Below are 103128 nucleotides of genomic sequence, written 5' to 3'. Positions count from 1 at the left end.
ACAACTGTTGCCCATACAATAATATAATTTAAAACTAATGAATGAGACAAGTGGCTATGGGCAGGGCACATAGCTCGTAGGGCAGATGGCCGTTGGGGCAGTAAAGTCCTCGAGTGGCGACCACGAACCGGAAGACACAGCGTGGGAAGGCCTCCAGCAAGGTGGACCGACGATCTGGTCAAGATCGCTGGAGGGCATTGGATGCGAGCAGCGCAGGACCGATCGTCGTGGAGATCTTTGGGGGAGGCCTATGTCCAGCAGTGGACGTCTTCCGGGCTGCGATGATGATGATGATGATGAGTGAGACAAAACGGTCTATATCTCAGTGAGGGCAGTGAGTCCACCCTCTCTGCTATTCTGTTATAGACTTTATCAGTAAAATAATACAATATGAGATCAACGACGACGATAGCATATTAAGTTAAGTTCTAAACTACAATTAACAAAGTAAACATAAAAATTGACAATAACAAACTTAAATATTTGTAATCTAAACATCTATAATAGTACATTATTGTGCAAAAAGTTGTTAGTACTGTGGACTAATGATCCCATTGCTAACAAAGTAAGATGTCAGGTTGACTTCCACGCGGTCCCCCCTGGAGAGGTCATGTCTCAAACGTTCATAGGCTACGGTAACCATTTACTTGTTTACCATAGTGGTATAAAAAAGAACGTGATAAATTTCTAGTGAATTTGCCATAATGAGCTTAACTCTTCTGACCTCATGTTAACCATATTATCCTCCACTATGTCCCGCAGCGTATACTGTTAACGAAAGTGAGTGCACCATTCCTTTATCGACTATTTAGAAACACTGACAAGGAGGGGGGAAAGTGCTTGTTAGTAATGTGAACTAATAACCCCATTGGTATTATACCATGTCAATTTCCCCTTGAAACCATTGTGATAAAGTCCTGATGAATTTGCCACAATGGGCTAACTGTTTGATTTAGGAGGGAAGGGGATTTTTAGTAATGGGAACTAGTAACTCCCATTGCTAGCAATGTACCATGTTAGGTTGACCTCCACGCGGTTCTCCCTGGAAACCATCGTGATGAATTCCTAATGTTTTTGTCATGTTGGACTAACTGACCTGACTCATACTCAACGGTTTATGACTTGATCCACAAAAAAAAACTGACCTGATCTCATGGTCATCATCCTCCACTGGTGCCCCGCCAGCATATACCATTAGCGTAATCGGGTGTACCATACCATTATCATCCATTATTAATAAATGACATGAAGTCAACGCGCATGACTCAATAAAAAAAGCAAATAAAAATCACTAACTGTCCAATGAAGATGTATATCAGTATTACTATAATAACACGCTCGGTCATATCTAAAACAGTATGCTGAATCGTTTTGCATCGAGTTAGATAATTATCTTACTTGCCAATTTGCTAGATAAGATCTCTGCGAGTTTCTGCGACGTGTAGCGCCATCTGTCATCGAGTAGGAGAAATTAATTTGTATGGCGCCATCTGTTGTTGTGCTTTCTTACTTGTAGTTATAAAGTTTACTTATAGTTTAACACTATTTAACAACAGATGGCACTGTAAAGATTTTGCAGTAATATTTTTCAGTTTGACTTTTACAACTAGACGACTTTTTCGCTTCAATAACTTAATGTATTAATATTATCAAATAAATGTATTTTCTACACAAAGAGATGCGACTTTAGTGCATTCGCTCACGTTTTTTAGGTTTTCTTTTGTTCAGGATGATGGGTACAAAGGACGGGAGATTAGGTAGGCCATAGTCCCAAATTGTTTAAGTCTCTGACTTTGACAAACCTCCCGTGAAACCATATTCCATATCACCAATTTATAGCTGCAGCGGTCCACCTGGGTTCCGGGTCTATTGATACATTTACAAGTACAGTCAACCCTCCTATAACGCGGTACTCTCAGAACGCGGTTTCCATATAACGCGGAGCTGAAATTGCGACAGCCCTCCTATAACGCGGTACTCTTACAGCGCGGTTTCCGTTCAACAACGTCCCATCAGTTCTTTCCGTGCACCCAATGAATGGTTTTAACTGGATATGTTTATATCAGTGTGGTTCACGGGTGGGGCTCCTCATGCGCTATCTTCCACTTCTATTAACTAAATAGTTTCGCATCGACAGCGTGCCATGCGTGTGTGTGTCTAAGGAAACTGTAACATGAAAGATATATATGTGATCTTTTGACTACATTGTCGCGTGAACTATAGAAAAACTACGTTCTGCCTTAGCCTTAGCTTAAAACCAATGTGAAGATCAACCAAGTGAGGAAGACATTTTGCCCATTAAAAGAAGGCGAGTTAGGCGACTCATATCTGACAGTGAGGCTGAGTGTTGAAAGATTACATCATTTTACAAAAGTCTTTCTTTTGTTTTTGTTGGAAAACAGTTTTTTAGTTTAGTTTTTGTTTCATTTTTTTCATCATTTCCTTATTTTTATTGAATTGAAGAGTTCATACTCTTCAATTCAATAAAAATAATTTATAATTTATCTTGTCTTTTGTATTTATTGGTCTCCATATAACGCGGTACGAATGATGTGATTTGTACTTATTCTGAGTCTCTTATAGCGCGGTTTCCATACAACGCGGTAGACGGTTTCCATAGAACGCGCTACGAATTAGCCTGGTTTGTATGGTTAAATCCGAGTTTCTTATAGCGCGGTTTCCATACAACGCGGTACGCACTCACCGCGTTATAGGAGGGTTGACTGTAGTCCATAGCAAATCGCTGCCTGGGCCAGATGTTCGGCTTGTTGGATAAAGTCCGAATTAGCGGGATTGTGTTTGTCAGATTTGGGTATAAGTAAACAGGACAGATCTTATTAAATTTTGACATGAAGACAGTTAAGTTCACAAATATTTTGTCTCAAAACAGTCATAATCGCGTGTTACAGCAGCCATTCACCATAAATTAAAAATTAAAAAACAAATAGAACAAAGGCATTTTAATATTCTACAAACAATAATTTTGATCAATTACAAAAACTGAATATAAAAAAACTTATTAATTTGCGAATAATTTTATGACTCCATTCAAAATATAATTCTCTATAATATTTAAGACAAAAAAATTAATTCTACCAAAATTGAAAGATTTATGTTTTTGTCTTAAACACGAGGTGTATCTTTAGTCCATATTCGGAAAATAGTCATACTTTAGAATAAACCTTTACTATTCAACTTTTCGTCTCTCTCTCTCTTTCAAACTGTTCTTTTTTTAAAAAAAAACCATGTATATAGCGACAAAAATAATTACATAAAGAAATAAGAGGCAAATAAATTCAAATATTTCGTTCTAATATTATTTCGAATTAAATTCTTAATTTGAAAAATATGACGGAACGTAATCCAACATTACTGAATGCAAATAAATTTAGACCTTGATGTATGGCTCCCAAGGTAAAAATTTAATAAAATGCAAAATCGACATTTATTTCAAACTAAATTATACCTTGAATTATTACTGTCAGAGTTAAAAATTATTAAAATGTGAAATAGACATTCGTTCGAATTATTATTTGTTTTTTTTTTTAATTAATTTGTCAGACAAGGGATTTTTGGCCATTCTTCTATAGCTTCTTATATCATTAATATTGCGCGGATCTGACAGATCAAATGTCAAACAGTGAATGACCATTGACACTTTTTGTTTTTAATTTTGTCGCTGCACACACATGGTATTGAGGTTAAAATAAATTTAAATTAGGAATCTTTTCTAAATGGAATACACTGGCTGAATATTTTTGTCTATTAAATTTAATTGTATAATAAAAATTCTCCCTCCAACTCGTTGGTTTCCTGCACTACACATTTGGAGTTGGCCTCGAAGTCGCACTGTTGGGTTGCCGCGTTGAAAAACAGGCCGTCCGTACAGTAGGCCACTTGTGGAACTCCATTTAGACATTTCCAGAATCGTTGGCAATCTCGTCTGGAAAGAATTTATAATTTTAGCGCCATCTTTCTTTTATTTGAACGAAACGGTTATTCCGTATCTGAATCGATTATAAAGTGCTGTTATAAGTATACTTGACGATCGTGATCTAGCAGTTTAGTACAGTTTTAAATTCGATTATCGCGGGTTCGATTCTTTGCTTGATGCAAACGTTTATATTCTTAAGTATGATTGTTTGTATCGGTCTGGGTGTTTTCTATGTATATTATGTATGTACTTATAAAAAATATATCTATATATTTGTATAAGTTGTCTAGTACCCATAACGCACTTATCTTGGGACTAGATAACGTCGTATGAGTTTTCTGGAGTTATTATTTAATATAATAATATTATATGTAGTTGCTGTTGACGGGTATGGTCTAGCGGATTAGCATACCGCTTTATTTCTTATGGTTGCGGGTTCGATTCTTTGTGTGATGCTAATGTCTGTGTTCATGGATATGACTAGGTATTTGTATTGCTCTGTGTATAAATGTATATTTATATATTATATATCGTGCAAATGGCCCTCAATAACTAATTAATAAATATTTAGGTATATAATATTTATTAATTACTTTCTCAAAATAGCGTACTCCTTCGAGCAACGGCAGTTACCATTTACCATCAGGTGGACTGTCACTTGTTAGCCTTTTCGATATAAATGTAACAACCCCGGGCACACCACACTGGTGCTCCCTGTCGCCCCTCCAATCGATCCCCCGTCCGTCGAACGGGATCGAAATTACGACGGCCCGAGCCGAGGTTCGAACCCCTAGCGATCTAAAGTCCCCTTAGACTAAAGTCGTATCCGTCAGGCGGGAGTTGGCTCCATAAGTCCTTCCTTTGGTTTGGAGTGCCATCTGCACTCGCCCCCTATCGTCCGGTGAAGCTGTAAAGGCCAGCTGCGGATAACAGCATTAGAGTAGTCCGAAAAAATTTTAACATCTCTTACTTGTAAGCAACTCTGATCGATGCAGTATCCACTCGTTGACAATTCAGTATGGCGTCGAAAGATGTCTGCAGTCTAGTGTTTTCCACGTTTACTGGTCTGGCAACATTCGATAACTCATCTGTGGAATATAAAAACATTAAATTTACAAATAAAATTATTTAAATTTGGTATCAAAAATTCAAAATATCTTTATTCATGTAGGTCTATTACAGACTCTTATGATATGTCAAATCTATCGTCAGTTCGGAATGATTTCGAGATGGGAAGAACTGACAAGAAACTCAGCTCGTATTCTTTTCAAATAAATTATTTACATGTTTACAATAATACAGATTCATTTAAGTTCAAATTTAGGAGAATAGAGTCCACCAGCATATGCTATTGCAAAAACAAAAAATCTAATCTGTGTTCGTAAGTTGAACAGACCAGTCCCCACAATCAGCACCCGTTCACGAGTATGACGGATGATGATATCTACTATATTAATGAGGTATATACGATACTTTTTCTATTACGCTTTTGCTTTCCACAATAATAATAAATAACCCTGGCCAATTAACACAGCGCCATCTACGGTAGGTACAGCTTGTGTTATGAGTACTAGACAACTGATATAAATACTTAGACACTTTTTGTAAATACATACATAATATACGACCAAGAGGGATGAGATTTGTTAGTAATGTGAACTGATGATCTTATTACTAGTAATGAATGGTTCATTACTAGTCAGGTTGACCTCCACACGGTTCCTCCTGGAAACCATCGTGATAGATTCTTGGTGAATTTGTCACGATGGACTAAATGACCTGACCTCATGCTCATCTTATGATCCTCCACTGGTGCCCCGCCAGCGTAAAGTGTTAGTGCAGGCGGGTGCACCATTCTATTATCATCCATGAAACAAAAATATACGACCTGCGAACAAGTACTAAATAGATTTATCCAGTAGGTATTGTACTAAATAATAAGTACTAAATGTACTAAACAGAAGTACTAACTGACAAAAGAACTCATCATATCGGCCGTCAGCTTCTTTGTCATTCTATTTGAAGAACTACCTAGTTAACTTTATCAATATTGCACTTAATAATAAGTACTAAACTACTAGATGTACTAACCGACGAAGGAATTTTCCTCCTCTTCCCTAAGGAGAGATGGGTCGTCCCCTGAACCTTCCACCTCGTCCGGAGGCGTTCTTAATGTACATGTCGCCCTCCAGTCCCAATCACAACCCTGGAAATATTAAGAATAGAATAGAATAGAATAGAATAAAAATCCTTTATTCAAATAAACTTAATTTAAGCACTTTCGAATAGTCATAACATTTTTTTTAATCTACCGCTCATTCGGAAAACTGTTTCCTCACAAGAAGAACGAGCAAGAAACTTGCGTGTTGCTCTTTATAATAATATATCTGTTGTAAGTGGAATTTGCGATTTTTAGAATTAGATCGAAAGTTAGGACGAAAAACGACCGAATAACAATACCTGAAGTTGGAAGTCGAAAATGAGGTCACCAGGACACTGGAACTGTACCTCCTGGCCGTGGGTACACATGTAGAAGACCGTACAGTCGGTATAACTGGGAAGAAGCAGGAACTCCTGCAATTTAAGGAAGTTTTATTGAATTAAAAAACAATTATTTATTTATTTATTCAAATAACACAATATAAACTTACAGCTAATTTCCAACACGTTTATATTTTAAAACTATTATACTTATACACTACTTAACTATATAATAACAAAAACATTCTTATTTTATTTCTTAATAGCTGTTTCCCGCGACATCGTCCGCGTGGAATTTAACTTTCATTTTCTAAAATAAAAGTAGCCTAAGTTATTCCTTATTATTATATCTGTTACCTGTCAATAAAAGTCCGTCAAAATCGGTCCAGCCATATCAGAGATTAAGTGGAACAAACAGATAGACAAAAATTGTAAAAAAATGTTTTTTTGGTGTATGTACAGTATTTATATTCATATGCATGTAGTAAAAAACTGATATATCAATATTACAAACAGACACTCCAATTTTATTTATATAACATTTAATTTAAAAAAGAGTATATGTTGTTGTATTGTAGTGTAATTTTTATTTAAACTCTGTTGTAAAATGTGTATTTCTTGATGTAAATAAAGTAAATATATATATATATTATTGTTATTTACCAAACCAGCTGGGTCACACGAGACGGAGTCGGGGTCCACTCCCGCCAGGATTTTGAACTGACTGATGGCACTAGCCTTCACGGCCGCAGCCAGCATCAACACGAAGGTAGCTTGAGCTGTTGACAAGCAAAAATATAACTTATATCTGTTGTCTTAAAAGTTATTTTAATTGTATCTACATTTTATTTACGTATAAACATATATGTAAGAGCGGGTATTGATACCAGACGAATCATCCTGACGATTGTAAGATCTACTATAATGACGACGACTTAGGCTTTGAAGCCGGCTACCACAAGGGAAACCCCAAGTAGCGCCCGTGACTTGTGACACGGGTGTAGGTTTAAAAGGCCCTTTTAGAATGCATTAACACTCACCTTCACTACTTGCAGGTTTCCCCCAGGCCCAAATAAGACCGGGATAAACCCATTTGTAATACAATTCACTTTAGTATCCAAAACACAACCGGCACGCTCTGCGCTCGTCGACTGAATGCCGCGGCTCACGCAACGAAAGAGGATTATTCAACTACCGACCTCCGTATTTATAGACCAAAGTCAGTGTAGTAGGTTGGTCTATAAGTACTAGATGGCGCTATTTACAATATTTATAACAATCCTTAACTTTAATACTTCAATATGTTAAATATTAATTAACAGTGATTTGATCAATATAGGCCTAATATAACTAAATTAATCAATTAACAATGAAAATAGTCATTGTATTTAATTTGCGCTATCATATATATATATATACATACTAGCTGACCTTGCATACGTTGTTTTGCCATATAAATTAGAATCGCTATAAAAAAATTGGAGTTGGTGATAGAAGGTTGAAAATTTAGGGTTGTAAGTATTTTTTAATACCACATTATAAAAAAATACAATAAATTTTATGTGTGGACAACCCCTATCACTAAACACTATAAAAAATAGATAGTAGCCTATTCTCAGACCTACTGAATATGCGTATAAAATTTCATAAAAGTCGGTCAATCAGTTTCGTAGGGGTATGGTAACTAACATTGTGACACGAAATTTTGTATATAAGATATTATCACTTTATTATCTTTCGTATATTCTCCGTGGTGATATTGGAGGAGGTGATTGATCTACAAAATTCTTAAATTCAAATTCAAATTTATACATGGACAACATTTTAGCCGCTTACGATCGTCAAATTTTTTACATTAAAGTTTTTAATTTTTTCCCTACCGTCCAGTTCAGTATATAGACCCAATTGAGAAGAACTGGCAAGAAACTAAAGAAATCATTACGTGTTTAATGACATATGACAGTCCCCAAAATAATTGATGGCTGGAATAGATGAGACTGAGGTATCCCCTTTGTTCAAAGTCTACTAGGTTATTACTTTAATCTAAAATCGAGTACAATGCACCCGGAAAATATTTCATTTTGTCATACACGTGATAAAATCTTGATTAAATGCAATTTACCAATGTAAATTTCCATAATTACATTATCAATACATTTGAAATGTACTGATTTATATGATAATACGCCTATGTGTTGATTTGTTTTTGTAATTTAATATATAATTAGTAGATACACATCTGTTTTACATAGCAAATTAATTAATAATTAGATCGCAATTGCAGATTTCGCGGTTTGGAATTACCCTCGACGTTATTAGATTTGTAATAATTACTAATCAATCTACAACTACCTGATATCATGATTGTACCTGTCATTTACAAAATTAAATACGTAAATACTATTACTCGAAAAATTCGATACTTTTTTTCGAAATAAAGCATAGCCTGAGTGCACCATCGTGATGCAATCTTAAATGATATTTTATGTATAGCCCCTAAACTATAAAGAACGAATGCCTGAAGTGAACGAATCTTATTTCATTCAGGCCAGTGATTCTAAAACGGTGCGATTACGCCTGCGATGAGTGCTTGTGCCTTGGAAGAAAAATTAACTCGCAGACAATTTTGTACACTCATCCCTATTTTTGTAAATAAAGTTATGGTATATTTATCGGTGTTTTTTACCAACACAATGTAAAATGAAATAAGTAATGCAATTCAATACAATAAATTCCCCATTGTTAACTATCACCTTCTCGCCCATAGACAAATCAATGTCGGACATTTTAACCACTTATGAACGTCAAGTTTTTTGCATTAATATTTTTCCCTACCGTCCAGTAAAAAAAATTCAGTAAAAAGTAGTATACAGATTAAATTGAGAAGAACTGGCAAGAAACTCAACAGAATTACTTTTTTTTAATTCAGTTTATTTAAATTGTACACTTATATAGGTATTTATGTAATGTTAGACATAGCTAACATTAACCCGTACATGAACAACTATTGCCATACACATTTGTCGTTTAAGTGAGTGAATAGGCTTTGCTCGATGAATATGATTTAACAGATGACATCTTATCATGCATTTAATCTAGTTACTGGCCTAATCACTATCTTATAAACGTAATTGTACGTTTTACAAATACATATATATATTTTAATGTTTCAAATAATAATAGTAAGTAATTACTGTACACAATTATATCCTAGACCTTTACTATAATTAATTTAAGTATATTATAGTATTATCTCGATCCTAGACACGCATAATAACCATGTAAATAGATGTATTCAGATAACAAATATCTACAAATTCGATAATTATTCAATAATCTTAGATGTACATGATATTATAGTGTATTTGTCATATCTAATTTGAATGATTGTGGATTAGTCGTCATCGGCAAATAGTTTATACTATTTCTACGTCATAGGCCTAATCCACAAAGATGGATGGTTTCCTCTGATTATTATTATATACTCGATTACAACAATTCATTGTATAGATATAACAGGCCTACAATAGAAAACTAAATATACCTACCACGGATTAACTATCAGTATACAATAATGTTTATGCTATTTGTAATATTTATAAATAAATCTATTTACTTTGATAGTCTGTTGTTTCTTTGAATTAAATAATCAAAGTTTATGTTTATGTTCAATATAAGAAATTTAAGGGTAATTGTAATTGGGAAAAGTAAAATATAAAGGTTGTAAAATTTACAATATTTCAATTTAAATCAGTATGAGAATTAATGTAATATTATAAATATATTATTTTTGTTTAGATAAACCAAGTAGTTCTGAATAGTAATTTTGCGGAGATCTTTGGGAGAGGCCTATGTCCAGCAGTGGACGTCTTCCGGGCTGCGATGATGATGATGATGATGATGAGTAATTTTGCTGATAAGTATTAAGCTGTCAAATGACTGTAATGTAATTGACTTCTAAAACATTGTAACTACCGCCATGTACGCTCTAAATAAACGAATACCTCGAAAATGGACAATTTATAGTATTTTCTTATAACTAGTTTATGGACTGTGTGATGTTTGTATAGAGAACTTTATTATTGTAATATCTACGTATATGACTAGAACTATGCTTTGATGCAAGAAATAGATAATTTGGTAGCATCTTCCATCTCAGGACTGATCAATCAACTGCAGTAAACAGGCTAGATTAGTCTGCACCTAGTTACTGAGTCCTTTCTGCTCACTACTTACTTACACATCCACAATGTTATACTGCCCTTTCACCTGAATAAGATAGATAATTACTTATCTGAAGAGACATAAAATTGCAATACATAAACAATTAAAACGATTATATACGTTACCTAATACCCTATATTGGTTTTTCAGAATTTCACTTCACTCATTTACCTACGGGATGATAAAATCAGGTGCATATTTGAGATAATATGCTGATAGTGATTATAATTGACAAATAATACCTACTTAGCTTATCTTCATGTGATTATTCAGTAGGAATACATTTCATGCAACTTCCTCTTATCTCCAGATTACTATAAGACACAACTAGCAAAACACAGGAAAATATACCAGTACAAAAATAGTAAATTCTCACGGTATATAAGACGTTAGATCAACATGGTATGCTAATAGAATAGGATAAAATAGAACATTATTTATTCAAATATGTAAATGTGCATTGAATCACTTTGGAACAGTCATCACTTATTTTTTTAAATCTACTGCTTATTCAGAAAGTTTACAAGAAGAACAAAGAAGAATGCGTGTTGCTGTTTTAAATAATTTAATATTTAATATATATCTCTCTCTCTCTCTCTCTCTCTCTCTCTTACGGAAAGAGATTCCTGTAGTAGAACCTAATTAAATAATTCTTAATTTAATAAAAAGTCCAAATACATTGTTTAAATTCATAGCATTAATAATATTTATAATATTTCTGGACAATTCACACGGGGTTATCTAGTCCCAAACTAAGCAGAGCTTGTCTTATAGGTATTAAACAATCACTTGTATATTACCCATTAAACGAGCTCTATAAATATATAGATATATATTTTGTTGCGAGTACGTACTTAATATAAATAGAATACAAATAACTCTTTGGCTCAACTGAATAGTCAAACGAATCATCAGACATATCGACATTCGATTCAGACATTTCGAATGAGATTATTGTCATTATAATACTTCTACATACTCTATCTATCTATCTCTAAGGTATTTGTGTGTATATCCGATCTATAACGGCTTTTACGTTTGATATATGAGGGTATTAATTGACAAGCTGGGGTGTAGACTATGTGATTAAAGTATGAGACCGCCATAAATGAAGTGGATTATTACAATTCTATAAATAATTCTGAGTAAGCGTCGTAGCTTAGTGGTTTACTATCGTCAAGTTATTGTAAGTTCAAATCTAGCCCTCATCAAAAAACATTACATTATTATATGAATGACTGAATTTTCTGTAAAGAAAACATGTAAGTTTGCTCCCCAACAGAGGTCAGGTTACCCATTCATTCATAATTTAAGAGTCACGCTCCTATCAGTGGAACTCTTGCCACTTTCCACGATCTTCCATCGTAGTCTTTAAATGTTGATACGACACGTCTCCAATTTTGTCTTTAACTTGATGTAGCCTTAGGCTTCCCCACTAGGGAAAATAGAAGGAAAGAGGGGTCTTTCCTTCTATTTTTCCTTCAATATCTAATATTTTTCATAAATACTTATAGGTACCCAAGGAAATTTATTCATGAAAAGAGATAGTGTTGCGTTCACTTGATGTTAACAACCGATAAAACTTACTACTTCATTTGGTATACAGTTGTTATACTATATAAAATTAATTATTACGCAGAGTTTTAATAGGTTTTCCTGTTCCGGCTGACTCTATACTACCTACACTCATTATCTTTACAATTTATCTAATATTTATATAGATATCCTATCATACAGCGACCAATAGTGCGTATTAAAGTATATACAAACAATAAAACTTGTACTGTAGAATTCATCGCCTTATTATTTAAATTTTACAGGTCAATACTATAAATCTGCTAACATATACATTAGGGATATTTCGTTAAATCTTTTAATTAATGCCAGTGTTGTAAAGAAAGCAAGAAAGAGACATATAAAGAGAGAGGAGCGATTTTGTGATGAAAAAAGAGATTAATTTGGACCGGTATCACATATTCTTTTATTGTTAAAATATTACTACAGAGTAACATAGGCAATTTTTAAACAGAATTAAATAACAAAAACCCGCGAAGTCGGGGCCTAGTGTAGTGCCGGAGGGACTAGTCATTGTATACCAGTTCTAAATCATAGTTTTGAATAATAATAATAATAATAATTGATTATTTAAAACAAAATAACAGTAACGATGAGTTAATCTGTGAAATATTCCAATGTAATGTATATAAATGTATATAAAATTATGTTTTTATGTACATATTAAAAAATATATTAGTCTTCTACGCTTCTTCTCTATAGAAACTATAAGTGTACAAAATTTTTGGTACAAGTATTAATGTAATTGTAATAAGTGTTCTATTTTTTTTAAGAAACAATATGATATTAATTTTGCTGAAGTGCTAGTTTGCGTTTGCAAAATATGCATAGGACATGTTTTTTTTATTCTATAATAGGGTGGTAGGCGAAATAAGTTTGAGGACCTATGATTAGTCTACATTGAGCTGGCTGTGTCAATGTTGCCAGTTCGGAATATTTTACCCTAGTATTAAGGTAGTTTTAGACTACATGCTAAGAAACTAAAAATGGCCTTACCGCTTAATTTAAATTGGATCGTTCAGTTAATCATTAAACGTATTAAGTAAATAGTAGAGTTTTTCTATGGAGTACCATATTTCTTTTTATTACATGTGTGTGTAAATTACAATGATCTAAAAAGTAAAAAAAATCTAGCTTGGTCACATTATGATATACAAAACATAGGGACAATATATCTGTAATCATAATACCCACATTCATTCGTAAAGCAACGGTAGCATGTATAAATTTAAATATGACGAATGAGCCGAATTGTGATAGGATAATTGCAAATGCAAACATGAAGATTAGATAAATTATGACGCTATACGAAGATTGATCGCTAACGTAATGTATATTGCTAACTTTTTAAAAGAATTAATATGAATACAAATTCTTTCATTGTGCAAAGAAAAAGTTTTAATTTTGGCAATACTGTACAGTGACAGTGACACGTTAAGCACAGATTAATTTTACGAATCTTCAATCCATATTTCATTCGTTCATTTGGACATCTTTCTGTCAAATTCAGCCCCTCAGTCGTTAAATCTGTATTGAATGTTTTTTTTGGGTCAATGTTTTCTTAATAGTTTAATGTAATCAAAAGGTTATTTTTGAAAGAATTTACAAATATGTCTTCTGATTCCGAAGACGATTGCTACGGAAACGTAGCACAGAAACTACAGAGTATGAAAAACAAATACAGAGACGATAAAATTGAATGTACAAATCTGCTCAACGAGTCGGCGACATCAACAAACGAATTGGATGAAATTGTGAAGAAAGCTAGTTTTCCCGCCAAAACTGAGTTGTCGAAGGTTGCCGAAGTTGTAGAGGTTATTAATGACACGGACCCTAAGGATAATTGTGAGGATTTCATTGACAATTTGTTAGCTAATGCATCTACTAAAAGAGTTACTACGGCTAGCGCCAAAAAAAGGAATTTAAGTGTTGTAACATCAGAAATTAACACTCCCAAGCCTTCTAGAAGAAAGAAACGCGTGAATAATGAAGAGATTCCATCAAATACAGATAATAATGTTAATAATAGAGAAACAGAACAGAATAGAGGCAGAGGTAGATCTAGTCGTGGTCAGGGTAGGCGCAATCGAGGTAGAGGGAGAGGAAGAAGTAGACAATCTCAATCAGGTGTCAGCAACTGGTTATCACAAGAAATCCCCACATTCAGTGTTGGCAACACCGATGAATATCCAGACCAAAGTAACGAACAACAATTATTCAGTAATAAGAACAATGATGTTGTTGTTATAGAGGAAGATCCTCTAGATGTCAATGAGGAGTTGTCAGTCAAGGTTTACTGGCAAAATACAGAGTTTTTCAAGTTCAATATACGTAAATATCAAAAATTGACGCAAATATTTGATTATTTCGCCAAGAAGGAGAATATTAGTAACGATAAGGTATTACTGACTTATAATGATAAAGTGATAAAGCTAACTGACACACCAGACTCTATAAAGTATAATATTGTTAAGTTCATAGATGGGGGAATTGTTAATCAAAGTATTTCTAAATTTACAACGATCGAAAATAAACCATGTGTAGACGATGGTATAAGAATCAAATTTCAGTGCCAGAATATCAAATTGCCATTTGTGACAACAATAAAATGGGAGGAGAAGTTATCATTGGCCATGATGAAGTGTTCAGAGCACTTTGAATTGCCAATCAATAAACTACGTTTTGAATTTGATGGTGACACTATATCAGGTAATATTTTAATTCCTTTTATTCCATCATAACAATTTGCCCAAAAATTTATCATGATGGTTTCCAGGGAGACGTGTTTTGGAGGTCAACCTGACATGGTACATAGCTAGCTATGGGGATTATTAATTCACATTTCTAACAATACCCTTGACCCCATGGAAAACAAGTTTATTACCCCATACACAACACTATGGACATCGCATTTTCATATGATACCACTCATGTGTCACCATTCTAGAGGACTAACAAGTCTCTTATCCTGTAATTTCACTGCCTAATCTGCACCCTATAACTGAAACACACAATTTAAAAAACAAGCTTTATTGGCTTGGCTGAAATAGATGAGACTAAAGTACACATACAGACAACTTTTTACAATTATACGTAAAAAAATCTTGTATAGATTGTATACAAACTATCATACTGATAAATACTTGCATGGTGCAAACATTTGTATTCATGAATATGACTGTTTGTATTGGTCTGGGTGTTTCCTACGTATAATATGTATGTATTTCGGAAAAAAAACGTATGTATTATTATATAAGTGTCTAGTATTCATAAAACAAGCTATCTTGGGTCTAAATGGCGTATATAACTTGTCTAGTAGCTATAACACAAGCTCTGCATAACTTGACTGGATAGCGCTGTGAATTGTCTAAAGATATTATCATTATCATTCTATTACTGATGTTTGCCATTCCAATTACATAAAATAATTACGACTGATTACCATAGAAGAAAGAAGAACAAATACATAAAAAATACTATTGACCATCATTGTAACAATAATGTCCTTACAGGTAATTCTACACCCAGGGAAATGGAGCTGGAAGGTGGCGAATGCATTGATGTGAAGGTGACAAGCTGATGATAAGAATACAGCATCCATGGACATGTCTAGACATGTCTAGATGTTTTTGTGGATGACATAATTGTAGTACAACACAGCCCATAATATGTTTACACAGGGTTTAGAATATGGGTGAATATTTTATTGAGAGTGTCCTTGTCTGGTGGTTTACTACCCAGAAGTCCATCGGAGACGGCATGAGTTCAAATCTTGGTGACACAAAAACGATTGTGTCAACTTATATTTCTGACTCTCCGGTGAAGAAAATACAATGTCAAACCTAAAGTTAAAGAAAATCATCTTTATTCAAATAAACAATATGAGCACTTTTGAATAGACACATTTTTTTTATTCTACTACTTATACTGAACGCAGACTCATAACAAGAAGAACGTTCAAAAACTTGCATATTGCTCTTTTAAATAATCGTTGTAACTTTACATTTTTAAGTCGAAATGTGTGTATACAAACTACCAACTAGCACTGATTTATTAGTGTCAAATATTATATACAATAACTTTAAATCAGTCTCAGTGATTAGAGCAGACCAGTTCTCGAAACACGCTCGTTCACAAGTATGACGGATGAGCCAGCCGTCGCTTTTCATTGCTCATTCTTGTAATGTGATTTTCCGAGTGAGCGGTATATTAAAAGAGTGATAACTATGACTATTCAAAAGTGCTTAAATTAAGTTTATTTGAATAAAGGATTTTCTATATTCTTGCCTACTACTTGATCTTAGTAAATAAAAGATTGTTGCTGTTCGGTATAAGTACAGATTCATTCAAGTTCATATCAGATTTGACCTACGGAAACCCATTAAAATACTATGGAAATACGAGGCAAGGCAAAGAAATTGAGGGGACAAACAGTTGTCTCGTAGTTTCTATACACAACAGCGGGCACGGCTAGTAATTGATACGCAGTGAATTATCTAAATCTGTACGCTATTTTATTTTGCGCAATTCATTCGTACAATTCGTACAATATGAAACCAAACAAAATTCCGAAAATCCATCGGTAAAACGGTTTTTTTTTATATAAATAGAAATAATCTTTATTCAAATAAACTCAATATAAGCACTTTTAAATAGTCATATTTTTTATTCTACCACTCATTCGGAACGCAGACTCATCACAAGAAGAATGAGCAAGAAACTTGTGTGTTGCTCTTTTAAATAGATGTTTTTTTATATATAAATAATAATAATCAACATAGAAACCGCTACGCACTAATTCTTTGTGCAATCATATAATATTGGTAGCGTTATGAATTTTAACTTTAACGAACTCTTTAATTTTATAATATGCTTTTTTACAAAGGAAGTGTTTTATTCGACACGACGATTCGGGGCTACCCACCCCGGCTTCGCCCGGGTGTACATGTATTATACATATAAACCGTCCTCTTGAATCACTCTATCTATTAAACAAACCGCTTCAAAATCCGTTGCGTACTTTTAAATTATCTATGATTTAAACATATAGGTACAGACAGCGACAGAGACTTTGCTTTATAAAATGTAATAATTTAAATCTTTATATAGATGAGAATGTTGGTGATTCTTGTACGGTCCTATATGAAATTTATTAATAAGCTACCAATATTTTAGGAATATCCATAATTATATTGATGTAGTTATTTTTTTATTTGAACACATTGTTATTAAATGAATTATCTATTTGAATTATATTTATATCTACGACAGGGAGATTGCTACCAATCGCCCGGTGGGTATCTACATTCGATCACAGTTCATTTAAATTATAATCAAACATTTTAAAAGTTATATTGACAAAAACTACTTCCTTGTCGTGTAAATACATGGTAGTGTGTAATATTACCATTCTGCACACCTCTATATAATAATAATAATAATATAATAGCCCTGGACAATTAACACAGCGCCATCTAGTGCCACGGTAAGCAGAACTTGTGTTATGGATACTAGACAAATGATATAAATACTTGGATATATATATATATATATATATTTTTAAATATTTAAAACACCCAGACGTATACAAACAGTCATATTCATGAATACAAATGTTTGCACGTTGCCAGGAATCGAACTCGCGACCATAGGAAGTAAGGCGATGTGCTAAACCGCTACACCGATGCCGTACAAACTATAAGTGTGCGAAATTTCATACTCCTTGATAATTCAACAATAACAATTTTGTTAATCTCCAAAAAAAATGATTAAAATGTTTACGCGTGGTTTGAAAACATAGTATTATGTATTTGTATATAGTGTTGTTATATATTTAATAATAAATAATATTTTGATACATTATCTATGTTATTTTTTCATATTTCTTGCCAAACAAACTGATCGTAAACGGTAACTATCACGTCATCATGTGATATCCGTGATACAGCTCATTTGTTGCCATTCCAGATGTCATGCCTCTTATCATTTAATTTCAAAGCCCAAATCCTATTTTTTCGGACATTCTAATGTATAAAATATATATATTAATAAATATATATTAATTGAATAAATAAAATATTAATTGAATGAATAAAATTGTAATTTACTAACATATTTTATAAGTTGTTTACAACATAATATGGACACATATCCGAAATAAATAAATAAAAAATAATAACAGTCTAAATGATAGGGGCGAGTGCAGATGACACTCCAAACCCAAGGAAGGACTTATGGAGCGGCTGAAGGAAAATTCCCGCCTGACGGATACGAGTTTAGTCTGAGGGCACCGCTAAGGGTTCGAAGCTTGGCTCAGGCCGTCGTAATTTCGATCCCCATTGAATTGGACGGGGGATCGATCGGAAGGGATGCAATCAAGGAATTTATCACGATTTCCAGGAGGAACTGCGTGGGGGTCAACCTGACATGGTACATTGCAATAAGATCATCAATCAACATTGCTGACAATACCCTTGCCCCCCAGTTGATTATATTTATTATTAATTGTGAGAGCATCGTACCGTAGTAGTTTACATTCCTGAATTACACCTAATAGGTCTCGACTTCGAATCTGGCCACAGCAAAGACAACAAACTTTGTATATATCCACTTACATTCTGACTGTCCGGTGAATGAATTTTATTTTACAGCAAAAGAAACAAACGAACTTGCAGCTCACCTGATGGTAAGTGATTATCGCGGCCCAGGGCACCCGCAACACCAGGGGAATTGTAAGTGCGTGAATAAGCACTTTTCTTGAAGGTTTTAATATCGTATCGGTTCGGAAATACAATCGCTGGAAGGTGACTCCACAATGTGGTTGTGCGTGACAAAAAGCTTCTAGAAAATAGAACTGTGGAGGACTGCCATTCATGCAGACGATCAGGATGGTATTTTAGTTTCTGTCTAACTAGTTATTCAAACCAAATTAAAATACTTTTATTAATGTAGGTCTATTATAGACTTATGATATGATAAATCTACCATTAATTAATAAATAGTTATATACCATTATTTTGTTTACGTTATTCGTGTTAAGACCTGATTATCTATACATCTATACATATAAATACAATTGGAGTGTCTGTTTGTAATATTGAAATAACCGTTGTTTACTACATGCATATGAATATAAATACGGTATCTGCATACACCAAAATAACATTTTTTACAATTTTCGTCTGTCTGTCTGTCGGTCTGTTTGTTCCGGCTAATCTCTAAAATGGCTGAACCGATTTTGACGGGACTTTTTTTGGCAGGTAGCTGATGTAATAAGGAAACTTGGGCTATTTTTATTTTAGGAAAATAAAGTTGAATTCCACGCAGACGTAGTCGCGGGTACAGCTAGTATATAATAATACAATATAGACTAAAGTTGTAAACAAAAAAATCTATAAAACAATTTTACCTATTAGAGTTAATCACTCTGAATAAAGTTAGAAGAACAGAGTAGAATAACGATCTAACAGTTTCTGTCATTAGCAAGAATCTATCTGTTGGAGACAGTCAGATTTAAAAAAAAATTAGGGTTGATGCTAGAACGGCGATAATTTAGGGTTGTACCAAAGTATTTTTTTTTACGGATGATAATGGAAATGTGCACCCGCCTGCGCTAACAGTTTACGCTGGCGGGGCACCAGTGGAGGATGATAAGATGAACATGAGGTCAGATAGCGCATCGTGACAAATTCACCAGGAATTCATCACGATGGTTTTCAGGGGGAACCGCGTGGATGTCGACCTGACATGGTACATTGCAGGTAATGGGGTCGTGAGTCCATAGGACTAACAATCCCCTCCCCAACTGTACCTATACTTACCTGTATTTTTCAATTGTAAATCATAAAAAAATAAAATATGACAAAAAAAAGGGGTGGACAACCATTATTATTTAGGGGTATGAAAAATAGATAGTAGCCGATTCTCAGACCTGGTGAATATGCATATAAAATCAGTCAAGCAGTTTCGGAGGAGTATGGTAACTAACATTGTGACACGAGAATTTTATATACCTACTAGCTGTCCCGGCAAAGTTTTGCCTTAAAAAAAAATTTAGGGGTGGACTACCCCTAACATTTAGGGGGATGAAAAATAGATGTTGGCCGATTCTCAGACCTACTCAATACGCTCACAAAATTTCATGAGAATCGGTCAAGCCGTTTCGGAGGAGTATGGGAACGAAAACTGTGACACGAGAATTTTATATATAAGATAAGATATAATATTGTGAAAATTATGTTACCAGAATACTTAAAATAATCTAAGTAGGTATAAAATGAATTCCTTATTCACGGCATACCTAACTTACAAAGGACTTAACTGATATCAAACATCTTTATTTTTATTGTTTACTAATACTTTGTAGAAGGTTGTTACCGAACGAAAACATAAAGAAAATTTCAACAGAAAATTACAATATTTTAGAGCTGTTTTTTTTTTAATTTCATTTATTTGGCAGTTTGCTATTTCACCAGGACAGGACGTCTGTCGAGTCAGATAAATAGTCAATCCTAAATATTATAATAAATATTTTTCGTTTATTATTTTCATTACAATATTGTAAAATCACACTACTAAATTAAACTTTATTATTAATTAGGCAAACCAGAATCTAACATCGTAAAAATTGAAGAAAACAATGCGAAAGCACGGAAACTGCTTAGATGAATAAAGTTTATGCAATCCGTCTCTGTGAGAATCTATATAATACTCTGTAAAAATGTACATGAAATTACAATTTAATTGGTATTTATTCAAATGCAAATATTTATTTCGTAATTAGACACATAAAGGCTCCTTTACAAGACTTTAAAATTACCACAAACTATTAATTTATTTATTATTTATTAACTACTAGCTTAATCAAATCAAAATCCTTTCTTAGCTGTTATGACGTATGCATCCCTACGTCATAACATCTACCTACATCCCAAATTTCAGCCCGATCCGTCCAGTGGTTTGAGTTAGATATATATATTTAGATGATTATTGCCTGTAGGTAGTTTTGTTTAATAATATGTATTTTATTTATTGAAATAAATGAAATTTATTATTTAATCTATAGGCTTTATACTATCTAATACTATAAAGAGGTAAAGTTTCTAAGTATGGATATTTAGGGTAATGTCTGGTAATGCTGATTCTATTTTGAAAATACTTTTATTTTTGGATAACTCTTTTAACGAAGACGACTATGGAGTATATAATATCACGCTATGTCGTAGTACAGCTGTTAGCTGAGCTGCATTGAAAAATGTTGTAAAAATAGGGGAAGTGTGTGAAAAATCATTTTTGAAATAAAAACTTAGTCTAGTTTCTATAATAAAAGAACAACACGCAAGTTTCTTGCTCTTCTTGTGATGAGACGGCGTTCCGGATGAGTGGTAGAATTAAAAAGAAAAATATTCATAACCTTAATTAAATTTATTTAAATAAGGATTATTTCTATTATATTTATTACTAATTTAAAATTTAACTGAAATGTTAAATTTACAACAACATAAAAAAATACAAAATTTTTAACTAATTTATAATATATTTACTAAATTCACTCACCAATCATATTTGACTATTTCCAATTTATAATAACACAAAACACAGGCGTATCACAAAACACAAATATGTATGTTTTGATGGTATTGAACGGACAGAAGTACCGTCCAGTTGTTGTATCTCTGACTGACCAATTCGACAGTCACTCTATGCTTTATTCGTTTTGTTTTTTTTTTATATTACAAAACATAATCTTTAATTTAGATAAAACTCTGTTAATCCTAATAAAGCGCTTAATGCGTTGAAATATATTAATTATCGTTGTTGTTATCAGCAATAAACGTTTGTAAAGATATTGTTTAGGAAGAGTTGTGTTGAATAATTAATTGAATGTCGCCCGATAGTGGTTGATAACAAACTACGCAAGTTTAAGGTCTGAGACACGCGAAAGTTTGTGAGTATGGATGGATGGATGATAGAAAAGAACCTTACTAATATTATAAACGTGAAAGATTGTGAGTATGGATGGATTGATGATAGAAAAGAACCTTACTAATATTATAAACGTGAAAGATTGTGAGTATGGATGGATGGATGATAGAAAAGAACCTTACTAATATTATAAACGTGAAAGATTGTGAGTATGGATGGATTGATGATAGAAAAGGACCTTACTAATATTATAAACGTGAAAGATTGTGTGTATGGATGGATGGATGATAGAAAAGAACCTTACTAATATTATAAACGTGAAAGATTGTGAGTATGGATGGATTGATGATAGAAAAGAAAATATTATAAACGTGAAAGAATTACGACAAATATTATAAACGTGAAAGATGTGAAATTAAACAATCAATAATTAAACAAAACCTGGACTATAACAAATAGTGAACTTTGAAAATAATGTTAAAATAAGATTTCATTACATTGTGTTGTATTGTTACATTATGAATTCTAATATTATAAACGTGAAAGATTGTGAGTATGGATGGATGGATGATAGAAAAGAACCTTACTAATATTATAAACGTGAAAGATTGTGAGTATGGATGGATTGATGATAGAAAAGAACCTTACTAATATTATAAACGTGAAAGATTGTGTGTATGGATGGATGGATGATAGAAAAGAACCTTACTAATATTATAAACGTGAAAGATTGTGAGTATGGATGGATTGATGATAGAAAAGAACCTTACTAATATTATAAACGTGAAAGATTGTGAGTATGGATGGATTGATGATAGAAAAGGACCAGCCAAAGATTGTGTGTATGGTCTGGATGATAGAGACGGATTGTAATGGATGGATTGATGATGAAAAGAACCTCGTGAAAGATATCACTGGATGGATGATTAGGAAAATTGTAACATCTCGGAAAGATGGAGTTGTACAAAAGTGGAAAGATTAAATAAATATTATAATATTATAAACGTGAAAGATTGTGAGTATGGATGGATTGATGATAGAAAAGAACCTTACTAATATTATAAACGTGAAAGATTGTGTGTATGGATGGATGGATGATAGAAAAGAACCTCACTAATATTATAGAAGCAAAAGTTTGTGAGTATCGATGGATGGATGATAGGAAAGAACCTTACTAATATTATAGAAGCAAAAGTTTGTGAGTATGGATGGATGGATGATAGAAAAGAACCTTACTAATATTATAAACCTGAAAGTTTGTGAGTATGGGTAGATGTTTGTTACTCTTTCACACAATAACTACTGAACGGATTTTGATGAAACTTTACAATAATATTGATTAAGTACATATCAAAATAACATAACTTACATCTCAATTTATAGTCGCAATATTATTTTATTAAAGAACCTTAGCCACAGCAACGCGTTGCCGAATCTGCTAGTAGACTATAAATTTCAGGCAAGTGAAACCGCTGGCACAGCTAGTTAGATAATTCTAATATAAAAATAACCAATGTTTGTGTCTATTATATACATGAACTTGGCTTTCATGACCTATACTTTTGATATTGGGAAAAATCGAAACAATATACAAAATAGACCGCTACAAGATATCGATATGATGTAATTTAATACAGCTATTAGAGGGGATTGTTAAAAATGTGGACTGATAACCCTATTAGCATTGTACCATGTCAGGTTGACCTCCACGCGGACACTATCATGCTAAATTCCTGGTGAATTTGCCTGCATCTTGTCGTTCTCCACTGGTGCCCCGCCAGCGTAAACCGTAACGCACCCGCCTGCCCTAACGGTTTACGCACCATTCCATTATCATCCATAAAAAACTTCCTGTGGCGTACTACTACACCGACCACGACAATGTACTTGTCCCAACTCCACTACACCACCATGGAGCAGGACATTGTCGACTATATGTGGTCTGACATGGTACATTACCTGGCAATGGGGTTACCTGTCCATACTAACAATGCCCTTCACCCCAAATAATTTTTTTTTGTTATGGATGAGAATGAAATGGTGCACCCGTCTGCACTAACAGTTGAAGTACATTGCTAGCAATAAGATCATCAATTGCTAGCAATACCATGTCAGGTTGACCTCCACGCGGTTCCCCCTGGAAACCATCTTGATGAATTCCTGGTGAATTTGTTACGATGGGCTAACAGACCTGACCTCATGTTCATCCTATCATCCTCCACTGGTGCCCCGCCAGAGTAAACCGTTAGCGCAGGCGGGTGCATCATTCCATTGTCATCCACTAAAAAAAAAATAAGATCATAAGTTCACATTACTAACAATCTCCTTTCCCCCAAATAATATATATTATTATTAAATTACATCATATCAATATCTTGTAACGGTCTATATTGTATGCAATTTAGTACATCAAATGGTACATCAAAAGTACAGGTCACGAAAACAAAGTTCACATAATGTACCATAATATTTGTATGCCGTTGAGTAACAATAAGGTTTATTTATACTATGGATAATAATGAAAGGGTGCACCCACCTGCGCTAACGGTATACCCTGGCGGTAGACACCAGTGGAGGATAATAGGGTGAGCATGAGGTCAGGTCAGTGACCCATTATGTGGAATTGAGCAGGAATTAATCATGATGGTTTTATATCTGTTTTTGGTCAGATTTTAATTATCAAAGTTAGCTTTTATTTTATGTCTGCAGTGGATTTTATATTATTAGGATTGTTAGTAATGTGGACTAATAATATAGAATAAAATACTCGACCACGAGTATATTTTAACGCATAAAATTTTTAGCACGACCCCCTCCAGCACCCCTCCCTGTGTAGAGCCATGCGTTCGTGTGGTAGTTGACATTCATCCATTCATCAAATGTCAACTAGGTGACAGTAGGTATGTCTATACATTAAACGTAATTGTCTAGTAGGTAGGCAGTAATCGGTCGATCGTAAAACTACTAATTAATCTATGCCAGCTACCTGATATGTTTATCTCGACGTGTAATAAAATTATCTATCGATTGGAATCTATGTAAAATTGATTTCTATTGCCTAATGTTAATTTATCATAATGATTTACCGTTTATACCTACACCAATAGTTTCATTTTACAAATTTAATTAATGTATACATTTTTTGGATGATAATGGAATGGTGCACCCGCCTGTACTAACGGTTCACCCTGCGTGGCGATAAGATGAGCATGGGGTCAGGTCAGTTAGTCCATCATGACAAATTCACCAAGAATTTATCACGATAGTTTCCAGGGGAAACCGCGTAGAGGTTGACCTGACTCGGCTAGCATTCCAAATTATTTGACGCTCAACTTGCGGCCTTTAAAAGAAAATGACAGGACGACGTGCCGCCCATACTCCTAACCGATGTAGGTAATGTTTAGAAGAAGGACTAGAGAGTGAATGTAATGGCTACCATTGTGACTTTTTAACATTAAATTTCTTTTATAATAACCCAAGAGTTTGACTGGAATGCTAGCCGAGTTAAAATGTATATTTTTTTTTATAGATTATAATGGAATAGTGTACCCACCTGCGCTAACGGTTTACGCTGGCGGGGCAGCAGTGGCAGATGATAAGATGTATATTAGGTCGCGTCAGTTAGTCCATCGTGACATATTCACCAAGAATTTACCACTATGGTTTCCTGGAAACCGCGCGGAGGTAGTGGAACTTGACATGGTACATTGCTAGCAATAAGATCATCAATCCACGTTACTAAGAATTCCCTTTCTCCCCATGGACTTATGAAGTTACTAAACGATGGCACTTACCTGGTTGTCCTTACTGCTGTTTATACGTACATAGACGACGGTTACCACTTACCATCAGATGGCTCAAATTATTTGCAATTCCAGTTGTAATAAAAAAAAATATATGACTAAAATTCTTAGCGAATGCCTTCGATTATCAACGTATATATGGATTAACATAATTAATATCAAGTTGATAATGACAGTGTGGCATTAATGGATTTGATAAATCTGTCTTCAATTTACCTATTTTGTACGATATTTCAAGGAAATGAAGAAATTCATATTCTTTTAAATATTACCGATTAATGTAGGTACTTCATTGAGGCACGAGTATTGTGCTGAAGTACCTATCACTGCTAACCGAATAAAAATATAGGTTTTTAACCGCCTTCTGGTACCCCATGTAACGAATATATTTGTTGTGACATACAATTATTCTAAAGAGGAATGTGTCGCTAGGTGACATGAATAACATATAAGTCAATTTATATATATTCAGTTTGCATTCTATAAGTAATAAATATCTGTGGCGATTCTACGGATAACGCGCGGCAACACCGTTGCTTAGCGACGTTGTGAGACGAAAAATAACAAGCCTGTCAGATTTGGACATAATCGCTTCTGTTCTGATTCGTTTAATATATGTTTTATTATAATTAAACCATGCAATTATTGTAAATAACGCAAGAATATACATTTGTACATAATCACCACTGGACTCGTTATTTCATTTTACTCCACCTGTCGCTGCCCGTACCAGACGAACACAAACATAAATAATAGCGGTAACAATATAGCTAAATATCTAAAACATTATTTGTAGTTATATTTGCAACATTGTGGTGACGAAATAAAATAAAAATAGACTATCATCGATATTCTGAGATCGTAAGAGAACACAATTTAGGAAAGAATTCACTATTATATCTGAATATACTAGAAAAAAGTGTTCGAAGCAAAAGACTCCGAGGCAATCGACGAAAAGTATGCTACACTCACAGATAATGTCAAAGTTGTATTCGAATGTGAAACGGCAATTTGCAATCTGTGGTGTCAAGATGATGACTTCAACGCACTGTCCTTTCAAGGAGACCAGGACAAAGCACTCGAATACCGGGAAAAATAGTCAGGGTTAAGGACAAAATACGCGAAGTACATAAGGACTGGTGATCCGCTACAATATAGTATTTCAGCTGAAACTATGGTAAAGTCATTAACCGTACATAGTGAGTAAAATTTATAATGGTCTGTGCAAGTATTAATCTATGTTTATTATGAGTCTGTGGTTAGAAAAAAATAAAATGACGACGTTCTCAAAAGTGCATATTATTTGAATCCAATCTCTAACAGTAATACATTATACGATTTAAATATTACGTCCAGTTTATTAAAGGTGTAATTGAAGCCTGCTATAGAATAATTAACCTTATTACTGACATTAGATTGTAAAATTGCCTATGACGCATGTAATCAGATTAATTATAAAATTATCAATAAATACTACACTAACGAATGATACATTTATCTTGCTACACAGGTTGAAAATATGTAATCAGAGGGTAATAATAATAATAACATACCTACATAACTTAATAACTATTATCCCAGAAGGGACATTTAGAGGTATTGCACGCACACAGTGAGCGGTCAGGAGTTCCGACACACAGCGGATAGTCTGACCGCAGCGGTCGAAGCAGAATTTCGCGTTCCAAGAGTTTTTTTCCTGTCAAGACAGGGAACTCCGGAACGCCGCATTGTCAGAGTTTGGAAACATGGAAAAGTTGATTGAATTGGTTAGGGAAAGAAGTTTATTATACGATTTAAGTAATATAGACTATAAAAACCGCGAATTTCGCCTTGTTCTTTTCGCATTGTGTTAATTGGGTGCACCCAATACTTCCTTTTCTCTTTAAATGCTGCTAAGCTCCACAACAGCTAAGCTTCATCGAATAGCGAACTTTCTAGTGACATGTTGCATGTACAAAGACCCAAACAAAACTAGAACTCGAGAATTTGCACTCCGCTTGTGTGCATCTTGGATGGTCAACGGTCACTAGAACGCAGAACTCTGACCGCTCTCTGTGTTTGTGCGTGGGCTTAATGGAGGATATACCACTATCTCGCTCCGTCGCATACGTTTATCCCGCTCACGCGCATTTTTTTACCGCCAAAATAAAGATTATAAAAACGTGGATGACTTTACAGATTATCATTTTTTTTATATAACTGGCGGGGCGCTGGCGGGACACCAGTGGAGGATGATATAAAAACGTGGCATGACAAATTTCCGATAGTTTGCCAACTCCCGTCTTAAGGATACGGTTTTAATCTGAGGATACCGCTAGGTGTTCGAACCTCGGCTCAGGCCGTAATTTCGATGACCTATTGAATTGAACAGACCCTTGGGGGACCTTTCGACGTGGCTTTGGTGTAATTTATGCTACGACGCTCAATCAAATGGAAATATCTACATTTCACTTGTACCTACAAGTTTTTATGCAGCATACGATCAATCATATTGTCGTCATGTCTTTATTTACCTATTTATGTAAACTTATGAAATAGAAATTCGTACTAATATTATTATATAAATATTAATATATCGATGTTTATTATATGTAATTACTTTTTCACGGTTGAATGGGGTTTAACAGTATACCGTTAGCATATGCGGGTGCACCTTTTCATTATCATTAATAGGATAAAACAACCTTATTGTTACTCAACAGTAACAATCATCATTGCAGTCTTCTTCGGGCAATCGTCGACGGTCACACAACCTATCCATAATAAACAATTAATTCCTGCTTAATTCGAAATGATCATTAACTAACCTGACCTCTTACGCACCCTATATCGTCTACTGGTGTTCCGCCAGCGTATACACTTAGCCTATGCGGGTGCACCACTTTATTATCATTCACTTTAAAATATTATAAGAAACTTTTCGGATAGTGAACTGCATGCAAACGACTTTGCAGTCTCCTTCGGGCAATCGTCGACAGTCACTCAACTTATCCATGCAATTATCTATACTCAACAATGGCTGGCCATTAGATCGTTTTATTCGACTTTACATGATGAATTCCACATGATAGGTAACTGAGCTGACCTCATGCTCATCCTAACATCTTCCATTGGTGTTCGCTAGTGTATGCGGCTGTACCATTTCATTATTATTAATCGGATAAAAAACCATATTGTTACTCAGCATGGAGCATAACGACTTTGCAGTCAGTCTCCTTCGGACAATCGTCGACAGTCACTCAACCTATAATAAATTCCTGCTTAATTTAACACAATGAGCAACTAAGCTGACTTCATGCTCATCCTGCTATCATTCTCCATTGCTGTCTATCAAAGTATGTGTGTGCACCATTTCATTATCATTCATAGGATTACAAATCTTACTAACACTCAACTGCTTGTAAATGACCTGGCAAGCAGTTGACCTCATTCCATCCTATTGTCCTCCACTGCTGTCCACCAGCGTATGCGTGTGCACCATTTCATTATCATTCATAGGATAAAACAACCTTATTGTTACTCAACCGTATGCACACGACTTTGCAGTCTCCTTCGGGCAATCGTCGACGGTCGCTCAACATATCCATGCAATTATCCATAATCCACAATTAATTCCTGCTTAATTAGATAGATAGAATATACTTTGTTTGTAACACACAGTAAAGAAAAGGCATAAACAATATATTAAAGGACATGTATAGTTACAATAAGGCGGCACAATAGTTACAATTAATTCGACATTATGGGTAACTGAGCTAACCTCATGCTCATTCTATCATCCTCCACTGCTGTCAACCAGCGTATACGGGTGCACCGTTTCATTATCATTCATAGGATAAAACAACCTTATTGTTACTCAACCGTTTGCAAACGACTTTGCAGTCTCCTTCGGGCAATCATGACGGTCACTCAACCGATCGATGCAATTACAAACAATCAACAATGACTGTCCATTAGATCATTTGTTTTGTTCGACTTTGCACGTGTAAGACTGATGGAGCAGTCTTATATAAAAATGTTAGCCTTTATTGCAATAATACGGATTACTGTTGTTATTTATATGATTGATTGTTTAATACGATTTAAATAAAATATACAAACGGACTGGTCGTTTTCTAACTTACCTTACATCAAATCGTCCTACGTTCGAATCGAATTGGTACAATTTTTTTTATTTCGTTAAAATGGCAAACTATCTCACTTTTTCTAGTTAGTGATATTTTTATTTTGACAGTTTATACTTTTATTTTCAATATACAGAAAAGAGAAAAATTACACTGAAACATTTATAAATACATTTGTATAACTACAATAAGGCGGATTTATTGCTAAATGCATTTTGAAAGCAACCTTAGGGTAACTGATATAATTGTGGTATATATGGGTGACATGCAAATAAATATTTAAGAATATATATACCGAAGGATTCCTTTTATTGAGGTTTTTGGGCTATTGTAAGGTGCAAAGACCTGTAGCACTGCGACCTGCATAGATATATTGTGGTCGGCCTTTTTCAAAGTTCCTAAACCTGTTAGGGACGAGAATTGAAGGAGATTCTTACGAGCGATGGTTTTGGCTGATACCTTACATTAGAATACTGCATTTTTCCATATTAATCATCACTTAAAAACTAGTAATAGTTAAATAAAACAAATACATTCAATTAAATACTTTATTAGATTAAACATTCGGTTACTATTTAATTCTAACTAGAACAATTTGATCGCTACGCACATAACCTATCACTGTTACTAACTATTGATAAAACTTTCATTATCTAACCGCGATTGAAAACTAACGCTAACTGCTTTCTGATTTGAGAATCACTTAATTTACATATAGTAATAGTCGACCAGTGGTCCGAATTCGTCCATAATTAATTTAGCATTCAGTAAGACTATAGACAAATAATATTAGAAACAAACCATATTAATTTATTCTCAATTTGACCACAGATAATAAACAAAAAAAGTATAAATGTGTGACAAATACATGGTGTGTATTTTTTTTATTGATTTAATGAATTCTCATTGAATAATTAAAAAAAAAATAGCATTTTGCACTCTAACTGCAAGTGTGCGAAATTTTATATTCGCGTAATTTTCGGTAAAAAGGTGTACGAAGTTTTTCACGTATTAATATATAGATTAGTCTGTGGGAACAGTAATCTACTCTGTATTGCTTTGCTATCCAAGACGTGATTCAGTAGACTGATTTAATTTTTAATTCATTAGACTGTTTTAATTTTTAAATTAATTACACTATTAAAAAATAGGGGTTGATGGTAGAAGAGTAAAACTTTGCGTTGTTTATATTTTCAATACTGAATCATTAAAACTTGCCACGTCTTTATCAAACATAAAAAACAAAAAATAACTAGAACATACTTCTGTTGCAGTCTAGATTACAATATTGTTGGAAAACAATGTATTAAAATGATGTAAACGCATTTATCCTTATGAATTTCAGCTTAAAAATGAATAATTATTGCAAAAAAATAGATAAAATCGTACAACACAGATATACATATCATCCTTATATGTCACAATATAATCTAGAAAGAAAACAATATATCTATATCTTATCGTACACAATTTGTTTTGAAAAGGTTTAATGTCCCTAATACATTTAGTTATTAAACGCAGTCATCTTTCACTGACGAATTAAAGACAAAGTAATACGATTTGCCTATCTACGTATATATTACTTTAATAACAAGTCTATTACGCACAGAGGAAAAATAAAAAAAAGAATTATTAATTTTTTTGGCAGTACTACAGACAGTGATTATTCCTTAGGGAGATGATAGAAAGAATCATATTTGTTTAGTTAAAAGATTAAAAATATTATAGTTCAAAATTTACATCTTTGAACTATTTCGAAGAAACGCCTACTGCTGAACTAGTAGGTAATAAAAAAAAACCCCGTCAGGGACAGGAATTGAAGGATATTCTTAGAAGTGATGGTTTTTATCTCCTCAGGATAGTACGTACTTTTCAAAGAAGATATTTCATTTTTGCATGAGGCTACAACCACAGGGTGTGTAGTGGCGTTTTTTAAGTATAGATATAGCTTACTTTTAGTCGTTTATAACCGATGGTGTTATGGGTGTACACAGGGAGGGAGGGAAGGAGGCAGGAGAAAGCAGAGGTCCTGCCCTTGCCTACAAGTTATATGCATTACAATAAACCTACTACATTAACTTCAGAAAACCACGAGCAGTGCTAAAAACCTGACATGCCCTCCTCCGGCAAAAAAAAAAAATTACTGCCACCATCGTATCCAGAGACTGCTCCCCTCGGACTCAAAAAAGAAACTTTCGGCCCTCTCGGGTCAGAAAAAACTTTCTGCTCCTCGGGTCAGAAAATACTTACTGCCCCTCGGGCCAGAATAACAAAACTCACTGCCCCCCAAGGCCCAGAAAAAACTTGCCCCTTCGGGGCAAATAAAAGAAACTTTTTTCTACTACAGAAAAAGAAACTCTGCCCCCGCGGGCCAGTAAAAACTTACTGTCCCCCTCGGGCCAGAAAAAGAAACTATGCCCCCGCGGGCCAGTAAAAACTTACTGTCCCCCTCGGGCCAGAAAAAGAAACTATGCCCCCGCGGGCCAGTAAAAACTTACTGTCCCCCTCGGGCCAGAAAAAGAAACTATGCCCCCGCGGGCCAGTAAAAACTTACTGTCCCTTTCGGGACTGAAAAAGAAAAGTTACCATTTCCCCTCCAGCCAGAAAAAGAAACTAACTGCTCCCTCAGACAAGAATCAAGTGAGTGAGTGAGCTGAAGCCCAATAACGTCGACATATAATTGAAACTATTATATATTTCCATTTCTTAATAATGTCAGCACTGTACTTGTAAATATAATGTAATTAATATCAACTAAAATAGAAATTCTCAAGTCAGAAACGCAAGTACTTACATTATAAGAGTATTTACACACAAAGGTTAACAGCAAATGATGGTTTCGTAGTGTTTGTGTCTATTATTAAAAAAAAACAGTTTTTCTCCATAATACTCTATAGTTTATGACTTTAAGATATACGTTACAGTTATTTGGAAAGCAATTATTACATATAAACTTGTTTACAGCGCCATCTAGCGTACTGAACATAAGTTAAGTAAATTGTCAATTACAACAGCTACCGGTAGATGGCGTCATAAACAAATTTATTATCAAAAAAAAATACGTGAACAAAATCATTTAATAACAAATATTTCTATTGAGTAACTTATAAGTAGAAAATGAAAAAATAAATGCTTACAATACTTCAGCTTCAACTTTAAATTTAAGTTTTCATTTTCTGTTGCTCATTAAACTTTAAAAAAATATTTGTACTACAACAATATATATTTATTTTGTATTACAATTAATTAGATCATAATTTAATTAAATAAATTAACACATCATATTTATATTTTGTTGAAACAAACACTATACGAAGATTATTTTTATTACAGAGTCGAATCTACCGCCATTCTTTATGTAGAACATCATTTATTCAAATAAACTTATACTACCGCTTATTCGGAAAGCTGTCTCATCACAACAAGAACTAGCAACAAAATTGCGTGTTGTTCTAAATGTTCTCTTAGTATTGACCACCCCGGTGGTCCAGCGGTATAGCACACTACTTTACTAGTCGCGGGTTACCTTCCTCGCATGGTGCTAACATTTGTATTCATGATAATAATAATCTCAGGACGTTTCACACAGCGCCATCTAGACAGAAGTTAAGCTAGCTAAATCTTGTATTATAGGTACTAGACAACTGATGTATGAGTATAATTGTTTGTATCGGTCTGGATATTATGTATGTATGTATTTACAAAAAATATTAAATATTTATATCAGTTGTCTAGTACCTATAACACAAGCTCTGCTTACAGTGGGACTAGATGGCGCTGCGTTAATTGTCCAGGGTTAGTATTGCTTGTAAGAAAATATCTGTATTCCTTCGTGTGTATACACCCTTACATGGCATGTTAAGTAGCACTTAGATATAATAACTTAAAACAATTTAAGACATAATAAATAGTACAGTCCTATATTATTCACAGGATACTTATTGTAAAATAATAAATAATTTTAAATAAAATAAAATATCAAACATTCTTTTTCTTTAACAAATTTAAGTGATATATATACATGAAGTACTACCAAATTATCTTAGCGACAGAACATAGGATAAAAATTAAATAAACATATATCATATCTATGCAATAATAATGATATTGCATATTTGGCAACATTTAATTATAAAAAAAAAATAACAATTCCATAGAGGTATTGGATATTTAATTTTTTTTTTACTGATATTTAATTAGGTTTCGGCAGTTTATTGAACTCTACCCAAGCATACTGTAACCAAATTGGCAACAGATGTTTTTAAAGCCACTAAACGATAGATTTATTGTATGAAAAACAATTACCAATCGGAGCTGTTTTTAAACACCAATTTTCAAGAAACGGAATATTAATACAATAAGATATGCTGTATGAAGAAAAATACTTTGGGAATATGAAATTCCATCATTGTAGCAATGTATATATATAAAAACAGCTGTATAATCGAATATATATAATTTGGTAGCACCCTATATATTTATAACATACTTTTTTCTAATTCTTCCAATCAAGATATCAATCCACAATATTTTCATAATCGGTACACTCGCATACATAATTGCAGTCACAGGAATAAATATTTATTTATTTAATTATTAAATTATAGGTACAATATGTTGATTGTATAAAAATCTCATATACAGAATTAGACGTAAAATACTAAATCACGTGACTTCATAATTTTTCGTAAAATATAATTGGTATGGTCAACAAGATGACGGTCCACCTGATGGTAAGTGGTAACCGTCGGTAAAGGACTAAGATGTCACGCAGCTTATCCTGTAATTTCACTTAATCTGCACCCTACAACCGAAGCAGATTACAAAGCAAGCTGCTTGGCTGAAATAGGTGAAGCTAAGGTACACACGTGGACGAGATTTTTTACAGTTTTTCTAGTAAAGCATTTACGAGTAATTCTGTGTAGACATTCATTAGAAATAATTAGCAGGCTTATCGATAACTAAATTAACTAAAAAAATAAACCATTACAAAATTGACTTTAATACTAAACCAATACGATTGATTTCACAAAATATATTTTTTCACATAATTCAGTTTAGTATTAAGCGAGCTATACATATATATATAAAATTTTCAACACGAAAAAACCAACAAAAAATAATGACTTACACAAATTTATTTATTGCTTCAATATAATAATACGTCTGTTCACTAACACATCTCTCTCTGCCTACCCCGTAGGGACACAGCGTGAAGTTATCGCTCAATTTAAAGTACAAAATTAATATTACAAATTAGTACAGATATAAAAAAAAATGTCATATTTTAAAATCATGCACAAGTCCTACACTTAACGTAAAAAATATTTTGTAAGATCATATTAAAAAAAAAATAGGCGGGCAACCGATGTAGAGACCATTTTGAATTGTGTTGCTTACAACTAAAATAGAAATTTAAAAAAAAACACTATAAAATAATTGTTACCACACAAAAGAATGAACAAAATTTCATTTATAAATTCTATCAAAAAAAATGTATAAGTTAGAAGAACAGAATCCAAAAAAACGAGTAGTTTTTTTATGCATACGGCCCACCTGATGGTAAATAGTTACCGTAGCTGGACGCTTGTAACACCAGGGGTGTCACGTACGCGTTGCCGACCCTTAAGAAACCTTAATAAACCCCTCTTGAAAAACCCCATGCTGTAGTCTCGTGAGAAAACCTCGGCAGGTAGTTCATTCCACAATGTAAGTGTACGTGGGAGGAAATTCTATTTTTCTGTTACCAAATAACATATAGAGTTTTGTTTATACAGAATGTATGTATGTTACAAAACTCAAATAGTGTCACAATTAAAAAAAATTGCGAGTAATGATACCTACCATACGGCACGCCGTAACTAGCATATCATGAGTACAAACTAACTTAATTCCAAACACTGATTTAATAAGACAAAATTAATTATAAACAAATTAATAATAAAGTATAACTTAAATTTAATAAAAAAAAATAGCACCTGCCATTGTAGTATGTCGAATATATTAGTAGTAGTACGCTTATATTAAAATAAAATAAAAAAATACGTATAAAAACAAGTTTTTTTTATTCTACGATTGCAGATATTAACAACACCCTGATTGCTTATTTTTTTATATAACCTGAATGACAGACAAACTGACGGCCGATTGAAACTGACATCCGTCACCTATATACATTAAGTTAGATAGGATATACTTTATTTGCATCATACAATGAGAAATACAACGAGGCGGGCTTATTGCTAAAAGCAATTTTTTAAGCCAATCTTAACAGATACAATTTTGGGAAATAGTACCCACTATTAGGAAGGCATACAATTATGATTAAGTAAAAATAATGATGATTATAATAAAAAAGAAGGTTTAAAATTAAGTGTATTTGTTGCAAATTGTTTTTACGTATTTCTTTCGGACTACTCTAATGCTGTTGGCCGCAGCTGGCCTTTACAGCTTCTCCGGACGATAGGGGGCGAGTGCAGATGGCACTCTAAACCAAAGGAAGGACTTATGGAGCGGCTGAAGGCCAACTCCCGCCTGACGGATACGACTTTAGTCTGAGGACACTGCTAGGGTTTCGAACCTCGGCTCAGGCTGTTGTAACTTCGATCCCTTTTAGAATGTGTCAATGGGTGGATCAGAGAGGTTTTTCCAGATATATAAAAACAAATAGACTAACATTTACATCTGCAACCGTAAATAACTATAGTAAACCATAAAACTGATATTGTATAAGACTTAATTTTATATGTAAAACTATTGCGACAAATCTTTTGTCTCTATCTATTTCAAAATATAGAAAAGGAGAGAACACGAGCTGAGTTTCTTGTCAGTTCTCATCTCGAAATCATTCCGAACTGACGGTAGATTTGACATATCATAAGAGTCTGTAATAGACCTACGTGAATAAATATATTTTGTAATTTGAATTTTTGAAGAGAATACCTAAAATACATTTGTTAAACATTTCACTTTCCATACATAGAATAAAAGGAATATTCCACTGTCTGTTCTCTTAGATTTATTGAAAACGACAGAAGGGAGTAGCTAAAATATATTTATGAAACATTTCATCATAGTTACTTTAAAACTTTCGTGTTTAATATACATTATTTAAATTATTAACCGGGTCTTAACACGAATAATTTTATGGCAAATAAATGTATTTATCTCTCTAGACGTTACAATACCTTTATTTACCATAAAATTATTCGTGTTAAGACCCGGTTAATAATTTAAATAATGTTTCATCATAGTATAAATTGAAGTCGCTTCCGTTATCTGTTCGCTTAAATCTTTGAAACTACATAACGGATTTTAATGCAGTTTTGCAATAGCTAGAGTGATTCAAGAGGAAGGTTTATATGTATAATACATGTACACCCGTGCGAAGCCAGAGCACGTAGCTAGTTATGAATAAAAAGGAGTGGCCGTTTAGAGAAATGATCCAAAATACTTGGTTATCATTTTGAGAGTTACTTTATAAATAGGTATATTAAATACTAGCTGTATTACACAGCTTTTGTCGAATATCTTTAATACTCACTGACAAATTTAGCTATCTACAGGTGAAAGAATATTATAAAAAATATGCTATTTTGTATAGAGTAAGAGCTGAGTTTCAGTCAGTCAGTTCTTAGCTCAAAATCATTCCGAACTGACGGTAGATTTGACACATCATAAGAGTCTGTAATAGACCTATATGAATAAAAATATTTTGATTCGATTATATTTATTTATTCATAAACTAAAACCATTCTTATTTATATTAATATAGAGTACCAATTGGACGTTTTCATGATTGATAGAAAGAGGTTGGAAGGTTGTATATTTTTTTCCTTATTCATGTAGGTCTATTACAGACTCTTATGACATGTCAAATCTACCGTCAGTTCGGAGTGCTTTCGAGATGAGAACTGACAAGAAACACAGCTCGTATTCTTTTCAAATACGCTTGTACAATTAAAAAATTAAAACAATATCAGTTTTAAATAAGTTAACACAAGATAAACGTGAACTAAATTCGTAAACCATGCGCAATAAATCACAGTTGAAAGAAATAGACCGTTATATACAGAATTAGTAATAAACTGTACACCAAGATAGCGGTTTCTATGTTGATTTTCGCATACCTCTTACTTGTTATTGTGTAATTATTTATATAAAAAAAAAATTACACATTTACAAAAATTAAAAACCTATGTGACGTTATATTTTGGTAAGTACGTTAAATTTTGTAAAAATTTTAATTTCACGTGGGTCGAATTAAACCTATTTTTTATAGTCTTAATTTCTTTTCGAAATGTGGTGTAGGATATGGTAGTGACCATATCCTACACCACACAATCTTTATATACCATATTATTCGTGTTAAGACCCGGTTAACGATATAAACAAGCATTACGGACATCACGTTATCATGTGACACCCGAGGTACCCAATACCGTCTTTACCATAAGAGCACACGGGGCCCAGGGCCCCCATTCTCAGGGGGCCCCCCCCCCCCCCCCCCCCCCCCCCCCCAAGGTACTTACATTTTATACCAACTTCCCCTATTCCTATGTACTTACCTGTTTTTTTTTTTATTTCCCAAAAGGGCCCCGAATTATTGTGTGCCCAAGGTGCCCCGCCTAGTTTAAGACGGCGGTGGTGATACCACTCATGCGTTGCCATTTCAGAGTACTAATTTATTTCACTGCCTTACCTCCACCGACTTCTTCAGTTCATAAGCACTCTACCTGACCTTGCTTGGTATACATTTTAAGACTAACTTTGTGTTGTCACTCGAATATTGTAATTTAAATTAATTCAAATGCAATTTTTTTAATTTATATAATACTCTTCATAGTATAATTATAGAGGTCTACAGACATATATAGCGTGGAAATAAAGCTTAACTAATAGCCATTTTGTATAACAGAGACATTCCTAGCTTCACATAGCTTGTTGTGATGTAAGCTCTATCTTTACATAGCTTACTGTGATGTAATAGGGATATATATTCACAAATTAATATTATTTATAGTTTTAGAAACTTAATTTTAAAATTCACATAGCCTATGGTAATGTAATGGATACCTTATAGCGTTGTAAATAAGAACTATTTTGAAGTAGCTTATCGTGATGTAGAATGACTAAGCTGCCTGACTCGACAATCTGACGTAAATTTAACTAATCTTCATGTTATTTCTTAACGTAACAGTTACTAAGCTACCATTCTGATGTACCAGAAAGCAAGCTTTGCGTAAGCTTTTCGTGATGTAAGATGTACAAGTTTAATCTCAAATACTACATGACATAAAGTTGATTTTATTACTTATTTCGTAAGATCCCGTAAGGGTTGAAGGTCACCCTTAAGGGATTTACAGAAGTTCCCACTGGAACAAATTCAATGTGATCAAAAACCGCATTAAATAGCGATGTGAATCTTGCCGATTTACTTAGTTCGAGATAAAACTATAGACTTTAAATATTAAACATATTTATTATATGTATATATAATATATAAAAAGGTCTCTTCCGTCTTACCGTCTGTAGACCTCATTGATCCGTCCCTAATTTAAAATTATTCTATACAATTTTTAGAATATTTCGACCTAATTTTATTGAATGAACGAATTGAAATATATCATAATATTTATAATAAATAACTTTCATATAATCATTATATGATTTCGCAATCCATTCAGACGTATACGAAAATCGCATGTTCTGTTAAAATTAATAGAGACATGATTTTTATAGGTCCACTTTATTTGAAATAATTAAGTCTTTATTAACTTATATATTGATTATTAACACGTTAATCGCCACGATAATATAAGAAAAAAATTCACATGGGCCATGGTAACTTTATTAGTTAATTTAAATAAAAATTTAGTCAAAAAAAATTCTGTGAACATTAGTTCCCAGAATTTTTTTTTTACCATAATTCCCGGAAAATCACTTTTTTATGTCACACATATATGACTGACATGGCCCTATATTAAAACTTTTTTCTCGACAAGCCGTGTCAATCTTATATGTCTGATGCATCCAAACAAGATACAAGTATTAAAAAAAAACCTGTTGTTTTGAACACAGCGCCATCTACCACCAAATCGAGTACGTCAGACATATATGTCTGATGACATGGCTCATTTAGAACTTGTTAGCGTCAGAGACACATATTGCCTGACATTGCGATTAATGTGTTAAGATACCAATATGGTTTAAAGACTTCAGAGCATTAATTTTATATTCCTTATAGAATATTCTAGATAAACCTAGAGTACGTTTTAGAACCGAGAATATTCTAGAATTATTCCAGATAAACAACCCTAAAACATGTCTCCGTGATTTGGTTTGTTGCATTTACTTTTAAAGAACACAGCTACTGAAATATCATGAACTTTATAATAATAAGCCAACATTTTTTTTTAACAGTATTTGGAAACGGTATATATGCATATGTTTTAAAAAACTTCGTTAGCGCGTTTCAGGTATACGTCCGATTGTATTAAGAATCTGTATTTAATGTGAACGTAGTGTACCCTTTAGTCAGGTGGTAAGTAGCTGAATAGTTTGTATTTGTCCCGGATGTAGGGTCGCACGTCGTCTTTCTGAAATTCAAATTAATAGGTAAATAGTTGATGCATGCAAAAACGCATTTTTAAGAGAACAGTATTGTTAGTATTAACCGCATTGCAAGCAATGATGGGCAGGTTGACCTCTGACCTCCATGCGAGTCCCCCTGGAAACCATCGTGGCAAATTGCCAATCAAGATGGGGAAACTGACCTGACCTTATGTTCATTTAATCATCCTTCTCTGGGGACCTGCCAGCGTAAAATCATTAATGCAGTTGGGTGAATCATTCCATTATAAACCATAAATAAATTTTCGTTATTAACGGTTAATTAACCGCAGAGACATTAACAGGAGAGAGAGGAGGGGGTTTGTTGAATTATTTAAGTAAATATGTATTTTATCTAAGTTAATAAATTACATTTAAATTAAATTACTCATATTTAAAGCTGGATTATGTATATTTATCACGTTAAATATAATTTATAAAATATATAATGGAATCTTTAGCTTTCGGATATCTAGGAGTTACAGAATAAAAAGACATTTTAAGTTACAGTTTAAATTACAGAATAAAGAGACTACAGAATAAAAAGACATTTTAAATAATGTCTTTTTATTGTATAGTCAACTTCATTTTTCTTTGTCTCGGTCGGATAATTGACTATTATTAACCGCATTTTTTGGTAGCTAACCATAAATTTGGGTAAGTAACGGTAGCTAACCAGTTTTTTACAACTAACTAAAATTATATAAACGCGAAAGTTGTAAGTATAGATGTTTCTTACTCTTTCACGCAAAAACTAGGGTACGGATTTTGATGAAACTTTACAGTAATATAGCTTATGTATCAGAATAACACGTGACCTATATTTTTTAATGAAATTTATATATTATAATTCAACGCGGGTGAAAACGCAGTCACAGCTAGTATATAAAGCCATATCTGAACTGTGATATTGCTCTGTAAGTTTATAAGTTGTGTACTCACAGTGGCGAGATGTTCCAGGAACGGAAGCAGCTTCAGTAGTTCGTTGTCGCTGCGGTCCACGAACCAGCTGTCTATTGGGATGCCATTCTCCAACTGGTAGCCAAAAGCCTGCGGTTCATAATTAATATGTAATTATTATCCTCGACGGCGTAGGTGATCTAGTGGTTTAACACTTACTTCCGATGGTCGTGGATTCGAATCATCGCACGGTAGAAACATTTGTATTCAGAGAAAGGGGTTGTTAGTAATATGGATTAATAACCCCATTGCTAGCAATATACCATAACAGGTTGCCTTCCTTGGTTACCCCTGGAAACCATCGTGATAATTTCATGGTGAATTTACCATGATGGGATAATTGACCTGACTTCTTGCTCATCTTATCATTCTCCACTGGTGCCCCGCCAGCGTAAATCGTTAGCGCATTCATAAGTATAATGTACGTATGACTTTGTATCGGTCTGAGTCAGTGTACAAACATTTGCATTCATGAGTATGATTGTTTGTATCCATCTGGGTCAGTGTTTCCCAGCCTATCACACTTACTTCCGATGGTCGCGGGTTCGAATCATCGCACGGTACAAACATTTGCATGAGATTGATTGTTTGCATCCATCTGGGTCAGTGTTTCCCAACCTATCACACTTACTTCCGATGGTCGCGGGTTCGAATCATCGCACGTTACAAATGTCTACAAGTTACAACAAGGTCAATGTTTCCCAAACTTTTTGAGCCATGGCCCACTTCAATCTTTCTAAAATTCTCATGAAAACTTTTAAGACGTGTCATACCTGAGGACTGTTGTCCACGATGACGGTCTTCTTCAGATCCCGGCCGAGTATGGAGAGATCTTTCACGTAGTTGCCATTCACCAGAAGGCAATGCTCGCGGAAGAGTCTGCAAACAAAGTGGGTTACTCACCATTCTATTTAGGTTTTATTACAGGGTAGAAGACACACAAAGACTATGAACTTCTTCTTTTACTTATATTTAGATACTTTACACTTACAGTGTTCAAACCAAACTGTGCACACATTATCGTGGTTCTATTTAAAGACAGTAGAACTGATATGATCAAATCGAAACTTACATCTTGTACTCAAAAATAAATATGATTATATCAAACTTCTAGAACATACATTTTATATCATAATTATATTTTTATTTTATTGTCACTTAGCATTGACACAACTTGAAGTTTTCACCATTTTACAACCCCTGTTTATACAAATGTTACGGTGCCAGGAATCGAACCCGTGACCATTAAAAGCAAAGCGTCACTTTAAATTAAACCCTAGATAGTCCCTATGTATATGTGTGTGACTGACCTGTACTTGATCCACCTTCGCGCGGGGTCTAGAAGGTTCAGAAGTCGGTCAGCGTAGACTCGCTTGCTGGCAGTGAACAATATCACTTCGTACACACGGGACACTCGAGACAGGAACTCGGCGAAATGAGGCCGAGTGCGGACGAAAACCTGGTGAGGGAATAAAAAATGTAACTTCTTCCACAAGTTTGTTGTACATTAAGACCTGCCCTGCGAAACCTGGCCGAGTGCAGGCGAACAACTGCCGAGGGAATGTTTTTTATAAAGTTCCTCGACAAGTGTTGGACTACATGACAGAGGGAGCGGCTACTCCACCCATATACAGTTGGTCCCTCAACTTATTGTGCCATATCCGACATACGCAACAACGTCGCCCGAGGCACATTTTTATTGATCCCAACGACCCCATAACGGTACTTAACCTCCCTATGGGTCCACCCGGTCCGTCCCGTCCATACTTTCACACACACACACGACACCGTCCTCGCCGGCGAAGACGACGACCTCGACCACACCATGCCGGGCACTCCACACCGTTGCCCCTGGTCGCCTCTCCGATCGAACTCCATCCAATTCAAACGGGGATCGAAATTACGACGGCCTGCCGTCTCCTTCAGCCGATCGAACATGCCATCCAATTCAAACGGGGATCGAAAGTCCGAAAAAACTCATTGTGCCCGTAAATCGCGCGTGAAAGAACGTGTCGTGTAAAGGATATTACCAAAATCTTGAGGTCACGTTAGCATTCTACCGCGGCTCTGGCGACGTTAGTAGAAATTATTGACATTGTAGAAATTAGGCCAGGCCCCATCTCGTTGTTAGGCTGAACTATTTCGCCCTACTGAATTGTAGAAGCGTGTAAATTTTGGTTTTGACTCAAATTTTAGCCCATTTGATTGGGATGCTGCCTCCCCCAAGGCAGTCGCCTAAACCACCTACATGTGATTTATATGGATATCTCCTAGATGGTAATACTCACTGTGTAGCGACAATCTTGGAAGAGTACTGGGAAATGGAAACTGGCGTCAGGCAACTCCTGCAGCGAGCAGTGAACCAGCGTCTCATCCAAGTCCAATACCTGATGACAAATATGTATATAACAGATGTGTGTTCATAGCATTCGAAGAAAATCTACTGCCCTGTCAAAATATTAGGATAGCATTAAATTACTTTTAAAGCCATTTGGGTATAACTGCATGAATATATAGCCTTAAAATGTTGAATTTATGGAATACTAGCTGTACCACGTGGAATAGAGGCCTTGACAAACAAGAAAGAAAAAAATATTTCATGTAACCCAAAATATCATAACCAAAAAGTTTCTTCTTACTTTAAAAATGACGATACTTCAGTACAACCCAACATCTCCCCTTTCCACCCCTTACAACCACTTTCTTTCTTAATATTTAATCATCTATATAAACATATATGGAAAACGCTGGAGGAGGCCTTTGTGTCTAAAGGACACGTTGACAACCACTTTAGAAGTAACATAAAATGTATATATAAGTAACTAATTCTTAATATTTAATCATCAATATATTTTGTGTCAATTAATAAAGGCTTTGAATTTGAATTTGAATAAACATATATATATATATATATTAGTTGTACATTGGACTTACAAGACTGAAGTCGGGACTGGCGCGTGTCTTGAGAGGTAACGCCGGGTAGCGAGCTCGTAATGCGCCGGTAGCTACCGTCTCTAAAGGTGGAAGCTGGGGGGAATATTAAACATTATTAAAACAATGAATAATTTGCGTGAAATCAAATACCGTACACAGTTAAAGATAACTGCGTATCAGTTATTAACGGACCAAAGTTTTTTATTATTATTTATTTCACACACATTTTCTACTATTATAATTCCCCATATATGCACTAGGGCCCTCACTGGACACTACCAATTGAATGAACACATGGCGACATTAGATCTTAGCTTAACAATCTGCAGATTTTACCAAGCAGAAGAGTAAACGCCACTATACATCCTATGTGGTTGTAAGCCCACTCATGCATAAACGAAATCTACTTTGGAAAGTATACACTCTATCCTGAGGAGATAAAAACCATCGCTCCTAAGAATATCCTTCAATTCTTGTCCCTGACGGGTCTAGGTAGCGGACTTTAAAAAGTGGCGAACACAATAGATCTATGTAGGTCGCCGTGTTAAACATATATATATAAAATTCTAGTGTCAGAATATTAGTTACAATACTCCTCTGAAACGGCTTGACCGATTCTTAAGAAATTTTATATGCATATTCAGTATGTCTGAGATAGGTTACTATCTATTTTTCATACGCCTAAGTGATAAGGGATGTCCACCCCTAACATTTTATTTTTTAGACGAAGTTTTTGTTTTTATAATGTGGCACTAAAAGATAAGATACAACCCTAAATTATTATTATTATTACTTTATATGGTAAAACAACGTTTGCGGGGTCATCTAGTAATCTCTAAAAAAAATGTTACCTGCTTGATAAATAAATAAGGGTCGAAAGCGTCAACCCAAGATGATATCTGCTCACAGTCAACTCGGCTGCTGCATGACGAGATGACATCTCCAGCTTCCTCCTGTAACATATATTTTTGTCATATGCAATCATTACATAGTATAAAACGAAGTCGCAGTCGCTGGACAGGCAAAAATTATAAAAACAAAATATTTTGGTGTAAGTACCATATCTATATTCATACGCATGTAGTAAAAAAACTGTTATTTCAATATTACAAACAGACACTCCAATTTTATTTATATATATAGATATTTATAATTGGAATAATCGTCCAGAGAGTAAAAACAGTGTGCTAACAGCTATTTGGTCAACAACAACAAAGTTGACGTATTAGAAATGGTATGGCTACGCGTCTTTACAACCAGCACGTGGGTATGGTTCGCATTTGTACTTAGATTCTATTTTTAACCAACATTCAAATTCAAAAATCATTTATTCACGTAGGACATTTTAGCCGCTTATGAACGTCAATTGAAAGATTGTCTGGAAGTCATTAGCGACAAGACAGCCTTTTGTACTTAGTTTTTTTTTTTAATTTTGTTAAGATTCTTTCTATCTCGGTGCAATAAGGTGTAGTGTTATAAATAAAAAATAAAATTATTTCTCCCATGGTCCTTCGAGCCGGATACCATGATTTACCTTAAAATCTATAAATCAATTATATTTCTTTGACATCTATAGATTATATTTGATACAAACCTCAATATCTGAAGGTGTCTGCTCATCATGGCATACCAGAGATGACTCATCAGCTGTTATATCGGATCCATTCTGTACACAAAAAGTATATTATATATATTTTGTTGATGAATCTAGCGGAAAACTGTTTTATCCTTACAATAATATAATTATATTTTGTCTAAAGACACGTTGAACAGGGGACTAAAGATGCGAAAAAGTAAATGTGTTATTTTGTTAGTAAATAAAGGCTTGAAAATCAATTATTATATATAATATATAAATACAAAAATTACAATTTACTAGTTGTTTATTACTACATATTATTTCAGTTTTTATAGTCTTTGCTACTACTTGTGTGCTATATAAAAATAACATTTATCTAGATTATACTAAGATTTAATATAGAACATATACTGACCCATCCAGCAGTTGATGCCAGTATATAAGATAATCTCATCTAAGAACCCTGTTGGACTTCTAGCTGAATAAACTCTCTATTTGTATTTACAGGTTGATGATATTATATAAAAACATAGCCATCTTGTTCTAGCATTGCCACGAAATCCGGCTGTAAGAATACAAAATTATATACAGGCTGTCCCAAAAGTCTTAATTCAATATTGTCAAAGCTATCCTATGTTTTTATTGCAATGTTCTTCCAAACTAAGGTTGATGGCTTTAAATTTAAGGCTACAATTGATAATTTACTCAAAGTTATTCCAATAATAAAGCAGAGCAAATGTTGCTATTTGGAGCAAAAAGGTTGAAATTATAGTAACAGGCTTTTAATTTTGTTAAATACCTATAATTTCATAACCACAGGGTCATAATTATTTCATATTTTTCTGATAGCTGTGATGAGTTGTTCTATCTTCTGCTTTTAGTTTATCATCACTTTTGATAAGACAAAAGATTATATACTTTTTGTCCCAAAAGTCTTAATTCAATATTGTCAAATATCCTATGTTTTTACATTTATGAAAATATCATCTATGCCAGAAGGAATATAGACAGTTTAGTGATTGGCTTTAACAAACTGATTTTACCTAAATGTGATAATTTACTTAGTAATGTTATTTTTACAATAAAATACCAGAGTCTGTTATAAATCTGCCAGAAAAAAGATTTAAATGTCAAATAAAACAGTTCCTTTGCAAAAAGGTTACTATAAAATTGAAGAATTCGTTAACGATAATAATGTTTTTATAGAAAAACTTTAAATCTAACAGGACAATATTATCTGATTACATTAATAATGACGTAGCGACTTTTGTTGATTATCGCATGCCTCTTACTTGTTATACTGTAATTATTTATATAAAAAAAAACATCTATTAAAAAGAGTTGTTCACATTTTTGCTTTCTTTTATGAATCTGCTTTTGGGAGTGGTAGAATCAAAATATGACTATTCAAAAGTGCTTGTAATAAGTTTATTTGAATAAAGATTATTTCTATTTCTATTTCTATTTCTATTTAGTAATTCAAGTTTTAGTAGGTAGCCCCAATTTCTTAAGATAATAAACAACAGACTGTTTCGCAGGGATGACATTCAAATGGTGAATGTTTTTTTTTTAAATTGACTTGATTCATGCGGTTTTCATCTGGCATTCAGTTTAGTTGATACATTTGATCTCTTTTAAAGATAAACCCATCCATGCTTATTTTATTTTAAATATTCAGGTACTAATAAACTAATTGACAATAGACACCTTTTTGACATAACATCTTACCTGCACATATTTTTCTCCATTGCTCAAAAAATCAGAACACGAAACCAGATCATCAGTTGTTGAAGTCGGTTGATACATCTCCAAATCATTACTCGACTTCCTTCTCTTTATCAATCTCTTCTCCACTGAATTCTTCCTTGATTTTTTACCATCCTCTTTATCTGTTGTCATCACTCTTGCTGCCTTGTCAGCTAGAAAGTTAACCTCATCTTCGGATTGAAGGCTGTCATTCATCAGTTGAGCACAATCAACTATTGCCATAAAACTGTTCAAGCAATCATTTGGAAGACATAATTCTGAAGACTCCACCTGACCATCCGAGTCAGACTCCTCAGATTTTTGGTTTGGAAAATCAACAAAAGTTGTTGTGTGTGCTTCATACATAGTAACATCATTGTCATCACTCCAATTCCCCGTTTCAGATACGATTCCTTTTGTTTTAGCCTTTTTCTTGGGGCTTGGATTGGTTGATGTAACTTTCGTGACCTTTGGTGAGGGTGCACCCATTTGACGAACTTTACGTATCGGAGAGCTGTTCAATGATGCTGATTTATCAACTTTGTCCATACGTCTTGTCTTCCGAGGGGTGTTAATGGCTGCTGTCAAAGCTTCTGTTTTACGTAACTCACGATTTAAGGAACTGTGTCGCAATTGTACACTTTTTGTTGTACGAACCTCTTGTGGTTTAGATGTTGTTGTTACTTTATCATTCTGTGTCTTAGGAGATTTTACGCTTGTAGACGATGTCACTGCATCTTTATTTGTGCTACGCACTACAGTTTGGAAGAGTGGCTTTTTTGTGCAATTATCTTTGAGTTTTGGTTTTTGTGCAACTGGTTTCTCCATGATTTTTACAAGACCAGTTCTTACGGGCCTTGTCTTTAGATTTTTCTGGGATCTAGTGATGCAGAACTGAGGCAGATCAGCTTGTAAGCCATTCTTACCTGCCTCACCCTTCAAGATGGCTCTCCAAGCCGAGTTTGGCTTAGACAAGGATTTTTTCAAAGTTTTCTTCTTCAACTGAGCTACTTGCTGTGAATTCCTCTTCGATGAGAGCGACCGCTCCCTCTTTCTGCTTCTTAACCGCATCGCAAGTTTAGAAGCTTGACCTGAAAACAACGATTATTAAATTAACATTCAAAATAATTAATGAATTACATTAAAAGCTATTTGTTTATGGTTTTCAATAAAAAATTAAATTTCATACAATTTTCTACATATTTCAATGATACTTTCATATAGCCTGATACTTTCTATAACTACTTAACACCGCTGGGATAACTTACATGAACTCAACTGTGTATGTGAAATTAATTTACTCCATGTAATATGAAGAATAAATTAACCCTTCTGTGACAACGACGCCGGCAAACATTACGCTTAAAACTAATTTCTTTGTTTCAATACATTGGGACTTTATTTCCGGATAACAGAGCGCGGCATTCGTTCGCGCCTTTTTCACATCCTACTTTTTATCACGAATCTATCATTATTCCACTGTTTATGACTTTAAGTGAAGACTTTAGTAAATTTTCTGAGACCACAACACACTTTAATGTCCTTTATCACTAATTTATCTATAAATATTGAATGTTCAAAATAAAAAAAAGCGGCACCAGTAGTTATTGATTTATGCGCTGTTTAACTGTAGCTATTTCTACTTATGCGATATATTTTATAAATAAAACACATCAGCGGAATAGTTCAATCGCGTAAATGTAAATTATATCCACTACATCATTTTTATTTACAAGATATTTTAAATTGTAATACACAAAGCCAAACAAATGTCAAAATGGCGGCGAATGTTTTTTTAATGCTAAAAAATATCATCAGATGGCGCTACGGCGATCGCGCATGCGTTTTGTTGATACTTGAGAAATACCGAGCCGAGAAGTCGATAAAACATAAACTGCAGGATTGTTTGAAAATTGGGTTAATTGTATATTTACAACACCAAAATTAATGTTATAAAAACTTTATTTAGAGACAATCAGTTTTAATTACAGATTGTAAAATATTTGGTAATATACTGAGATTTATCTAATTATAAACTGCAATTAGTAGTTTTTTAATAGTTAAAATAAGTAATTTTACCCAATTCTTTGTACTGATATAATGGCATTTATTTATAACAACAATGAGCAGATATGCTGAGTAAAGGTGTCTAAATGGAATGCAGAACTTCATACTTAATACCATTTCCACATATGTCATGTACTGTACATGTAGTATCTCATATATACAGAATTACATATGATTGTTAAATAAGTCAGATTGGTACCAATAATTACTCAAAATACTAGACCATTGTAGGTAAGGTGTTTGAAATAAAATAACTTATAAAAAATTACTTGCAATCACGACTGTTACCCCAGATGGGATAGCCAGAGACATTGTTGTGTCAACAGTTCAACACTTAACATGTGCACATGTCAGAGGGCATATTCACTGACATATTTGAATCTAATGTGACAGAGAAAGAGTATTATATTTGTTTCATTTATTTTGTTATTGATGTTTTCACCATCAGACAGTGAGACGGAAACAGTGTAATGAAAATGGTGAGTGTGTATCCAGAGCCGTAATAATTATTTTTATCATTGATCTGTGACTGTCATTCATTTTCATTCGTTTTAAATTTGAATTTACTGTTTACGTTCTATCGTCACTGTAATTTATTTTAAGTTTGCGAATTACAAGATTTCTATATTATAAATAAGAATATCTAATACAATGTCCAGTATATCAGTTACGTCATCCAAACGTGAGGTGAGAATAGTAAACTGATTAACGAACTTTCAAATAAAACTGAAACTTTGTAGCAAGTTGATTATGAGATAGTAGTTTCTAAGTAAACGGCTAATACTTTAGCAGTCCCGATTACAGTCACCTGAAGCCTGAACCTTTTTTTTTGGATGATTGATAATGGGACCGTTCACCTGTCTGCGCTAGTCAGCGTTAGCTCGCCAGCGTAAACCGTTAAAAAATACGTCTAACTTTCCCATAACTTTATTTTTTATAATATATTTATAATTTACAGAAAGGAACAGCAGAATTATCACAGGAAGTAGATTCTATCAGAGCTCTGAATAAAAGCCTTCAAGCATATCTAGAACAGCTGCGCGTATATAAAAAGAATTTAATAGCAATGGATGAAAATTGCAAGCAACTGTCTAAAGTTAATACAGAGTGGATACAGACAATAAATATGATGAAATGAACATTGCACTGGCAATCAGCCCTGACTTTGCTCTGGTATTTAAAATAATTTATATAAAATCTCAGCTAATTTTACATCTAAACCTTACTCATGAATCACTCTGTTGATGCATGAAGACTGCATAAAAATCTGTATAGTTTTAGAAATTATTGTGAACATACATAGGTATGCAGATTTGATATGAAATAGTTCCCTATTTCATATCAAATTCAATCAGAAAATATTTATTCATGTTAGGACATTTAGACCCATTATATCGGTGATAATTATTTATCACTACCTCCTACCATCATGTTAGATTAGAAACTAGTTGAGAAGAACTGGCAAGAACTTCAAGACTCAACTTACCCAATAATATAACTATAGTTCTATTTATGGATACACTATGGGCCATATCTTCAGTCCATTGATTAATGATATCATTTAATAGTGATCAAGATGGACTAGAATAAGTAATACACTACTTACATCATCACAAGTATAAATATCTTCGTTTGTTACAAAAAAATTGCAAAGTATCTCTGTCCATAACCCCAACAGCATTTAATAGGTCGGGCACAATTGGTTTAATTAGATATATGTATGACCAAACATCAACTGCTTCTTCCTTATTACATTTATTTTTGGTCAGCTCTTTCAGCCTTCTCCCCTTATGCTTAGTTATATATATGTAATATATTAAAGTTAAATATTTGTAAATAGTGTTAATTTCTTTTATTGTTTTGTTTAATATAATATATTTTTTATTAAATTCGAAATTCATAATATCTTTATTCATGTAGGCCCCACCAACTCACTAATTAGGACATTGTTTTCATTGTGTTATACTAAACATGTAATATAATATAATAGTCTCAGGACAATTAACACAGCGCCATCTAGACACAAGTGAAGCTAGCTAAAGCTTGAATTATGGGTAGGTACTAGATAATTCAATTAAATTCAAATTCAAAATATATTTATTCATGTAGGTCCATTATAGACTACTATGATATGTCACATCTACTATCAGTTCGGAATGATTTATTATTTTTTACATACATTATTCTTAGATTACAAATTTCTTACACATATTACAGATTTCTTAGATTAACCCTTACAAAAACAAAATTGTATTGTATTCTTTTAATTATTATTAACATGTTGACCAACTTAGAGTGATGTCGTAGTGTTCACTTGCTTAAAATTTATTAAAAAACAAACAAAAAGTGTAAATATTTATAAACTAGCTGTACCCGCGACTTCGTCCGCGTAAAATAGTGACCTTGAGCAAATAATAAAAAATATATATTAATAATCTAACCCAATAAAAAAGTTTCATCGTTCTAGCTTCAAAAATGAAATTTCCATACATAATTCCATACAATTGAATCAACAGCCAAAAACTAAGTTTCAAACTACTATCTTTAAAATGAAGATACTTCCATACATACCATACATACATTACACCTCCCCTTTCAACCCCTTATAACCCTTTTTCTTGTTTTTTTTAATGCTACTTATATTAGTGTCATCATGTACCAATGATAAGATGTCGCTATACTGTAACCATTTATGGCTGAGTCCTGTGGCGGTAGGTACTGATATTTTCTCAACAGCCTAAAAAATGGGTTTCAAGTTTCTAGCTTTAAAAAATGACAATACATGCATACAACATTTTAACTCCCCTTTTGACCCTTACAACCCATTTTCGTTAATTATATTTAATCAATACGCAAAAAAATAAGATTGAAGCTTAAACTTTTAAAAAATTCCTCTTTCAGTCTCTTATAACCCTTTTTAGCATTAAAAAGTAACCTATGTCCTATCTCAAGATCTAGACTTTAAATTTCATTTAAATCAGTTCAGAAGTTTTGGCTTTTAAGACAGACAGACAGAGTCACTTTCACTTTCATAATATTAGTAAGGTATTTATTAAATAAACTGACCCAAAAAAGCGTAAGAAAAAAGCTTCATCGTTCTAGCTTCAAATATGACGAATTTCCATAAAAACTTTTATCTGCTATTTTATTTTACCCCTTGAATGGTGACAGTGTGATATTTACAAATTTAAATGTCATATTTATTTATATGTAATAAACAGTTTAAACATTTCTTTAAATGCTTTTGAAAATTGGTAGTCCAGTTGGCCAATAACATAATAAAATTTTGTTAAATCAAAATAATAGATGTGATATTCTAAATTGCAAACTATCCCTCTACTTGCGCGAACCATATCTCTGACTCTACTGGCCAGAATGGAGAAACGCGTATTCCGAACCTGAATAGCTCGGATGGAACGGTAGATGTTGTTTCTTCCAAGGAAATGTTGTTCATATGTATTGACAACATTTTTAATATTATATGTTGTTTTATTCTTCAAAAATATTAATAATATGTTCTTACGCTCTTGTCCAAGAGCAGGGTCATCAGTTATAGGCTATACCAGGATTATATTTATGTATTTATAAAATAAATTTGCAGAGCAAACGTTTATTCATTTAAATTCATAAGGAGACAACGGATTGACAATAATCAGTTGCGCGCGCTGCTTATACAAATGACATATATGTTTATTTATGACATATGAGCGTTAATAAGTCGCATATCTAGTACAATACTGGTGTAATTCAGAAATTAAAAATTTTTGAAAATAGACTTAATAACACAATTATAAAGTAGACTTTCCAAAATATCTAATTTTTTAGTTAAGCCTTTATTATAATAAGTGTGTATTCAACCGCATAAAGATAACCTTGCATTACCATTTTCTACCCCTTACAACCCTTTTTTCGCATTAAAAAGTAGCCTATGTCCTTCCTCGGCGTCTAGACTATATGGGTACCAAATTTCATTTAAATCTGTTCAGTAGTTTTGGCGTGAAAGCGAGACAGACAGACAGACAGACAGACAGAGTTACTTTCGCATTTATAATATTAGTAAGGATTAGTAAGGAAGTAAGGATTACTAATCAAATTCAAGTAATAAAATATTGTTTTATTTCATGAATTTGATGTATGTGAATGAATGAAATTATATGTTTATGGAAATTTAAAAAATCTTTTTTTTTTTTTCTTCTTGATTATAACTATGCAATAGAATTAAAGTTTATAATAATGTGATTAAATCAAATTGTCATTTCAACCAGATTTCTGTAAATTGTGGTGGCGGTCAAGTGTTAATATTTATGCTGTGTTGTATCCATCGGTGGCGTTATCTAATGGGACAGCTGTTTAATATTTATGCTGTGTTGTATCCATCGGTGGTGTTATCTAATGGGACAGCTGTTGTAGACTTTTCTGTAATAAATAATAATAATATTATACCAGCTATCATACCAGAAGTGGTATGTTGTCTGTCAAGTTTGCGATGGATGCAACAATTAACGTTAAATACTTAATTCAGAATACCGTTTCGCGGATTAATTTATATCTCTGACAATAAACAGACATGTTTATATTTCAAACTATCTCTCCGCTGATAGAAACACCGATAACATACCAAACTAATCCGAAGGTAACAATGGCTCGTTATGTTAAAGTAATCCAGTAAAAGAATTTTACAAATTGGTGCAGCGTTTCGAAGTTTATTCATAACAAAATGCGCTATTTTAAAATAGTAAACATAAATAAACTTAATAATATCTATCTAGTCCAACAGTAGGTAGAGCTTGTAATACTTAGATATTTTTTTTGTAATTACATACATACATATTATACATAGAAAACACTCAGACCAACACAAACAATCATACTCATAAATACAAATGTTTGCATCTTGCCAGGCATCGAACCCGCGATCAATGGAGTTGAAACGCTAAACCACTAGACCACAGAGGTAGTCGTAGAATATTAGTATATATATGTACTGCCGAAGCAACTATTGTGAATTTGACAAAATACCTACCAATCATACAAATGGAGTACTGTGGTGTATCGCATGGTAATCCATACAGCAATCCCTTCAAATGGTCCTGTCTGTCTAGATTCAGACATGAATTATCCATAGAAAACTCCTCATCAAGCCATGGCGGTACCTAAAGGCATGAAGTTCCACACTTATTAGTTTTTTTAATGGGTGATAATGGAATTATTTGAGGGAAAGGGGGTTGGTGGCAAAGCACCATGTCAGGTTGACCTCTATGCGTTTCCCCCTGGAAACCATAGTAATAAGTCCCTGGCATTCCCTGGTGAATTTGTTACGATGGGCTAACTGACCTGACATCATCATCATATCATTCTCCACTAGTGCCCCGCCAGCGTACACCATTAGTGCAGCCACCCGTAGCGCTAACCCATTTCATTCATCATCTCAGACCGGAAGACATCCACTGCTGAACAAAGGTCTCCCCCAAAGATCTCCACGGTGATGGGTCCTGCGCTGCTCGCATCCAACGTCTTCCAGCGATCTTGACCTGATCATCCGTCCACCTTGCTGGAGGCCTTCCTACGCGGCGTCTTGCGTTTATTTACATTATCATCTATAACAAAATTGTGCACCCACCTTCGCTAAGAGGTATTGTCCCGAATTATTAATACTCGTATTATTATAGGCTGAGTATGAAGTCAGGCCAAGTAGCCTATATAATAGGAAATAGATCATAAATCCATAGGGGTGTTTCGGATTATTAATATTATTAGAGGCCGAGTATTAAGTCAGGTCAGTTAGTTTATGGTATATTGTAGCATATTATTGACCAGATATTCACGATATGGTTTCCAGGAGAAACCGTGGACTAACAATTCGTGGCAATTACTATCAATCGAAACTATCAGGAATAAGGAATACGTTATTTATCAGTACTCTGTAATTTCATTGCAACATCTTACTCTCCAATCGAAATGCAACTTACAAGGAAATAGGTTTGCGGCTGACTTAAATGTGTGAGGCTGAGATACCCAACCATGAACTTAATACAAGATCTACCTTTACGCCTGATAAATTTTAGTAGCAACAATATGCAATACTAATAATTCCTGTAAAGATATTTTAGGCGCTTGTCAATTTATAACATATATATTTGCAATATTATTTTATAATATTATTAATATCATGAATCTGATTTAAATAAGTCATTCATTCATGGCATTATTAATTAAAAATACTTCATCATCATTGCCTTGCCTTTATACCTTCCATCTCATCCGTCATATTTGAGCTTCTCACCTTTTATACGTATTTTTCATAAAAGCCATCCATCTTCTTGGATGATGAGGGCTCCCTTTCCATCCATCCACGTTCATGTTAAATACTTTCATTAAGATATATCCTCGATTCTTTTCTCTCGTCACTATTTTAATAATTCCTACGGTTAATCAAATCTTACGCTATTTTAACTTACGTAAAGTTCATTTGAAGTATCACGCGATTGCGATTTATCGTAGATTCGTTTCCCATTGGTGGGATTGTGCCAGAGGTACTTGACGCCATCGCTTGCGTCCTTGGTCATGTTTAGGCGACCAGAAATCCAGATGTGGTCGATTGCTGGAAAATAATACTATATTGAAGTGGAGTGGTACCTAGTAGTACTAAGACATACGTAGGATTGCCAGTAATAAATGGAAGAGAGGGGCTGAAGATCATCTCCAGTGGCGTAACAAACAACCACCTTTCCATCCATACTCACAAACTTTCGAGTTTATATTATTAGTAAGATATACGTACGTTGCTCCTCATTTTCTCCCATAAGTAGCAATAATTGTATGAGCATATCGTTATTGTCAACGCTAGCAAGAAATCCTTTCATCTTTTGACAGTTTTCAAAAGCATGCTGCCAGTACATCAGTTGCTTAATTAGTACGTAATTGTAAATGTCGTCGCTGGGCGGCGCTAGTGTCGTTTTTAAAGATGGCGTAACTGCAAACATGCAATACAATATTGTTTTAATCTTTTGATATTTGTGTATATATATTTAATGATAAAAATTGTTGAAAATCGTGTTGCAGTCGTTTAATTACCGCGGTATAGCACACAGCTTTACTTCCGATGGTCGTGATGAGTATGATTGTTTGTATGGGTTAGTGTATTTACAAAATATATATATCTAAGTATTTATATCAGTTGTCTAGTACCCATAACACAAGCTCTGCTTACCGATTACCTTCGATGGTGCTGTGTTAATTGTCCAGAGTTATTATATTAAGGCCTATATAGCACAGTGATAAAACTTACTTTCGTAGCATATGAACTGCATTTTTCTCTCGCATCTCGCTTCTAGAAACACCGGTGTGTTGGAGGCGTCTCGATCCACTTGTAGGCAACCACTCTGCTTTATTTGGGATTTTTCTCTGAAAAAGAAACAAAAACTCCTTATCTGTGATGCCTTCCATTTTGCAATAATAATTAATTATTCAAAATGGCGCTAAAGACGCCTGATTGTAGAAGAAAGTGCTCACTATTTGCGCGCGCGGTCCTTCTCTTTCCCTTTGTTCACATTTATATCCAAATGTTTATTTATTTATTTATTTATACACTTTATTGCACCAGAACAGAAAAATATTAATTAATATAAATATAGTCCTTCAGCTGCTCCATAAGTCCTTACTTTGGTTTAGAGTGCCATCTGCTCTGCTCCCTATCGTCCGGTTAAGGTGTAAAGGCCAGCTGCGGCCAATACCATTAGAGAAGTCCGAAAAAAAAAGTGAAAGCAGTTTCGTTCATGAAAGAAAATATGTATAAGGGCTGGTATTGAAGTGATCAGTCTATCTATATGTTACGAGTACCTCATCGGTGGCCATACATCCGACTGGGCGTCCAGGTATACCGGTGGCTGGAATATACTGACTCCCGTATCCACCCAATACCAGTTCCCAAGATTCCCCTGGGCACCGATCCATGCGTTTTCTATACCTGCATGCACAAAAATATTTTTCTTTATTATTTATATATATATATGTATATATAAATGAATTGCTAGTTCGTTCGTTAGTCACGCTAAAACTTGAGAACGGCTGAACCGATTTGACTAATTTTTAGTCTTAAAATATTCGTGAAGTCCAGGAAAGGTTTAAACGGTGATAAAATGTGAAGAAATTGCTCAGAAAATAGTAAAAAGAACAATTTTAGTTTTTCATTCAATAACAGGACGGTAGAGCAAAAAAATATTAATAATAATAATAACTTGACGTTCATATACGGTTAAAATATCCTACATGAATAAATGATATTTGAATTTGAATTGAATTTCTTTTCAACATTTAAGACTATGTACTTACTCGGTCGTGTTCTTAGCATGCTTCTGCCCAGCTTCTTCAGACACCTCATTGTTGCTATGTTGGCTAAACTGTGAAACATACACTATAATATAAAATAGTAGTAGTCTTCACTCCACACAGATCTACAGACTTGTGTATAAGAAGGTTAAATAGGATCCTCTATAAATAAAATTTCTGAATAAAAAGTTAGCACAGTAGTACATCATTCCATAATCTATACATATAAATAAAATTGGAGTGTCCGTTCGTAATATTGAACTAACCGTTTTTTACTTCATGCATATGAATATAAATACGGTACATACACCAAGACATATACAATTTTTGTCTGTCTGTCTGTCTGTTTGTTCCGGCTAATCTCTGAAATGACTGCATCGATTTTGACGGGACTATTTTGGCAGGTAGCTGATGTAATAAGAAGTAACTTAGGATACTTTTATTTTAGAAACATAGAGTTAAATTCCAAGCGGACGAAGTCGCGGGTACAGCTAGTCCCATACAACTAACCTCATATTGTGAAGCATGCAGTAGGCGGCTGCTTCATACCAGTTCATCCTTCCATCATACACGCGGTACAGGCCAGTTCTGCATCTCACCACCTTCAGTTCCCTCACTTTAACTTCTTCGTGCGCCTCTGTACACATCAAACTGTATTTTTACTTTGAAGTTATGGTACAAATATATTTTATGCTTATGAGTATAAAATTTTTAATTATATGATTATTATTATATTAGATCTAGCTTTTGCCCGCGGCTTCGCTTCCGTTAATTCATCCCCTTAGGGGTGGAATTTATCAAAATCCTTTCATAGGGGATGCCTACGTCATAGTAGCTTTATGAATGCAAAGGTTCAAAATTGACTGCAACTTTATCCCCTTGGGAATAGAATTAATCAAAATTCTTTCTTAGCGAATGCCTACGTCATAACATCTACCTGCATGCCAAATTTCAGCCCGAGCCGTCCAGTGTTGATAGGTCACTATGTCAGTCACCTTTGAGTTATATATATTTAGATTAGTTATCATATTAGGGTACAATGGGACAGGCATACACTTATAGATTGTTCTGACGTCCCCTAAATTTTAAAAGAAATAAATAAAATCCCTTATGGTCGAAGAATAAATGTACAATTTGTCTATTTCTTACCTTTTTCACTAACGAACGCCCTTTCCAAACTGCACGGTAGATCAACGAAAACTGGTCTATCGTGGTACACCCGTTCTAGACCCACACAGTCGGCTCCAGTATCTGGTACTGGCACTCGGGTCCTGTTAAACCACTGTAGAGAGATATATAATGATTATTATATATGACGACCTCGGTGGTCTAGCGGTTTACACCGCTTTAGGACCGATGATCGCGGGTTCGATTCCTCGCACGGCACAAACATTTGTATTCATGAGTATGATTGTTCGTATCGGTCTGGGTGTTTTCTATGTATAATATGTATGTATTTACAAAAAAATATCTATGTATATATATCAATTATCTATTACCCATAACACAAGCTTTAGCTAGCTTATCTTGGATCTAGATGGCGCTGTGTGAATTCTCCTGAGATTACTATTATCATTTCTTTATATATATAATATATATCTCCCTTTAATGGGGTAATAGAGTTATCATCATCATCTAAGGAAGAAGCCTTATCCCATTTATTTGGGGTCGTCGTAATATGTTTTTCTCTTCCATTCATCTCTGTTCGCAGTCATCCCGTTATTTACTCCCTTTCTCACCATATCATCTTTCACACTGTCCATCCATCTCTTTTTCGGTTTTCCTCTACCCTTATAACCATCCACATTCATATGTAACACCGTCCTTAGGATATTATCTTCATTCCTACGCATTACATGCCCATACCACGATAGACGATTACTCTTTAACCTCTCTGACATCGGTGCCACTTTCATACTTCCTCTGATGTATTCATTCTTTATCTTGTCTATCCTCGTCACACCACACATCCATCTCAACATTCGCATTTCAGTTGCATGCAGTCGTCTCTCATCTGTCGTCTTTATGGGCCAGCACTCTGATCCATACGAAATAGCAGGCCGGTCTTGTGAATTTTGCCCTTAAGTTTAAGGGGAACTCGTGAGTTGCACGTCGTCGCCGTAACCTGATTTCTGATCCATACAAAATAATAATATAGGGTTATAGAGTTATTATTGCGGATAAAAATCACTATTATTATTATTATTAGTATTATTATTTATGGACTAAGATGTCACTGCCTAATCTGCACCCTAAAACCGAAACAACTTCCAAACTAAGCTGTTTGGCGGGTGAAATAGGTGACACTGAGGTACACACGCAGACGACTTTTTAGTCTACATCTGATAGCTGGAGAGCTTTTAATCCTAGCAGATAAATCAGTGTCCTCTCTAATGGCATCACATAAGTGGTATCAAGGTTGTCACATGATAAAGTGATGTCCGTAGTGCTGGTCATGTATATAGGCGACGGTTACCACTTACCATCAGGTCATTGAAATTAAATTTATTTGGTTTTAACACCATCTATTTTTTTTTTATTTAAAAAGAAAATTGAAAGAACATTGTCTAAATACATGTAACATTTATATCTTACTTATATAATATTATAAAAGCGAAAGTTTGTAAGGAAGGATGTTTGTTACTTTTTTATGAGGTCTTGTGATGAGACAGCTTTCCGAACGAGCGGTAGATTAAAAAAATGTAATGACTATTCAAAAATGCTTCAATGTAAGTTTATTTAAATAAATGATTTTCGATTCTATTCTATTTTATCTATTCTTATGCAAAAACTACTGAACTAGTGTTGATGAAACTTTACATTAATATAACTTATACATAAGAATAACACATAGGCTATAATTTAAAAACATATTATGTATATTAGGCGACATATAATGATAAATGTGAAGTAAGTGATGCACACGAAGTTGTGCGGTTCAGCTAGTCTATACATATAAATAAAATTGGAGTGTCTGTTTGTAATATTGAAATAACCGTTTTTTAATACATGCATATGAATATAAATACAGTTCATACACCAAAATACACTCCATAAGTCCTTCCTTTGGTTTGGAGTGCCATCAGCACTCGCCCCCTATCGTCCGGTGAAGTTGTAAAGGCCAGCTGCGGCCAACAGCATTAGAGTAGTCCGAATGGGGGTATTTCATTAGCCAGTAGACTTAGTTCTGCTGCTTATGCTCAAATACTCTCAAAACTTGTTATTTTAGAAAAAAACAAAAATCTTTATTTCGTAAGAATTTTTGTTCATTAACCATTTCTTTAATTTCAGTTTAATATGGTACAATGGGCAGATAGAGAGCAGTGAAAGAGAATGACATACTGCGCCGACCCCAAATAATGGGATAAAGGCAAGGCAATGATGATGATGGTACAATGGGCCAATTTACACAAAAAAAGCTTACCATAGGATAATGTCTCCCAACATCCTTGTCCTGTTCATCCAAGAGGACATCAGCAGCAGTCCTTCTCAGTTCCACTCCCTTCCCCCACCTGTAACCAGCGGGATCTTCTGCCGAACTTCTTCTAGCGCCAACCCACACTGACTCTATTACTGAAAAGGGTAATCAATATTACATAAGTGGGAAAAGGGGTTATTGGGGGTTGTTAGTAATGGTATTAATAAATCCAGATCAGGTTGACCTCCTTGTCGTTTCCCATGGAAACCATCGTGATAAATTCTTGGTGAATTTACCACAATGGTTCAACTGACCTGACCTCATGTGTATCTTATCATCTCCCACTAGTGCCCCGCCAGCGTATACCGTTAGCGCAGGCGAGTGCATCATCATCTACTTTTTCCTTATCCCATTCATTTGTGGTCGGCGTAATATGTTTTTCTCTTCTATTCATCCCTGTTCGCAGCCATATCCTTATTTGGGTACTCCCTTTCTTACTATATCATCTTTCACAGTCCATCCAATTCTTTTTCGCCCTTATAAACCATCCACATTCATATGTAATACTTTCTTTAAAATATTCTCTTCGTTCCTACATATTACATGCCCTTACCAGGACTGCTGATTACGCAGGCGGCTGCCCAATTCCATTATCATCCATAAAAAAAACTACTTACAGAGTTGTGATTCTGACAACGATTCAGCAATGAATTCTGCTTTTTCTTTTGTGTCCAAAACAGCCAATGTGCCATTGTGATGACCACTGTAATATATTAAATGTAATCTTTTATTTTCTATACAAAATAAGATAAAAAGGAAACCACTTGATGGTACCCGTCGTATTCCGCTCCGACCGATTCAAACGAGGATAAAAACTATGACAGCCTGAGCCGAGGTACACACCTAACGTTGCCCTCAGACTAAACTCGTATCCGTCATTGAGGAGTTGTCCTTCAGCCGCTCCATAAAACTATAAAGGCCTAGTCCTTTATATAGGTTTTTTCTGATTTTTCTGAAATTTGACTGTCATCACATTTCCATTTGAATAGTTCGAAAAATCTATCGCCTATATAAATGAATAGCACTATCGTCCGAATAGCAAAAAATCTGTATATAAATGAATAGCCACACATTTCCATTTGAATAGTTCGAAAAAATCTATCGCCTATATAAATGAATAGCACTACACATTTCCATTTGAATAGTTCGAAACAATCTATCGCCTATATAAATGAATAGCACTACACATTTCCATTTGAATAGTTCGAAAAAATCTATCGCCTATATAAATGAATAGCACTACACATTTCCATTTGAATAGTTCGAAAAAATCTATCGCCTATATAAATGAATAGCACTACACATTTCCATTTGAATAGTTCGAAACAATCTATCGCCTATATAAATGAATAGCGCTACACATTTCACCTTTTATGGATTCATATTATTTTGTTTAATTCCGTAAGGGCGCGTCCATAAATTACGTGAGATGTTTAAGGGAGGGAGGGGGTCGAGTCAAATCTAATCTTACGTTGGAGAGAGGGGGGGGGGGGGGGCCTATATCACACAATTTTTTTCTGATTGAAACAATAAAATATATAGGCACTATTTTGGTCCATTTAATCCAGATTGTACATACTTATACACTTATAACTCTCAACAATATTGATTACTAGTCTTAACTAGTCGTAAATAAAAGCACGAAGCATTTTTTTTTTCTTTTTACAATAAGGCGTTTACGTAAGAGACTTACATTTTGAAAAATCTCATGTGAGATTGAGAGATAGGGGAGAGGGTTGAATAAAATCTCACAACATCTCACCATTACAGACAAATAAAAAAAACCACCTCACGTAATTTATGGACGCCCTCTAAGTATCTTAGAATAGCTTAGCTAAGGCGAAACAGGCTAAAAAGGCGGGTAACACTGGTCTAATTAGTGCCCGTGATCTGAACTGACCATTCATAAAAGGCCTAAAATGTCCTTTTATACATGAATAAATGTTTTTTAATTTAATATTTATACGTACCGACATAATATCTTAGCGTTCCCCCAACTTACAGGCAAATTCTGAATTATATACTCTTTGCTCTGAAATACATATGATTCCCATTTGTCAGTTGATGTCTGGGGCACTGAAAGACAATACCAGATAATAATCATAACTAGCTATTATATTTTACCCATGATTTTATCCGCGTGTAATATTTTTTTTTATTACAATTTCTAAAGTTAAAATATCCTAATTTACTTCTTATAACGTTAGCTATCTGTGAGTGAAAGTCCCATTAAAATCGGCTCAGCCATTTCAAAGGTTAGTAATAACAAACTGATAGACAGATAGACAAAAAATATCTTTTTTATATAAGATGTCTTTTTACATTATATAAAACAATTTTTATTTATAATAATGTTTATCAATTTCATAATTCAATACAAACAATTACAATTACTTTAATATACATTTAGTGAAAAGCTAATTATTGTATGTTAATTTAAAATTACAAACAGACACTCAATTTTATTTATTTAGATCTACGTTTTTATTTCAAAATATTTAAACTCATATAAATCTTAAATATTAGTAAGCATTAACAAAAAAATGAAATAAAAAATACCTCTATATTGCTCGTGGTAACTGGCTACACAGAACCACAATAAACGAAAAAATAGTAACAATTTCAATTTAGAACGCATTTTTACACGACCATTCTCGAACAAAGGCAACACAATAGTAGTATGAATTTCCTATAAAAAAAAAGCAAAATGCATATTACTTTTCATAACAAAAAGGCATAGATTGTTATGTACAACCTATGCCTTTTTGTTATGAAAAGATAAAATTCCAAGATCAAATAACAATACGTTGAGCATACGTTTTATGTTCAGTTTGCTTGTAGGCGCATGTATATGTATATGTACTTTTTACAAAAGAACAGACAATTAACACCATGTAATCAATTGTTGTAAAAATAATCATTAAAAATTTATATATATATATATATATAATAATGGTAATTATTATTTATTTATTTACCTAAATTGTTTCATATGTTCACATTAACATTGATTCCTACACTAGACTGAGGGAACAGAATACTAATTTTCTCGTACAAGATTACATTTTAGTTTTGTTCTCATAAGAGAGGCATCAACTCTTAAAACAGAGCGTTAATTGCTCTGTGCCTCTTTGTTATGAAAAAAGTTGGTCTATTTTAGAGTCACTATTGACAGTGGCGTAATTAGGTAACCAAGGGACCTGGGGCAAATCAAAAAATGCCCTTTTTTGCAGTACATTATAGTTTTATTAAATATCACATATCGCTATCCGTCAAATTGACAACACTGCCAACCTACAGAAAGTATTTAGGGAATCCGAAGGTATAACTTTTGAATTTCTCTCAACTGTGTTGCCATAGTTAAAATCAGGTTGCACCTTGTCATATTTATTTTGAAAATGGGAGAAATTTTGAAAAGTTCAGTTCGATCGAGATTTTCTGGTAAGGGTTCGAGGGCCCCCTGACGCCACGGGCTATTGGTTGTTACATAGATTAGCAGCAACTCTTATTATTCAGCGTTAATTGCTCTGTGCCTTTTGTTATGAAAAATAAATTCTCTGTATATTTTGTAAACTACTCTATAACACCATTGTGTTGAGGTGACTATTTTTAAACTTAGTCTACAGGTACTCTATTCGTGTTTTTTTCTAACTATTCTAAAGCTATTGGCCACAGTTGGCCTTTACAGCTTCACGGGACGTATATAATATAAAATTGTGATACGCAAATATTCGTAAAACTTTGGCTTATATGACTGTAAAATTTCATCAAAATCCGTTCAGTGGTTTTTGAGTGAAAGTGTAACAAACATCCATCCATACTCACAAACTTTCTCGTATATATATAAGATACCCGTGTCACAGTGTTTCTTGCCATATTTTTTCCGAAACGGCTTAACCAATTTTGATGATATTTTATATGTATCGATAGATCTGAGAATAGATTCTTATCTATTTTTTATACTTCTATGTAATAAGGGTGTCAGCCGTATCACCCAAAAGAAATTAATTTGTTATTTTTAGACATCTTTCTTTTATGATTCGGCAATAAAAAACACATTCAACCCTTTTTGTTATATATTTAAAGTGATAAAGTGGACTGGTCCAAAAGTACAGTCCAAGTTACATTATAATAGACAAAAGTTGTAATTATATATTTATTTATTAAAATACATAGGTACAACCCTAAATTTTAACACTTCCACCATCAACCCATTTCCTTTATTATAATAAACAAAAATTATATAGGTATATTTTGTTTATTAAAAATACATGCAATCCTAATATTCATCTTTCTAACATCAACCCCTATTTTTCAATAGCAATGTTAATTTATATGGCAAAACAATTTAATTCCGAGTTAGATAGTTATTTAATAAAATATAAAAATTCTTATAGACTAATATTGTATTTACGCTAGAAAATTTCAATATTATTTTATCATTAATTTTCATTTCACTATACCTGTATTTAGGACAAGATACATTGAAATAAATTACTTTAGATATTACGAAATCAACTTGTTATCCACGAGGGCCTCGCTGGTGTAGCGGTTTACCACACCGGTTTACTTCCGATGATTGCAGGTTCAATTCCTCACACGGTGCAAACATTTGTGTGTTTTTATGTATAATATGTATGTATTTACGAAAAATAAATCTATGTATTTGTATCAGTTATCTAGTACCCATAACTGTAGCTAGCTTAACTTGGGTCTAGATGGCGCTGTGTGAATTGTCCTGAGATAATTATTTGTATTCATATGTATGATTGTTTATATCGGTCTGGGTGTTTTCTTTTTTTTTATATAACACAGGGGACAAACGAGAATGCGGCTCACCTGATGGTAAGTGATTACCGCCGCCCATGAGCACCCGCAACACCAGAGGAATTGCAAGTATTGCCTAATATCGATCCTGGGACTTTATTATCATACCAGAGTAACACCTATAACTGCGCTACAGGCTAGGGATGTCAATAAATAATAGATTATGGTAGAAATCAATTAAATATTATTCGATTTCTACCATAATCTATTATTTATTCGCTACCCTAGTCTATAAAAAATCACTAGATAATAAATAGATTCAGATTTTTTTCATCCAAGTGAGCTAAAAAACAAGTTCAAGTAGTAACGAACATACCAAACAATTCTAAGATCTAAAAATTTACGTTAGAGAAAAAACATCAATTACTTAAAAATCTATTTTTATTTCTATTTTTATCTTATATTGTACCACTAACATAGGATAATTTATTGTTAAGATGTTATATTATTAAGTTGTTACTAAAAAAATTGGCCATGTTGTCTGAAAAGTAAATTATTATTATTATTATGTAATAAAATATCCATTTTTATTTAATCGATAACATTACTCTTTAAAACATCATCATTAACCTTAGGTTCCGAACTATTTTTTATACTTTTTATATTATCTACTAGCTGTACTCTTTGATTAGAGATTTTTTCTAAAATAAAAGTAACCAAAATTACTCCTTATATCATCAGCTATCTGCTAGTAAAAGTCCCGTCAAAATCGGTCTAGCCATTTCAGAGATTAGCCGGAACAAGCAGACAGACTAAGAGACTAAAATTGTAAAAAAAATATTTTAGTTTATGTGCCGTATTTATATTCATATGTAGATATGTAGTGAAAAACGGTTATTTCAATATTAAAAACAGACACTCTAATTTTGTTTTTATTTGTATAGATGTTTTTTATAATACTGTTAATTTATAGTTTTAATGTCAAAATATTAAAACGCAATACAATTCTGCAAACGTACATATTATTTATCTTCCATATGATTTCAACACAAAATAACACCACCACAACAACTATATTGTTTTTATATATGTGTATATAAGTCAATATAACATTCTGCTATACTAGTGCCGTTTTCTTTGCTTGCCTCGTCTTCATCTCCTTCCTTCACATCTTGCCTTCATTCCGTCATTCGGGGTCGGCATAGTAAATCTTCTTGCTATCTAAAATAATCGATTGTTTAAACAATCTGTCACATCCCTACTACAGGCTCCAAGTACTGTAGTTTTCCCGCCAACTACATAAATTCCACATAATAGGCTTCATTCTCTAACATCAAGTAATAACTTCATACATAAGCACCATTTTGAACCTTATATGTATGACTTAATATCATAATTTCCATAGCATAGTTCATTACGGTTTCAGTCTTAGCTTATATTATCAAGGAGTTAAGACTTGATTACAAAAATGTAGATGCGAGGTGCGGGACGCGACTCCCATGCGTTCGAGTTATGAATACTATGGGACAGAGAACGAATTGAGTGGACTTCCTACTGATTTTTTTTAGACCTGTATATACCATCTACTCAGGTCATCATTTGAGATAAAGAAAATTTCTTTAATATTCATATATTCTCGTTACCGTAATTTCATAACCAACTACTTTCATATATCTGCTTCAAAAGCAGGGAGAACTTTTTGAGAACAATCCGAGAAGACAATTAATATAAATGAGAAAGTATCTGCTTGTTGCCTTGTCATGACTCAACAGCTGAACGATGCTTCATAAAATTTGAGTATATATATATCATATCAAATGGCATGTTATTTACTAAGGAAAAGCTTGACAAGAAAAAATATAGTCTATGTGTTATTCTGATGTATAAGTTATATTACTGTAAAGTTTCATGAAAATCCGTTCAGTAGTTTTTGCTGGAAAGAGTAATAAACATCCACTCATCCATAACTACTTTTTTTTTTTCATTTCAAAACAAATAATCTATAACTACTCACAAATTTTCGCGTTTATAATATTGAATAACAGAACTGAAGCCTGTAATAAGAGATGTACATACTCGCGATGATGACTTTTTACAAAGTCTAATGGTTATAAATAAAAATAAAATAAAATAATCTATATATTAGACGATATAACCTAATCAATGTTTTATATTATTTGGAGTTTTTTAGAGTTACATATTACTTCAAAATTTTATTTGACATGCATTTGTTTAACTGGTAATAACTATTTATTCAGAAATGTAAAGATTTCATTAATTTATTTGTTAGAAAACCAAAACCTTATTATACAATTCATGAAATCAACACACATATCAGACAAAATCAACCATAAATTTTCAGCGACTACGCAAAAGAAACACAAATAAAAATAATGTGAAGCTACTCCATCGATGTCTGTATTCCCGCCCGCCCACCTGTAGCCAACAGATCGCAACTGGCGGCCTCTTGTCATAAAAGCTCGCGCGAGTGTGTACAACGCTCACTACTAAACTACTCGCCGGCGAGTCCACTGGCTTACTCCAACACCGCCATCGTAACAGGTAAGAATATTTGAAACTCAATAAAAGAAGTAAGAACTAATGCAAGTACATATTTCCATTATTTTTTTACTTTCAATGCATCTCCCGTTCTTTTTGTTCTAGCGTTATTTTACATAGTCTTCCTCAATAAATGGGCGATCACTAAAATCATTGTTAAAATCAGATCAAGTAGTACCGAATATTATCCTTAACATCCAAACTACAAAACTAAAATATTTATAAAATACTAGCCGTGCCCGCGGCAATATTCGCGTGAAATTTATAGCCCATATTATTCTGATGTATAAACTATATTATTGTAAAGTTTCATTAAAATCCATGCAGTAATTTTTGCGTGAAAGGGTAACAACCTTCTATGTGTATCCATACATACTCACAAAGTCCCGCGTTTAGAATAGATATTAGTAAGACTAATGTTGATAAACTCTTTATTGCTTCAAATATTTAATACAAGGATTCTTTCAACATCGAAGTAGACTTTGAATAAAGTCATTAGAGTCCTACCTCAGTCTCACCTATTTCAGCCGATAAGCAGCTTGCTTTGTAAGCTGTTTCGGTTGTAGAGTGCATTAGGCAGTGAAATTACAGGATAAGAGGCGTGACATTTTAGTCCTCTAGAATGGTACATGATAATGATGTCCGTAGTGCTGTTCATGTATGTCGGCGACGGTTACCACTTACCATCAGGTATGCCGTCGGTATTTTACCATTCCAATTATGCTAAAAAATAATAAGAGGACAATATGCAATATATATATAATCCCTACAAATGTTATAAATATGGAAGTAACACTGTCTGACTGTTGAGCTTTCACGCCAAAAATTTTGAACTATTAAACAGATTTAAATAAAATTTAATACACAGATAGTCTAGACCCTGAGACGGATATAGGCTACTTTTTAAAACGAAAAAAGGGTTGTAAAGGGTTGAAAAGGGAGATGAAAGGTTGAATTGTAGTAGTATCATTTTACGCGATCGAAGTCACGGGCACAACTAGTTATTTATAAGTAACAGAATAAATAACTTCTAATGAATAAAACAATCCTGAATTTAATTCCTATAGTGAGAAACTAGCGAGATTTAATTAAAAATTGCTGTTTTTCAGCACAACCAAAAAAACTATTTCATATAAATAATTTTATTTATATTATTAACCGGGTCTTAACACGAATAATTTTATGGCAAATAAATGTATTTACCTCTCTCGACGTTTCAACTAGGTTGCACGGCTAGTGCAACCTAGTCGAAAAGAGAGTCCTAAAGACCCGGTTAATAATTTAAATAATGTATATTAAATACAAAGAGTATTTCTTAGTAGTCGAGTAAGAGTTTTTCTTATATTTTCACCGTCTACTTAAACGTTGCCTGTAAGAGATTGCTTGTCGTAAGGCAACCTTTTGTACTCATCATTGCTATACATATTTTATATTAATTAATATTTACTGTAACTGATACAAAAAAAGTGTAAAAATAAAATAAACACGAAATAAAAATAAATAATTTTGCAGGAAGGATTTAAATGTCTTGTTAATGTTGGCACTATTTTATATAAAATACTGTTGTCCTATTTCGAATAATTTGTTAATTATAGTTTAGATTGGTGGACGGTTGTTATCTTTATTTTTTAAGGATAGCATTACATTTTGTTATCTTTGCAAAGAAATTATTTATTTAATATAATTAAAAAAAAGTAAAATTAGTCTCTCACTATAAGCACGGAATTCTTGATCACTTTTAGTCATTACAAATCTTTCAAATTCTTCTATTTTCTCTTCTATAACATGCATGTGTTATATATATAAATCTTCTGTAAGAAATTCTAAATAAGTTCAATGAAAACCGTTATTAAATACGATCTGTGGTTTACTAAGTACCTAGTGAGCGGAGAATCAAACTAACGAAAATAGTAAATAGTCTTATATTATTAATTTTATTTTTATTTCTTTATTTAATTCAGGATTTTAATTTTATTCATTTATTTAATGAAAATTGGACAAGGCCCTAAGAAGAAGATTAAATTCAGGCCTCTAATGCCCATGTTATAAATACCTTACAGACTAAAATACATATGAAAGATATTACATTTAATATAGAAATTAATATAAATTGTCTGTGTGGTCACGGCACTGATGACGGCAATCTGCCACGGTAGCGCCGATACACCACACCCTTCGGCCAGTAGTCCTCCTTCATGAAGGTGGGCAGCATGTTGGTGGGAAATCGGAAACTGAAATATAAATAATTTATTTTATTATATTATACTAGCTACCTGCCCCGATTTCGCACAAGTGTACATGTATTATACATATAACTCTTCTATACATACATAGATAGGTACAAACCGCGACAGCGACTTTATTTTATACTATGTAATGATTCTCGTATCACAATGTGACGTATCATACTCCTCCGAATTATATTATATTATATATTATATTGAATAGCATAGAAAAAATAGAAAATACTCTATTCAGGTAGACCTAAATTTAAACACTTTGAATTTAGCGCTCATTCGGAAAACTGTCTCATCTTACCGAATGAAATTCACATTATTAACTTATTTATAGTACATGAAATAGAAATAGAAATAATATATTCAAATAAACTTAATATAAGCAGTATTGAATAGACATATTTTTTTATTCTGCCACTCATTCGGAACGCAGACTCATCACAAGGAGGATAGGATGACCATGAAACTTTCTATTTTCTATTTTCAACACCCGAAAATAGAAAATAGAAATAATCTTTATTCAAATAAACTCATTACAAGCACTTTTGAATAGTCATATTTTGATTCTACCACTCATTCGGTATGCAGATTCATCACAAGAAGAATGAGCAAGAAACTTGTGTGTTGCTCTTTTTGAATAGATATTTTTTAATATAATAATTAGAGTATAACAAGTAAGAGGCATGCGATAATCAACATAGAAATCGCTACGCACTCATTATTAGTGTAATCAGATAATATTGTCAGTGCTATGGATTTTAAGTTTTTCTATAAAAAAAATATTGTCATTAACGAATTCTTCAATTTTTGAATTATTAAAATAAAGATTCTATTCTATACTATTGTAGCAACAAACGCACTAATAAAAATTCCACTCGGTTCAGCGGCAGTCAGGAAAAATATACCATATCTAGGAATGGTTTCCCTAAATAAATTATGATGTTATATTTACTGAACAAATATCATACACACTCATTATTTCATACTTAATATTCATGTGATTTATATGAGATGTGTGTATAGAGAAATTTGCATAAACAATACTTCAATTATAATTTATTACTAGCTGTACACGCGACGTCGTCCGCGTGGAATTTAACTTTATTGTCTAAAATAAAAGAATTTTTTAAAATTAAAAGTAGCCTAAGTTACTCCTTATTACATCAGCCAATAAAAGTCCCGTCAAAATGCGGTCCATCCATTCAGAGATTAGCCGGAACAAATAGACCGACAGACAGACAGACAAAAATTGTCATTTTGGTGTATACATTTATATTCATATGCATGTAGTAAAAAACCAATACAAACAGATACATGAATATAAAATTGTTTTGTCAAAACATTTGTATTCATGCAGTATGATGGTCACGGGTTCGGGTTGTTTGTATCGGTCTGGGTATTTTCTATGTATATTATGTAAATACAGAAATTAGTAGTACCCGTAACACAAGTTCTGCTTACCGTGGGACTAGATGGCGCTATGTTAATTGTCAAGTAGAAAAAAAATTATAACACTATTTAAAAATTATGGGTTATAATGGTAGAAGGGCAAAAATTTAGGCTTATATGTATTTTAAAAGAATTATATTTAGAAAATCTTCTTTTTGGTGGACCATCCTTACCACTTACACCCGTAAGTAAAGATACAAAATTTCATAAGAATTTGTGGTGTTTCATTTCATGTTTCGGAGGAGTTTTGTTACAAACATAGTGACACGAGAATTTTATATAAAAATCAGTCTGTTTTTTGTAAACATTTACAAACTGATTTGGGAAGACTAAGAGTCGAGTTTCTTGTCAGTTCTCATCACGAAATCATTCCGAACCGACGGTAGATTTGACATATCATAAGAGTCTGTAATAGACCTACGCGAATAAAGATAATTTGATTTGGTTTTAGATTTTTTTGTACTTACACTTTGTATAAAGTCGTTTGCTTGTCTACCTCCGTCTCCCCTATTTTTGCAGTCAAGCAGTTTTCTTTGTAAGCTATATAGGTTTAAGGGATTACACCCTTATCATAATAATGAGTTACATGACGACCTTTATGGTCTAGCGGTTTAGTACAGTGTTTTATATTGTGACGGTTCGATTCCTAGCACGGTACACGCATTCATATTCATTAATATGATTGTTTGTATTAATCTAGGTGTTTTCAATATATATTATGTATTTACAACAAAAATGTCTAAGTGTATATACAGGTTGTCTAGTACCCATAACACAAGTTCTGCTTACCGTGGGACTATATGACGCTGTGCTAATTGTCCAGGTTTATTTATTTATAATGAAACTAGCTGACCCTGCAAACGTTATTTTGCCATGTAAATTAAAATAGCTATTAAAAAAATGTGGATTGGTGATAGACTGGTGGAAATTTAATGATAAGTTATAAAAGAAATTGTCCAAAACATAAAAAATAATGTTAGGAGTAGCATATGCATATTAAATTTCATAAAAATCAGTCAAGCCGTTTCATATGAGTATGGTAACTAACATTGTGACACGAGAATTTTATATATAAGAAGATAAACAAATAATTGTAGATAAATTGACAACTGAAAAGTTATGTCATTGTCAATTTGAGATTTTATTGTAAATTTTGATACACTTTATTTGACAAATTTTATGAAGTAAAGTTAAGTGGTGCATATTTGCTGTAGGCATTTGCCCTTTTTTAGGATCCCTATGAGTGACTTATATATATATATGTATTTTAATTTAGACAAAATTTCCCGAATAAAAATATTCTGATTCTCATTGCGAAGGATCCATATGAGTACTTTTTATACATATGTACCTTAATTTAGCCGAAATTTCCCTTATAAACCATAAAATAGCCTTATTTTTACTTTTACGACGTACAATTAGACAAATCTACATTGATTAGAGTTTAATTCAAGTGTAGAGACATTAAGTTTTATTATGCGTTAAATGGATACAGTTAACAATATTTTATTATATGTTTTATAGATACAAAGCAATTCTACACTGTAGTATATACAAGCAGCTTAAGCACTGCTTTGGGTGGATATTTTTCATCACGGATTGTAATGAAATATAATAATTTCAGAAGAATTCATACAGTGCCATCTAGACCCAAGTTATGTGTACTAGATAACTGATACAAATACGTAGATATATATTTTTTCGTTAATACATACATAATATATATAGAAAAGACCCAGACCGATACGAATAATCATACACATAAATACAAAGTGCGAGGAATTGAATACGCGACATCATCGGAAATAAAGCGGTGTGCCAAACAGCTGAACCACCGAGACCGTCAAATAGGGAAAGAATAGCTTGACTACCAGCATATGCTATTGCAATTTTGTCTTTATCTTATGTTTCGATTCTTCCTTCTTTGCCATTTCTTTTAAACAAACAGCAAGGTCTGCGTGTTTTCAGAAATTTCAAAATCCAGAAATAGAAGAGGTGCCCAACTGCCCACGCAGACGACTTTCTCACCCTATAATTATAACTGTAGAAGTACTATAAAACGGTTTACTTTGACAAATCAACCCACTAAAATACAGTTTCAAATAAAACATTAATTTAAATTCTCAAAAGCAACAGTCTAAAGTAATTAACATCTTAAATCGAAACTAAGTTGGCGGGAATCTTACGCCGCCATATTGGACACGTTCCGTTTCTAGTTATGTGTTGTCACCCGTGAAAATAATATCCGACGCGCACTGAATTTTCGTCTTTGAGTTGGCCACACTGACGCTCCGAGCGTTATATAATTATATGCAGAAAATGACGTTTAAATTGCTAAATTGAGAAGCGTGATATGACAACAGCTTCTGTATTTATTAAGTACTAAAGTTAATATATTGCTTTAGGCTCCGTCTTTTGACATGTAGCAACACATGAGCTACGAAAACAAATTATTTGAAAATAGAATATTATACTCTTTGTTTTTATTATTATTACTATTAATGATAATGTAATAGGGCTGATTAGATGCGGCAGTCTTGTTACATGCGTCCTCGCATATGTCTCTGGGCAGTGCCGGAAAATCAGTGGGTTGCTACTTGTATGCTGCAAACAATACACTGAGATCCTGCCTTTTTGCGTATGAGTTCCACACTTACTAGGTTACTCATACCATTTTTTTTAACTGTATTGTAATGTTTATTGACTTATGTAACAGTGTATCTACTTTTTTTGTATTTTATTTGGGATACAAACAGTTTCACAATGTAGTATGTATTTAAGTACATAGATATGAATTAATAATAGTAAAACCAATACAGATATCCACGGGTTAATAATATATTTAATGTAATAATAGTAGTATTGTAATGTATTTTGTTTATTGACTAATGTAATAGTGTCTACTATACTACTGTCTATCTACTTTTTTATTTTTATGTGTGTTGTTTACAGTGCTTTGTGTGTGCATCACTACATATATGTAAATAATTATACACATATATTTATGGTTTTCGTATTTTCCATAAATAAATCAAACCTAAAGTTTAAAAAATGTTTAAATGTCTGAACTTATTTTTTGAACGAGTTATGGATTTTTACAAAAACGTTTTTTAGGAGATTGTTTAAATCTCATACGCACTGCGGTTAAGTTATGTACAATACTATCTGTGCCCAAATTGACTATCTGTGTTCCAAATTTCATTTAAATCGGTCCAGTAATTTTGGCGTGAAAACTAGACAGAGTTACTTTCGCATTTATAATATTAGTAACGATTATAGCTTATAAATCAGTATATAAAATATAACGTATCAATCCATCCACACTCACAGACTTCAGCATATATATATATATATATATAAACACCAATTGTGCTACTAACATTTAACCGTACCTTCGTCTGCATTATTAGCTATAAAGTTATAGACAGCTTTCTACAGAACACCATCAATCCTTACATTAAATGTTATCAATATACATAACATTATTGTTATATATAGGTACTATTGTTTTAATAAATAGTTCTATTTTAGATCTTTAATATTATCAAATAATAGAATGATTGCTCGTTCTCGGTGAACTTTCAAACTGCAATTTACAATTTTGTAGTGTGCACGAGAGGTATAAATCAGCGCCGAGCCCAGTTTCATTGTGCGAGGGTCGCTAAATAAACAGTTAGCTGTTTTAGTGACAGTCGATTGTCGATATCGATAAAATAGTTTTCTTTTTTTTTCGGACTACTCTAAAGGTGTTGGACTTTGCCTTTACTTGTCGCAACTGGTCTTTACAGCTTCACGGGACGATAGCGGGCACCCCAAATCAAATAGGACTTATGGAGCGGCTGAAGGCCAACTCCCGCCTGACTAGGGCACCGCTAGCGGTTCGTACCTCGGCTCAGGCCGTCGTAATTGAGATCCCCGTTTGAATTGGACGTATTACATTATTATACATATATTCTTTCAACATTACTATATATATATATATCATCATCATTGCCTTGCCTTGCCCATTATTTGGGGTCGGCGCAGTATGTCATTCTCTTCCACTGCTCTCTATCGGTCGTCATATCTAAACATACTCATCTTTTATTATATATATATATAGTGCATGAAATTTATAATTAAGAAATGAATATTACGTATATTATGTCTGTATTAATGTTGTTATAGTATGTATTAGAATAGAATAGAATAGAAAATCATTTTTATTCAAATAAACTTAATTTAAGCATTTTGAATAGTTATAAAAATTTTTTTATCTATCGTTCGTTTGAAAAGCTATCTCATAACAAGAAGAACGAGTAAGAAACTTGTGTGTTGCTCTTTTAAAAATAATCCTTATAAGTTTAAATTTACAAGTCGAAACGAGTGAATACAAACTACCAACCAGCACAAATTTTTTGGGTCAAATATACAACAAGATTAAATCAGTCGTAGTGATAAGAGCAGACCAGTCCCTACAAGCAGCACTCGTTCACGAGTATGACGGATGAGCCAGCCATCACTGCGCTCGACCATATTTTAGGGAGCCCAATGACCTATTAAGTATAAATAATGAAGTTTTATACTGATGTATATTACTGTAAAGTTTCAAAATCAGGCCAGTAGTTTCACGTGTAGAGTATCTATGCATACATACCTATTCACAAAGTTTCGCCTTTATAATATTAGTTTTTTTTAATTTAGTTAGTTTTAGAATTAGCGGAAATAAAATAAATATAAATCTATTAGGCTTCCCTTTTTGATATATCAAATTTATTTTAAGTAAAATAAAAATATATCGATATAATTTTACGTTTGGTATTCACATCACTAGCACCTGTTGAATAGCGATTTGCGGGTAATTTTCGCAGCGGGTCTATTGGAAAAAGCGGGAAAATAAAAAAGTAAATCACAACAAGGAAATCATCATTGTTGTAACTTGAATTATTTTTGCATTTTCTTTTGTACAGAAAATCAGTTATGCTAAAACTTAAGCGTGTGAGTTTATACAAAATTCCAGTAATTTATACTATTACTAATAGCCCTGGATAATAAAAACAACGCCATCTAGTCCCAAGCTAAGTAGAGCTTTTCAAAATATCAGCACTCAAAATATTAAATCTTATATAATAAAACTAGCTTTTGCCTGCGGCTTCGCTCGCCTTAACTTATCCCCTTAGGGGTGGAATTTATCAAAATCCTTTCTTAGGGGATGATTACGTCATTGTAGTTTTATGCATGCAAAGTCTCAGCCCGATCGGTTTAAAATTGACAAAGTTTCATACAAACTTTCATCCCCTATTTTATCCCCTTGGGGGTAGAAATAATCAAAATCCTTTCTTCGCGGATGCCTACGTCATAACATTTACCTGCATACCAAATTTCAGCCCGATCCGTCCAGTGGTTTGAGCTGTGCGTTGCTAGATCACTATGTCAGTCAGTCAGTCACCTTTGAGTTATATATATTTAGATTCTCGTGCATTATCAGTAGGTCAGAGAATCGGCTATTATGTATTTTTCATTCTCCTAAGTGATAAAAGTTGTCCACATATAACATTTTTTTTAATTGTGAAAAAATTATTTTATTCATTTATAATGTGGCATTAAAAGTACATACAACCCTAAATTTTCACCCTTCCATCACCAACCCCTATTTTTTAATATCTATTATAAATTTATATGGCAAAACAACGTTTACACATAAATACATACATACATTAATAGAATTAATATATTATTCATGAGAATAACATATAGGTTACAATTTAAGAAGATATTATGTAAATAGGACAAAATAAATGTCAAATAAATGTGATGCAGGTGAAGTTGCTCGGATTAGCTAGTAGATAAATAAATAATCTCTGTGCCATTACGACTTCGATAATATAATATAAATAGAAACAGAAATAGAAATAATCTTTATTCAAATAAACTTAATATAAGCACTTTTGAATAGTAAATTTTTTTTTATTCTACCGCTTATTCGGAATGCAGATTCATCACAAGAAGAATAAGCATGAAACTTGTGTGTTGCTCTTTTAAATAAATATTGATTTACTTATATTTAATTAACAACAAGTAATCAAAGTAGACTCAAGTTAAGTTAGCTAAAGCTTGTTTTATGGGTACTAGATAACTGATACAAATACATAGATATATATTTTTTCATTAATACATACATAATATATATAGAAAACATCCAGACCGATACGAACAATCACACTCATATATACAAAGTGCGAGGAATCGAACACGCGACATCATTGGAAATAAAGCGGTGTGCTTAACAGCTAAACCACCGAGACCGTCAAATAGAGAAAGAATAGCTTGACATACATATATGTATCAGTTATCTAGTATAACTGATACATATATATAGATTTTTTTTGTAAATACATACATATTATACATAGAAAACAACCAGACCGATACAAACAATCATACTCATGAATACAAATGTTTGTGCTGTGCGAGGAATCGAACCCGCGACCATCGGTCGTAGACCGGTCGGACTGCTAGACCACCGGGCTCACGTACTAAGCTCAAGTACTAAGATCCCTTCACCCCTCTGGATAAGTGGTTAAAGTGTCCTGCATTAATGATTATAGTTTCGATTTGTCGTATAGTTATATCGAAATACCGTTCTAATCAGTGCTCGATGTCTTGAATTATTTGTGTGGGTATATCTCTTTAACTTAACTTCGGGTCTTTGTAGTTTCGTGACAAGTTTTGGATCCAAACCGAGTACCCTGATCATGAGAACCGATCGGTAGTTAAAATAAACTTAGGGTATATATGACCTACCTTCGTCTGCTGTTTCAACCAACTTTGGTTCTATTTTTAAGTGTACCTCAGAGCTGATGTTGATGTTTCTTTCTGTAGATCGTTACTGATAAGAAACTTGGCGATAACATAACGTAATAGTCTGGTGTTTATGAACCTACTACAAAAAATAGTGATTCGTTCTCAATTCGGCAAAAAATACGACATTTTTCGTAATTTTTTTCGTTTTCATATGGCTGACTCAGATGGCTTCGCTGTTCTAGTGGTTTAGCACACCGCTTTACATCCGATGGTCGCGTGTTCGATTTCCCGCACGGTGCAGATATTTGTATTCATTAGTATGATTGTTTTGTATCGGTGTGGGTGATTTATATATATCTATTAAGAAAAAATCTAAGTATTTGTATCAGTTGTCTAGTACCCACAAGTTCTGCTTACCATGGAACTATATGACGCTGGGTTATATATTTATTTCTTTATAAACTTTAAGCAGGAGTCTATAATATTTGTTGCCACTTATAAATACTCACTCTGTAACAAACTATGGTTTATTGAAAATTTTAGTTAATAATTCTAAATTTAGGACAGCGGAAGAGGCCTCTTTACTTTAGTGGCGGCCATTTTGAAATGTGTACACGAGATAAAGTAAACACGTGCAATGTTAGCTGAACTCCTCACTGTCCGGGCCGATTTTAGATTTAATAATCACTGCACCATTTTTTTTTTTGAGAAAAGCCCTCATGGAGACCCGCCCACCCCAAAGTCCAAGACGTCCCTCACCCAACGCCTTGTGCCGGAGTTGGATCGAATTTAGTCCACCGCAACTCCGACGGCGGAAATAATCACTGTACCTAAGCTAACTAACCGATACGACAATGAAACCTTCAAGAAAAGAGATCATTCCTTCTTAAAAGGAAACGCATTTGCAGTTCCCCTGGTGTTGCGGGTGCTCATGGGCGGCGGTGATCGGTTACCATCAGGTGACCCGCGAGCTCGTTGTCCCCTATGCTATAAAAAATCAAAACAAAAAAATAACATAATAAATGATTTATGTAACACATTATAGCCGTTTATGAACATCAAGTTTTTTGTTTTAATATTTGTTTAGGGAAACAAATATTAAAACAAAAAACTTGATATCCAAATTACAGATTCAATTGAGAGGAACTAGTAAAAAACTCAACTCAATTTTTCCATAATGTCCAATTTAGTATGCACATTCAATTGAGAAGAACTGGCAAAAACTTTAATTGAATTTCTAAAAAAACTGTTACGATTTTATTGATTAAATAATACAATTTACTACGAGTAGTAAACGTCTCATTGTTATCAAACACAGATTTATCTCAAGATAACGTACAACCGTACGCGTAATGCGTACAATAGATTATGTTATTTTAAATCGATTAAGAGATTTAGATAGGTTCCGATATCTCGATTACGTTATCGATTCTCTCGTCTGTAGATTGTTACAGTGGCGTAGCAATCAAGTGAACGGAACAATATCGTAGAATTTTTAGACACCCGGGTTATATGGCTATATACGTAACATTACAATGTCATTTGCGTGGGCGCTTTGTTTCCCATAATGCTGTCGCAAAAATAGTCAAATCTCATGTAAACCAGAATTAATTCATTTATGTCATTACTCTATACGCAATATTGATTGCATTCCATAATGTTTACAAATATGTTTATAACTGATACATTTCGATCAAGATGGATCCTGTTGGATGCACGCAAGCATAACACAATTATTAATATTACAAACTAGCTTTTGCCTGCGGCTTCGCTCGCATTGAATCCATTAAATAAGTATCTAAATATGATGAATATATTCTATAGCAAAATGTTGACATTTTTTTTTGTATTTTATTCATTCATTCATTCATTTATTTATTGCTATTACATGTTGTAACAAAATTGGTCTTAATTTACTAAAAGTATAGAATCAAACATGAACCCTTTTTACAGCAATCACATTAATAAATCTTATATAAACTACATAATTAAATTTTTACATTATATATATGTATCGTTGATTAGTATAAAAAATAAAAAAAAAAAAAAAATAAAGAATCATCACTAAATTAAAACAAACAGGCACAAACACAACTAACTTTTTTCATTGAAAAATTCCTGTATTTATAAAAATTATTAGCTTTTTTTTTTAATAAAAAATATCATATGTTATTCTAATACCTTCAAGAACATGTGTACAAAATTTCATGATGATCGGTTCAGTAGTTTTTGCATGAAAGCGTAACAAACAGCCCTACTCTAACATTTATAATATTAGTAATGATTATAATACATACATATTATACATAGAAAACAACCAGAACGATACACAAACAATCATACTCATGAATACAAATGTTTGTACCGTGCGAGGAAGTGAATCAGCGACCATTGGAAGTAAAGTGATGTGCTAAACCGTACAACCGAGGGCGTCAAATTAATTATTTAGTTAAATTTCTATTTTACCCAGCTAAACTTGGTACAAACTCGTCTGCGTTTGTACCTCAGTATATTTCAGCCAAGCAGCTTGCTTTGTAAGCTGTTTCGGTTATAAGGTGCAGATTAGGCAGTGAAATTACAGGATAAGAGGCGTGACATCTTAGTACTCTGGAATGATTACATGATATCCGTAGTTGATATCTCTCTAAGTATTTGATATCTATCTAGTATAAAAAGAAGTCGCTTCCGCTTAGATCCTTTAAACTACAACGGATTTTAATACAGTTTTTAGTAATAGAAAAGGTGATTCAAAAGGACGGTTTATATGTAATACATGTACACCCGAGCGAAGCCGGGGAGAGCAGCTAGTACAATATAAATAAGATATATGTATTTATGTTTGTAGAGCCACAATGCGACTTCTTCTGTCGGCCATTTTGTTGATGTCCGCCATCTTGTCGTGTGCGACGCAAGCGCAGTACCCACGACCACGCCGCCCCGAGCGCTTCGACACCGCAGAGCAGATATCCAACTATTTGAAGGAACTACAGGAGTACTATTCAGTACACGGTAGAGGAAGGTACGTACTAAAACTTCTTTATATATATATATATACATACTAGCTGTACTCGCGACTTCGTCCGCGTGGAATTTAACTTTAACTTTATTTTTCTAAAATAAAAGTAGCCTCAGTAACTAACCTGCCAAAAGAAGTAGCGTCAAAATCGGCACAGCCATTTCAGAGATTAGCCGGAACAAACAGACAGACAGACAAAAATTGTAAAAAATGTTATTTTGGTGTTTATATTCATATGCATGTAGTAAAAAACGGTTATTTCTATATTACAAACAGACACTCCAATTTTATATATATATATATATGTATAGATTTATTTATGATAATGGAATAATGCACCCGCCTGCGCTAACAGTTTACGTTGGCGGGGCCAGTGGACGTTGATATGATGATTGTGAAGTCAGTTCCGATTCGATTCTCTGACCTACTGAATATGCAAATCCGTTTCGGAGGAGTATGATAACTGTTTTTTTTTTCTTATTTTATGATGGTACAAGCATACAGCCCACCTGGTAGTAGATGGTTACCGTAGCCTATGGACGCCTGACACCAGGGGTGTCACGTGCGCGTTGCCGACCCTTAATAAACCTTAATATACCCTTCTTAAAAAAACCCCATACTGTAGTCTCTCATGCAGTAGTCTAAACCTCGGCAAGTAGTTCATTCCACCATATTAACATATGTGGGAGGAAGCTCCTCTGAAACTGTACGTGACTATTTAGGTTCTATCGTGTGGGGATAAATTCTCTGTCGATGGCGAACGGTGCGATGGTAAAAGGTAGCCGTAGGCATCATGTCGAACAATTCCTCAGAACACAGTCCGTTGTATTTCGGTAGAACACACAAAGCCCCTCAAGTCTCGCCTCAAGCTAAGTGGTTTGATACCGCCAGAGATATTGGGATCATCGACAATACTACTAGCACATCTCTGAACTGAGCCAAAAGGACCGAGCTGGTATCCAGGTGCTCCTGCCTAAAGATGAGAGCAGTACTCCATGTGCGGCCGAACTTGTTGCTTATATAAGATGAATCTATGATCCGCAGTGAAGTACCGCATCGCTCTATTGAGTACACCGAGCTTTTTGGACGCCAGCTTCATATTTTCTTCGATGTGACTACAGAACTCAACTGTACTAGAAATGTCGACATCGAGGATCCAAATACCCTTAGAAATGGTAATGGACGTGTTCTGGAATTGCGGAGCCACAGCAAAATGGTTTTAAACTGACATTGTGACACGAGAATTTTATATATATGACTAGCAGACCCGAGCACGCGTTGCTGTGGCTAAGATAATAAAATAATATTGCGACTATAAATTGAGATGTAAGCTATCTTTCAAGTTGGATCAAATTTCACACAATGTGCATCACGGACAAACATCGTGACACGAGAATACTATATATAAGATAACCACCCGCATCGAAGTATATTTACACTTTAATTATGTTTTCCTCTTAATTAAAAGTACATCAACTCTTCAAAGTTGAAGGGAGTTTGAAAGCGATGCGTTTAAAAGTTCCAAGATTATGAATGAAGCAACAAACTTTCTGTAACGCGCATACCTACTCTGTGCTCAAAGGCGATCTTCATAAATTGTCAGGGCGTATTCTTTTTTTAAATGAATACATTACGATTTAAAATACCATCATCTGGATAAATGGCCGTCCTCCACAGTGCGGTTTTCTAGAAACTTTTTGCCACGCACAACCACATTGTGGAATCACCTTTCAGCAATGGTATTTCCGAACCGATACGATATTGAAACCTTCAAGAAAAGAGCTTATTCCTTTTTAAAAGGTCGACAACGTACTTGCTATTCCCCGGTGTTGCTGATGGTAAGTGATTACCGCCGCCCATGAGCATCCTCATGGGCGGCGGTAATCACTTACCATCAGGTGAACCGCATGCTCGTTTGTCCCCTGTGTTATAAAAAAAAAGATGGATTCCAAATTGAAATGGCGGAATCTGTTGAGCTAAAGGTGTTTTATTTTTTTGGAATGACAAATAAGCTGTGAAATAAAATGCAAATGAAGAAATTACGGGATAAAGAGCATAACATTTTTTATCATAACACAGGGGTACTGTGTTATAAAAAAAGTGTTATGCTCAACAAACAAACTGCTGGAATCTATTCAGCTAACAGTTTTCTAACTTGTTAGAATGGCAAATAAGCTGTGCTAAGCAATAGTGAAATTATGGGATAACGGGCATGTCATATTTTTCAAAGCATAATAATGTGATGTTCGTAGTGTTTTTTTTAGAGGATGATAATGGAATGGTGCACCCGCCTGCGCTAACGGTTTACGCTGGCGGGGCACCAGTGGAGGATATGGATGAACATGAAGTCAGATCAATTAGCCCACCGTGACAAATTCACCGGGAATATATCACGATGATTTCCAGGGGGAACCGCGTGGAGGTTACCTGACATGTTACATTGCTAGTAATAGGATCATTAGTCCATAACTAACACTCCCCTTCCCCCCTGTTCGTAGTGTTGTCCCTATGTAAACGGCCTCAGTGGTTTAACGATTTATCACACCGCCTTACATCCGATGGTCGCAGGTTGGATTCATCGCACGGTACATAAAGCGTTCTACTACATCTTGGTGTCTTTAACTGGAGACGTTTTGCAAAGTCTACCTCGGTGGTTGCTGGTTTATTTTTATTGGATTATTTGGGCTATTGGCAGGTGCTCGGACCTGTAGCACGACCTACATAGATCTTGTGCTCGCCCATTATCAGAGTTCGCTACCTAGACCCGTCAGGGACAAGAATTGAAGGATATTCTTAGGAGCGATGGTTTTTATCTCCTCAGGATAGAGTATATACTTTCCAAAGGAAATATTACGTTGATGCATGAGTGGGCTACAACCACATAGGATATGTAGTGGCGTGTCCTCTTCAAATTGACGAAATCTGCAGATTTTTCTTGTGCATAGACCTTGGTTTCCGGTTAGTTGTATAGAATAGAAAATCATTTATTCAAAATCTTAATTTAAGCTCTTTTTAATAGTCATAGTTATCATTCTTTTAATCTACCGCTCATTCGGAAAGCTGTCTCATCACAAGAAGAACGAGCAAGAAACTTGCGTGTTGCTCTTTTAAATAATCATTGTAACTTTACATTCCCAATTTTTCCGCTTTGCGGCGTATTATTATTATTATTATATTTTAAACTTTACAAAAATTCTCATCTCCTCTCTTAAGGAGAAGAGATGGCAACTTACCCCCGGCAGAAGCACAGTCGGCCGGGGTTCAGGGCCTCAGGGAGAGAAACCGGCGTACAATGCGGGCAGAATCTAAGAGCACAGCTTTCTGCATCTTTCCCGGGAGTGAGCCGCCTCGGAATCCCAACCGTCTGAGATGTTGTTCCAGACGGGTTGGATTAAGACCGTTCACCGACATAACGATTGGAATGATTTCGGTGGATATCACCCCCACATTTCGGTCACTTCGTGATTATTATTATTATTAACAGAAAATAACATTGCGAGCGAAGTACCGCATAAAAGCTAGTCTAAATATAAATAGCTGAGTCTGATTCCTTAATATCCTATTCCTTTTGTCATACCCCGCTACAGCATGTAATTATATATCTATTAATAAAATATTTACACTCGTATACTGAAATAGATGGTAGCATAATAAGAATAGAGGGTCGTTTATGGTCTGTGAAATCGCTGAATATATAATAACTACAATTATGTGATAAATCACTAGTGCAGTGCTTCTCAAACTGTGGACCCACTGGATATTTTTTTTTTATATACATGATAATCGAATGGTGCACGCACCTTTGCTAACGGTTGACGCAGGGCACCAGTGGAGAGCAGGGTGGACATCGCCCAATAAGGGTGGCTCCATCCAAAGCGATCCGAGGTGGAGGGGCGCATGGGCGCCTCAGATCGCCGCAAGGGCCTGAGGTGTGACCGCGGGGGCGGTCGCATCTCCAAGAAAAGCCCGAGAAGGTGGCGCGTGTATCCCCGCGTGCCTTCTCAAGAGAGGTGGGGTGGACCCCCAAAATAAAAGCGAAGGGACTCGCAAACTAAAGCGGGCCGACGCCGCCGGAGTTGCGGTGGACTGACATTCGATCCCGCGATTCCGGCAATAGGCGCTTCGTCGGGATACCTTGGAGTTTTTAGTGAGTAGGAGTCTCACAGTACCCGCTTGCCTTCCCCGGGCGTTGCCTTCTCCATGAGGGATTTTCTCCAAGTAAAAAAAAAGGCCACAAGGCGAGCATGAGGTCAGGTCAGTTAGCCCATTGTGACAAAGGTTGACCTCCACGCAGTTCCCTCTGGATACCATCATGATAAATTCCTGGTGAATTTGTCACGTTGCACTAACTGACCTGACCTCGTGCTCATCTTATCATCCCCCACCAGCGTAAACCGTTAGCGCAGGTGGGTGCACCATTACTAATCCATATAAAAAAAACTACGACCCCTCATGGGTCTAGGTAGCGAACTTTGAAAAAGGGAGAGCAGAATGGATCTATGCAGGTCGCAGTATTACAAGCCTTAGCACCTGACAATAGCCCAAAACCCTTCAAAAAAATGACCCCTATAATATGGACATCCATGCAGTGCCCCTGGAAAGAACCATAGCTAATTTACGACCACGGTGGTCTAGCGCTGTAGCAAAACGTTATTTAATCAAAACATCTGTTAAATCATATTTGTTAAGCAAATTCTACTTACTAAACAATTACTTGAATAACGAGGGTGCATGGCAATAGTTGTTCATGCACGGGATTTTCATTTAATGTTAGACATAGACACCTGTATAAATATATATTGTAAATAAACTGGCTTTAAAAAAAAGTAATTCAATTGAGTTTCTTGCCAGTTCTTCTCAATTGGATCTATATACTGAACGGGACAGTAGGGAAAAAAATTAACGTTCATAAGCGGTTATAATGAATATACGATTTTTGAATTTAGAATTTTCTATTCCTTACACGGTACAAACGCACGTGACACCCCCAGTGTTTCAGGCGTCCATAGGAAGAAGAAGAAGAAGAAAAACATTTATTGACAACAATTATTACATTTACACATTTGACAAAGGTACATTTTACATATATATGTATATACATACATACAATTACAAAAAATCATCTTATTTATACATATGGTTGGCAACATGGCTGACACTCAGCATATGGTAACCGTTTACCGTCCGTTTAAATATCCGTATAGGAAGGAAGGTGATTGTTAGTTATGTGGTTAATAATCGCATTGCTAGCAATATACCATGTCAAGTTGACCTCCACGCGATTCCCCCTGGAAACTGTCGTGATGATTTCTTAACAAATTCACCACGATGGGCCACCTGACCTGACCTCATATCATCTTCCACTGGTGCCGCGCCATTTAGCGCAGACAGGTGCTCCATTCCATTATCATCCATAAAAGAATAGCCGTATGCTTGTTTTCAATAATCGTGGTATATAAAAAAATGCGTCGCGCTGCAGTTAACTTTGGCAACCGCAGCACTAGCGTATCGTTTTATGAAAAATGCAGAAATAATTGGATTGTATTGTATCCCTTTCTGTCAAATGATATATTTAGCTAAAAGATCGAGACATTTAAATGAAGATTGTTGACTCTTTTCTTTTGTATTTCTATTGTTTGTTGGTTTTAAGACATTATTCAGAATGTGTGGGTTGAGAGAACGTTATGACTTAGTAGACATAAATGTTGTTAGTTCGAAATCGAAAAAAGAAATCCGACCAAAAAAAAGGTTTCTATATCAGTATATGTACATATACATATACAAGCTGTGCCCGCGTTTTACCCGCGTTAAATGTCAATAAAAGATATAGCATGTGAGAGAGTGTTATTCTGATGCGTAAGCCACATTACTATAAAGTTTCATCAAAATTCGTTCAGTAGTTTTTGCGCGAAAGAGTAACAAATATCTATTGGGATTTTATTTATGCAGAGGGCAAATAAGGAAACACCATTTTATTCACAGTCGTCTTTTTTATTAATATGTTTTCTCTTTTTATATACAAATAATATATGTCAATATAACAAAGGAGTTTTATGTCCAACAATATCCGCGTTTATAAAATATATAATACATACAAACATTCACGTTTATAATATTATTAAAATATTTCTGATAGACTCTCTGTGAGTGATGTAAACACCCATAACAAACTGAAACTAATTCAACGCGGCGCGGCTGTGTGCTCCTTACTGTCACATTGCATCCAAACATGTCCAGCGTAATGTGGCAATATTAAATAGACCTGTTAAAATAGTTTTAAAATAAATAAATAAATGTATTTTGAAATTATTATTGTAAGCGTGTATATATATTTTATTTATTTTTACAAATTTATAAAGTTATGTTTCAACAATATGTAATATTATCGAAACTACGTAAATAGTTTAGGTATTTTTAAATGAGATACTCACACGTGTCGTGTTCGTTTACAAATTTAGTCCCTTATACGAGATTACATTGACCCTTTTATTTGTTTTGTTTACATTTTCTATTAAAAATATAGTTATCGAATATTTGGAAGGCCACGTTGGGCGCCAGTATATTTTCCTTTAAAGCGCCATCTAGTATAAATAACTCGCAACAAATATTTATAAAAGTCATGACTTAACTGTTGTATGCTTTATTTTAAGTATTGACTATGCATGTTTCAATAAATGGGACAAAAAACATTTTTACCTATGTATTCGTATTGTATTAATTATTATAAACTAACAGTTAAAACTTGGGTAATTTTCCTGTACTAGTCTTGGTTTTTGTGAACAAACCATTGCTAATTGTTTGAAAATATAGTTATATTAATAAGTTCATCACAAATGAAATAGATGGCGCTCTTCCTAAATTTGTTTTCTAAGATGATAATATTTTTTTTATTTCAGATATGGAAAACGGCAAATGCATATAGCGGACGCATCTGTAATTTTCCGAGAGACGCCATTCATGGACCATTCTATTAATGAAGATGTGCTGTTTAAAAATCTCGGCTATAAGTAAAAGACTAATTAAATACATAATAATAAATATCTATCATAAATTGACTGTGTACAATGACGATATTGTTTTATCAACCTTTTTGGCGGGAAATTCTTGGATGCCCTTTTTTAACTGTACGCACTAGACTAAGACATTACAGTTCATAATGCCATAATTATTAGTAATAATAAAAATAAAAATAACAATGATAAATACTTCCTTATTAATTTCCTACAGGGGTTAATTATTATTTATTTATTTAATGACATTGATAACGAATCTTAATTATATAGAATGTATTAATTTATTTTATATTTTGCCAATAATCTTTTACTTTCTTTCAATCTAGTCAAATTCATTACTTTTAAATATTTAAGATGCTATAATGCCTAAATTCGGTTTTCAGGCTGGGTGAAAACTTTTATTAGGTATTGCAACATCAGTTTAAACATAATTTATAAAACTTGAGAAGTATGTTATGAAAAAAATGTATTAAATTGTAATGCGGAAATACAAGTTTGTTTTTTTATTCCTACCTTTATATATACCAATATTTGTGAATCATGTCTTTGGTGGACTGGTGGACACATCTGGTGGAAAGAAAGACACATAGTCTTTCTTTCTGATTGTCGCGGGTTCGATTCCTTCCACACTACAAAAAATTGTATTAATAAGTATTGTTATAGACTACTATTCATTGTTGTCTAGGCAACTAGTCAATAAATGAAACGAATGTCAGCATAATTTCTTATTTTCTTAATGGTGGTTGATGAATCGAACTCACACGTGCTACTATTTCATAGAGATTCTAAAATTCTTCATTCTTCCTGTTACTGTAAAAAAACAAAATTACGGCGTCGGTGGTATAGCGGTTTAGGACACCGCCTTGCTTTCCCATGGTTGCGGGTTCGATTACAGTACAACATTTGCATTGTTTGTGACGATCTGGGTGTTTCCTATGTATATTACGTATTTATTTATAAAAAAAAATCTATGTATTCATATCAGTTGTCTAGAAATTAAATATATCTATCACTTGATCCATGAGTATCCATAACACAAGCTCTGTTCAACTTGGGACTAGATGGCGCTCTGTGAATTGTCCGGTGTTATTAAATTACACATTTATAATATTAATTTTATCATAGCAACCATCTACAATATTCTACGGGATTTACCTCTATGTGCTATGCCTAAGACCTCAACTACGCTACACCGCTACGACTCATAGCGTTGCTCTACGTACGGCTTTCATAAATTTATCAAACAAACGGCGGCCTTATCGCTAAAAGTAATCTATTATAGATCAGAAATATGTTTGTATTATAAAGTATTTAAGTTTATAATTATGTTCACATACAATCTTTTTTTTAGTTCAATTCTTGACTCATACTTTATAATACGTGTTTCAATAAATCTCTATTCTTCTAGTATATTTCTTATAATGCTATTTATCTATATAAATAAAAAATACGTATAATATACTAAAGATAAAAGTTGTCTCCATCTTGTATAGTTTTATTTTTTAATCTACATAAATTTTAAAAGTATATGTTTCTTCTATAATTTGATTTAAAAAATTCCCAATGACAACTATTTAAAAAAAAACCTTGTCAAACATAATGAAGAACTAACTGTAATAAATTATTATGATTAAACAATTATATTATACTGAAAATCAGTTCGGAAATGATAAATATGTTTATTATTACCTACATATTGTAGTATTTAAGTAAATACAAAAAATGCCGTCAAATTATTTTAAAAGAAGATTTCCAATGAGAACTATTTTTAGAAACCTTGTCAAAATAATGGAGGATTAACAGTAATCAATTATTTTGATTAAGCATTACTATACGGAAAATCAGTTCGGAAATGATTAATATTTTTATTGTTTCCTACGTTTTGTAGTATCTAGATAAATACAAAGAAATGTCACCAAAATGTCAATATATAAAATTAAAAAAATATGAAAATTTTAAAAAGTAGATAAAAGAATATAGTACGTAATCAAAAAACAGAATGAGTGGTAGAATCAAAATATGACTATTCAAAACTGCTTGTAATGAGTTTATTTGAATAAAGATTATTTCTATTTCTATTTCTATTTCATTTTTTTTAATGGATGATGATGGGATGGTATACTTGCGTTAACGGTGTAGGCTGGCAGGATACCAGTGGAGGGTGATAGAATGAGCTTGAGATCAGCTCAGTTACCATATCTAGGAAAATTCATAAGGAACGTATCGCGATGGATTCCAGGAAAAACCGTGAGAAACTCAATCTGTTATGGTAGATTGCTAGCAATGAGATAATCATTACATTTTACTATATTGTTATTTATTGAATATAGAGAAGAGAAAGTACATTATAACCTAGAACTGTGGCATAAAGTAGGTATTCCATGTTTTAGGTTTAGACTCAAAATCATGGCTATATGACGCATTACTTGTAGTTAGACTATAAATAAAAGTCGTAATTACGCCCTGTGTCCTTGCATAAGTCTCCAAAAATAACCTCTATAGAATCAAGGTAATTAACGAATTCGACTTATGTAAAATTAATATGAATAAATCCATTTAGTGCTTATAATTTACGGAAGCTAATGTATTTAAAGTCAATTTGTGTAAAGGAAATTCTGTACATAGAAATAAACACCGTATAGTATTACAGTAAAGTATATTTTAATACGACATCGAAGTAAACCAGATACTGAAATCGAAGTTAAACGGATTATAAACAAAATGCGCGCGCAAGTGCGATGTTGTCAATCAAAATGGCGGAAGGTGTTTTATTAGTACAACGGCGGAACTGTTACTTTTATGTGACTGAGATAACTAGAACAGTTACAAATCACTACATTGCAGTTTGTTTACTAAAAATACAACACATACATTTGTACAATTTGTACAATTTACATACATTTGTATGTATTAAAGATAATACAATTTTTTATTTATTACAATTTACATGACATATACACTAATTTATATGCTACTGTGAGCATCATTTTTATATGTTGTAATAAATTTTATTAACATGTATTTTATAATAAATACATTTTAAATAAAAAAGGTTTTAATAGAACCTCATATAGGATTGTCAGCATGTTGTAGTGTGTCAAATCTGTACTAGTCTGTATTCAGTAAAAACTGTTAGATCAGAATCATGAATTTTGTACAAAACTTTCTTATATCATGGAAGTGAACAACTGATTGCACGATTTAGTGTTTAGAGTTTTCTTGATATCAGGAGGATTTTTGTTGCGTGGAGGAAATTCCTGACCCGTCAGTCTTAGGGATTGGACGGACTGATAGTGTGAAATTTCCATTTTATAAGCATTTACCTACTATACTATACGTACATATTTTATACAAAATATTGTAAAATTAAATATTTTGAACAAAAATTAAATTCTATCGTACCTAAATAACAGGTACGCGATAAATACCAGTAGCCTACTGTTACGATACTGAAAAGAAAACTTACTCCTGTTACGGCGGTATTATAAAACACCCAGTACAATGTTTTCAGTTTTAGTGAAACACGTACCAGCGTTTTTGTACCAATAAATCTGTATTTTACTAAATATTCTCACATAAAACCCATATTTTTTATCCAAATATTTTCTACCTTTGTATTTTTGAGATTAATATATTTCAATCCTCGAGATTTTGGTGTTTAATAATCTTTATACAAAAGTCCTTGTGAGAAAATGTATGGTGTAGTTATATATTGTATGTTTCATTGAATATTTTCACCGTTCTTAATTAATACGTGAAAGGTAAGTCGTAATTATGTTTTATTTCAATCAAAACTATCATAAACTCTTCTTAAATGTCGGATGTGACTAATACCATGAATAAAACCTATAAAATATTACAAAATACGAAATAATAAAAATAATACTAGTCTTTTTTTTACCTAGATTTCTTTGTGAAAAAAATAATGAATAGTTACTCTATGCTTAAAATGAAATACAGATTGTAATATTAAATATAAAATAATAAAGTATTGGTCGATATACGAACATATACTTTTAACAAAATATGCATTTATAACAAAGGCATTTTTAATTTATGAATTAAACGTATTTTTCAAGCATTATAATAAACATTAGCTTTCTGCTTTTTCCTTTTTTCTATGACAAATTTCATACTCTGTCTCTGCAAAAGGTTACAAAGGTTTTTATTTCGCGTAATACCTACATAGGTGTAATTAAATATTTGCAACCGTATAAATTAATAATATTTAAAAGATGTTTTTTAAATTATTATAAGTTATAGTAATTCAATTTACCTATATTTATACCTAATTGTCTTTGTTTGAAAGACCGAGGCAATACTTAATATGATCAATAATTGTATTAGAAGCCCCACCTAGTGATTAATTGCTCAGTAGGTATTTTTTTTAGTGTAAAAGAAAGAAATTTATTAAATTATTTTTATCCATTTGAATTATTTTATTCGGTAGACTATTGTTCGTTAACATAAAATTGTGGCATAATTATATCTAATAAGGTTAATTAAAAAAATATAATACTTTTTTATGTGATATTTTTAAGCTACATTTAGGTACTATAGCGCGCCGCGCAGGTAAATAACGTAGAGTCGAAGGGAAGAGAATTGTTAGTAGTTAGTTTTAGTAGACAAAAACTGTTTATCTATCTGTCTATCATTAATAGTTTTTATTTTCTACCTTGTGCGCATAAATTTTTTTTCTTAGTGCTTGTTATGGTCGCACACTGGCTAGAAATGCGGTCGTAAATAGCGCAGTTTTCGGTAACTGAAAACCCCATATTTGATGTGGCATCTTTTAGGTTTAGACTTAAAATTATGGCTACGCAGAATATATGAGTAATAAATCACAAAATATCCATTACTTGTAGTTAGACGACAAATAAATGTTATTACGATTCACGGCAATTAACGAATTTGACTTAGGTATACAAAAAACTAAGTTTGACATTTCTATTATTCATTTAAACTACTAATGCGTTTATAATGTTTTATTTTTAAACTACCTACTCGCCTCGGCTTCGCACGGGTATACATTTATTATACATATAAAACTTCCTCTTGAATTTCAGCATATATAGTTGCGTAGTTGTAAAGATTTCAGCATATATAGGGCGACTTTGTTTTATACTATGTATTGAAGCTACGTAGGTAACTTTAAAGATGGCAGCTCCACTAATTGGTCGTAGTATGTATATTGTTAATACACGTATTCATACTTTCACACACACACACACACACACACACACACACGCACACACACACACACATTCACACGTATTCACACGTTTCGACTTGTAAATGTAAACTTACAAGGCTTATTTAAAAGAGCAACACACAAGTTTCTTGCTCGTTCTTCTTGTGATAAGACAGCTTTTCGAACGAGTGGTAGATAAACAAATTGTTAATGGCTGTTCAAAAGTGCTTAAATTAAGTTTATTTGAATAAATGATTTTCTATTCTATTCTATTCTAAAAAATAATAATATAACAACTTCCAGGATATGGCACCTGTGAAATTCGGGTTGTTCAAAACGAGGAGTCGGGAGCAAGAGCAACCCTCCACGGAGAACCTTCTAAACATCAGCACTGAACATGGTGAGTTCCAATCAGCAGTCAGTTCGTTGATTGATTCATTTTTCTGTCCCATACTAATATATGTCCCATATTAATAAGCTAGCTGTACCCGCGACTTCGTCCGCGTGGATTTTAACTTTATTTTTCTGAAATAAAAGTAGCCTAAGTTACTCTTTATTACATCAGCTACCTGCCAATAAAAGTCCCGTCAAAATTGGTCCAGCCATTTCAGAGATTTGCCGGAACAAACAGACAGACAGACAAAAATCGTAAAAATGATATTTTGGTTTAAGTATGTATCGTATTTATATTCATATGCATGTAGTAAAAAACGGTTATTTCAATATTAGAAACAGACACTCCAATTTTATTTACATGTATAGATGTATAAATCACAGGACAATTCACACAGCGTCATCTAGTCCCAAGTAAAGCTAGCTAAAGCTTGTGTATTGGGTACTACATAACTGATACTAATGTATAGATATATTTTTTTTCGTAAATACATACATATTACATGGATACAAATGTTTATGCCATGATAGCAATCGAACCCGCGACCATCTTTAGGCAGGAGCACCTTTGTCGATGATCCCAATCTGTCCCGCGTGTAGATATCGAACCGCTTAGCTTGAGGCGAGACTTCACATCTCTTTGTGTGTTCTACCGAATATACAACATACTGTGTTCTGAGGAATTGTTCGACATGATGCCCACACCTACCTTTTACCATCGCTCGCCATAGACAGGGAATTCATCTCCACACGCTAGAACCTAAGTGGTCACGGATAGTGCGGTTTCAGAGGAACTTCCTCCCGCGTACACTTAGATTGTGGAATGAACTTCCTGCCGAGGTTTTCTCACGAAACTACAGCATGGGTTTTTCAAGGGTATATTAAGGTGTTTTAAGGGTCGGTAACTCGGACGTGATACCCCTGGTGTCTGAGGCGTCCATAGGCTACTGTAACCATTTACCATCAGATGGGTCGTATGCTTGTTTGCCACCATCGTAGTACAGGTAGTCCTTGACTTATGTTGTCTCGTTTTACGTAGTCCAACTTTTGATAATAAAGTATGTATATCCTTTGTTATAAATGCAGTATTTTTTTTTAATTTTGAATCCGTGTGGATCCTAACCCTTGAGCTTTACATGTAAACATATGAAAAAATATGTCTCGACTTACGTCGTTTCGATTTATGTCGCGTATTTCGAGAACCTAACATGCCGTAAAGGGGATTGTTAGTAATGTGGACTGATGATCTTATTGCTAGCTATGTACCATGTCAGGTTGACCTCCAGGCGGTTCCCCTGAAACCATCGTGATAAATTCATGGTGAATTTGTTAAGATGGGCTAACTGACCTGACCTCATGCTCATCTTATCATCCTCCACTGGTGTCCCGCCAGCGTAAACCGTTAGCGCAGGCGGGTGCACCATTCCATTATCATCCATAAAAAAATCATGCCCTAAGTACAAGGACCGCCTGTATAAAATAAATTGTGTTTCTCATTTTTATGTAATCGAATGGCAAACAAGCTGATTCCACTTATATACCTTATGTACCTTAGTGTAAAGTTTTATACCCATTCCCATAGGACCTAATGACACTTTTTAACTAAAATGATACTTTTCCAACAGTTGCATCACCTAGTTCTCCTATTCCTTCAACAAGTAAGGGTATAGTTGAGGACTTGATACCTGCAGACATATCAGACCTGCATCTGGACAGCGAGGATGATGACGAGGTAAGTCAGACTGTAATATTATCTGTGGTCATACTGACCAAAGATAGATTTCGTACAAAATCAGCAGCTTGTGTCTCGTCTCATCTATTTCTATCGCTAAACAGCTTGGTTTGTAAATTGTGTTTCAGTTGTAGAAAATAGTAGAGCAGTGAAATTACAGGATAAGAGGCATGACATATTATACCTTTTTTACTGTATGGCGTTTGTCCCCACAAATGAGTAAGTGATTACCTCCCATGAGTACCCACAACGCCAGGGAATTGCAAGTACGTTGTCGATCTTTTAAGAAGCTATAAATTATTTTCTTGAAGGTTTTAATATCGTATCGGTTTAGAAATCCTTTTAAGAAGGCATAAAATCTTTTCTTGCTTTCAATATTATATTATATTCAATTCGGATATACCATTGCTGGAAGGTGATTCCACAACGTGGTTGTGCGTGGCAAAAAGCTCTATAGCAGCTCTGTAGCACTGCGACATGTATAAATCTATTGTGCTCGCTCCTTTTCAAAGTCCTCTACCTAGACCCGTCAGGGACAAGAATTGGAAGAAATCTCTCAGGATAAAGTGTATACTTTCCAAATGACATATTTTTTTATACATGAGTGAGCTACAACCACATAGGATGTGTACAATATGATAACTCTACCGTATTGAAATGTGGTGTAATTGTATTTATTTATTTATTTAATTCAGGCTACATGGCCCATATTATAAATACCTTATAGACTAACATACATAAGAAATAATAATAAAATATGTAAAATAAAATTGTCTCTATGGTTACGGCACTGACGACGGCAGTCTGCCACGGTATTTAACAATAGGTACATATATACGATATTATAATTGTATTTAACGAACGAAAACTCCAACCACTTATTCCCTGAAACAAATATAGCGTGTGTTTACAAACTAACATATGTTACGCCAATATAGGATCGAATATCCTAGATAGGGTTGCCGACAAAAAATGGAAAGAAACAATAATGATTTATCTTCAGTATTGTTACCATATGGAGCAGTCAGAAATATTTTTTCCGTAGATTAATTAAAATAGTACACTAGTTAAGGATGATAAGATGAGCATGAAGTCAGGTCAACACTCCAACCAACCCATCGTGGCGAATTTACCAGAAATTTTTAATGGATGATAATGGAATGGTGCACTCACTTGCGCTGATGGTATACGCTGCCTAGGCACCAGAGTATGAGGTTAGGTCAATTAGATTATTGTGACAAACTTACTATGAATTTAACACAGTGGTTTTCTTGTAGAGATCAAGCAGATATAGTATTTGTATATTGTTAGCTATATAATTTCATCCTTTGGCTTGGAGTGCTATCTGCACTCGCTCTCTATCATCCGGTGAAGCTGTAAATGCCAGCAGCGGCTAACAGCATTAGAATAGTTTAGCTACCGATTTCTTTCGACACAGAAGTAAATACATCAAATTGTAATTTCCTGTAGTCATCATCTAAAGTTACTAATGGATGTGTAACACCGATGTTGACAACCCTACTAGTCTCGCAATATTAACGAGGCCTCCCCTCGTGTTGTTTGCAGGTCATTTCCGAGAAACCAACGCCGACCAGATTTAGTGAGCGCAGCCAATCCGAAGACGGTCAGGTATGGCCTATATATTGTATTATTTTCTTTACATATACCATATTATATTTTCTTTACATATATCATAATATATTTTCTTTGGTTTATTAGGATTTCATTTGATTGATGAATTGACAAATAGTAATTATATTATAACTAGCAGAGCCTGCGAACTCTCTTCCGCCTCACTATTAAATAATATAATAATAATAATAATAATCTCAGGACAATTCACACAGCGCCGTCTAGACACAAGTTAAGCTAACTAAATGTTTGCACCATGCGAGTAATCGAACCCGCGACCATCGGAAGTAAAGTGTTGTGCTAAACCGCTAGACCACCAAAGCTGTCAAAGGAATGGAAAATAGTTTTCGTCCAATTCTCAGATTCTTAGATCAACTAAATTTCATAAGAGGAGTTTTGTTTTGTTAGCTTAACACTATGAGAATAAAAATATATAATTTTGTATATTAAGAATTATGTAGCAAGCGTTTCTAAATGTATGTACTAACAACAGTTCTGGAATAAACCAACGCGGGATCCGTAGCAAATTTTTTGAGCCCTCGACTTCGGTTCTAGTCTCGTTTGAAGCTAGTTTTTGCTATGGCCCAACTTCTTGGAAGAGGGAGTTGTTTATATCATTACATACATTAAGAAGAATTGTAATTTTGCATGCCTCCTGATGCAAAATAACAATTCTTCTTAATGAATTTAAAATTAATAAAGAGATTAAATGATTAAATGTGAAATCAATTTTTACGAGTATAAGAATACTCGTAAAAAAATGCTGTTACCCTTTGCGAGAATTGATTTCACACATGGATAATTTATTTGCTTGAATATGCAAAATTACAATTCTTCTTAATGTATGTAATGTAAGGCGAACATTTGTACCTAAACACTTGGAAGATCTACATTGTAAATATTCAAGCAAATAAATTATCCATGTGTCTTTATATCCCAGTTCAACTACCTACCTCTAAAGAACCCAACGGACTCTACCTCGATAACTACGCTCCAACAAGAAGACCTCGACGATATCCATAATTACGACCTGGACAGTCTTGACGGAGCTTCCACATCCTGTGACGTGAACTCTTTGCAATTTGACGAGACATCTATAGCTCCCAGCGAAGATATATCCGTTTATTGTGGAGCTCTGAAGAAACCAAAGAAGAGTAGGTCGAAGGAGGAACAGCAGATGAGGGACGTTGATATGTGGAAAGCCAGCGACGTTGAAGTTATGAGGGTGAGTAATTAATAACCTTTTCTTTCGTGTGGAAAAATCTTCAAAAGACCGTCGACAAACCAGAACGAAACAACCCAGACGGGTGACTAAGGAATGTGTGGGATTCTTACCCACTAAAAACCCACAACAGTAAAGTCCTTGAGTGGCGAACCGGAAGAAACAGTTTGGGAAGGCCTCCAGCAAGATGGACCGAAGATCTAGTCAAGATCGCTGGAAAGCGTTGGATGAGAGCTGCGCTGGACCGATCGTCGTGGAGATTTTTGGAGGAGACCTTTTTTCAGCAGTGGATGTCTTCTGGGCTGAAATAATGATGAAAAGCCCACACGGTGTACCTACGAGTGCTATTGCCGGAGTTTCTTCACTGAGTTGTCGTCCCAATTTTAAGTAAATGTAATAATAATAATAACCCTGACCAATCCACACAGTGCCATCTATTTCCAAGCCAAACAGAACTTCGTGAGTACTAGATAACTGATAGAAATACTTAAAATATAAAAAGTCACTATCTCACCTGTGGTCACCAAACAGCTGGCTTTGCAAGATGTGTTTGGGTTCTAAGGTCAGATTAGGCAGAGAAATTACAGTATAAGAGGCATTGCATCTTAGTCATCCGGAATAGCAACATCATGAATGGTATCACGGGTGTCACGTGATAACGTGGTGTCCAAGTACATGTATTACCATCAGGAGATCGTCAGCTTAATTGCCTAGTATTTCTCTTTATTAAGGTGTTTGGGCTAGTACTTTGTGCTTTGGTCACTACAACCTGCAGAGATCTATTGTGCCCGCTCTTTTTTAAGAGCCAGCTAGACCTAGACCCGCCAGCGACAAGAATTAAAGGATAGTCTTAGGAGCTATGAGTTTTATCTCCTCAGAATGTGTCTTTTTCAGAAAATAAAATTTCTCCAATTAGCATTTTTGGGAAAGTTTTTCAGTCAGTTCCTTGAATATTTTCTCGGAAGTCGAAAGCAATTGATAGAATTTCTTTCGACTTCCCAGAATTAGACACTACTTTCCAAATGAGATACTTCGTTCATTTATGAGTAGGCCATATAGGCTGTGTAATGGGGTTTATCAATTACATAACAAAGTGTCTGTAATTTATCTACATGAATAGCTATTTCAATTTTGACTGTTTATTACAGAACCTCTTAAACCGAAGTGGAACTCTGGACGAGAAGATCAAATGGGAAGCCATAGCGACAGCCAGGGGTCTGTGCACTCTGACTGACAGCTGCACCTGCGGGGACTGTACGAGGGCGAAGTACCTCGCAGGGGTCACTGACGGCGACGGGGGGATCGGAGCAGCTCCACTGTTCAACGCCATCAGTGTCGGATGTCAAGTGCAGTGAGGTGAAGCAAATTGTATCAGGAAGGTATGCTCTCTCAGGTTTTAATGATCTGAAACGATTCGGATTGATGATTTTTTTGTGTTGTATTGAATATTGATGGAACAGAGTTAGTCATAAATAAGTCGAAAGCACTTGTATTGATATTTTGAATTGAAATGTAAAGTTGTATATCTCTTTAACAGGGCAACAGAAGTTTCTTGCTTGTTCTTCTTGTGTTGAAACTAATTTCCTAATGAGAAGGATTGATTTTACTTTATGCTTTTGTTGTACGTGTGGTGAAGATGCAAATGATTTCTCCCTGTCTCTCTGTCTAACTCTGTCCCAGTTTATCTGGGGTCAGGTCTCCATGTACATCTGCGTCAGAGAGCTCTGTACTAGAAGCAAAGGATTTTGCTATCATTAAAAATTTGAGACGATTCAAAAGTGTTTAAAATTAAGTATTTCTCTATATTCTGTCTCTCTGTAACTGAATCATTTGCACCAATAAACAAAATGGGATATTTTCACAATAAATTATTTATATAAAGTTTTGAGTATTTGAAACGTTTGTGTAAATTTTTCCAAATTGCATCTTTGGGAAAGTTTTTCAGTCAATTCCTTGAATACTATCAATAGCTTTCGACTTTGTATGGCCTTTACAATCTTGTATAATTTGTACAATCTTAATAGGTACAGAAAATGTACCAGACATTTTAAAATATTTACTTATGCAGATTTTCTGCATGTGTCTCTATTACTTCTAACGGAGAGTCATATCGGTCAGGCGGGAGTTGGCCTTCAGCCGCTCCATAAGCCCTTCCATGGGTTTGGAGTGCCATCTGTACTCGCACCCTATCGTTCGGTGAAGATGTAAAGTTTGAAGGAAAATAGCTATGAGTCATGAAAGAAATCTTTATACCTAATTAATATTAAATACTTGTATTTTTAAGGATATAATGCTGGCAGGTCACCAGTAGTAGTTAGGTTGAGAATGTCTGTTAATCCATCGTCATTGTCAACATCATTGTGGTACAGTCCTGTACCACAATGATGTTAAAAAAGATATTGCATGTAGTTTAACAAACGATATGTAACTGGTGATGTATCCGGCTCCGATAGGACGCAAATTTTGTAAGATCTTTTCTAAAGTAAAATGCAGATTATATTACTCGCTGATGTACCTTTCTATAGGTAAAAGAGATTTTATAAATAATAATAATAATATCTCAGGACAATTCATAAAGTGCCGTCTACTCCCAAGCTAAGCAGCTAAGCACTAGACAACTGATAGTTAATAATTAAAATCAATTTTTGGAATAAACACATAGAAAACACCACTAATACAAAGAATCACTCATGGATATAATTTTTTGTACCGTACGAGGAATCGTACTAGCAACCATCGCAAGTAAGGCAGTGTAGTAAACCGCTAAACCACCGAGGTCCTTATTGGTCTAGTTTTATTTAGTAAATTACAGACGAGAAATTCAATCTTTTCTTAATAATAATATTACTTTAGAAGACTAAGAGCGCTATTGATTCTTCGATAAAAACTTACTTTAATATTTCTAAAATGGGCGTACCTAATTTCTAGCCTAGGGGAAGAGCAATTTTTAAGAATAAATCAAGCAAACTTCCGGAATAGTGGGTGCTAGGCAAGTTTGCTTCTGACCGAGGGGGGACAAGTCAAGTTAGCTTCTGAGCCAGGAGGAGGGCAATTAAAGTTTAAAACTTGTTTTATTCCGGTCCGGGTGGTTCAAGGTAAGATTGCTTCTAACCCAAGGGGGACAAATCAAGTTAGCTTCTGGGGCAATAGGAGGGCAACTAAAGTTTGTTTGTTTTTCTTCGGGCCCAGGGGGTACAAGGCAAGTTTGCTTCCGACTTAGGGTGTTGGCAGATCAAATTAGCTTGATTTCTGACCCAAGGAGGTTAAATCAAGTTAGCTTCTGGGCCAGTGGGAAGGCAATTAAAGTTTGCTTATTTATCTTCTTCTTTCGGTCTAAGAGTTCCAAGTCAAGTTTGCTTCCGACTC

The 103128-nt window shown here is 33.9% G+C and overlaps 6 protein-coding genes across 7 annotated transcripts; 3 read left to right on the top strand and 3 right to left on the bottom strand.

The window, feature by feature from the left end:
- Positions 1 to 3771: 3771 nt before the first annotated feature.
- LOC131852208 (probable endochitinase) lies at positions 3772 to 9201 on the bottom strand. Its single transcript, XM_059202850.1, has 6 exons — positions 9102 to 9201; positions 7079 to 7194; positions 6395 to 6508; positions 6026 to 6140; positions 4905 to 5022; positions 3772 to 3943 (listed from the first exon to the last, which is right to left on the bottom strand). Exons 1-6 carry the CDS (start codon positions 9199 to 9201, stop codon positions 3772 to 3774), a joined length of 735 nt encoding a protein of 244 aa, XP_059058833.1.
- LOC131852312 (CTD small phosphatase-like protein 2) lies at positions 7106 to 49422 on the bottom strand. The gene is given in 14 exon segments (XM_059202987.1): positions 7106 to 7194; positions 40595 to 40663; positions 41619 to 41726; positions 42410 to 42515; positions 42947 to 43095; positions 43925 to 44023; positions 44571 to 44663; positions 45422 to 45523; positions 46165 to 46236; positions 46565 to 46595; positions 46597 to 46675; positions 46678 to 46714; positions 47878 to 48986; positions 49164 to 49422. Coding segments are annotated over 12 exon segments (2031 nt in total). The 5' UTR covers positions 48967 to 48986; positions 49164 to 49422; the 3' UTR covers positions 7106 to 7194; positions 40595 to 40597.
- LOC131852311 (uncharacterized) lies at positions 13744 to 16009 on the top strand. Its single transcript, XM_059202986.1, has 2 exons — positions 13744 to 14923; positions 15727 to 16009. The coding sequence occupies exons 1-2, from the start codon at positions 13825 to 13827 to the stop codon at positions 15792 to 15794; spliced, it is 1167 nt and encodes a 388-aa protein (XP_059058969.1). The 5' UTR covers positions 13744 to 13824; the 3' UTR covers positions 15795 to 16009.
- A 4759-nt stretch (positions 49423 to 54181) lies between the features above and the next one.
- On the bottom strand, positions 54182 to 64406 carry LOC131852206 (uncharacterized). The gene is made up of 13 exons (XM_059202848.1): positions 64328 to 64406; positions 63739 to 63844; positions 62386 to 62471; positions 61715 to 61863; positions 59440 to 59572; positions 58801 to 58927; positions 58294 to 58361; positions 57802 to 57928; positions 57251 to 57366; positions 56744 to 56935; positions 56421 to 56563; positions 54986 to 55115; positions 54182 to 54378 (listed from the first exon to the last, which is right to left on the bottom strand). The coding sequence occupies exons 1-13, from the start codon at positions 64404 to 64406 to the stop codon at positions 54320 to 54322; spliced, it is 1515 nt and encodes a 504-aa protein (XP_059058831.1). The 3' UTR covers positions 54182 to 54319.
- Positions 64407 to 69036: 4630 nt separating this feature from the next.
- Positions 69037 to 89999, top strand: LOC131852287 (pro-neuropeptide Y-like). The gene is made up of 3 exons (XM_059202950.1): positions 69037 to 69097; positions 82409 to 82582; positions 89476 to 89999. Exons 2-3 carry the CDS (start codon positions 82416 to 82418, stop codon positions 89588 to 89590), a joined length of 282 nt encoding a protein of 93 aa, XP_059058933.1. The 5' UTR covers positions 69037 to 69097; positions 82409 to 82415; the 3' UTR covers positions 89591 to 89999.
- A 3162-nt stretch (positions 90000 to 93161) lies between these two features.
- On the top strand, positions 93162 to 101527 carry LOC131852291 (uncharacterized). Of its 2 annotated transcripts, XM_059202967.1 has the most exons (7): positions 93162 to 93353; positions 95087 to 95183; positions 96802 to 96908; positions 98475 to 98537; positions 99481 to 99765; positions 100911 to 101141; positions 101300 to 101527. In XM_059202967.1, the coding sequence occupies exons 2-6, from the start codon at positions 95090 to 95092 to the stop codon at positions 101115 to 101117; spliced, it is 756 nt and encodes a 251-aa protein (XP_059058950.1). In that variant the 5' UTR covers positions 93162 to 93353; positions 95087 to 95089; the 3' UTR covers positions 101118 to 101141; positions 101300 to 101527. The 2 variants fall into 2 exon arrangements, with proteins under 2 accessions (XP_059058950.1, XP_059058949.1); XM_059202966.1 differs by lacking the exon at positions 101300 to 101527 and having other exon boundaries at positions 100911 to 101175.
- Positions 101528 to 103128: the final 1601 nt, after the last annotated feature.

The sequence above is a fragment of the Achroia grisella genome, unplaced genomic scaffold (genome assembly GCF_030625045.1).
Source record: "Achroia grisella isolate CSIRO2021 unplaced genomic scaffold, CSIRO_AGI_Agris_v1 utg841, whole genome shotgun sequence".
Taxonomy (NCBI): domain Eukaryota; kingdom Metazoa; phylum Arthropoda; class Insecta; order Lepidoptera; family Pyralidae; genus Achroia; species Achroia grisella.
The sequence above is the reverse complement of the archived record's forward strand: the minus strand, read 5'-3'. Positions and strand labels throughout refer to the sequence as shown.

What these genes read in the sequence shown, in the direction of transcription:
- LOC131852291 (XM_059202967.1), top strand. Translation starts at nt 95,090, where the DNA reads ATGGCACCTGTGAAATTCGGGTTGTTCAAAACGAGGAGTCGGGAGCAA. An exon ending in AAACATCAGCACTGAACATG is followed by an intron (nt 95,184 to 96,801) that starts GTGAGTTCCAAT and finishes CTTTTCCAACAG; the next exon opens with TTGCATCACCTAGTTCTCCT. An exon ending in GCCAATCCGAAGACGGTCAG is followed by an intron (nt 98,538 to 99,480) that starts GTATGGCCTATA and finishes TTTATATCCCAG; the next exon opens with TTCAACTACCTACCTCTAAA.
- LOC131852208 (XM_059202850.1), bottom strand. Translation starts at nt 9,201, where the DNA reads ATGTCCGACATTGATTTGTCTATGGGCGAGAAGGTGATAGTTAACAAT. An exon ending in CGTGTGACCCAGCTGGTTTG is followed by an intron (nt 6,509 to 7,078) that starts GTAAATAACAAT and finishes CTTAAATTGCAG; the next exon opens with GAGTTCCTGCTTCTTCCCAG. An exon ending in TCGATCAGAGTTGCTTACAA is followed by an intron (nt 3,944 to 4,904) that starts GTAAGAGATGTT and finishes AATTCTTTCCAG; the next exon opens with ACGAGATTGCCAACGATTCT.
- LOC131852311 (XM_059202986.1), top strand. Translation starts at nt 13,825, where the DNA reads ATGTCTTCTGATTCCGAAGACGATTGCTACGGAAACGTAGCACAGAAA. An exon ending in TGATGGTGACACTATATCAG is followed by an intron (nt 14,924 to 15,726) that starts GTAATATTTTAA and finishes ATGTCCTTACAG; the next exon opens with GTAATTCTACACCCAGGGAA.
- LOC131852287 (XM_059202950.1), top strand. Translation starts at nt 82,416, where the DNA reads ATGCGACTTCTTCTGTCGGCCATTTTGTTGATGTCCGCCATCTTGTCG. An exon ending in TCAGTACACGGTAGAGGAAG is followed by an intron (nt 82,583 to 89,475) that starts GTACGTACTAAA and finishes TTTTTATTTCAG; the next exon opens with ATATGGAAAACGGCAAATGC.
- LOC131852206 (XM_059202848.1), bottom strand. Translation starts at nt 64,406, where the DNA reads ATGCGTTCTAAATTGAAATTGTTACTATTTTTTCGTTTATTGTGGTTC. An exon ending in TTACCACGAGCAATATAGAG is followed by an intron (nt 63,845 to 64,327) that starts GTATTTTTTATT and finishes ATTGTCTTTCAG; the next exon opens with TGCCCCAGACATCAACTGAC. An exon ending in GTACTCCATTTGTATGATTG is followed by an intron (nt 54,379 to 54,985) that starts GTAGGTATTTTG and finishes TATTTATTACAG; the next exon opens with AAAAGTCTACAACAGCTGTC.